At 40.4% G+C, this 140,598-nt stretch overlaps 11 protein-coding genes and 1 long non-coding RNA gene across 23 annotated transcripts; 4 read left to right on the forward strand and 8 right to left on the reverse strand.

Annotated features, from left to right (window-relative positions):
* Positions 1-1,709: 1,709 nt before the first annotated feature.
* Positions 1,710-4,663, reverse strand: bloc1s2 (biogenesis of lysosomal organelles complex-1, subunit 2). The gene is made up of 5 exons (XM_044043195.1): positions 4,474-4,663; positions 4,175-4,291; positions 3,147-3,266; positions 2,943-3,047; positions 1,710-2,260 (listed from the first exon to the last, which is right to left on the reverse strand). The coding sequence occupies exons 1-5, from the start codon at positions 4,634-4,636 to the stop codon at positions 2,229-2,231; spliced, it is 537 nt and encodes a 178-aa protein (XP_043899130.1). The 5' UTR covers positions 4,637-4,663; the 3' UTR covers positions 1,710-2,228.
* Positions 4,664-5,104: 441 nt separating this feature from the next.
* usp24 (ubiquitin specific peptidase 24) lies at positions 5,105-35,205 on the forward strand. 9 transcript variants are annotated; one of them, XM_044043185.1, is made up of 67 exons: positions 5,105-5,730; positions 8,596-8,764; positions 8,985-9,052; positions 9,143-9,286; positions 9,505-9,630; positions 9,981-10,016; positions 10,112-10,177; positions 11,208-11,273; positions 11,525-11,599; positions 11,702-11,860; positions 11,950-12,064; positions 12,198-12,301; positions 12,770-12,877; positions 12,983-13,078; positions 13,209-13,370; positions 13,929-14,021; positions 14,883-15,014; positions 15,115-15,264; positions 15,479-15,610; positions 16,230-16,341; positions 16,441-16,517; positions 16,604-16,744; positions 16,830-16,883; positions 16,975-17,108; positions 17,235-17,301; positions 17,633-17,743; positions 17,833-17,931; positions 18,084-18,257; positions 18,355-18,440; positions 18,624-18,732; positions 18,910-19,065; positions 19,215-19,312; positions 19,490-19,585; positions 19,676-19,898; positions 20,013-20,175; positions 20,417-20,578; positions 20,669-20,739; positions 20,837-20,997; positions 21,079-21,140; positions 21,289-21,480; positions 21,553-21,688; positions 22,067-22,211; positions 22,299-22,418; positions 22,537-22,662; positions 22,962-23,060; positions 23,136-23,218; positions 23,302-23,443; positions 23,534-23,653; positions 23,771-23,985; positions 24,445-24,569; positions 24,688-24,829; positions 25,025-25,190; positions 25,297-25,392; positions 25,590-25,693; positions 25,789-25,902; positions 27,290-27,497; positions 27,594-27,683; positions 28,383-28,485; positions 28,719-28,837; positions 29,011-29,124; positions 29,228-29,293; positions 29,408-29,474; positions 29,926-30,004; positions 30,130-30,205; positions 31,109-31,195; positions 31,417-31,527; positions 32,518-35,205. In XM_044043185.1, exons 1-67 carry the CDS (start codon positions 5,452-5,454, stop codon positions 32,578-32,580), a joined length of 7,944 nt encoding a protein of 2,647 aa, XP_043899120.1. In that variant the 5' UTR covers positions 5,105-5,451; the 3' UTR covers positions 32,581-35,205. The 9 variants fall into 9 exon arrangements, with proteins under 9 accessions (XP_043899120.1, XP_043899122.1, XP_043899124.1 ...); XM_044043187.1 differs by having other exon boundaries at positions 16,975-17,090; XM_044043189.1 differs by having other exon boundaries at positions 14,907-15,014.
* Positions 35,206-37,326: 2,121 nt separating this feature from the next.
* On the reverse strand, positions 37,327-44,342 carry pcsk9 (proprotein convertase subtilisin/kexin type 9). The gene is made up of 12 exons (XM_044043897.1): positions 43,370-44,342; positions 42,290-42,469; positions 41,287-41,419; positions 41,063-41,196; positions 40,832-40,973; positions 39,970-40,166; positions 39,416-39,599; positions 39,174-39,344; positions 38,911-39,059; positions 38,543-38,708; positions 37,647-37,816; positions 37,327-37,555 (listed from the first exon to the last, which is right to left on the reverse strand). The coding sequence occupies exons 1-12, from the start codon at positions 43,544-43,546 to the stop codon at positions 37,367-37,369; spliced, it is 1,992 nt and encodes a 663-aa protein (XP_043899832.1). The 5' UTR covers positions 43,547-44,342; the 3' UTR covers positions 37,327-37,366.
* Positions 37,524-38,205, forward strand: LOC122780717. Its single transcript, XR_006361729.1, has 2 exons — positions 37,524-37,592; positions 37,683-38,205. It is a non-coding gene; the product is annotated as an uncharacterized LOC122780717 (long non-coding RNA).
* A 615-nt stretch (positions 44,343-44,957) lies between the features above and the next one.
* Positions 44,958-47,523, reverse strand: bsnd (barttin CLCNK type accessory subunit beta). The gene is made up of 3 exons (XM_044043901.1): positions 47,288-47,523; positions 47,036-47,106; positions 44,958-45,268 (listed from the first exon to the last, which is right to left on the reverse strand). The coding sequence occupies exons 1-3, from the start codon at positions 47,462-47,464 to the stop codon at positions 45,172-45,174; spliced, it is 345 nt and encodes a 114-aa protein (XP_043899836.1). The 5' UTR covers positions 47,465-47,523; the 3' UTR covers positions 44,958-45,171.
* Positions 47,524-48,373: 850 nt separating this feature from the next.
* On the reverse strand, positions 48,374-53,570 carry si:dkeyp-51f12.3 (uncharacterized protein LOC107988041 homolog). Its single transcript, XM_044043899.1, has 3 exons — positions 53,210-53,570; positions 51,986-52,330; positions 48,374-49,091 (listed from the first exon to the last, which is right to left on the reverse strand). The coding sequence occupies exons 2-3, from the start codon at positions 52,249-52,251 to the stop codon at positions 48,932-48,934; spliced, it is 426 nt and encodes a 141-aa protein (XP_043899834.1). The 5' UTR covers positions 52,252-52,330; positions 53,210-53,570; the 3' UTR covers positions 48,374-48,931.
* A 2,137-nt stretch (positions 53,571-55,707) lies between these two features.
* On the reverse strand, positions 55,708-58,022 carry si:dkeyp-51f12.2 (uncharacterized protein LOC100151460 homolog). The gene is made up of 2 exons (XM_044043898.1): positions 57,659-58,022; positions 55,708-56,149 (listed from the first exon to the last, which is right to left on the reverse strand). Exons 1-2 carry the CDS (start codon positions 57,970-57,972, stop codon positions 55,912-55,914), a joined length of 552 nt encoding a protein of 183 aa, XP_043899833.1. The 5' UTR covers positions 57,973-58,022; the 3' UTR covers positions 55,708-55,911.
* Positions 58,023-60,489: 2,467 nt separating this feature from the next.
* dhcr24 (24-dehydrocholesterol reductase) lies at positions 60,490-68,782 on the forward strand. The gene is made up of 9 exons (XM_044044789.1): positions 60,490-60,854; positions 63,034-63,192; positions 63,778-63,883; positions 64,373-64,491; positions 65,049-65,312; positions 65,627-65,770; positions 67,021-67,218; positions 67,306-67,484; positions 67,599-68,782. Exons 1-9 carry the CDS (start codon positions 60,624-60,626, stop codon positions 67,750-67,752), a joined length of 1,554 nt encoding a protein of 517 aa, XP_043900724.1. The 5' UTR covers positions 60,490-60,623; the 3' UTR covers positions 67,753-68,782.
* A 3,717-nt stretch (positions 68,783-72,499) lies between these two features.
* LOC122780895 (histamine H3 receptor) lies at positions 72,500-89,962 on the forward strand. Of its 2 annotated transcripts, XM_044044286.1 has the most exons (5): positions 72,500-72,582; positions 76,954-77,088; positions 80,536-83,933; positions 84,494-84,660; positions 88,134-89,962. In XM_044044286.1, the coding sequence occupies exons 3-5, from the start codon at positions 83,696-83,698 to the stop codon at positions 88,989-88,991; spliced, it is 1,263 nt and encodes a 420-aa protein (XP_043900221.1). In that variant the 5' UTR covers positions 72,500-72,582; positions 76,954-77,088; positions 80,536-83,695; the 3' UTR covers positions 88,992-89,962. The 2 variants fall into 2 exon arrangements, with proteins under 2 accessions (XP_043900221.1, XP_043900222.1); XM_044044287.1 differs by lacking the exon at positions 80,536-83,933 and having other exon boundaries at positions 72,518-72,582.
* A 12,635-nt stretch (positions 89,963-102,597) lies between these two features.
* On the reverse strand, positions 102,598-117,415 carry LOC122780479 (protein-glutamine gamma-glutamyltransferase K-like). 2 transcript variants are annotated; one of them, XM_044043444.1, is made up of 14 exons: positions 117,381-117,415; positions 112,067-112,356; positions 111,768-111,959; positions 108,573-108,824; positions 107,748-107,866; positions 107,555-107,662; positions 106,744-106,921; positions 106,516-106,654; positions 105,898-106,090; positions 105,601-105,754; positions 105,204-105,488; positions 104,344-104,504; positions 104,115-104,251; positions 102,598-103,809 (listed from the first exon to the last, which is right to left on the reverse strand). In XM_044043444.1, the coding sequence occupies exons 2-14, from the start codon at positions 112,353-112,355 to the stop codon at positions 103,653-103,655; spliced, it is 2,364 nt and encodes a 787-aa protein (XP_043899379.1). In that variant the 5' UTR covers position 112,356; positions 117,381-117,415; the 3' UTR covers positions 102,598-103,652. The 2 variants fall into 2 exon arrangements, with proteins under 2 accessions (XP_043899379.1, XP_043899380.1); XM_044043445.1 differs by lacking the exons at positions 112,067-112,356; positions 117,381-117,415 and adding an exon at positions 112,041-112,065.
* Positions 117,416-118,887: 1,472 nt separating this feature from the next.
* rabggta (Rab geranylgeranyltransferase subunit alpha) lies at positions 118,888-128,925 on the reverse strand. 2 transcript variants are annotated; one of them, XM_044044876.1, is made up of 17 exons: positions 128,813-128,925; positions 128,432-128,472; positions 127,165-127,275; positions 126,869-126,993; positions 126,582-126,769; positions 125,447-125,704; positions 125,285-125,368; positions 125,071-125,153; positions 124,100-124,195; positions 122,660-122,765; positions 122,498-122,549; positions 122,317-122,405; positions 122,116-122,204; positions 121,917-122,033; positions 121,707-121,820; positions 121,462-121,549; positions 118,888-120,305 (listed from the first exon to the last, which is right to left on the reverse strand). In XM_044044876.1, exons 2-17 carry the CDS (start codon positions 128,432-128,434, stop codon positions 120,157-120,159), a joined length of 1,752 nt encoding a protein of 583 aa, XP_043900811.1. In that variant the 5' UTR covers positions 128,435-128,472; positions 128,813-128,925; the 3' UTR covers positions 118,888-120,156. The 2 variants fall into 2 exon arrangements, with proteins under 2 accessions (XP_043900811.1, XP_043900810.1); XM_044044875.1 differs by having other exon boundaries at positions 128,432-128,514.
* Positions 128,926-131,578: 2,653 nt separating this feature from the next.
* LOC122780989 (Fc receptor-like protein 5) lies at positions 131,579-134,954 on the reverse strand. Its single transcript, XM_044044460.1, has 6 exons — positions 134,639-134,954; positions 132,807-133,103; positions 132,346-132,633; positions 132,219-132,260; positions 131,967-132,051; positions 131,579-131,846 (listed from the first exon to the last, which is right to left on the reverse strand). The coding sequence occupies exons 1-6, from the start codon at positions 134,952-134,954 to the stop codon at positions 131,684-131,686; spliced, it is 1,191 nt and encodes a 396-aa protein (XP_043900395.1). The 3' UTR covers positions 131,579-131,683.
* Positions 134,955-140,598: the final 5,644 nt, after the last annotated feature.

Raw genomic sequence — 140,598 nt, forward strand, 5'->3', positions numbered from 1 at the left:
AATGAGGAAAACCCACTTCTCCATCTTGATCATCACAGTAACAACAATAAAACATAAATACATGACAAGGGGCTCCAATTTCTTCAAAAACTACTATTTTCAACACCAGTAAAGAAATAATCAAAAGGAACAGGATTGTGCCTTATATAACGTGAAAGAGGGTATCTTGCTTAAATACTGTATACATACACAAACAATCCTCAATGTAAAAGTTTTTAAAACCATGAAATCATCCCTCACGGACTCCTACCATATGAGCATGTCTGATGCATGACACTTCAGAGTTGAGTCTCCACAAAGAAACAGTGGCATATGGGAACACTTTAGGTTTTAACTGGAAGTACATGGAAAACGATGATAAAGAAATGCTGTTGTAAGGACAACCATTGTTTCATGGGATACTATCTAAAATCTACATTAAGTCAAAGGGCTATACGTCATTTTTAACACATATTTCTTTTGTTTCACTGCTTCCGTTTCTCTACAGGCAACACTTTAGGAAAAACAGCGCTTTCTTTTGGAAATATTACTTAAGAGAGTGGAGAGGATGTAGAAATGTTTTGACCAGTTTTACATGTTTCCCTAAAACTAAATTAATCAGGATGTATACTTGTTTTGAATCAGCAAACCTACACATTCCTCCATCTGTCCTTTCCATCCCCTTGCTGTGAAAACCACAAGCACTATACATTTTCAAACTAAATATGATAAGTTTCCACAACAAGTCATTTTGTAGTACTTTCCAAACTGAATAATATAGGAAATATTTACCTATGATTCGTATGTAACCTCGTCCACTGGGTTCAACGTTTTTCTGGCACTTTTAGTGTTTAGAAAACAACACAGAAATCATTAAACAGCACTGATTTTAAAGCTGTTGGAAGGGGAGCTGAGTGAATGCCCCAAAGCCCTGGACAAATGCAGGGAGAAGGAGAGATGGAAGGATCACGGTGCAACAGTAAATAATGTTACAGTATGAATAACGAGATCCCTCTGCACTGGGGCCTCAACTGAACTAATGACAAAGACCTGTTTTAGATTAGGTCTTTCATAAACACACACACACACGGGCATGAACCAACACTGAGAAACCCACACACACTTATGAGAGAGGCCCCAATCAGCTGCCCAATGCAAGAAGAGCCAATGTACAGGAAACAACAGAGGCAGAGGGCAGCACACACATAATCACTCATTCACTTTTACTTTGAATTGTCAAGTAGGTAACACAGGTTTTCCCTCTGTAGGTCTCATTCTTACCAGAATGTGTATTTTCTAACAGGAGACTCAAACCTTTCAGCACTGGATCAAGTTTTTAGATTCAAGATATTTAATGGAACTGCATCCTTATCGTAGTGCAGGCCTGCCCTCTCCTGTCAACTGCAGATTCAATATTGAGAAAACAGTAAACAGTTGGATATCTTATGCACATCTTAGTTTATTTAAAAAACAAAATCTCCAGTTTCAGTGTCAGTATCTCCAAAAACACAAAATAGAATAGTTCACCAATATCAAATATCTGCCTCAATAGTAACTTATTGGGATTTTCAGCTGTGTTCCACACAGTAGTTTTTAAACAAAATCCATCCATCTACTACTACTTTATCCTCCACATGAGGGTCGTGGGGGGTGCAATGCCAATCTCAACTGACATAGATAATAATATTATACACATTATTATAGCAAATAATAATAATAATAATAATATCATCCTTTCTTAATAAGTTGAACAGAATGTGATGCTGTTCACACTGCTCAGATCTGTAACTAAAAGGACACATCATCTGGATGTAGATTTCAGGGCACTAATTCTATGCTAAACGTTTTGAGTGCTTACTTATATACTGTACTGGTACAAGAACCTGCCAGTCTGCTGAGTTTATACGTCTTTATCATTGGATTAGTACACTCTGAAGGTGGTTTAGCTGATTTATTCAACTTTGATGTTCACCATGTATTCACATATGTCTTTGCTGCATGTCTGCTGCCAAAAACAAAATAAAGCTTCAGCCAAGTGCTGCGGTACTAATTTGTGAGCCCTCAGCTGCTTCCACCTTAGTTCATTTGAGGTGTCAAAGTGGCTCTGACAGTTTGTTGTTTCAGTCTCAGTTAACATCCTGCCTGCAGCTCCTGGCTACACTGGCAAAGGAGGGACGACAGCAGGGCAGGGTGAAAGGTGAAAGGTGAGAAGGTACCATTAATTTCAGCCTTCATCTTTGTTGTCGTCCTCATCGCTTCTCCAGTTTCTTGAATCTGGCCTCTGTAAAGATGCATACAGTCAGAGACTTCATCACTCTGTTTCTGTAGACAGTAATGTCAAAACATTTAGGTAAGGAACTGTCTATGGTATTACAGCACCATCTGCTGGTCAATCTGAAGATGACTCCTACTGGACTTACACAGAAGTGACAATAGTTTAACAAACATGTTAAATTGTTCTGGATTACAACAGACAGCTATCGCTGATGTAGAGTGTTCGGTTTGAAGTAGGAAAGACAGAGGGAATGCTTATGGCACCGCTGGACGGGTAATTTAACCAAAATTTAACCATAAGACATTGCTGACAGCAACTGCAGTAAGATTGGCTTAATAAGAAATATGTTACACATTTTAAGATTGTTGACGTGTACCCTTCCATACTGAACTGAGCTGCAGTCTCAAATCTATACATTCAAACACCTGAAAAACAGGTTCACACATTGATAATTATTCAGTATTAAGCCGGTAGACATCTGTTTTTTCTCTGTATACATTTAGTATATTTTAGTTAATTTTAGATTTAGTTGTAAAGCTGAAAAATACTCAGAGCAAATAATCAATTATCAAAATAGCTGGCAATTAACTGAGTAATCAATTAATTGGTGCAACCCCACATTTTTGGCATAACAGCTCATATAGTATACTGATAAAAGATCTGAATTTCTGTAAATTATGGCTCTTACCCAGTTTTTTAGAGTAGGCGTCCAGTTTGTAAGCAGCTTGTTCAAGAGTCGACACTTGCTCTTCAATCTGATTTATTTGGTCCAAATAAGGCTGTAGGCTCGCATCTAAGGTAAAAACATGTACCGTACAAGAGTTAATATTATACTGTATTAACCAGAAATGAACAAAGATACATAATGATAGCGTTTTTGCTCGATACTCACATTTGTTGTTGAGATCCTGCAGGTTCCGGCTGATATTGATACTGATATCCTTCATTTCCATGTACTTCAGACTGGTTAACTTGTTCATGTTCTCCAACAAACGGTAATCCTCGCATGTGGCTGAAAATTTAAGCAGATTTATGGAAATCTGTAAAATTCAGAATTTTTTTATGTTACAACCGCACAGTTTCTGGAACTTTCAACTATTAAAATATAGAAAAATATAAGAGGTTAAAAGCAAAATATGTATGTCAAAAAAACTACTTGAATAAAATATGACAGGAACATAACATATTTGAAAAACTTGTACAAATAAAATGAATAAAATATTTGATAAAAAATATTAGAATATAGTATAAATTATGAGAATATAAAAGAAAAAGAAATGTAACCAAATAAACTGTTTATTACATAACACAGAGTTCAGAGTGTTCTCTGACTGAACAGATAGTATAAAGTATTTATTGACAACAATTGACTATATTTCCCATGAGCGTGTTGGAAAAAGCACAAAAATTTAATGGGCAAGGGCACCTTTTGAAGTGGAGGCTTACTACGCATTTGAAAGAGAATGATATCTTTTCAGGTATGTGAAGGCCACCTTAGTTCCCTGATGGGATTGGGACATTTAATTAAATTACAACTAAACGTCACTCATTAAGTTCACATGCATGTAAAAAACCTACTTTAGTTAAACTAAGACAATAATTCAGTTTTCTTACCGTCATGTAAACATGTCCAAATAAAATCAAGGCCAGTCTTAGTCAGACTAATTTACCTGGATAATGTGATTCATAGTCTGATTACTCCTGCAAGTATACGCTTAATCGGACTTTGCGTTCTGCGCATGCACCAAAATTTCCTCCCCGGTCTTTGATACAGAAGTAGGAGACAATATATAAACTGCAGTACTGTTGCCGGAGAAGACTATATTAATCTATACTGTGTGTGTGTGTGTGTGTGCAGGATATATTTTTGTATATATGTTATATATATATATATAATAACATGGAGAAATAGTATTACACCTGTGAGTTCTCCCTGCAAGAAGACGGCCATCTTTTCAAACATATCAGAGCACAGTTCATTGATATCAGGCTCTGCAGGCTCCACAGCCTCCTCTGCTGTCTCCACACCACCATCACCTGAACACATCATAAGGAGCAATAACATAGAAAACAGCACATCACTTGAGTTGAAAAGTAAAGTAAATCACAACTAAAACACTTAAATACGTAGCATCCGCACGATGATGGAAAAAATATAACTTCGTTGTTGTGTTGTTAGCATAAGCAAGATGCGGAAGCTGCAAGGAAACATGACTTACTGTTGTGGGGTTTTTTGGGAGCTTGCGCCGGGCTGCTCGTTGCATCCTCCGGGCCTTCAGCCTGACTGCTTGTGCTTGCCGTCGGGTTTAGAACCGCTGAATGAGCCGCTGGTGCCCTGGAGATGCTATCCATTGCAGTAGCTTCGTCCCCGGCAGCAGCCATTTTGTTCCTGATTTGACTTTCTCATGTCACGTGAGTAGAGTTCACGTGACACCGCCCGCCACCATCCCTGCTCGCGCGCATTGCCACGCCCTTATATTGTTGATTTTTTTTTTCCTTTCGGTTAAATTTCGTTGATTGTTTTTGATAGAATAACTTAAAATTCTCAATCTATTAAGACCCATGTAGTTTTGATTAATTATGTTTTCCACTAATGTATCACCCGCTTATTACATAAAATATGATAATTTCATTTGACAAGTCTTTCTTTTTCTAGCTACAATATCAGGCAGTTATAACCTTAGTATACGACATTATGTGGTTACAGGAAAACGTATGTGTAATAACTAGTGTGTGTCAGGTTTTCACAATTCTCCAGTAATTACTTAAAGAATAAAAATCAGGGAATTAAAGTATAAAAAATAAAAATAATTTAAAATAATTATAATGATACAATAATGAAAAGATTGCGAAAAGACAAAGTGTGAAGATTAATAAAAAAAGCACGATTTACATTGTGAGTTAGGAGTGACTGTGTGTAAATGGAAATGTAAAAATCAGAGCGACACCGTAATAAATGAAAATTAGTTTTTAAAAAATAATCCAATGTGTGGGGCTTTAGCGCGCTCCCGCACCGAAACCGCCTGCAGTTGTTGGCAGACAAAACTCACCACAACACCTGTGTTGGCGCTGTTATGGGGAAAGTCAGATCGTGACAGGCTAACAGCATCGGACTGTAAACATGGCGGCGTGCACAGCTACAGGGCTGTGCCGAGCACCCCGTTACTATTAGGCTGAGAGACGGAGACACCCCGAAAATGGAGACCGAAGAGGAGCAGCACATAACGACGCTACTCTGCATGGGGTTCCCAGACCCAGACGTGATTCGGAAAGCGCTCCGTCTGGCAAAGAATGACATCAACGAGGCAGTGGCGCTGCTGACCAACGAAAGCCCCGGACTCGGGTATGGATACGAGCCGATGGAGAGTGGGCCTGCCCCGGGCTCGAGCTCCACTGGGGACGGTGAAAACAGCGGGCGTACTGGGACGGGAGGGTTTGACCCCCCGCCCGCATACCACGACGTGGTGGAGAGCGAGGTAAGAGCAAGCATCGAATTAAGGAACGTGGGAGGATAGCACGAGCTAATTGCAACTTAATGGGAGAGTGGACTCGCCCATTTAACTAGCTAAACTTAAGGGCAACATGCATGGAGCCCAGCGTAAGCTGTCAAAGCAGGGCATGAAATACCGTCTCTCGTGTGGGACAAGGCATGCTACAGATGCTACTGGTTCAAGTGGCTGGATAAGTGTCCATTAGTGTGACGCTTAGCTTTGCTACTGTAACACTGAGGCTAAATGACATTTATAAACTTAGAAGCTAACCTAGCTAGCTAGCTAGTTAGCGTGCTTGCTCGCTAGGTTAGCTTAGTTTAGAGTTGAACCTGCTAGTAACTGGATCGGCATTGACCCACCGCTGTAGGATTGTGGCAGTAGAGTTTTAGAAGGGTGCACTCTAGTCGTGACAGTCAGTTTTGTCAGTTAGTCTTCCCACTGTTCAGTTTGCTTTGCACAGGTTAGCTCACATTAGCTGTTAGGTTGGCTGACAGCGGCAGCTCAGCTCATGTCCTGCCGAGATTGCGGTGCACACGAACCGGAATAGCTGTTTCTTAATATTATTTTACATACGTGGCCATTTTGGTACATTTTCTCCACGCTTTCGAATGTTAACATGTCAAATTATTGTGTCGTCGATTTGCTCGTGTCTGTTTTATATCTGAATGACAGACAACAGAGTTTATTGATCCCAAAGTGGAAATGTCTTGTGTAACACTGGCACTCTATCAGAGATTAAATATAAAAACATGTATGAATATCACAAAATAATAATAAAAAAGAACGATATATAAAACGTAAGGACGTATTTCAGACCTATATAAAGACTGTTAAAATTGCTTAGTATAATACACATAAGAAACATACTCCATAGCAATACAAAAAAACAAGGAACAAAATGTTGGAATGTGTCAGTTATCAGTAATTTACCTGCAAGTGGTAGCACTTGGTCCTCCTTCACTCTTAGTAGTGACCGAGCAGCAAACTGCCTTAGTTACCTATGCATACCTGTGTCCTCAGACCTTGATATTCTACATATAAACCTGTTGTTCTCCTGACTCTCAGAAGACCTTATTGGTGTACTCAAGAGCACAGCTGAGCATTATTCAGTCTTGAGGCACTGCTCTAGCCCCAATACCTGTTGTAAAGAAGCCTATTGGATGTTCCTTTACACATCCAATAATTTGTCTCTAAAATTATCCAGCTATATTATTAACACAGAGAAAGCACACAGAGAGCACAGACCTTCAACACTCAGTTTTCCCCAGTGCAAATCCTGGAAATATGTGTCAGGATCACTAGCAAAATTAAATGATTTCTTCCTTCACCCATAGTCTTGATCCTCACAAAATCCATCCTTTACTTTTAGAGTTATGCTACATACATGCAGGCAGACCACTGCAACCGAAAAGAACTTCCTTGGCAGTGGTGATTACAGAAATCACATTTGCTAAAACAAAGAAAATTAAAGTCTCTCACACATCATAAGTTCAAATAAAAAGGTTCTTTATTTTCTTTCTTCTTTTGTGGCTTGCTTTGTTTATGCTTTAGACATGCAGCAGGTCTTTGGCCTTGTGTTTTGCTCTTAAATATAGCCCAGTAGTCTCTCTGACTTACACAAACATGTTGCATATTTTGCAGGCTGGGGGTCTCCAGAGGGTTGCAGGGATAGTAACAGAGTGGCACTGCCTAAGTCGCTTAGTTACCTCATCACCCCACCACACACATAAACACACATATGACCACAGTGCCTTTGAGATTGTAAACCTATTCCCCAAACGCTTTAGGTGTTGATACGTTCTTTCAACTTAGCTGCATGTTTGTTTGAGAGGTTTTTTAGTTTTGTCTGGTTTAAGTTTTTTTTTTTTTTTGGAAACTGCTTGTGCTGCTGTTGCTTGAAAAGGATGGTCTAATGTCATAAATTTACTGTTGTCTTCTGTCACTGGTGTTAGGCAAGTCTCTCTCTCTCTCTCTCTTTCTCTCTCTCAACCTCTTGACTTTCTCTCATCCATCTAGCTGTCATTTCTCGTTTTCTTAGAAAGGGAAGGGAGGAAATATGATGCTCCACTATTGCTTCCTCCTCCCATTCCCTCCCTCTCCTCGTATAATCAGCATGCAGTGCAGTAAAATATGTACTTGCATTGCCCATTAGTTATGCTAATATGTGACAATTTAGTCAAAATGGTTTGACTTACCTAACTGTGTGTAATGTGCAGTGCTCACAGACAAGGACAAATGAGTGTTTTTTTAATTTACAATGGGTAAAAATAAATCCCAGGGCTCTGTTCACCACAATGCTTTGTAAAATAACACAATCATACCGTAAATCATGAGTGTATTTAACATGCTTTAGTGATGTCTTTGTGTGCTGAATCACACCACTGGGTGTTTACTGTCACTAGACATTTTGTTGTCTTGTAGCAGCTGTTAAATGTTTGAAACATAAATGCAGCAATTGACTTTGATTGAGTTGAATAGTAACCTTCCACCTTCCTTTACTTTACTAACCCAGGAAAAAATTCCTGGGTTAGTAAAGTATCATGCAGAAAACAAGACAGTCATGTCCTATGGCAAGGTGTTCTTTACACTTGACTTTCTCCCGCACCCTTTTTTTTACACATCGCTACCCGTGTCACATAATTGTACCGTGTCTTGAGAGAAAGTAGGTTGTCAAATGATGAAGGACAGATCTTAGAGGACACCTTTTTTCTCAACTCATCTTCCAAAGGGAGGATTCCAGTCATGAATCATGCATCATTGACTTTATCACTGGAATCACGCAGTCAGCTTTCTGGAATGCAGTCACCCACTTGAATTAGTTTGTGACTTTATTGTATGTGTGCTTTACAGAGGAGCAATGATGAGAATGGGAACTGCTCTGGGGGAAGTATGGAGTTCCCCACCACCAACCTGTATGAGCTGGAGAGTCGAGTCTTTACCGACCACTGGTCGATACCTTACAAGAGAGAGGAGTCCCTGGGCAAGTGCCTCATCGCTTCCACCTGCCTCGCCAGGCACAGTAAGTCTGCATACATGTATACAGAAGGGAAAGAAAATGCTTCCCATCTGTGTTGCTGTGTAGGTGGCATGTTTTGTTTGGACCGTCTGGTGTTTTTTCACATGTATTTTAAAATCGTGTGTGATCGTGTCTCAATCTGTATCTCTTTCATCAAAGCCATTTGATCTCCAAGTAGAGATGTGGGTTGAGTATGTAAATCCATCATCTTGCCTTTTGCCAGGTCTTGCTGATGCTGATGAGAACTGCAAGCGCTTTATGGAACGTTGCATGCCGGAGGCCTTTAAAAAGGTGAGCAACAAAGAAATTGAGCTCTAAGTGATGTTGTAGTATAATTTTACTGACACCCTCCCTGTGTTTTCATTTTCTCTCGATCCTCAGTTGCTGACCAGCAGTGCTGTACACAAATGGGGCACAGAGATCCATGAGGGGATCTACAATATGCTAATGTTGCTGGTGGAGTTGGTTGCAGAGAGAGTCAAGCAAGACCCTGTACCTGTAAACCTAATGGGAGTGCTGACTATGGTGTGTTCTCTAGCACTCAGTCATTCTTTTTTTCAAATCAGTCTTTATTTGTATGGCCCAAATTCACAGTTAGCATTTTGCTCTGGTAGACTTTACAATCTGTATGTAGACATCCTCTGTCCTGATTAGTTTAAAGAACTTGATTATTTCAGAAATATCTTTATGATTCATAAGATATTGCATATATTAATGCTCAATATTTGTGTTCATGTGCCCAGGCCTTCAACCCTGATAATGAGTACCATTTCAAAAATCGGATGAAGGCCTCCCAGAGGAACTGGGCTGAAGTTTTTGGAGAAGAGGCCAACATGTTTGCGGTTTCTCCCAGCAACACTTATCAGAAAGTAAGTGCCTCCAGTTTTGTCTGGACTCATCAGTTACTTTAATTATCTGCGGTGTTCTAGCATGCGTGCACATTTATCTACGTGCACTTGCAAATCTGCATAAATATTAATTTAAACTCTGACTTATTGGCCTATGTTCAGTTTATATTCATGTTCAAGAGCAGAGAGATGAGCTCTTCAACCCCTATGTTGTATGAGTAAGCCACAGGGGCTCAGCATAACATGTGTGACTGACATGCAACAGCTGTCAGAAAATTGCGTGTGTGTGTGAGCGAGTGTGTATAAATGGCGCAATAATTTACAGTTCAAGTTTATTGCTGCATAAATAACTGAAAACACATTTGTTACAGGAGCCTCATGGTTGGCTAGTCGATTTGGTGAATCGAGTAAGTGACGAGCAATTATACAGATATTGTATCCATTTGAGTATATCACATTTGTATCAGCCTAATATATAATTTTCTCTTGTATTTTTGTTAAGTTTGGAGAGTTGGGAGGATTCACTTCCATCCAGACTAAGCTCAACGCAGAGGAAATCGAAATTGCTGTAAGACTTATCTTCCCACTGTTTTCTTGCCCTCAAGCTTGGTGACATTGGTCTTACTGCAGTGATGGATTAAGAAAGGGACTGTAGACAGACGTTTGAGAAGGCCTATACAGGGAAAAGGTCACCATGCTTACCCCCACTGCTCTTAGCTCCAGGGGGCTGAATGTCTCTCTTTTCCCTTCTCAGTAATGCTCACTTGCACACAAACACACTCTCATCCTCCTGCTGTGTGATCGTTGAAATGCTCTGTTGTGGTATGTGTTCTGAGGCATCTTTGTACTGATGCTTCCTTCTGGGAACCTGTCCGGAAGCACAGCAGTGCAAAGCCATTGATTTTTTTGTGTGTGCGCACCCGTGTGTGTGTGTGTGTGTGTGTACACACCATGTACATTGCTCCCTCTGTCCATTGGCATATTAGTAAGGCAGGTTGCAGACCACTGTTGCACTCTTCAGTAGCAGGGGGAGCTCAGTGGAGTGTGTAAGCTGTTGGGTACCAAACATAGTCCAAGCACTTGGGCAGAGTACTCCCTCCTCTGCTGACTCTTAGAGTCTTATTCATTTGTGTGCTTTGAGCAGGAAATCAAGTGCAGGTGGGTGGGGGTGGGGGTTACTCACTGCTTAAATGAGGAAAGTAGAGGAGCTTCTCCAAGGGAGACGAGCAGAATAGATAGTAGATTGTAAGAAACATGGAAACCACTGAGTCTAAGGTTCTATGATTTAGCACTGAATGACAAATGACAGCTGCGCTCTGTCTATCTCTGGAGCCTCACCCGCACATCTGGTTATACTCGCTCTCTTTGACTCACATGTTACAGTAAAAACACAGTTTAACCTGAGGGGAGCTGTGTATGTTTTCTTTAATGAGCCAGAAAAATAGTATGCCAATTACGTTGATTTAAAAAAACAAAGAGAAAGACTGATGAACTCCTATGATAGTTAGATGCACCACAGCATGTACTAATATCTTTATTTCATTATTGGTTTGGATGGCATACCTTATTTTTAATTCTGTGTCTATTTCCCTACACAGTGTGTGTCAGCTCTGGTGCAGCCTCTTGGAGTTTGTGCAGAATATCTAAATTCCAGCCTTGTCCAGGTGACGTTTCTTATCTGCTCTCGCATACATGTTTCCTTTAATGTGTTGTGCCCTTTCTTTGTTCTGATTGTATGTGTATGTCTGCATTCTCTCAACATTACTGTTTCCGCGTTGAATAGATCAGTTGTGTCCATGACCCTTGTTCTAAATTTTGATTTAAATTCTATTTTTATTCACTGTATCCTCCTAGTTTTGCTTCTCCAGTGGCCAATTTTCCCCACAGATCAACAATTTCTTTTTGTTTTTCCTAGCCCATGCTTGATCCAGTCATCCACAAAATGATCACATATGTACAGAATCTGGAGGAAAAGGATCTTAAAGACAAGGTAGGCTTTGTATTATATCATAATATTGTCTGATTTTCTGTATCTGTAACAAATGAACAAAGAAGGGATCAGTTAATTATTCTTTGATTGTTTCATAACTAGCGTCTGGTCAGCATCCCCGACCTGCTTTCGGCAATCAAGTTGCTGTGTATGAGGTTTCAGAGGGAACTGGTTGCTGTGGTGGATGACCTTCGCCTAGACACACTGCTGCGTATGCTCAAAACCCCCCATTTTTCCACCAAGATGAACTCCCTCAAAGAGGTCGGCTCTTATAGATTCTCAAGAGTTAAGATTTAACAGTTTTAATCAGTTTTTAATCTCCATGTATATGGTATATCTTTGTTTTACAGGTCACAAAGTTAATAGAAGAGAGCACTGTGTCTAAGACGGTGAAAAATGCTATTGACACAGATAAACTGCTTGACTGGCTTGTAGAGAATTCAGTCCTGTCAATAGCACTTGAGGGTAAGAAAATACTTGAATGTTGATGCACTGAGGTGCTCTACACTGCATCCTTTGGCTATAAAATTAAGCGTTTACCTGAATTTAATGTTTATTGTTCAGCTTTATTTACTGTGACACCTTAAATGTTTACCAGGTAACATTGATCAAGCTCAATACTGTGAAAGGATAAAGGGAATAATTGAGCTCCTGGGGAGTAAACTTTCACTTGATGAACTCTCAAAGATCTGGAGAATCCAGGTGAGCTGAAGACATCACAGTAATGTTGCATCTGCCATTACATTTTATAAAGGGTCAGGCTTTTCTGTCTATATATTAGAGATGTCCCAATCTCTCAAGTATCTCATCTGAGCATTTTAATTATAACATTTTTTTTTTTAACTGATTTGAGGTCGGCAATCGCCCAGAACTTATAAACTTTTTTTTACAATAACAACAGTCCTGCCCTCCCTTTCCTTCAGTCGGAAATGTGATTTACTTTACTGACAATGATCATTTTTAATGGTGTACTGTGCAGCTGTTTTCTAGGCAAATATAAGTATTGAATCTGGGCTTGGTATTGACAAATACTGAAGAGCAAAAAGATCAGATTAGGATCGGTATCCAAAAAAGCTTATTGGTACATCCCTAGTATGTATATGTTAGCGGGTATTTGTGAGTGTGTGACAAATTCTGAAGGATGTATTGATTCTTGTGTGGGCATTTCAGGCAGGCCAGTCCTCAACTGTGATAGAAAACATTCATACAATCATTGCTGCTGCTGCTGTGAAGTTCAGCTTTGACCAACTCACCCACCTCTTTGTGCTCATACAGAAGGTCAGTGCCGCAAATTCACAGGGACTGAAATCTAGCGAAATAAATCAATGTAAAGTGGCTTGTGAGTGTGTAGTGTAAACATTAATGTGTTTGCATGTAATTTAGAGCTGGGAGATTGAGAGCGACCGTGTGAGGCAGAAGCTGCTCAGTCTGATCGGGAGGATTGGCAGAGAAGCTCGCTCTGAAGCTACAACTGGAAAGGTATTTCCCAGTTATACGACAAAGGACAAGTATTCAAACATCAGATAAGGATATCGGCAGTATGATAGTTGTCAGTTTTTAAGTGTAGCCCTGATTCTGATCCGTTTGGCTCTTGTTTATGTCTGTGCAGGTGCTGGAGGTGCTCTGGGAGTTGGCTCATCTCCCCACTCTCCCTACCAGTCTTGTCCAGCAGGCGCTGGATGAGCACCTGGGGATCTTGAGTGATGCCTATGCTGTCAAAGAGACGGTGAAACGCAGTTACATCATTAAATGTATAGAAGACATTAAGAAGGTGAGACGGATATGTTCCCATCAGTTAGCTTTATCTCTGTAGATGTGGTGCTCAAAAAGTCGATTTTATGTACTGCTTATTTTCTGATTTCATTAAGGAAATCATGGAATTATGCATTTCTTAAAAAGGTTAAAGTAAAGGTGACATTGTACCCCCATGTTTTTCCTGCATGCTGTCGGGACAGTCTAGCATCCTTACAGTGCATTGCACAAATGAATGTAATTTGCCAACAACCGTAACTCCTCTGGAAACCCAAAAATAAAGGTTGATGTGTAAACATTAAGGCCAATAGAGTAAAACACAGTCATTACCATATAATGTATAGTAATATGTCGTTGGAGGAAACAATGTAATTCAGTGAAGTGCTTCTTTGTGCAGTGGCTGTCTGACACAGCTGATACACCTAGATACCATAGAGCTTTTAGTTGCACTGTACTTTTTCCAGTTGTCACGTGATGTCGAAATATCTGCCATGAAACTTGCCTGCATGTTTGTTTAGCCGCTCGTAACTGAATGAAACATAGTCTGCCCCAACTCAAATAAAATGTATGTCTCTAGACTCACACTCAGGAGGACATTAAAGGCAGCGACACTCAAAGCTCATTTCTTACTGGCTCTTGGGGCAAGAAGAAAGCTAACTCTTTGACCAAAGTAAGAGGAGAAGCCCGTATAATTTCTATTTCCTTTGACCAATCTCTATCAAATCTCACTGCTGCACGCCTTCCAGCCAACCAATCGTGGAGTGGGGCTTGACCACAAAGGGTTTTTTTTATTTGTCACAAGATGATCATTTCACACATGATTGTACCATGAGGTTGTTTAACCAGGTGTATATTAATTTTCTGCTTTGCCACTGACTAATGATTTACACAGTGGTGTTGATCTTGGGTGAGAAAGAACAAATGAGTGATTTAGTTGCTGAATGAGGGGACAGCTTTGGTGCTGCTGCTATCACAGTTTACTAAAGGTTCAATGTAGGATTTATGTGCAGAATATGATATTTATAACCTCCCCTAAATATAAGGAATAATATATCACAATGTTCCTGTCACTTTTATAATGAGCCCTTAATATCGACAATACAAGTAACAGTTGAATGGGCAAGAATCACTGGCACTTTGTCAGGACTTTTATGTTCCCTGAATGCCAATTTAGGGAGGTTGATGGGATATAAGTTTTCAGTTGACTGAAGTATGCAACTTCAATGGTAGATGCCAGTAAATCCTTCACATTGAACCTTTAAGCTGAGAGGAATCTGATCTTCAATATCGAGAGGTTTATTCAGGAAGTACATGTTTGATGTATAATTTACCAGTTAAAGAGAATCTTTACATCTTTTTCTCTGTTTTCCTTTTTCTTCTTCACAAATCTCTTGACTACAGAAATAGTGGGTCTGCGATAACAAAGCAATGATAAAATTAGATGAGTAGCGTCCATCCCAGACCTCTCTTTTTGTAGCCTGTGTATTGCTTGGTCTGTGTCAATGACTTGCAATATCTCTTGTGCATGTTGGTTTGTGTGCGTTTGTTGCAACAGGCCTCTCAGCAGAGCAGTCCTCAGGCAGTCTGGGTCGTTCCTGCTCTCCGTCAGCTGCACGAGATCACTCGTTCTTTCATCAAGCAGACCTATCAAAAGCAAGACAAGGTAATATATACACCCTCGCATGCACAAACGCATTATCACAATGATCTGTTGTACAGTCAGTGCCATGTTCCCATGGTAACCTTTCCTTACCTCCCCACAGAGCATCATTCAGGACCTGAAGAAGAACTTTGAGATTGTCAAACTAATCACAGGGTCCCTTGTGTGCTGCCATCGGCTTGGTGTGACTGCTGCAGGAAATAATGGTCTCTCAAGTTCGACCCTGGTAGATGGACGATACACCTACCAAGAGGTTTTTTCTTCTTTTTATTCATTATCTTTACTGTTCCGTGAAGCTGAAGTGCAGCTCATACTAATGACTGATGATACAGCTTATAATTTGACAGCGATATGAACAATTTTATCCGAGCTTGACTGGAGTTATGAATGCCAACGTTTTATATTGTGTTTTGACCGTGTGTGTTCAAAGGTCAAAATGACATGTACCCCTCTGACTCTGTCTTTAGTATCTGGACAGCCACCTACGCTTCCTGGCCTTCTTCCTCCAGGAGGCCAGCCTCTATCTGGTCTGGAACCGAGCTAAAGAGCTATGGGAGTGTCTGGTGTCAGGGCCAGATGTTTGTGAACTTGACCGTGAGGTACGAACACCAACACCAACACAGCCTTTGTCCTTTACAACTGTCATTAAATGCAGTTTTTGTCTCGATAACTTCTTTAAAGAAATGGGGAAGTGGGAACTCAGGAAACACAAAGCCATTTGCTTCATTGTCAGTGTTCTACAGGTATAACAATTTGATTGTAAAATATCAAAACAAAACTTTTAACCAAATATGACAGTTCAGAGAAGCATTGGGAGATGTTTTAGGATTAGTTTTGTTGCTAGGATTGAGTGGTTGTCTTGCCGCTTGCCTGAAGTAAACTGGTATTGGCTCCAGCTCCCTGATGATTCCCCAAGGATTAGCACCATAAATGATAGAGGGAAGAAGGAGAGAGTGGTCACATGAGCCAGGGTCAAAAGTGTTGAACAAAATGAAAGAATGCATTTGTGGCACTGACCATTAGCACCCTTCCTCAGTCCCAATGTGTGGTCTTAATTTCAATATACATGTTTACATAGAAACATCTTTAATGTCTACAGCAGCTGTTTTTTATTAACTAAAACATGCAGATTAACTTGTGGACATCCTAAAGTTACGTAGCACCTCAAATCCTGAATCTACAAGTCTGTTATTTAAAACCATGTTCTGATGTGTGCAGATGTGTTTTGAGTGGTTCACCAAAGGACAGCATGACCTTGAGAGTGATGTTCAGCAGCAGCTCTTCAAGGAGAAGATATTAAAACTGGAGCCCTATGAGATCACCATGAATGGTGAGACTCTACTTCTCTCGATTGACCAACAACATTCCAGTAATTTAGTAACTTTATTAATTGCTTATAGTACATATTTACATTTAATGTTTCTTTCAGGTTTTAATCTTTTTAAGACCTTCTTTGAGAACGTTAATCTGTGTGATCATCGCCTTAAACGCCAAGGAACTCAGCTGGTCAGTTTTTTTCACTTGCAGTTTTTTCTACATGATGGTTTTTTTTAACTTTAATGCACAGTCAATTTATTTCGGTTTGATTTCAGTGTGTGGAGCGCCTTGACCTGGCAGGGATGGATTTTATCTGGCGCATCGCCATGGAAACCCCTGATGAAGAAATAGCCAATGAAGCAATCCAGCTCATTATCACATACAGCTACACCAACCTCAATCCCAAGATGAAGAAGGTCAGTTTGGACACAATGTAATCCCCGTGACCCAGTCTCCTTGCTGTCACTTCATTAGTCATCATTCATTTTTCACCTGTTGCAGGATTCTGTATCTTTGCACAAGAAGTTCATTGCCGATTGTTACAAGAGACTCGAGGTAAGTAGTTGAACTAGTTGGCAGTAGAAGTGATTCAGTCATTTCTCAAATATCAACCTAATGGCACATTTCTGATTCTTTTCTTGTACAGGCTGCTAGCTCAGCCCTGGGTGGGCCGACTCTGACGCATGCTGTTACTAGGGCAACCAAGATGTTGACAGCCACTGCCATGCCGACTGTGGCCACGTCTGTACAATCACCATCAAGGTACAGAGGGGGGTTTGGGTAAGAGCATAGTTACTCGTCCTATTTAAACATGTATTCGTGTTGTGAGTCATTTTTTTTTTTGGACATACAGCTTTTCACCTGTTTGAATCCTATTGAAGTGCTTCTTTGTGTCTTCATCTCCAGATCCACTAAGCTGGTTATAATCGAAAGACTGCTGCTGTTGGCTGAGCGTTATGTTATTACTATAGAGGTACATGATGCACGCTTCATCATTACAAACACTAGACATGCACAATACATTCTGCAACCTGTGGCCTGGGTCATACTTTTGTGTGTCCATAGAGCACCATGTGAAGGTAAATGCCATTATCCACACAATGTCCACAGTGGTGCGTGCTGACCCACACCTGTACATGTCGGCATGTAAAGAATACAGAGAAGCTACTTTCTGTGGCCACAAAACACAGAAAGTACAACCCAGGCCTGATTGTATAAGTTAGATTTTATCATCAGCATCCATATTGCACTTTTCAACTCCTGAAAATTTTTTTAAGTATATTTTCGCGTCTGTTTCTTTATAGGATATGTACTCAGTTCCTCGTACTATTCTACCTCATGGGGCTTCGTTCAATGGACACCCTGTAACTCTTCACATCACCTATGAGTCAACCAAAGACACTTTCAGCGTTGAGGTACTACAAGAAATACCCTGTAACACATTTGTTGTATTTTTACAATGAATTATCTTCTCACTGTGTGTTTTTGTGTATTTGTCTTGCAGACCCACAGTAATGAGACAATAGGAAGTATCCGATGGAAGATATCTGAGCACTTGAGCTGTCCGGTGGATAATGTCCAGATCTTTGCCAATGACAGTGTGGTGAGTTTTTTTCTATGAATTTTGTTTTGGATCTACCTCCCTCATGGCCCACTGCATCTGTTGTGCAGCAGGGGAAACGAGGCCCTTCAACCACCGTCATCCCTGTTTTTTCTTTCACTCCATCCCTTCACTGCCCCTCCACCGTCTATTAGTTGACCATGAATCGCGACCAGAAGCTGCTGTCACAGCTTGGCTTCAGCGATGAGCAGACCTTGACTGTGAAGAGCTCAGGCACTGGCACCCCTTCTGGCAGCTCTGAGTCCTCAGCCTCTGCTTCAAGCAGCTCCAGCTCTGCTGTCTTCAACTCAGCCTATGCCTTGGAGCAGGTATCATTCCAGACGTGACTTTAGAGTTAAGATTTGTGCACAGACATGGATGTTTACATTAGTTTTAATGCACCGTATATGCTTTTTCTATCTCCAGGAGAAGTCCTTACCTGGTGTGGTGATGGCTTTGGTGTGCAATGTGTTTGAGATGCTTTACCAGCTGGCTAACCTTGATGAAACCAGGTAAAAACGGAAATGCCACAACTTTCTGGAAAATAACGCTATAACAATATAATTATGTTGAGATTATTATTTTGACAGAAATATTCATGCATTAATTAGACATGTTTATGACATAATATGACATAGAAACTACAGCAGGACTTTAAACAGCTTGTTCATACTGAATATTTCTGTTACCCTTAGGATCACCCTACGTGTGAGGAAGCTGCTGCTGCTTATCCCAACAGACCCAGAAGTGCAGGATGCTCTCGACAACTTTGTTCCCAAAGAATCCAGCGTCTGGAGTCACCAGGTACCACAGATTCTCTAATAAGATGTGACAGAACAGAAGATTAAAAAAATTCCACTTTAGTGTTTTTCCTCAATGCCTTTATTCTGTATTGTAATATATATGTCCTGCTTTTCACCTTCTCCTTCATACTATGTTTCTCAGCATTATGAAGCCTCTTTTTGTTACTTATTTTTGTAGAAGACACTCTTCACCCTCGGGCAGGGAGCAGGCTCTCGGTCTCCATCTATGGCAACCAAGCAGCAGCACCAGCCCAGTGCTGCATCCATTCTAGAGTCCCTGTTCAGATCCTCAGCACCTGGCATGTCCACCTTCAGAGTGCTATACAACCTGGAGGTATGCACACAAGTGAAATTACACTCACTTAAACACAACACGTGGAGCGATTCCCTAGTATACTATATACACACACACGCATTTTCTAACTTTATAGGTAGAACAATGACACTGACATCTGTTATCTTGTCCCTGCTTGTGTCTGTTAGGTTTTGAGCTCAAAGCTTATGCCCACATCGGATGATGAGATGGCCAAAACCAGCAGCAAGTCCTTCTGTGAGAACTTCCTCAAAGCAGGAGGACTCAGGTAAGAAACTAACTGTCTGGTATTTGCATTGATTTACTGTACTTTTTTTTTTATTATTTACAAGCCCATCTCTGCATATTTGCTACTTTAGCCTTGCTTGGTTTTTATGTAGTTAAAACATAACAGTTTTATGTGTTATGTAGTCATAACAGTGATGTTTCTCTGTGGTGTCTGTAGTCTGGTGGTGAATGTGATGCAGAGAGATTCAATACCATCGGAGGTGGACTATGAGACCAGACAAGGGGTTTATTCAATTTGTCTTCAGTTGGCCAGGTACAAATTGCCTATTTGCATAAGAGTCAATATTCTGGGCCTTGCATTGTATCATGTTGGACTTTGATACTTATGCGGCTGTATTTGCAGGTTTCTTCTGGTCGGTCAGAGCATGCCTGCAGCACTGGATGATGATGTCATCAGAGATGGCGAGGCACTGTCATCTCGTCCATTTCGTAATGCGAGTAGGAGTGGGCGACAGCTGTCTCTATGTGGAACTCCAGAGAAGTCCACTTACAGACAGATGTCTCTGTCTGAGCGCTCGTCCATTAGAGTGGAGGAGATCATACCTGCTGCCCGTGTAGCTATTCAGGTGCTGGACTAACACACACACCCAGACACACTCTCACACAATGAGAAAGATCTTGTGAGTGCAGTGTACTTTCAAGTAAAGTACAAGTTTGTTTGTTCTCTCTCTCTTTACTAGACCATGGAAGTGGACGACTTCACCTCCACCGTGGCCTGTTTTATGCGTCTGACATGGGCAGCTGCTGCAGGCCGACTGGATCTGGTTGGCAGCCCACAGCCAATTAGAGAGACCCATAGTTCACTTGTGTCCCAGGGAGTCCGCACCAGGGTCAGCAGTACAGGTGAGCCCAAAAAAAAAATCCAACAACAACAACCGCACTGTTGTTTTATATTGTTGTCTTATTTAATTTTTCTTGAAATTGTCTGCGTACTTCCCTGTGGTATAAACTACATCCAGTACACCTTAATTCCTGGTTTCATCATGTGATGTTTAGTTGTGAGCAGCTCGTGGTGGAAGATTTTGCAGAGCTACAAACAAAAGCTAAAGAAATGAAAGTAAAATAAACTTGTTTATGTTTACAGGAAGTAACTGCAGCTCCAGCAGTGAGGGAGAGACTATACCAACAGCATTGCATGCGGGAATATGTGTCAGACAGCAGAGTGTCTCCATCAAAGATGCCATCATCGCTCGTGAGGCACTGTCACTGCTGGTTACCTGTCTGCAGCTACGTTGTCAGCAACTATGTAAGATGCAGGCATACAAGCATGTACAGTTCTTATTTAACAGATCTTCTTCAGAAAATGACACAAAATCCTGTGCTTGGTTTCTTTCAGGTTCTTTTTACAACCTGCCCTCTGTCAATGATTTCATTATCGATATTCTGCTGGGATCTCCCAGCGAAGAGGTAAAACATGCTTTTTTTAACTCAATAGTCAATAAAGTGGAAGTACTGCACATGCCCAGCATTGCAGTGTGAGCTAACACATGCTTTCCCCCATCAGATCCGTCGCGTAGCGTGTGATCAGTTGTACACTCTCAGCCAGTCTGACACTTCAGCCTTCAATGAACTCCAGAAACCCAACCTGTTCTTGCTCTCAGTCATTCTCACAGCTCAGCTGCCACTATGGAGTCCCACATCTGTCATGAGAGGAGTCAACCAGAGGTATTCAAGCAAAAAACATGGGAATGACATCACTGAAACTTGTACAGAGGAATTTCGTTGATGGTGCTTTTTTGTTCTCAGGTTGCTGTCCCAGTGTACTGAGTACTTTGACCTAAGATGTCAGCTTCTGGATGACCTAACCAGTAAGCCAAAATATTTCAGTTCCATCACTCCTATCAATACTATATGAAGTATTGTCCCAGGTTTATTTTATCTTATTTCATGAACTAATGGTGAGTGTTTGCTGTGCTTTATATTTTCCCTCTCTCCATCTGCTTTCCCCTCCTCCAGCATCAGAAATGGAAGTGTTAAAAGTGAGCGCAGCGGCCATGCTGGAGGATGAGATCTCCTGGCTCGATAACTTTGAGCCCAGCTGGAGCTCTGAAATGGAGACCAGCGAAGCGGACAACATTCTCCTGGCTGGACACCTCAGACTCATCAAGACCTTGCTCTCCCTCTGTGGCAATGAGAAGGAGCATCTTGGTGAGAATACACAAATTTGCATGCATACATTTGACAGAGACTGGAAACTTTATGATTATAAAATGTTACCAGGGGCACATGTGTCTTTTCCAGGCCCATCTCTCATCCAGCAGTTGTTGGACGACTTCTTGTTTCGAGCCTCTCGCATCATCATCAACAGCTCCAACCCCACACCTTCCCCAGCTCCCAGCCATGACTTCCATCCCAAGTATGTCATGTTAATCCTTCACATATACTGTAGATAAAATGTGTAGCTATGGTAGCAGACAGCAAGAGTTTTCTGTAAATACATACACTGTATTCTTGTGAATGCCTCAAGCAAATCCTTTCAAGATTGAGACTGCAGATTGCAGCAAATGCAGCACTCCTTCACCCATCGAAATTTTAAGCAAAGCCCTTGCTTAATATACAAATAAACTTTTGTACACAAAGCATTTGTAAACTTATGTTACATATTGTATACGTTTTTACATATCTTGTGAGTCTGGGGAAAAAATTGTAGACAGAAGCTTGGAGGTATACAACTGCTGGGCAGTTATTCAAGTTTAACAATTTTACAAGTTAATTTTTTGTCTTGTGCGTTCAGGTGCAGCACAGCCAGCAGCAGACTGGCTGCCTATGAGGTGCTTGTGATGCTGGCAGACAGCTCTCTATCAAACCTCCGCCTCATTACCAAAGAGTTACTTTCCATGCATCACCAACCTGATTCTTCCCTCTGTAAAGAGTTTGATGTAAGACACTGATACACTGAAGAATATCTGTTATTACATATAGTTTAAGAGTTGAGGCTCAGATGTGAAGTCATGTCTCTCTTTCAGTATCTACCCCCAGTAGAAAGCCGGTCAGTCTCAGGTTTTGTTGGACTGAAGAACGGTGGAGCCACATGTTACATGAACGCTGTCTTCCAGCAGCTCTACATGCAGCCAGGCCTGGCAGAGGTACTCATTCCATGTGTTGTCTATCTTTTGTATTCACCAGATGCCATCTGCTATTTTAGTTCAGACACGGTTTCATGCAGTGATTCAAATACCAGTGTATTTGTTTGTTTGGTTGAAGGCTTTCTTGTCCATTGAGGATGACACAGACCAGCCAGAGGAAAGTGTCTTCTACCAGGTGCAGTCTTTGTTTGGACACCTGATGGAGAGCAAATTGCAATACTACGTACCTGAGAACTTCTGGAAGGTAACTGTTCAGTTTTTATCAAGAGATAAAGATCACTAGTCTGTTCTTCTAATGCACCCTCACTCTCAATTTAATGTTTTATCTCTGGTTTTATGCAGTAATATACTAAACTAAAATTAATTTAGACGTAAACATTGTTTTTCATGAACCTTCTGAGCTCTTTTTGACTTTTTTCTGTCGTAAGACTTCGATTGAAGAGACATAAACAATCTATACTCTCGAGCACCCATTTTATTTATGATGTTGTTAGCACCCTTAAAGAAATGTTTTATCCTTGTATAAACTTGTGTCTGTTGCAGATCTTCAAGATGTGGAACAAGGAGCTATATGTAAGAGAACAGCAAGATGCATACGAGTTCTTCACTAGCCTAGTGGACCAGCTTGACGAACATCTCAAGGTAAAATACACTCACACAACACAATTTTAAAACAAGTTAGAAATGTATGATTCCCAACATAATTTCTTCCACCAGAAAATGGGTCGAGAACAGATCTTCAAAAACACCTTTCAGGGAATCTTCTCAGACCAGAAGATTTGTAAAGACTGTCCTCACAGGTCAGCAAGACTTCATTTTTTCTTAGACTTATTTTGTCATGTAGAGCCGTGTCACAGAACATGTTTTACTTGTCATTGTACAGGTATGAGCGCGAGGAAACATTCATGGCTTTGAACCTTGGAGTGACTGCTTGTCAAAGTTTAGAGATCTCTTTAGACCAGTTTGTCAGAGGAGAAGTGCTGGAAGGCAGCAATGCCTACTACTGTGAGAGATGCAAGGAGAAGGTCTGTATACTGCTCTGTGTGGATTTTTGATTTGTCACACACTATTATCATGTTTACTTAACTAGCACTTGTATTTGCTCATCTGCGCAGAGAACCACTGTGAAGCGGACATGCATCAAATCCCTTCCCAGTGTTCTCTGTATTCACCTCATGCGCTTTGGCTTTGACTGGGAAAGTGGACGCTCCATCAAATACGATGAACAGATTAGGGTACAAAATATTTTTTACAAGAAGATTACATTGTTCCTAATTTTGTTACGGCAGCTAAAACCCCATAATTGAAATTAAAATATGATTAACTGTAAGTTATTTGTTGTTGGTGAACAGTTCCCATGGGTGTTAAACATGGAGCCCTACACCGTCTCTGGGATGGCTCGTCAAGACTGCAGCGGAGAGGGCGGTGAGGGGCGTGGCGACGGGACGTCGGGAGGGTCCCCCAGGAAGAAAGTGACAATTTCTGAGAACTACGAGCTTGTGGGAGTTGTTGTCCACAGTGGTCAAGCACATGCAGGCCATTACTACTCCTTCATTAAAGATAGGCGGTAAGGGACACTGGAGTCAGAAGTTACTTGATTTTAAATATTTATGGGTTTATGTGCTTGGTGCAACTGCATAGTGGACTGTATTTTCCATCTTGTGTTCCCAAGGAGCAGATAACCTGCTCAAGATTGCAAGAAAGAATGTTTGTTCTCAGGATGCTGATGTTTTTGTGCGGATTCAGACATGTTCCTGCATTATGTTTTATGTAACTTACGTGTCTCAGAAAGTGATAGATTCGATGGCCACGGGTAGACATTACATCTTGGCAGCAAACCCACGCTGCAATATTTTTAATTAGGTGTTCTGCCTTACCATCTCAGAGATCTTCTACAGTGCACTGCTTATTAAATCATAGATGTTTGAATCTTGAAAGAGTTAGTGTCAGATTTTTCTGTACATTGATGCATTTAAATCTAAATATTGACTTTTCTGTGTCAATTTTTTCTTTCTTTGTCTCTCAGTGGTAGCGCCCGGGGGCGTTGGTACAAGTTCAACGACAATGTGGTGGAGGAGTTTGATATGAATGATGAAACTCTGGAGTATGAGTGCTTTGGAGGAGAGTATCGCCCCAAAGTCTATGACCAGTGTAAGTAAAATGCATAAGCTGAAACATTTATGCACTAAACTTGAAGTTTTTAACCTAAATGTGGGTTTCATATCAGTTACAAATGTCTAATCTTAGACTTGTGTCCTTGTGTGTCTAGCCAACCCATATCCTGATGTGCGAAGGAGATACTGGAATGCCTACATGTTGTTTTATCAGAAGATCAGTGACCAGAACTCACCTGTTTTGCCCAAAAAGAGCAGAGTCAGCATCATGAGGCAGGAAGCTGAGGACCTTACACTGTGAGTCAATTACAGTTTACTTCATTAACTTTCTCAGTGGGTCACTGATCCTTCATCAGTCCTTATTTCTAACCCAAGTGGTAGAATTCAGTATTTTTTAAAAAAAAAGAATCTATAATTCTTAAGTTTGTACATGTGAACAAAAATGTGCCTTTTTTTGTCATCCTCATAAAACTGCTGCACTATATCACACAGTTTTGTTTTTCCTAGCTCTGCCCCGTCCTCCCCCGATGTGTCCCCACAGTCCTCTCCTCGCCCCCCAAGGGCCAACAACGACCGTCTCACCCTCCTCACCCGTCTGGTCCGCAAAGGAGAGAAGAAAGGCCTGTTTGTAGAGAAGATGCCCGCTAGCATCTATCAGGTAACAAAGCATTGCTCTGTCTGTCTGTCCCGACATCAGCTCAACATTCTTTCACCATCTCAGCTTAACAGTTCATTAAAAAAAACACTGTTTGTCTTTTTAATAGATTGTGCGAGATGAAAATCTGAAGTTCATGAGGAACAGAGATGTCTACAACAGCGACTACTTCAACTTCACGCTGTCTCTCGCATCTGTCAATGCAGTATGTATCTGTGTCTGATTTAGACTGCACTGTTATATATTAAGATTGGTTTATTTAACACAAAGGAATCATAAATGGAGGGAGTGAAGATGATCATTGTCACATTTTGAGCACAATTGGAATTAAAGCTAAATACACTATATAAAAGTAGTATTATATTGTGTCGTCATACAGAGAGCACTGTGTGTGTGTTACAGACAAAACTGAAGCATCCAGACTACCAGCCTATGGCCAAAGAGAGCCTCCAGCTGGCTGTCAACTTTCTCTTCCACACCTACCTCCATACCAAAAAGAAACTCCGGTATTTTCACGTTTGTATATGCAGTACATCCATCTATGTCAGTAATTCCTTCAGAAGCGGTTTTTACATCTGCATTGCCCGTGTGTTTCCTGCAGGGTGGACACAGAGGAATGGATGGCCACAGTGGAGGTGTTGCTGTCTAAGAGCAGCGAGGCGTGTCAGTGGATGGTCCAGTACCTGGTTGGACCAGAGGGACGAGAGATCACCAAGTCAGTACATTATTTTTTCTGACTTGATAGGATTGTTTTTATTTTTCTGTTGGAGAGTGACACTGTGTTTTCAAATCTGTCATTTGAATAGAAACAACAGAGCACAGTCACGTCAGCCTAATGCACCTCCTGAAAAGTCAAAGACACAGGTTTTTTTTAGGGCCTTGGCCTGAGTTTTATCACTGCACCATTTTTGTACCTGACCTCGTGATATGCAATACTCAAGACTTGGCAGCTCCCATTGTTTGCTCTCTCATTCTAATCAATACACATTGAACTCTCTGGTTGGTTCAGGTCACCTTATTCCACCTTGGTGAAGCTGCTGCAGCTACTAAATCTTTACTCTGACTCAAGAACACACCTCTACTAGAATATCAGGACTCTTTACTCCCTAGTGGACATGCACACAGACAGCTGCAAACAACTCCCACACATAGTTGCTGTTACACTATTACTATCATGTGGAATTTCTGTAAGCGGTGCTGTCTTCATCACAACTATTTTGAATGGTACACAACATCCAGTTAGAGGTCTGCATACACACCATTTAAGGATGAAATTCAGGTTACTTCACAGTACAGTCCTACCTAGCTGTGTCCATGGGGGTTCTTGTAGAGTAAAATGCAATTAAAATAAACATCAGCCTCTTTCCACACAAAGACACTGAAGCCTGAAAGACACAAGCCCCCACACACTATACCCCTCATCTCTCTAGTCAGCTGCAATCACAGCACCAGCTTTATTTTACTGTAATTACGCTCACTCTTTTTGTAATGTTGTTATTGCTACGCTGTTCTTAGTTGCCTTTTATCCTAGTTTTTACTGATACTCTGTCTGAATGACACTGGCCGAAGCATAGCTTTGCATAATATGCATTAACTACAGAAACATAAATTGACAGTTCCAACATTTGCATCTACATTGACAGTAGTGGTGTTAAAAACACCTGCTCACTCTCACTCAATGCTGACACTGAAAGTGCGGGGCAGTCTGAGGAATGTCAGTAAGTCGAGACCGAGGACGGTTCCCAGTGTGTGTGTGTGTGTGTGCCCGGTTCCCTTACACACACCAAGGCCTTTCCCATGTAAATGTGGGACTAGTGTCAGACATAGTACTGTGTCTCCAGGACTAAACAAGTATTATTTCCTACATGCTGCTCTTCTTCATCAGCATTATTCAGTGGTTGCTCTAGCAGGATGCTATCTCTTCTGATTGTGACTTTACTACAGCTTTGTAGAGGAGACTAAACCTACAACATGTGGACTTGTTGCCATTAAAAATCAGGATTGTTTGCTGTTTTAGCTGCAGGTGTGATCATGTATAAATCCTTATGTTCTTTTGTTCATGTTGCCGTTTGCCAAGCATATCCTCTATCTACCATCCTTAGGGTTTGTCTGTTAGAGTCCAGCGTGAGGGAGGTGAGGGTGGTGGTCGCATCTATCCTGGAAAAGACCATGGAGAGCGCTCTTCACTTTGGAGACCCAGGAATAGACAATATGACCGACGCCCTGCTCTCTTTATTGGACAAAGATGTTCCTGAGAATGTGAAAAACTGTGCGCAGTATTTCGGCCTCTTCAGTAACTTTGCACAGAGGGTAATGACGCACATGATTCTTCACTCTTTCTGGTGCCGATCGTGAAAGTTCTGTTAAATCACAGCTTTCTGTTTTCTCTCTACTCACCTCACTCAGGGTTGTGGTCCATGTCAGTTGTTGTTGAAACACTCAGCTTATCGCCGGATGCTTATCTTCCTGTTGGGACCCAACAGGCAGAATAACCAGGTACAACTGCATAACATTAACTGTACATAATTTATTTAAACTTTATAAACAATGATATTTATCTTCAGTCCCTGTGCTGTTTTTTTAGTGTCAAAATTCTGCACTAGTGTTCATTGAACTGCATGCTATGCACAAAAAATTATGCAGTATTTTTACCCTAATTTAACAGCTTCTTTAACAGTCATTGTGATGGCTAAATGGCTTGTTTCCGGGAAGATTGTGGGCTGTCTCCCTCGGCTCACCCTCCCCCGGAAAACCAGCCTTGCATGATCACGGCCCCCAGCTTGAAATCAGAAGTCTTATGAAGTCTCGGGTCTCACGAGAAACACAAATTGCTTCATGGTACTACATAACACCTCGACAATAAGATCAAGGCAGCAATAGCGTTATTTTAGATGTTCATCATGACAGAGTCAGTTAAAAGAGGCCCCACATGGGTAAACTGGCAGACTGGCTTTTTCCAAATGGTGAGAATTGAAAAACACAGAAGCATACAAACCAGATGCTGACTCGATGTATTCGCACGTGGCCTTGCGGCTTGTGTTCACTAGCTCCGTTGAAAACCAATGCTCATGGTCATGGGGGAGCGTGAGGATAAAGCGGTCGACACTGTTTAATGGTTCCTCTACTGTTTAATGGTTTGCACCATTAAAATGATTAATGGTGCAAACTAATTTTCTCTTTTGTGCATTTTTACAGAATCGGCGGTGGAGTCCAGCACAGGCTCGGGAATTCCTTCACCTCCACAGCACTCTGGCGCTCATCACTCTGCACAGTGACCTCGACCCACAACGGACACAAGGTGACACACTTGAATTATATCTTTTCTTTAGAAAATATTTTAGACATCATACTCTGTAGAAGAAGACCTGAAACTACCAATTGAGACAATTAACTCCCTGGGAAATTAAATTAAATTCAAACATAGCTCTTTTTGCAACTCTAACTGTGTGGACACATATGACACGCTTGATAGGTTTTCTACAGCCGAGCTTTCAGGCAATGTCTTCATTTGTCATGCGTTTTCCTGTGTAGCGCCAGGTGGGTTTAAACTGCGGGTGAGTCACGTTCCATCCACCACCCCGCTCCTCCCCCTCCATACGGATGTCCTGACCTCACTCTTCACTCCAGAGGGACAGCCTTACCTTTTAGAGGTAACTAGCAACCTTTTTTTTGTCTGATTTGCTTCAAGTAATTTTTTGCTTTTAAAACAGTTATATACAGTTATACAAGAATATGAAAGAATCATGCTGTCCATTTAGCCTCATTAAAGGTTTCAGAGTCCGATTGATCTTCTCTCACGTTGTGCTTTGTGAATACTTACCAGGTAATGTTTGCCATGCGTGAGTTGTCGGGCCCGATGTCTCTCCTGATAGAGATGGTGACGTACTGCTCGTACTGTAATGAGCCCTTCTCCCTGGGTGTGCTACAGTTACTCAAGGTAAAACTACACAGATCACAGGAGCAGCTGACAGACATTTAGTGGATGAGACATTTTCATCATGTTAAAAATCTTGTGGGAACTTTGTGTGTGTGACTTATAGACCCAGCTGGAGTCGGCTCCACCTCATGAACTGAAGAATGTTTTTCAGATGCTGCAGGAGCTACTAGTGAGTGAAAGTCGTCAATCGTCATTCACCCTTAAATTACTGATCTTGTTATTATGTATGATTATTATTATTATTGTAGTGACAGTTGCTGCTAAGTATAATCTTTTGCCTCAGGTAGTGGAGGACCCGCTGCAATCACAGAGACTCAAGTATGCTTTCGAGTCCGAGAAAGGCCTGTTAGGTATGTATTAGCGTGATAATGATTTTCTTTTTCCTCCTCCGTCTCCTCCTTTTACCAACACTTCTTTCTCTTGTGACTGAGATTTGGAAAAGCTTTTATGGCCTCTAAGAGATTATTTTACCTTATATTACCTAAAAACCAAAGCACCATCTGTAGCAGATGTCATAAACGTCAGCACACTCCACTACAGATGATTAAAAAGTTGTCCGTGTAAACCAGGAAATACACTTAATTCATTTCATAATTAGTACATTTGAGTTGTTTTTGTTTAAGGACCAACGGAAAAAAATATCCTTTTATATTTATTTAAACTGTGACAGGTTTTTTTTCTCATAATACCATCCGTTTTTGCTAATTATTTATATTAGAATAGTTTTAGAGAATAGTTAAGAAAAGTTTTATAGTTTGGAACACAGTCAAATCTTACTGAATCACTCTGTCTTTCTTCCAGCCTTAATGCACCAGAGCAACAATGTGGACAGCAGACGCTGCTATCAGTGTGTGAAGTTCCTGGTTACTTTAGCCCAGAAGTGAGTGATCTACTGTAAAAGGATCATGAATTAGAACTGAATATATTTCACTGTGGGTGTGTTGTTGGACAGGTTCACTAGGAAATATATTTCTAAACTGTGATTCCTTCCATTTTTCACATCAGGTGTGCTCCAGCCAAGGATTACTTCAAGGACTTGTCTGCTCACTGGAGCTGGGCGGTGCAGTGGCTACAGAAAAAGGCAAGCTGATAAAAGACTGCGTCTCTTCATATACCAGGGAATCTGGTATATGAAGAGACGGGAGATGGGAGATGATGTGTGATAAAGATCCAAGGACAAAATCAGACTTTGCATCCATGATCAGTGTCTTCTGAACAGATTGTATGTAACAAGACTCACTACAGACATGAAACTGAACCACCTGGGAAGAATTTATTGGTTACTGCGCAGGTGATTGAAAAGAAATTTATTGGCAGGTCGTTGGATGAATTGTCAGTCTGTCAAACACCATCTGCCCTGGCTGCCAAAGCCTGGTGAGGGATGAGTGAAAACATTTTTTCCATTGAAAAAAAAAAACCCATTTCAATGGCATTCTTAAGCATCCTTGGAGAAACTATTCCCCAAGAATGTATTAATGGTGTTCTTTGAGTAGATGGATACAGTAGTCTAGAGATGGTTTGTTAGCTACATGAATGAGGCTGCAGGAATTTGATTTGAGTAAAGTCCATTTGGCCATCCATAGGTCAAGGTCACAGTGGCTTCACGAAAATGTTTTTGGCCTTTTGAATCTTGAATTCCTTTAAGTCAACATACATATCCTATGAGTCTGGACATAAATTGTGTAGAGTAAAACTGCGGATCAGCAGAGGCGTGGCTAACTAGCTATATGGTTGGTCATTCTTGTTTACTCTTATTACAATGAAGTTAATACTCTCAACCCCTAATGAAACTGAAGCTCTATACAAACATATACATCTTGAACCTGTGGACATTATTGTTGGCAAACATTCTCACTGCTTTCATGCCAAGAACATGACAGTATAATTTTTTTTGTTACAAATTACAGTAAGAGAAGCAGTTTACTAGTTCACTGAATCCTGTATGTTCAGTGTGTTTTTAATCCTATTCTCCCTCTGCCCTCAGATGACAGAACATTACTGGACTCCACAGAGCAACGTCTCCAATGAGACATCTACCAACAAAACCTTCCAGCGCACCATTTCTGCACAGGTACACACACACACACAGATTCATGGTTTCAGTAATAGCAATTTGTATTGTAGGAAATATCTTTCAGGGTTTTATATGATAATGCTACATCACAATTCACATTACACAGTCAATATACAATATCTCAGTAAAATTGTGGTTGGATATTTTCAGTCTAACTCACTTCTGTCTGTCTGTCTGTCTGTCTGTCTGTCTGTCTGTGTGTGTGTGTAACTCTGCAGGATACCTTGGCCTATGCCACAGCGCTGTTAAATGAGAAGGAGCAGTCTGGCAGCAGTAACGGCTCTGATGGCAGTCCAGCAAATGAAAGTGCCGACCGCAGCCTCCGACAGGTAGAAACAACCTTGCTCAGTGTGGTGGATGTTTTCAGTTTATGCACAAAAAAAATCTTCTCCCTGGATTGTGTCAAGAGCTGTAGAGAGAGCTGGAGACAGTTTGTTGCGTCTCTGTGTCGAATGTATTCACTGCACGTGATTGTCAGACTTGTTCTGGCACAGACGAGACAAGAGTGTAATGAGTAGAGTTTGGTTTTGTCTAAAGCTGATGACTAATATGTAGTGCATATTCTTTTGGGCCAATTTTCCTTTATTACCTCCATCTGAATAAATTAACAGCTAAATAATAGTTAATCAGTTTCATATTATATGCAAAATTGAACACCATTTAAACTAGGGATGTCCCGATACCACTTTTTTTTTTATTTTGTGTCTGATACCAATATCCAAAGCTCAAGTATTAGATATTAATCCGAAACAGTCGTTTTAGACCATAATTCTCCAACTATATAACAAATATTTTTCTCCCAAAAAAAGAAACAAACTCATGACTCGGCTAAAATGGTTTTGCAGATTTTATTGACATTTTTTACAGTCTGTGCAGAATGAAGCATGCGATATATAGGATTATTGGATTGTAATCGGATTTTACATCACATCTGTCCGATATACAGTCCAGTGATTTTGACCAGTATCATACTGACTAATACCGATTCCCATCCCTTATAATAATACATCTTCTAAATGGGTCGTCAAAAACCTTAACTTTGTCATCATAGCAGTATTTATCAAGTTTTTGAGAACAAAAGATGTTGTGTTGCCTATTATTATTATTATTATTATTATTATTATTATTATTGCAATTATATAGTTTTATTTTGCAGCAAGCTTATAATAATCAGTAGATGATGTAGATGGCATTTATTAAAAAATGTCTACCTCTAATTATGCCTCTGCCATGTCTTTTATTACATGTCGTCGTTTCTCTGACAGCGATCATACACCTCTGCTCTGGTGTTGATTGTGCACTTTTGTCTCCCGCCCCAGGGGTCAGAATCTCCCATGATGCTCGGCGATTCAAAGAGCGATCTAGAAGATGTCGACCCATAGCTCCTCTAACCAGCAGGATCCGTCCAAAAGGAGAGGCGGCACAGCTCCGGGCAACCAGTGGAAAGGGCTGCACTTCGCCTCTGATTGGTTCGGGACATTTAGGACTCCACAACATGCCAATCAGAACACTTATTCTCTCGGGGTCGCCACGGCAACGAAGGAGCTATGAATAAATCATGAATTACTTCCTTTCAGAACAGCCAAGGCGGTGATGGAGATGCATTATCATTAAGAGCAGCAGAGTTGAGGACAGTGGGAAGTGCAAAAAAACAAAAAAAAACAAAAAAAAAAAACCCTCCACAATCACGGATGACTTCAGTTTATCCTTTTATTCATTCATTCACTCAGAATGACAGAAAAGGTGTTGGATGGGTTTGGGTTGTGTTTTAACAATTTTGTGCTCATGTTTGCCAACGTATCTACTTAAACATATTCATATTGTAAAGATTTGTTCCATAGGTGTAATTTCCAGTGTAAGATGATATTTTAAAGTCTCCTGCGCTCTTCTCCTCAGCCATGCAAAATGTCAGAGGTCACGTTAGTCGCTCTAGAGGAACTAGCAGACACATATACTCACACACACGTGCACTTGTACAGGACCGCCTCCACACAGGAACACTCGGGAGGGGGCGGGGTTCAGCATGCACTTTACAGTCAGGCCCAGTCTGTTGCGACCCACAGCAGTTCCTCTAGAGCCTCCAGGCGCTCACATCCTCTCGTTCCTCAGCTTCTGTTTTCAGTGCCACTCACACAGAAGACACATGGAAACCTGTGACTCAACCTTTGACCTGTGGAGACGCCGTACAGAGAGGGACGTTTCTGTCCTGGAAACGGGACAGATCCAGGCCCTCTGCAAATCTGATGCTGCAGAAGCAGTGCCATGGTCAGCAGTCTCCTTCTCCTTGTTCTTCTTCTCCTTGTTCTTCTTCTCCTCTTCCTACTTCCTCTCGCTGACAGAAGTTCTTCTCCTGCTGGATTTTTATTCCTCTCATTGCTGTGTTTTATATTTCCTTTACCACTTTTCTTTGACTGTGGATGGATTGAATACTGGAGAGGATGTTTGGAACTCAAGCCTTATGCAAGAAGAGCTGACCTGGAGGTGCACAGATCAGCCACGGTGGGCCGTCAGTGCCAACTGAGTGTTTTAATTTTAGGTGCCAAGGTTTTACACAAAGAGAAACACACAGATGTTTTTCTTGTTGAAAAACGTGTCACTTCACTCACATTCACGAAGAACAGGTCCTCCGCGCCTCACTGTTACCTCTGCTTTATCAGGTTTTTTAATTTTTTTTCATTGAAGTTTTTGCTCTGCCTTTGTTTTCATGTACATTTATATAAACGCACACAGAGGAGCCAAATCCAAATGTAGCTCTAGATTCACTCAAGAACATCACCTGTGTGTCCACCGCCTCAACCATCGGGAGACTTGAAGTGCCTTAACCTCCCGATTTTCTCTCTCTCTCACTTTCTTTCTCTCTCTCTCTCTCCACATCTCTCTCACCTGTGACACCGCACCATCACCTCTGTGACGAGGCGCATTCATGTCTTCTTCACCTGTCCTCACCGTGACACCAAATAGTCTCAATATAAACGTGAAGCAGGGCTTTTTAATCCCCCATTTAGACTCTAAATCAAACCTGGAACGATTTCCTCTGTGTGTTGTGTTCAAGGACTGTTGGAATGTAACTGTTAGCTGGTGATTCTGTGTGTTTTTTTTTGGGGGGGGGGCGGCAGGACGAGGCCGAGGCTGCTTGGCTTCATCCTAATAAGAAATAAATAATGGGCTTAGGTGACAGGACAGAGTTTTGGTGAAAGTTAAATGCTGCTCGTCTTTAGTCTGCGCTCAAGCAGAGACACTTTGTAGATACTTATTCATGCTCGGTAGTAGTTTTAAGGAAAGCCACACACATTCACTTCTGAAGACATGAGCCTAAACTGGTTTATCAGATTAGGTCTCAGCTTTAACAGGTCATGTTTACAGTGTGAGGACCTTTTGAAGCAATCATGCAAAATGGATTTCTGTGAGGAGTCATTTGATCAATCCACTAAGGCTCCTTCCATCTCTCTCTCTATCTCACTTGATGTGAATGTCACGCCATGCTCTCCGGCACGTTTGCATGTGTGGCAGTAGGCACCGGTGAAGTTTGTCTTTTTTGTGCGACAGAGAAAGGAGAAAACAAAACAAAAAAAAGAACCATCCTCGTGTTGTTTTGCTGTGTCATTCTTAGCATTTGTTGTCACAATCATGCGCCCCCTGGTCATGTGCTGTCTGATGGAGCTGCACGCTCTCTGTGCCAAGTCATACATGAGTCGCATTCAGCTGAAAAGTCTCTGCCCCATCACCACAAGTATGTTTAAAAAAAATAAAATAAAAAGAGGGGTGGGAAAAAAAGTAAACGTACAGAATAAAAATGAAATTTTATTTTAATCATGGGATGCTGGGCGGGATGTTCAAGTGCGTGGGTAGGGGACTGGCTTACGTACGGGTTTTTACTGTCATTCGACTTTGAAACGTTCACTTCTGCCATCACAGGATTCTGTCATGCATGTTAAAACGCAGTTTTAATTTGTACATCAGAGTTTGATTAAGGGGAAATTTGATATAAAATAAACTGGAATGCACAACCTTTTGTAAACATTGTGTTTATGTACATTTGCAGTTTGTCTCGTTCACTGGTTTAGTAATTCACGAGGCCTTTAATGTGTGTGTGCATTTTCATTTGTAGCTTTCCCCTCGGTGTCTTTTTTATCTCTTATCCTTACGTGCACAGTAAGCTCCACCCATTCAGTCCCGTTTAGAAATGATCCAGTCATTGATCATGTGTTTGTCTTGAAAGTGATGTCAATGTAAGGCAACACTTAGAACACTATAGTACAGAAAGAACAGAGATTATATTATGTATGTTATTTATTTCTAATGCAATTGCCAGTAGATTTAAGTCGTATCCAGGTTAAAGTGTGTTAATAACTATTCTAAGAATCATATTTAATCCTCCCTTATGCCCCGCATGCATTTTCTACTGTTATTACCAAGCTCTAACATGGTATTTACATAAGTATTTACTTCCCCTTTAGAAAGTTATTATCATATCATTGCTGTACTGTATAAAGAGTCACTGTGTGTGCGTGTTGGATGGATGCACCTGTGCTGCTCCCCCACACCATAATCAGTGAGTCAACGACTGAAGCTGTCCTTGTGTGTGTCTGCTTGTCACAATGGATCATTTGTGTGCGCCAATGTCATGTTACTGCACTTCACTTTTCAGGATGAATTGGGTTTTATTTCGAGCCGTGATGGTGGCGCGTTCACCTCCTTCTATTGAGCCTTTTGTGTGTGCGTGTGTGTGTGTGCTTCATGTTCACCTGCTGTGACACAGGCTGCTAATCAGGCTGATTACACAGAACTGTGCTGCTGATGCGTGGTGTGAGCTGTGAACACACACTGTTCCCATACTCCTGCACGTTCATAGGGAGTGATTTGAACCAGGAGAGCAGGTTCAGAGAGTGCAAACCTCCACTTAAATTCTGAATGTGGATATCACAAAAAATATATTCTATTTGATTTCTTCCTCTGACCATGACCACCCAAACATACTGCATGACCAAGTTCTTGTTGGGCATATTCCAAGATGGCAATAGGAGTGTGAGATGATATTTTTCCTTAACCTTAACCTTTGAGAATCTTTAAATACAAGATCTTGACAAAAAGACTCATGCGACTGTGGATTAAAATAAATGTGACACTGCATCACTCAAGCAACGCCACGAAAAATCAATAATCAAAGCTAAAAGTGGTCTACAATCCAGTGTGTGATTTATCATTCAGATTATGATGTTTACACGAGTTGCTAATAGAATAATCCACTTCTATTTATAATCTCAGTACTTGCATTATGAGCTTTTTGGATTACTATAATTTAAAATGCTCTTTACGTGGCAGTCTCTTAATTAGACTATTGCCTTAATGTGATTAACATCAGAATATTGCTGTCCAGTGCTACTTCGACCAAGCGTCTGCAGTGACAGGCTGAATGTTTGAATATCCACTGGTGAAAGTCTTAAGGATCTAGTAGCACTTCAATTTAAACACATGGCCTATAATAACGATCGTGATATTATCAAGATAATAACCTGGCTGAAGAATGATTGAGTTTTCACAGCAATCACTTGAATCAGCGGGGAGCATTTGGTAAAGAGGAACCAGGCAGGATATTCATTCATTCATTCATTTATTGTCTACTGCTTTATCCTCCAGGTGAGGGTCGCGGGGGAGCACTGGGTGTCAATCCCAGCAGACAAAAGGTGGAGTACACCCCGCACACTCACACCTACGGTCAATTTAGAGTGTCCAATTAACCTCTGTATATTTTTTGATTGTAGGAGGAAACCAGAGAACCCAGAGAAAACCCACGCACACACGAGGAGAACATGCAAACTCCATGCAGAAAGACCCTTGTTCGGACTGGGTCACGAACCCGGGTCTTTTGCTGCATAGTGCAGGATATTCATTTGATTAAAGAAAAAAAAGAGAAACTCTTTATTATCATTATTTTATTAGAAAAAAAAAAAAGATTACAAAAGACGTTTAATTTCACAATCTGTATGTGATATGTGGTTTGAAATATCCAACAAGGTGAGGTTACATTTGTATGTCTGGGGCAGTTAAATACACTTTATTACATAGACATAATACTACAAGAACTTATTAAGTCACGAGTGAAAATGTTGTCAAATATGATGATAGAGTGTCAGGTTGCAGACATCTCTGTGGTGTGACAGCTGATTATTACTCCGTGCTGGGCTGCTCTTGTGATCTGACGCGACAGCAAACGGCAACGCCCGTCACCCCAGCGGCAGCTGTTCCGCCGCGGACGCTGCAACTGTTGCCCTGAGCGACGGGCCCCGAGACGTCAGGGCCCTGAGAGACGCCACTGCAGTCTGTCAGAGTCCAACCAGAGGGACAAGAAACGTCCACCTGTAAGAGACCAGCGGGGACGTCAAAGGGTAAAGAGGTCAGAGGACGTCATTGACACCATCACCATCACAGACATGTCTTAATTACTCACATGGCTTTCACCATCAGCTGATGTTTTCTCCATCAGGCGACACTCCAGAGACGGAGCCCGGCAGCACATGGCATGCGGTGTGGCTCCGTCTCTCGCGACACAGCTCTTCCCATCGCTGAGACGAGGACGGGAGTCGGACGAGACCTCGGCAGAAGACAGAGACGTACATCCTGAGGACAAAAAGATTGACAAAGGTCCAGTGCGAGAGAATCAGTGACTTGTTAAGATGAGACTGCAGATTGTCATCTGAGGGGTCAGTGATGAAATCTATGGATGAGACACTTTTTTAACTGATGAACTGCACTTGTCCTTTTTACTTGGACTTGTTTTGTCCTGAAAGCATTCATGAAGTCTACTGCCATGACAACGTGACTGGCAGAACTGTAGTGTTAAGAGCTTTGAGTGGTCATGAAGATTAGAAAAGCACTATATACTGTATGAGTCTTATTCTAAGGCTATGATTAAGTGATTATAGTTAGATATAGATTACAGTGATTATGCCCTTACACAAGCATACACATTGTATTTCATTTCCGACAATAAACCCGCCTAAATGTGACACACTTGACTTTTACATATTGTTTCTCAGAGAATCCGAACAAACTTCACTTCCTGCTTGATTGCCATGGTAACAGGCAAATGTAGTCTCATGAGAAGCTTGAATCGGGTTTAAATGGCAGTTTATATACAGTGTCCCTGTGTGTTTCACAGGAATAGATTCAGAATCAGTTTTGGAAACAGCTGTCTTGAAAGGAGCTAAAGGGAATAAAAATAAAATAAAGGGAGGTGATGGGATTTACACACTAAGTACATTTTTTATGTTTTAAGTTCAGACAACGTCAGGCCAGAATGATACCAGTGTTTACATCATCCAGTCCACTGCAGTTGTGACCTACCGGTCAAGTGATGCTGTGGGTCGACACACTCCGCGTGTTTCCCAGGCTCACGACTGGCGTGGACTTGGCACCGCAGACCATTTTTCACGCAACACCGAGCCACGGCGAACACACCTTTGCCCCTCGCGCCGTTATACGCAACACACTCCATCTGCCCAGTGTGCAACTTAAAGAAAGAGAGACGGCAGTTTATTAATAAAATGTGGAGATTCAAGCTTCCCAACACTGTCACTGGGCACGTAGCAAAAAAAAAGAATGAAGATATTTCTCGACTCAGGGGAAACTGAGGTTGGGAAGCACATTTTTTCAAGAATACTAACCCTCTAAATGCAAATCGGTGAAGTATTCCTTTAAGTTTTTGAACTCACAGAGATGGTTTCTCCGCCATGAGCACCATCAGGTGCGTAGCCCCTGCAGCTCATCATCTCCTCTCCCTGACGACAGCGGCTGACCACGCTGTCGCTGCTTGCGACCCCTGACCTCTCTGACCACACGGACCGACACAGGAGCTCCCCATCTGCACACACGTTCAGATTAAATATGCACGCACTGGTGTTATTGTGTTTCTCTTTCCTTTTCTTTCTTTCTCGTTGTTGTTGTGTGTGTGTGTGTGTACGTGTGTGTCACTGACTTGTGCTGACAGCAGGAGGCACAGCTGCGACCATGTTCCGAGTAGTGAGACGATGTGTGTCGGACAGAGGGAGGAGGTTGATTGTGTTGCTGGTGGAGCGATGCAGCATCGTCTGCAGGACGTGCACCGGTGACAAGTCCTGATTGGACGACAGGATCACTGCTGCCACACCTACACACACACACACAAATAATAGCATATATATATCTTTACTTGAGGCAGACATTAGTGTGTGTTTGTACCTGCAGCATGAGCAGCAGCTTGGGAGGTTCCACTCCTGGTCGTGAAGCAGGTGCTGCAGTCACTGCTGGCACTAACAATGTCATCGCCGGGTGCAAACAAGTCAACGCAGCGGCCAAAGTTGGTGCCCCCCGCCCCCTGTGACATGAGCTGGTCTGCTGCGTTTACTGCCCCGACTGTAATGACCTGCACACACACAAAGAGCTGAGGTTAAGTTGGTGTGAAATCCTTTTACAGCATTTACAGAGCATTTCCTTCAAACCAAATGGACTGATTCACCTGTCACTACACTTAAGTTTAGTGTTTTCCACAGTTAAATCATGATGAACTAAACAAACGTAGAAAGTACAAATAAATAACGAACAATTCCCCTTGGCTTCAGATTCTGTGTGTTTTAAGGACAGAGCTATGGGTGTGGATGGATCCATTAAATCAGTTATTCCTACCACACCAGATTGTTTACGTCTTATTTCCCAGGCAGCGTTATTTATTGATAGCTGTCCACATGTAACACTTTACGGACTCGGGCTTTAAATCATCATCATCGTCACGTCACCTCGGGCTCTGAGGCAGGCGAGTAGAGGCAGGCATCATCTCTGTAATTCCCCGCAGCGGCGATGACGACGGCTCCGTTGGCCACCATATCCCGACATGCGGCGTTCAGCGAGCGACTAAATCCGCCAACGAAAGGCAGCAGAACGACCACCGCGTCCAGGGGGCGGGCCAGTAAGTTTGCTCGGATGTACTCCATCCCTACACGGAAGAGGAGAGAAAGACATTAACAGTGAAATGCAATGATCAATTCCATGGTTCTCAAACTGTGGTACGCGAGCTTCCTCTGGTGCTTTCTGAGGAAAAATCTGAAAAATTGTCCAACTGTATATACCAGTGTATGTGATCAGAGTGGGGCTAAGGAATTTTGACTGTAGAAATTGAAGCAAATAACAAAAATAATAATACTTAATATCTCTTGAATTTTATTCCGAGAGGCATTTAAAAATAAAAAAAATGTTAAAGTCTTAAATTGAACTTGCCTTAAGTTCAGCGTGGCCCTGAAACAGTGGAATGATCTGCCTCTGCACATCAGACAGGCCTCTTTCTCTTCATAAAACCTCACCTCTTTCCATTGGCCTTTGACACTGTTTAAGTTGTTGATGTTGTTTCCATTTAATTTTTTGTCATATTCATCTTATTTCATTTTCTTTTTTTTATTGCGCTCTCTATCCACATTTTCATCCATGTTTTAATGCCATTTAATTTACTTTAGATATAACTTCCATGCCTTTGATTTATTGTGTCTTTTATTTTGTTATTCTCTACAGCACATTGGTCCACTGTGGTCGTTTTTATGTGCTTTACAAATAAAGTTGGACTGGAGTATTGGATTGGAGTAAGCTGTAAGAACCATGGAGTCCTACCTGCCAGAGCTCCTGATACTGTGCCTTTCCCCTGACAGTTGAGCACACGCACCAACTTAATGCCAGCACCTGGAGCAACACCCGAGTCTGACCCACTCACAACCCCAGCGATGTGTGTGCCGTGACTGTCACACTGACTGGCCTGAAGGAGACAGAGACGGATGGATAATATGGTGACAGAGACTGTGAGTCACAAGTGTGTGTGTGTGTGTGTGTGTGTGTGTGTGTGACCTGTCTATGAACTCGGACTCCATCCTCCTCGGGAACGTTGTTGAAGTCTGTGACGAGAACCCGTCTGTCAAACTCTCTGTGAGAACTCTGAACACGGCCGTCCATTAAATACACCTCCGTCATCCCTCCATCATCTGAAGGGAATGAACAGTGTGGGCATTTAGATCATCACTTTGTGTGTGTGTGTGTGTGGGTGGGTGTTTGTGGTAAAGAGACAGACTCACTGGGAGGTCGATATGTTCCGTTTTCAGTCGTGCCGCCGTGGGGATGTAGTAGCCTCTGAAGGTTCCAGGGGGCACTCTGAGCAAAGATGGAAGAGTCCTCCTCGATATAATGGACATGTGGAAGCTTCATAGCCTGACAGCAACACAACGCACAGTTTATTCTGCACTAAACACATAAAGGTCCTACAATGCAATAAGACATTTTGACCATATTTTGGCAGACATTTAACGGCATTCCGCAGGGATCTATCCTGGGTCCTCTTTCGTTCATCAGTCACATACAACCTGTTCAACCTGACCTATTGTATCATCCACTTTGATTTCTCATGTCAGTCTGAGGCCAAATGTGTCGTAGAGATCAAATAGTATCTGATCAAAAATCAGAATCTTCATCAACTGTGCTTCACTGGATTGATGTAATACATTTTACTTTGGTCTCAGACAAGAGAAACAATACACATACGCTGGGCTTTAACATTTGCATCCCGTAGCTGGTCACCCGTCAGTTTAAGAGTTACTATTTTAGTTATTTATTTATTTATTTTTGTCTGTTTTTTTCTATCCACCTGTCCAGGGTGGACACCGCCTTTTTCCCTGTGTCAGCTGGGTTTAGCACCAGCGCACCCTGCAACCCTCATGTGGAGGATAAAGTGGAAGAAGATGGATGCATGTTCCCTCTTTGCCTGATAAATGCTGCTTGAAATCTTCTGGTAGGACTACTTGTTACTTTTCCAAATATTTAACATTACATGAAAAATGTATTGAAAATGTTTGTATTTCATGTCTTTTTCCCAATCAAGTGTATAATGTTAAATATTCTATCTTAATTACAATTTTGACTCATCAGCTGTATATATCCACAATTATATAATGAATTAAAAACAATAAAAACGTCCAACAAAGACAAGGAACTTAAAATGGCCCACTTGGGCAATTTTCATTTTGGTCAGTGCATGTAAACTGTCGCTGCAGTTGAGGATGGAGCGACAGGTGAAGCAGGTACCAGGTGAAGGACGTCACTTCTCATCTTGACCAGGAAGCCGTGCAGCGCTCCAGAGTAGGTCTGCAGGATCTCCAGCGTGTATCCTCTCCTGGCCGCTCTGGCGCTCAGCCTCCTGATGGTTTTCTGGACGTGAGAGTCTCGCAGAATGACCAGGTACTGACCGGGCATGCGCCACGCTGCCTGGCGACACACAAGACAACAGCAGATACAGGTGTTCTGTTTCTGAGCTATTCTTGTAAGAGGTTGAGGTGCATTTCTTTGCATACACAGATCTGCATTGCATGTGTTTGCTCTTTACATAACTTCATCTTTCTGAGAAGAAGATTGTCTGCAGGGGCTGAATGTTTGAGTGCAACTGTCGGCAGAGCTCAGGTGCTGAGCAGGCAACTGCCTGGGGCCCCAGGATAAGAGGGGGGGGGCCTGTGAACAACTTGTATCAGTCTACAGCAACAGTACTTTTAAAACTGTATGATCAGCAGGAGACTGTGATGACACCATGCTTGCTTCAGGTCAGTTAAGTGGCCCCTGGAGTCACTATAGTCTGGGGCCCACAAAGTCTCTTGAAACACCTCTGGCAAAGTGCATAAACATAAATATTAATTTATTTATTATATATTACATACATATATATGTATATAGATATATATATATCTATATACATACATATATACATATTATATTTTAAGTCAGAAATGTATCACGGATCACATTCAACCACTAAAACATTTTTTTCTGTTCAGGAATGCAAGTAAATGAGTATAATTTCACATCTTAATCAAGAAATAATAATGTGTTTTTTTGAAAATACATGGATATTTTAGCATACACAACATTAAAGACCACCATACTGGTGTATTAATGATTACAGAGTCATACAAAATGATTTAGATAATTACCAATGTTGTTAATTTAGGGCAGCAGTTACTTAAACATTTGTTTAATATATAGATTTATACAGATTTGATCAAAAGTTGAGTTGCGACAGATGAAGACCTGAAAGTTGCCTCGAACTCAAACTCGGCTGGGAACAGGTTCTCTGGAGAAGATGCGCTTCTACGCCTCTGACTTGAGGCTGCTTACCTTGTTGCACGTGACGACCTCAGCAGCGGGTCCGGCTCCGTGTTCAGGTAGAGTCCCGTCCTCGTGGATCAGGTCCCGAATCATCCCGTCCTCCTCGACAGTGTCCTGCGCGCTCGCGGTCAAAGATGCGTAAAGACACAGCGCCCAGCAGCCAATCCAAGCAGAGGTGCGACGCATTCTTCACACGAGACAAAAAACCACTCAATATTTAGTGAAGATGTCTTTTTTTTTTGTCCCCCTAGTCTCAGGTGTCCAGATGCTTTGGCGTCCCCCGCGTGCTGTGCGTCTCGCAGCCAGAGAACCATCCAGCCATCGATTGTGATTTTTTTTGGAAGAAAACGCATCGAACAATTGATTGTTATAAATCAAGGCGGAGACTGGTGACGTCTCAGGGGCTCACGCCACCGCTTTTGTATCGAATGATTGTCCTCCGTCAAAAACACCTCTTACTGCAGAGGAGTCATGTTTCATGTTTCCCCAAAACCACCCACAAACTATGGCAGGAAAAAAAACACTTCCTCTCTGCTCGTGTTGATGCTGTTTTAACTCACGTGAACTCTGTGCGTTGTGTTTGCAAGAGTGACTTACAGAGAGGATCACCACAGGAATCCTTATGTTATTTGATTTGCTGGTGAAGCTCGTGGATCAGAGTTCAGAATCACAAATGAAACATGTAGTTATGGAAACACACAGTGCACATAACAGAGGAACTGTAGAGTTCATCACTTCACTCATCCTTCACTCAGTCTGAGAAAACAGTTGCATTATTTCCCTCTGTGATTTTGGATCATCTGAGAAAATGACTCTGATCTGGATTATTTTGACAATTATGCAAGTTCAACGTTGCAGGAATAAAGAAAAGACTTGTTACTCCAATGCAGACGGTGGTTCGTAATCATAAATAAGCAAAATCATACAGGGAAAATGGTTATTGTTCCAGCTGCATGGGTGTAACTTGTGAAAAACCAGAATGTCAGCTCCTTTGTAACTGTGCATCTGTATTGACCTAACAAAGTCTTCTCTCTGTGGTCAAGGTAGAAATGAAGGTATTTATTGCCTTTGACCTGGGAATTCTGTGATTGTTGAGGTTTGCAGAAACAGCAGAGGACATTTATGTACATTTTTCATTTCATTTTCATAAAACACTTTAGAAAAATGGTGATATCGCTCACTTTTTCATACATTCGGTTATTGTCCTGTTAACTCCCCTCACTGTAAGATCCTGAGCAATATAATGCCTTTACACGCTGAACTGAAGTGCACCTTTTTATTACACCACAGGACAAAAATGAGTCTTAATGGACTTAATGTTTATGTCAGTGCCTTTCTGAGTAATAAATAAGAGTGTGTGGTCACTCACCGGCCATTTTATTGTAAATATTGCCATCGTCTGGACCTACAAAGCAACTCTGATTACATCCCACTCTGCTTCACAGCTGCAGAGGGAATCATGTGAAGAGTTAGTCATCTACAGCTGAAGGAGAAATCTGAATCTACTGTACATAAGTAGTTTGATGAACTGAACTCTCCACAGTATTCACTTTTCCTTACCTGACACTGGGTCTTTAAAAAAATCATACATGACAAATTATAATTAAAGTATTTTATGTCTTAAAAATGCCATAAGAATATCTTCCAGTGCTTCAAAAATACACAAAAACTGAGCAAAACTCCTGATAGTATATCTATTGTTCATACAAATTCAAATACTCAGGGATGCTGTTCAGTAACAGGTCATGACAAATGCATCAAACAGACTGAGCTCATCTTGTCCTGAGCTCAGTCCGGTGTCCTGGATCACCTCAGACCAGGTTCAGTGTAGGACAGCTGTGACACTGGCTCACTGGGGCCTCGTGGAGAAGTTTAGTGCCGCAGAAATCTGATGGAGCTCCAGGAAACCTGAAATGAACACACACAAAAAGGGGTGACGGGCAAATCTGAGGCTTTTCCTGAGCACACGTAATTAACAGTCACGTAATTACACAGTAGTCCAATGCAGTGGCTGCATCGTCACTATAGTAACGGACACTTGAGCGCTTTAAAGGTGCAGCGTGTAACATTTGCCAACCATAAGTACGTTAAGAGTTAAAGTCATTTAGGTAATAGTACTAGATATCACTAAATCTTAAACACTGGATGTTTAAATTGAAATGTGCGTCCTAGTGCATCCAGGAGATGTTTCTTGTACATAATGTCTACTTATTGTTGATATTTTGCTGCCGTCAAACCCAAGGTTTAGTGCTATAAAGTATGTAACCAGTCAATGGTAGTTAAGTATGTATGTTTTTATTTCTGACGGAAAAAAGAAATGTTAGAGGGATGCGTTTGTGTTTCTTTTTCCAATACGTTTGAAAGAAAACGAATGTTCCTTGTTGTTGCAGAGGTATGGCTGAGGTAAATAACACGTCACTTATACACTGTCGCCTGCCGTCAGATTCAACCTTGTGGCCATTATTGATTCCGCTTCTCTCTCTTTTTAAACACACTTCCTCTGCTCTGCTGTTATCACACGCTAATTGCTGAAAAGGTGCACGCTGGAGACACATTACACTGCTGCTGTCGCCATGTTCGCCCGTGAGATGACGACCAGACAGAAGCAAAGCATAATTACTGTAGGCTCTTAATGAACAACCCACTTGTCCTTGGGACATTAGGACAGTCTGTGTGTGTGTGTGTGTGTGTGCTTGTATTTGGTCCCTTTTACAGACCTTTACACTGACCAGCAGTCCTCACAGAGACCAAGACCTGGTCCTAATGAGGTAGAACCTAATTTCTGAGGAACTGGTTACAGGGGTGTCAAACTCAACTGACCTGGGGGTCAATGAGCATCTAGTCTGGACAAGAGGGGGCTGGTCTAGGGGCCAAAAGTGTTGCTCAGTAGAGGGTGGACTATAATTATAACACAGTATTCCATCATGATATCGCAATAAAGATATTCAAGATGGTATTTCACAGAATTTCAAAGTAAAAGTGCTTGTTTTGAGATTGATTGTTTGAGAATGTTGTCAACTTGAGTATATCAAAATATGAACACAAAAATATCAAAAACAAAGAAATCAATCTAAAACTAGGTAAATAATAATGTTCACAACTGTAATTGTGCCTCTGCCAGTCTATTCAAATGGCGGCCCGTGGGCCACATGTGGCCCATAACCAACTTCATAGTGGCCCAGCCTGTGGTCTCACCAGAAATAACTGAATACACTTTTCACTGTTCCTTAAGATTCTGAAATCAATTACAGCAGTAGCCTGATAGGTTTGATAGCAATGTTAGTTCTTTTGTATTCTGTTAAAGGCACTTTGAGATGTTTGTGGGTTGAATATGACCTTACCTTATTTCAAAGAGAAAGAAATAATAATATCGTGTGCTTTTTTTGGTTGATTTTATGCACCTGAGATGACAAACACATTTTTTTTTAAATATAGATACAGCTACTACTGTGCACGCTCTGAGGTGTGAGTGGGACAGGTATGACCAAAATAATTGTATTGCTATCTGTCTATTTGGCTATTTGACTATATTTCCTGGTTTAAAAATACAGCCCAACTGAGTTTGTAATAGAACATTCCTGGGTTATGGCATGAACTGGTTATGTTTAAGGTCAGAGACAACACTTTGTTTAAACCTGCTTGAGTGTGTGTGTGTGTGAGAGAGAGAGTTATTACCTTCCATCTTTTGCTTCAGCTGTATTCTGAGCCTGTATCTTGCTCTCCTGAACTTGAGCAGCCAAAACTACCTGATAAACACATGCTCTCCATAAATTCAATCTTGCATGACGACAATTGTATATATATATATATATATATATATATATATATATATATATATATATATATATATATATATATATATATATATATATATATATATATATGTGTGTGTGTTTTTTTTCTTTCTAATGCAGAGTGTGCATCTACCTTGGGATAGCACTGGCACAGGCTCCATGTCGTCCCAACACACACCATGGTGACGCCCAGGACGCACATTGTGGCGTAGACGTGCGGCCGCTCCTGAGTCATGATGAAGAGGCCGACTGCCACCACACACAGGCCTGCCACTATCAACCCGTACCGATACGGTTTCCCCTCCACCATCACTGCAGGCTGCAGCTACAGTGAGGAAAGATGTGGGTTGTTTTCTTTCTTTTTTCTTTTTTTGCTGTTGTTGTGTGTTGGGGCTTGAAGGTGAGGGTGGAGAAAACACAGCAGGTTCCACTCTGCTGCTTATTACAGCCTGCAGACAGCCTGGTCAGGTCAGGTATAAAGTTGCAGGTGTGTGTGTGTGTGTGTGTGTTCCTGATGGGTCACCTTGCCTCGAGCTGCTGGCAAAAAGGAGACTCAGCTTATGAACAGCAGTGGGTCGAGTTTAGGGTTGCCGTAATTCCTGATAATAAAATAAGGAATTCAAGTTATACTGTTTACATACTGCACTTTACATCACATTACTCTCACAAACGAGATAAAAGATAGGTTTATAATAGTTTTTCTATGTATGTAACTTTCTATCAACCAAATATGAGTTTAAAAATCAACATAATCATTTTATTATACATTTGCAATCTTCTTTTTGTCACTGAGCAGTATCCTCCTGTCGCCCTTTTACCTTTACATCACACCATGTCTCTGTTGCTACGATACACAGGACTCACAGTGAATCAGACGACCTATTGAAAAGTGTTGGGTAGTAAAAAATAGGAAACAAAGTGTGTTCCGTCTTTCATCTTTCAAATATGGAACAAATCCTGCTCATGTTCTCTTAGTTTGGAGATGATCTTAAATAACAGGCACTTCCCATCCTTTACTTCTCTTTATGTAACTTTTGTGAGCGCTCATGTCCCTTATGTTTTTGAATGTATTTCAACCTGCCAAGGGTCTACAGGCCTCAGGCTACAACCTGGTATATTTACATTTTAAATGTTTATTAATATACAGTGTCCCTTTCCTTAAATAAATAATAATAATAATAATAATAATGAAATAAGAGTGACATCTGTAGGCTGGCTATTCATTTACTCAAGTTTATAATTGCATCACAACACAAAAACAACAGTGCACATACTGCAAATACTGGATACAAAGCCAAAAGATAAATAACAAGACACATTCTGCCGTCAATGTTTAAGGCATTTAGCATTGGAGTAAGCTGTCAATGAATCATGTGCAAAGTTACAACACAACCGAGTGCAGATACAAAGAGGAAAGTGTCTGAAGAAGAGTGCCGCACAGCCACAGTAGTAAGTCACATCAATTCAAAGAGGCCATTAAAGTCTCTTAATTTGTTTCCAGGGAGTCTCAGAGCCGATCTGTGGACAGGATTCCTTCAGGGCTGTAGTAAAAATGGTAGTCCAAAGTGTAAAGAATGAAGTTCTAATGCTGATCGTTTCGTTTCTCGTCCGCCTCTCTCCTCGCTCTTCGGCTTGTGTTTGGGATCATCATCACAGTGGCTGTGTAAAGGCACACCAGAGGCAGTGAGTTCATCGATTAGCACCAACTGTTCGTTACAGATTCTCACCGACGACGACGACGACGACGGACGAAAGGCACAGTTGTCCACCCCAGAGGTTAAAGCTGCTCACTGTGCTCCTGGCTTTTCATCACTGTGTCGTAGGACGGAGGCGGCTCCATGGTCCACGGCGGTGGGGTGGACGGAATTGAGGGTTCAGGCGCCGGCCTCTGGCTGACCGAGTCCGTCGAGATCTCTCGTCGAATTCGGTCCAACCTCCTGAAGAGAGAAGAAAAGAGAGCAAAGGGGGAGCCAACAGTGGGCATTTTAATTAGAACACTTTAAGACCCCGTTCAGACCTGGTACTAACATCTGTCCTGAGCAATCTGATCACAAGTGGACACTTGAAGTAAGGCTGTTCACATCTGTCTTTAAAATGTGTCTGTCCCCCTGTGGGACTTGGCTTTCTGGAAAGCCCCTCTGATAAAATAAGACTTTAACTCTTCCGGAAAAAAGAGATCACATGTCGATCATTAAGATTAAGTTATGGTTAAGTTTGTGGTGGTAGTTTTACAAATAAATAAATTAACACATGAGTTCTAACTAGTGAAAATAAAACCTTTCCGTCCACCATGAAACTACAGCTGCTCAGAGGACGTCAGCAGAGGACCGACTGGGTTCATTAACGCTGAACAATGTTGCCACCTGTGAATTAGTGATTAAATCAGAGGACACATTCAGACCTGAGTCCAAGTTTCACTACAGCGACCTTTATACTGAAGGCTCCCTTCACTACTTCAACATCCTGTCGGTGTTCATTTTCAGGCATGAAGTCCAGATGATGTCTGAAGAATCTGGACATCAGCAGGGGTTTCGACTGTGTGACACGTATTCACAGCAGCAGGAGAATCTGTGGAGGACACAGGTGAGTGGACAACTCTCGGTTTGACCAAACTCTCCTGCTGGATTCTCACATGAGCACACAAGGTTATTGTCCACATTTCAGTCAGGAGAGTCCTTGGGTAATGTCTGAAGCAACTTCTGTGGAAATGTGCATTGAAACTGAAAGCAGCTAAAGATTACATTTTTAGAACCATCACAACATTTCACTGGGAGCTTTCCATTGAACAGTGCCTGAGTTCTTGAACTCCTGCACTTTATTTGTCTATTAACTTGCACTTAAATAAGAATATGTTCTAGTTTCTTTGCTTCTCTGTGACAATCGTTCCTGTTTAATCGAGTAATCGTTTGGTCCATAAAATGTCCGAAAATGTTGATTAGTGTTTCTCAAACGTCTTGTTTTTGTTTTATGGTGCAAAGAAACCAGAATATATCCACATTTAAGAGCTGAAAAATCAATTCTAGAATTAGTTGACGATTAATAATCGATTCATTGTTGCAGCCCTATTATTGAATATCATCATATTTGAGGAAGTTTTTCATTTTCTGACATTTTCTGACAAAAAACTAATCCATTACTGAATAAAAATGATCAGTTAATTAGTGACTGTTCCGAGTTTAGCTCAGTGTGTGAAGGTAGAAGAGCTTTGATGATGTAAACACGACCCCCCGGCGTCTTGTGCCAGGTGGAGTGTGTCAGCCACATGCACGAGAGTCTGCTGTTTTTCTCCATGACCTGCTTCTGTAATCAGAAGATCTGTGGCGTTTTCACGTCACTTTAATGCTCTTCGACAAACTCTACACTAGAACTGATACACGATGATGTGATGAAGAGATCTGTTCAACAACAACAGTATGTTCTGGCATTTTTCCTTATGTGGGTTTATTTATTTTAAACAACACAGGGGGATCCTTAAAAGGTTTGCTACTTTAAACATAGGAAGAGTTTGTTTGTTAACAACAAATATAGATTTTTAAGGGTTATGTTCAAGGGTTTCCAAACTCGTACCTATTCTATCGCACATTATAGTTATAGTTTCATTATTGTTTATCACTAAAAACCTGTAAAACTCATATTCCCATCAATGTCAGCTGCACTTTATGTATAGTGCGAATTAGAAAATGTTAACACACTAAACTAACTTATTAAACTTGCTAAACTATTTCACTATTTGATAATCGATTAATCGGTTTTAGTGTTTTTTTCAATAATAAAAACCACTTTTCTGATTTTTCAGCTTCTTAAATGTGAATATCTTCACATCATTTCCAGGTTTGGTAAACACCGATCAACATTTTTCAACATTTTCTGACATTTTACAGACCAAACAAGTACTCGATTCATCCAAAGAATAATTGACAGATAAATTGCAGTCCTAGTTTATATTATTCTGATTATTGCATAAATGTGTTTCCACAACACAGTGTAATCACAGTTTGAGTGACCATTTTCAAATTAAAAAAAGCCCAAGTCAGATCATAATAAAATGGATGCAAACTCCCCCTTGTGGCACTTAAGAGCATTTTCAATTTGTTTACATGAAATAAGAACAATTACTCCATTCACAACAATCCCCATATTGGGAAAAGTGCTTTCGATGTGCGATAAAATTGTATGTCATGTCACTATTTCACACACAATGAAGGTATCCATGCAGAGTGAGAGTGCATGAGTCCTGCACCGGGTCAGGTACCCGACGGGTATCATGCCAAAATGACTTTTATTTTCATGGCTTTATTACATTGCTACGTGCAATGAATGTGGAATACTGCAGTGGTACAGTAATTGTGTGTGAGGTATTTTTTGTTATATATTGTGAGCGCACATGGAGGTTATTTGTTATTGTCTGCCACGTTTAATAATGAAAGTCTGTGTGTTTTTAATCACAGTTATGGTTCACTTTGTGGAACTTGTATTAACGGGTACAGGCAGGGGCAGTGTTGCATTAGACATAATGGCGGTTAACGGGTCTGTTCATATATTTACGTTTATATTATGTCCAAAACACCTGCTTTGGTCCACACTAAAGGGCGTGTGTGTGTGTGTTCTGCAACTCCGGTGGACACGCCCCCCAGTGTTTCAGCTCAGAGAATGTGCTTTGTTCAGGTGGTTAGTAAGACATTTCCCTGTGTGTTGACAAGGTCAGGAGAGAATTGCTTTACATGCATTCCCCTAATGGCAGAAATGACATGCTTTGTGTTACTAAAATACAACAGTTAATAGTGAAAGTCGGCATCTAAAGAACTTCCTGTGTTTCTTCTGTCAGGAGTACCTTTGTATGGCCTGAGCCTGCTGCGGGCTGAAGCGCGTGCCTGTGCGTGGGTGCAGCAGGAAGTGTCCCGGCACTGCCACCTGGAGATTCTTCATGGCCATGCAGAGTCCGCCGACCAGCAGGCTGATGCCCCCGAGTCCCAGGAACACCCCGAGTCCAAACAGCGGGACGGACCCATATGGTAGGCCCACACACAGGACTGTGACCCCCCCAGCAGTCATCAGGAGAATGCCCAGGCACAGCAGCATTCCCCTGGGAAACGGCATCTCCTCTGGAGAGGTCAAGGGCTTCACCTCGTTCACCTACAGCTGCACCTCCACGTCAGCAGCAGCAGCAGCAGCCAGTCTGCAGGAGAGAGAGGATTCAGTGTCTGTTGGTGTCCTCCTCAACTTTGCTTTTTCTTTCTTGTAAAGTTTGAGTTGGACAGAGACGGTGTATAAAAGTGAAGCCAAGGAAGGAGGACTTTACGGTAAATAGTTCTCACTGTCCTTTCACCCATTCACACACTGCCGGCACAGCCGCCACGAGTAACGCGGGGTTAAGTGTATTGCCCAAGGGCACATCCACGTGTTGACTAGAGGAGCCAGGAATCAAACCCACAGCCTTCGAGTTGAAAGACAATTCGCTCTACCACTGAGCTACCACTGCGTTTTCATGAGAAGTTAATGATTGCAATTGCTAGTTTCGGGTCTTCTTCAATAGTAGTCGATGTCAAGTTTGTGATTTATGTTCCCATTTAGAGGAAATTATAGGGTAAAAAAAATATGACATATATGAGTGGACACCAGCGTGATTGACAGCTGGCGTCTATCACAGTAGGTGAAAAAACAAGAGATCATTTAACAACTGGAAAACTACATTATTTTTATATAAAGGCCAGGGAAACATCCACAGGTGGAGCTGGGGATCAAACAACAACAACCTTACGTTGGAGGGTGACATGCTGTACCACTAATCCACAGCATCCCCACACATATTTAACCTGAGATTCTTGAAACATTTCTGTTCGCTATTACCACAGTTAATTTAATTATCGCACAATTATCAAAAAAAAAATGTCGATATGTATCGATTGGAACATTTGTATCGCGATGTTCTTTTTGGCTATATCGCCCCAGCACACACACACACACACACACACACAGAGAATAGTGACAGAAAGAATCACACAAGCAACATGTATCCTCTCTGCCTTTGTAAGACCCACACTGATCCACGCTGTACCTTACAGACGTCGTGGTGTGCAGCTGTTCAGCAGATGCGTGCTCTGAAAGCTTCACCATCTCTCTTCTTCTCCTCCTTTAGTTCTCCTCATGATGCTCGTGTAGCTTCCTCCAGGAAAACTCCAGAGGAAAACAGTCCGTCTCTCTCTCACTCACTCTCTCTCTCTCTCTCTCTCTCTCTGCGCCTCAGTCCCCGTCACTTCCTCTCTCTCATTATCCGCTTCTCCAGGAGGAGCATATATCCGGTTTTTTGGCGCGATTACGCACCGAAAATCAGCAGAATAGGAGTTTGTGTCGTATGTGGGCCGAGCACGTTTTGGTTTTCATCTGCAGCAGCAGCAGCAGCAGCAGTAGATCAGTTGCAGTGTGAGGAAGTGATTTTTTTTTCCTTTTCCTTTTCCTTTTTTTTTTATGAGCCAGGATCTGGAGTTTTGGAGGAGCGGAGTTCAGGGCGGGCGCACGGTCTGAACACTGTCACCTTGACTCTGTTTGGGCAAACTGTTTATTCATGGGGAGAATTATAGCCCCACTTTCAGTGATGTGTGTGTACAGCGCAGTGGTGGACCTAAGGGCGGGGCCCCAGCAGAGCTCTTATTGGCCCCTGAAGTGACCCTGTCCTGTCTGTCATGATGTCACGATGAATGCAATTCTACACCCAAACAATTAGTGGCAGTAATGCAGTAAAGGCAGAAAGGTCCACCATCAATACAACCAACAGAAGAAGAACATTTTTAATTCTGCTTTTTTATATTATATTGGGATTTCATGAGGTCTTCATTTCTGTCAAAATAAACTCATATGGGATTCTTGCATCCAAACAACCGCCATCTCTAATACAGTAGCTGTCAATCAAAGACAAGGACTGCACAACTTTCCAGGCTGAACTGTCAAAAAGACCACAGTCTCAATTTAAATCTTACTTATTCAGATTAGCCTACCCCACCCCCAACTTTTTACCTTTAACTTTTAAATGTGTCTGTTCGTATTTAATATGTAAAGCAACCTTGAGTGTTAGAAAAGGTGCTTACAAATAAAGTGTACTATTATTAATATTAGTAGTAGTAGTAGAAATCTGCTGTGAGACGACTTTAAGACGTCCCCGGCTGCTTGTTGTTCCGCCACAGGTGGATCAGGATCATCCTCACTGACCAAAATTGGAGTGTGTCATAAAAAGAGATGACTGGCTCAGTATTACTGTATTGATTATGAATGAAATGAAGAGACTGTTCAATACTGACTCTTTGTTGTTCTCATATATCTGCCATCAGGACACTAGTTGTAGTCAAATAAATGTGAATGCTAAAAATAAAATAAAAAAAAAATAAAAAAAACAGGGTTTCAGTAGAGAACATTTAATATTAAATAATCTCATTTAGCACAGTCTTGTTTTTGAGACAGATGACTGGCTCAGTACAACTGTATTGATCATGACTGAAATGGAGAGATTGTTCAATACTGACACTTTGCAGTCCTCATGTATCTGCAATTAGGACTCATATTTATTGGCAAATAAACATAATACTCAAAATTTGACCCCCGACCGCCATGACAAGTTTTCATTAGATTCATCCAAAACATGTCAAAATGAGTGAGGGTCAACAGGTATTTCGCACATACAGTATGATAATTATGTAAAATATGGGTGATATTTATATCATTTGTTTCTTTTATGTTCTTGTCTTTCGTTGTATGCATTATGTCATTTATGGTCTACTACTATATTCTAAATTAATCTGTTATTGTGACGATCTTCATTGTTGCACCAGCACATAATAATAATACAATACTAGTTGTTTTTGTAATTATTATTATTATTATTATTATTATTATCTCTTCTAGGAATCTAGGAACTCCAGACACTAGAAACAAACAGTAGACTCACGAGAATGGGTAACCTTTACATAGTGAACCCTTGGAAAACATTATTATCATGGGCCACAATAATAAATTGTTAAGAAAACTTCTCATTAGATGCCAGTACAAATATAAACTCAAAATTGTAAATCAAGAAGTGATATAACTGTGTAAACAAAACTTACTTAACAGCTTTATCTTACTGCTAATCAGCCTTTTCTAGCTGGAAATGTAAGTTTGTAAATGTCTCGTGTTCCTCTACTGTCAATACCTCATACAACCACACTTTAAAACACGTGAACTGTTCCTTTAAGGCTTGCAGTCTACAACCGGCCAAAAGCAAGTAACACCAATAAAACCATAATTTGTTTTCACATTGACTTTAAATGTATTATTTATTGAACTGATGTAAACGTTGTCTTCATCAGACAGTGGCTGCTTCCCCTGTTTTCAGCCATTACTGTGAAAACTAAGCTAAATATCTCCAGGCAGAGAAAGTGAAAGAAAAAAAAGGCTTTTTCCCATGGAGGCAAACTATTCCCTAAACTTCCTGTCTTGGTTTTCAGCTGGATCTCAACAAGAGTCCCTTTATACTGTTTCCCATGACATGTGGTGGTTCATAGTGGTCACTTCATACAAACAACATTTGTGATGTGATCCATCTTTATTTTTCCCATATGTATTTGCAAAGAGTTGCATTGTTGTTACAGAAATCATGCGAGGACCCAAGAAAGAGGCATGCTGAGTTTGATAAAGTTTGTTGTTGTCTAAAGAACTCTTCTGTAGAGTCTGAGTTCATGTTTACTTATGTTTTGGTCTGGTGAACAGAGAGGTCCACATCATCCAGCATCACACCTCAAAGCTGATTTCTCTTGACTGTCCAAACAGGGGCTCTGACGCCAGGTGCGTGTCCGAGTATGCGCGCCGCAGTTGTGTTGTGCTGCATGTGGTCTTGATGGCGACCTCATAGGGAGGCGGGGGTCCCAGCCAAGGTGGAGGGTGAGGTGTCGGACTGAAACCACCAGAGTCCATGGGAGGGTAGTCGAATTCCTCACCCCGAGCGCCATACCTGTGGCGTTCCATTGTCCTGCACTCGAGAAAACGGAGGCAGCAAGAAGTCAGGTGAAGAAGAACACATAGAAACACAAATAGAAATGTAGACTGTGGTGTCAGTGGTTGTAGACATCTGATACTAAATATCAGACGCAGTCTAGATCTATTGGTGGTTGTGTTTTCAAACACAGGAATTGGGTTTCACAAATGTATAATGGACATCCTGACTGGGGCATGATATGAGCCGTGGCCTGTAACAATGAGCCGTGTGTATGCTGGATTATTTTCCCCCCCATTCAAATTATAGTGGTTTATTTTAGTCACACATGCATCTGACCAGGATATGAGCTAATCTGCTATTCTGGTTAAAATAGTGAGCTGCAGCATTGTTGGATTACTTTTTTGTATCAAAATAAAAGTAATAATTCAGTGAACATATTCTGATTTGTCTAAATTTGACTAAATTATTACTGATTAACATGTTATATCCTGTGTTGATCTATTTTTAATTCTTTGTTTGTTCTCAAACACATATTTATATTTTTAAAAGCGGTGTCAGGCACAGTATAAACGTGTAGTAGGCAATTCTGTCATTTTCTATCTCTTAAGTCGTCATTGTGTGATTACTGATTAAAGCCACAATATGTTTGTCAGCTTGAAATAGTCTTTAATTTCTAATCATTTCACTATTTTTGATAGTAAATGGTTCAAAAATAGAATTAAACCTACAGAGTTTTAAAATCCCACTACTTTCAATTTACTATAAAAGACAGTAGCTAGATAAATAATCTAAAAGGAAGAATCCAGAGAAAGGCAGCAATGTAACAATATGGAGGCCAACTGCCATTCAACACCACCACGACCAACCAACTACTTCATATCAGCCAGACTTAACTTCAGCTTTAAATGGTTCACTGATGGGTCTTGACGTGACTGCGGGAACTTAGCCTATTATTTTCATTTTCAAGTCCAACAATGATGATTTTCAAACTCCATTTTTTAACTCACCCTCACACAGTCATTTGCCCATTCTCCATATCTGCCATGTTTAGGATAAAATACTTGCCACAAAAAATAGTAACGGCAAAGTAAGCCAGATATAGTTCCATATTTATTAAAAATCCACAATCTTAAATTTGTGAAAATATTTGCTTCACAAAGCGACACAGTCATTGTGAATGCATTATGGTGGATTTGTGTGTGTGTGTGTGTCGGCCCTTTTGTGCATGTGTGTGACTGTATTGCAAACTGAAATATGAAACCATGATTTGATCAAATATAGAACAACAGGAAGAATGTATTGAATCATGAGAGAGCACACAGCAACAGCGGATTAGGATCTAAATGGTACGATGGATTAGAATCTTAAAGACATTTCTTAGCAAATAAATAAATAAAATATATGTACTTATGTAGTAATTGTAAGGAGTTTTTTATTTTGGTATTATGATATTTCAGGATAAAAACTATCATTCTTGAAAAATGACAGCGTGACCTGTTCAAAGCAGCGATTTAAAGATCTTAAATGACATTTTTCACCCACCTGGGCAGAAACACTGACTGGGACTCGGGGAAGCGGCTCCCAGGGGGCGTAAAAATGGCATGGCTGCCAAAGTTGGGGTAGTCATATGGATAATGTGGGCAATCTGGGTCGAACTCCTGCTGGTTGTAGTTTACTGCACTTTTGCTGTTCATTGCCCAGAATAGTCCCAGGATGAGCATGACCACCCCGAGCACCACACAGCATAGGGAGAAAGCCTGCAGGCGGCTCTGGGATGAGGCCAGGAAGGCTGTGGATCCACCAGTCACAATGAGGAAGGCGCCGATGAAGATAGCTCCGTGGTGCAGGGAAGGCATCCTCCTCTGGGACTGTAAGTGTTTCTGAGGTTTCTATGCAGGCTGTGATGGCTGGATAGAGTCACTCATTCACCAACAGTCCCATAGAGTGTGCGCCCCATGCGCTCTGACACTGACCAGACATCCAAAAGATTTCCTCCACGCTTACAGAAATCCTGTTATGACAAGGAAAAGGTCACAGAATCTCACTCATGCGCTCCCATCATTTCCATCCACACTGATAAAAGAAACTGATGATGATGAAGATGATGATATTGTCCATGCGTTAGTCCTTGCTCTGTTTGTCTCAGCACCTTTTGGAAAGTGTCAGAGTTGATGGCTTTTTTTTGGAAAATAAAGAAAAAGAAAACAGTGGAGGCTTTGTTGCGCATCAGGCTAATGTGGAGTTGCTGTGTGTTTATCATCAGGGCAGATGGACGAGAGGAAAGCAGAGCCCATTAAGAAATCTTTACTGGTGCCCCACCCTCCCTCTGTCTAATGTGTCTGAAGGATACCACTTTAGCCCTGTGTGTGTGTGTGTGTGTGTGTCTGTGTGCATGACTGATCAGAATCTTACAATATCTTTGAAACACAAGTTATCACGTCAGACATCAATTAGAGCGAGTTTTGGGCCTCCCATAACACAATAAGATGTTATGTTAAACTATATTTTGTGTTTGATAACAAAACTGAAAATAAACAGTTGATCGTTTTGCTCATATTGTAAAAAATCAGTTGAGTTAAAAAAAAATGTCATTGTATTTAATTCATTCCAATAATGCTGACATCCTAACATCCAAATAAGCTGCTGAATGACATGTAGAAAATATTAGTTAATTACTTTTTTAAAGTTAATTAGTATTTTAGTAACCCATACGTTTATTTAGATTAGGCTGACAGCGCTGGAGCTTTTAATGTGACTGCCAGTTTTATGGATAAAATAAATATACAAAGGCAATTATGTCAGTCAGTCAGTCAGTCATCATCTAACCGCTTTATCCTCCACCAGAGGGTCGTGGGGGGTGCTGTGCCAATCTCAGCTACATCGGGCGATAGGCGGGGTACACCCTGGACAGTTCGCCAGTCCATCGCAGGGCCACACACAGCGAGAGACAAACAACCATTCACTCTCACACTCACTCCTACGGTCGATTTAGAGTGTCCAATTCACCTAATCCCCACATTGCATGTTTGTATACACACAAATACAATGAAATGAACAACTAAATAAAAACAATGTCAAAACAACAAAAATGTCTCAAGACTTGTGGCTTTATGAGGTAGTACACATTGTGCTAACTCCAGCATGTTTACAATTACTTTCTTTTATTTTCCCTGGTTAATTTTTAGTTTATATTTCTGTATTAGTATGCTAATGTTTGCTAATTACCATTAAACACAAGGCACACCTGAGGCAGATGGGGATTTAGATGGTTGGTGTTATTTACCATACATTGGCATCCATTTTGATGCATTACTGCCTTCTTCTGGATTTTTCCTTCTTTAAATCCGTCACTCATCACTTTTGTCACTGAAAAAAACAACCTTAATGAAAAAAACAACCTTAATGAGTCACGTGGAGTTTTCAGTTGAATTGTCTCTGTGTAACCACACACCTTGAGCTAGTCACAAGTCGTAACCTTCAAGTCTCACTCAAGTCTTAAGTCATTCAAATCAAGCAAGTTACAAGTCAAGTCTCAAGTATTAATATAGAAGATGATTTCCCAGATATTTCACATTTACACGTGTTATCATTAGTCACGTGCTATCATTGGTCATTTTGAATGGCTAGTTTTATCGTCACAGAAACACTGTATTACTCATACAGTTTGACTGTATATATGATGTATATATGTATGTATGTATGTATGTATATATATATATATGTACATATATAGTTTATATATGTATATGTATATATATATATACATATATAGTTTATATATATATATATATATATATATATAAAATTAAAATAAATAGACTGACTGTCTAAAATGTAAAGAATACTGGCGTTTTGCTGACAATACACCATGGAAATACATTTCAAATATTATGGTAAAAAAAACGTTTCGCGCTCTTATCATGTTCTATTCAAGGTGTTGATGGGAATGATACTAAACCCACAAATCAGTGTTTCGTGGCCACAAATGAGTCCTGGACGCGGAGTGGTGAGGGTCTCCTCTCTGCTCTGACTGCTGCGGAGGCTACTGTGAGACTGTCACGCGAGAGTCTCCAAACACCACAAAAGTCTCCAATAACGCCAGAAAAATTCGCTAACTTGTAGCTAGTCGGGTTTGACGCATGTTTTGACCAAACAAGTCGCTAGGAGGAGTTTGAGTCGGCAAATCGAGCGAGAAAATCACACTGGATGGTGTGACAGTTTCTCTACTTAATGATTGGTTAAACGCCGCAGAGGCCAAGACCTCAGAGCCAATCAGCGCGAAGCTTCCGTGACGCGACGTTTTGACCAATCAGCACAGAGCAGTGGAGTCACCGATCCACCCCCGAGCACCGTTCACCTATAGCGGTGATAGGCTGATAATCAGTGGGGTTTTTGGGCTAGGGATAATCGATAGGATAGTTTTACCCACAGGAGAGGAGCTGTGGTCAGCGGCAACTGCTGTGGAAAGTGGCGTGTGGTGTTTTAGTTGAAAGTGTGTGCAGACACGATGTCTCCGCTGTTGTATTTAGGAGGTTTGGTCTTGGTGTTTCTGCTCTGGATCAAAGCTAAAGGTCTAGACTACGTGATCGTTCACCAGCGGTGGATATTTGTCTGCTTGTTCCTGCTGCCGCTCTCCGTCATATTTGACGTGTATTATTACGTGCGGGCATGGCTCATTTTCAAGATGTGCTCTGCGCCAAAACTGCACGACCAGCGCGTGCGAAACATTCAGCGACAGGTGAGCAAAACATAACAAAGTCTGTGCACACAGGTGTGTGTTTATATGCTAACATAGAAAAGCTAAATACACAATGGTGCAACTGTGAATTGCATAAGCATTAAAATCCAGGGACGTTTCAAGTGAACTTTGGGACTCAGTCAAAGGAGATCAGATGGGGTGCCTTATCAACCGGTAGTGACGTCACGTTTTCGAATTATTATATCTGAATGTTCCATGTTACCACTTTGTAGTCGGCAATAAAGACACTAGCCAGGTTGTTTGGGTGTCCTGGTGTTACAAGCCAGTAGAGAAGCTATGGAAGCTACCCAAAAATGTAATGTTACAAGTCTAATAAATAATTGATAAGACTACTGAAGAATTCAAGTCCATCCTTTGACTTTATTACCAGAATAATGAGTCAAAATTTGAACCTTGATCAGTGCTATATTTACATTTTAAAACTCGCACTTCACAGGTGTCATTCATTGGATGGTACATGCTGTCACTAACATGGTGTCCATTCATATGTGCCATTCTTAGTCATCTAGTTTCCACTAAATTGGACCATGTTCTACTGAAGAAGACCAGAAAGTGTGAACTGTGGAGGGCAACATTTCACCTTTCAGTGTACAGCCTTCAGAAAAAGAATTAGAATAAGAACAAGACCAGAAACTAGTGAGTGAGACCATTAACTCCTCGGCTGAGGAAGATGTTTACTGACATTATAAATCTAGTGATAAGTAGGTGCTCATTTCGACATAGGTTTGGGTTCAAATAGTTATTTTTGCATCCAGTGGCATCGTCCCCCTGGTGGCCATTCATTAAACTCTCACTCACTCACTCCTCTTCTACCACAGTATCCACCACATGAGGGTCGCGGAGCACTGATGCAATCTCAGCTTGACATAGGGGCCGTTTCTCAATATCCATACTTGTGCGTACTTGTGCGTACTTGTGCGTACTTGTGCGTACTTGTGAAAACGTCATCAGCCTCAGTCTAAGTTCTGTTCCAATTCTCAAACCCGGAAGTGTTCTCACTCCGCCCATTTTACCAAGTATGCATCAGGTGGTGACTTGAGCATACTTGGGAAAGCCATGTATCCCAGAATGCATTTCGGCGGAACACATTTGAGTCCCGGAACGCAGTTTTAAGATAATTAGAGGCGGGAAATTAGTCATTTAGAATGACGTATTTGTAGTTTGGCAGCGACGATTGTCAGAGGTGATCAGCTCCGCCTGTGCGGACGATCGCCGCTCACAGTGCCCAGCGCAGAGCAGCGTTATTTTGTTTTTAATGTAAACGTTTTGACCTGACAGTTTGGTTTATTTTGATTAAAGTCGCACGGTCATTTTATCTGTATTTAAATTAAAAATGTACATATGTGTGTGTGTGTGTGTGTGTATATATATATATGTATGTATATGTATATATATATATATATATATGTATACATACATATATCATACTTGTGTACTCCCGCACTTGGCGAGTATGTACTCCAGTCGTACTTCTCAAGTACGTACTTCCCGAGTACGCAAGTACATACTTGCATACTTGAGTATTGAGAAAGGACCAGGGTGAAAGGCGGGGGACACCCTGAACAGTTCACAAGGCCACCACAGGGCCACATATAGAGACAAACAACCATTCTCATTCTCAATATTCTAACATGAATAATTCATTTGAATTTGTAAATTGTTTCATAAGAAAGAAATCTATGAACTATCTCAAATTACAAAATAAAAAAAGTTTATTATTTGTTCACTACTTCTTTAGATATTATGTGAATTAAATATTGCATGATTGCATCCCCTTCATCTTAGGCTGCTTTAGCTCATCTTCCTCAAATTTGTGCTTTCAAATATGATCTTCACACTTTTGGTCGAACAAGTTGGAGTTGCTATTGCCATTTTTTTCCCAGAGAACTGCTGCTCACTGGATTTTTTTTTAATTTATCACTCACTGTAAACTCTGCGGTGGTTGTGCATTAAAATTCCAGTAAGTCAGCTGTTTCTAATGTAGTCACACCAGACCCTGTGGCATCAACAGCCATTCCACATTCAGTCACCTAAATCACCATTCGGATGCCCACAGGTTTGAGCAGGTTGTCTCTATCATGTCCAACCTTTGTTCATCCTGAGTAAAACCAACTCACAGTAATGCTCTCATTTACTATGCTGCCCTGTATCATCTCAGGTGCGTGAGTGGAGGAAGAAGGAGGGTAAGAAGAACTACATGTGCACTGGTCGTCCCGGCTGGCTCACAGTGTCTCTCAGAGTGGGAAAGTACAAGAAAACCCACAAAAACATAATGATCAACATGATGGACATTCTGGAGGTGGACACAAAGAGGCAGGTGAGAGGAAATGCATATGTTTTGCTTTGCCTACCAGACCAATCAACACGTCATAATAGGAAAATCAACTAACTGATTGCATTAATCATTAATTGCTTAGATACAGGAATATTCTTGTCAGCTGCAACTACTACCTATGCATTTTCTGCTGTGATGTGTAAAATTAATATATGAAGGTAATCAGTAAATCATATCTACAATATATCATTTATGACATTTTAGGAATCTTACTAATGGAATTCTATAACTAGCAGTGTTGGCATGTTGATCAGACTTTCAGAGCTGGAGACTTTTATTCCTGATGTGGTTTGGTTCATCATTTCATTCGTGTTGCAGCAGCTGATGAGTAAGATGTTATCATAAGGAGAGACGTCACTTGGTTGAGTGGATTGATTGGAGACATAAGATCAGACTTGGTGTAAACAAGTCGACAAGCAGCCTATTTACACAACTTCATTTGGGCTACCTTGGTTAATCTCCCAATTAACCTAGTTTTTTTCCATTTACAGCCAGGGCTTTGCTCATGTTTTCCCATTATTAATAATAATAATAATAATGATAATAATTTTAATCTTGTGTCTTAAGGTTGTTAGAGTTGAGCCACTGGCCAACATGGGCCAGGTGACTGCACTCCTCAGTTCTATTGGCTGGACACTGCCGGTGGTGCCTGAGCTGGATGATCTTACTGTGGGTACGTTGACCATACAATAACCAATGTAGGTTGTTTCCTGGGGAATCATCCGAGTGCGACCATCTGGTTTCTAGAAATAGATCTGTCCTGATGATTTCCACCACTCACCATTCACTGATTTAGATCCTGCATCTTCTCCGTCAGTCAGTGTATCCTGTTTATACCCGCAGTAATTTCTCTAATTGTGTTAGACGATTGATGTTGTAGCTCGAAAGATGAAAACTGGGAGGAAATGGCTGCAGCGTTGGAAGCACCCCTGGATCAGGTTACATTATGGATTTCCTGATGCCATAAACTGCGTATCAGCAATGTAATGTTTTCCCATCAGGCTGTGGTACATTCATTTATCCTGTTGTCCATGTCCGCACACGTACTGTGGCTCCCTGTAGGCAAAAGCTGCTCTCTGCTCAAGTGTTTGCCTTTTGTTGGTCTCACTCGGAATTATACCGCACTACTGAGATCAGATTGTTATGCTCTCTCCTATTGCAGGTGGCCTGGTGATGGGTACAGGCATTGAGTCGTCCTCTCACATTTACGGACTGTTTCAGCACATCTGTGTTGCATTTGAACTAGTCCTAGCTGATGGCAGCTTTGTACGCTGCTCTGAGGTAAGCACTGAGAGTCTGCACCATGAAGTGAGGTTGGTGGGTTGCCATATTTCGGGCTTGAGTCAGGTTTTCATATTGTCACAAAGCAAACACAAAGGATGTCTCAATGTCCAATGCTTTTCTCTGCTGCAGTTGTCTAATTTCCCCATGTCTTATCACCATTCCATCTCATATTATGTGCAATGTGTACTGAACTTACTGAGCGCTGATAATGTTGCTTGCCTCAGTCACATAGACATGGCTGTAACTGGATGACCGTGAACACAATAATCTATTATATCATAAAATATTATCTCTTCCCCCATCAGCAGTATAGGTTGCTTTGTGCTAGATTATTATAGGTTAATGATTTATACAGTATTATGTAGTTAACTTGACCATAGTCACTGTTAGGATGCATAGTAGAGTGAAAATGGCTGTTGGCTGATGAATGAGTGACCTCTTTGTGGCCAGTGTTGGCTTTGTTCACATTAGACACCAAGACACTGAAACCACTTTCATCACTACAAGTGTACTATGCAAACAATAATTTTTTTTTCTTGTGTCCTGTCACACAGGAGGAAAACTCTGACCTGTTCCACGCTGTCCCCTGGTCCTGTGGTACTCTGGGATTCCTGGTTGCAGCTGAGATTAAAATAGTCCCTGCAAAGCAGTGGGTGAAGCTGCACTATGAACCAGTGATAGGGCTGGAGAACATCTGTAAACGCTTCACTGAAGAATCGGAGAACAAGCAGAACACATTTGTCGAAGGCCTTCAGTACAGTCTGGACACTGCTGTCATCATGAGCGGAACCATGACTGACCACGCAGAGCCTGATAAGGTATGTGTGTGTGTGTGTACTGTTACATACATCCTTGTTAGGACCAAAACAACTTCAAAAAGACAGGAAGTGATGACATTTTGCCTGGTTTTCACATTGTGTCACACCTTAAATAACTGTTAATAGGTTATGACTTGGTGTTAGGGTTAGACTTAGGTTTAGGTTAAGATTAAGTTTAGGGTTAGGTATTTAGTTGCGATGGGTAAGGGCTACGGAATGCAAAGTCTATGAGTGTCCTCTCTTTGTATATTTCATGTATATTTTGTTACATGTTTTTCAAATTTAACTTCACCTTTTTTCCCCTTTGACACCAGATCAACAGAATTGGGCTGCACTTTAAACCCTGGTTCTTCAAACACGTGGAGGGTTACCTGAAAAGGGGCAAAGGTGGAGTGGAGTACATACCTCTGAGACAGTACTACCACAGACACACACGCAGCATCTTCTGGGAACTTCAGGTACTTCCAAAACACACGTTTTATTTATTTAACTTCTATTTTACCAGGATGTCGCATTAAGATTAAAAATGGTGTTTACATAAAACTTTCACGGGCTGTAAGGTAGGTTGCATTAATGCACTGCATACACCTGCCAGATTTTAGCTTACAAACATCTTACCAACTGCTTGCTCCCTACTTTTTATTACACTTTAATAGTCTTTCTCTCTCTTTCTTTTGCATGCACACATTTTGTACTCCCATACACACACACCATTAGCCATTAGAGAGAAGGGCTTGGCATCCTTTGCTTTCTGTAACAGTAAATGGTGTGATGAATTATGCATACTACTGGTTTGACAGATATCTGAAGGGGGTTGCGCTCAGGGCTTTTGGTTGCTCTTTTATTTTGAAAGGATTTTTTTTTGCAAGCAGTGCAGAAGAAAGGCAGACAGACGTAGAGATGACTTATGCTTTCATTATATCGTTGATCAACAATTTGTCTCTCTTGTTCACTCTTGCTAGGAGTTGTGGCTGCCCTCTGGTGGAATTTTAAGAGATCAGAAAGTCTCCACAACTTGAATTTTAACATGATGATCTCTAAAGAAAAATTATATGACATTACGTTGTTATGAATTGCAACAGCCATAGTCACAGTAAAAGCATTGCTTATTATAAGCTTCTATATACACATGTCCATGTGTGTCATGCAAAAGGTAAAATCTAACTTTTTGTATTCATTTATAATGATAAAAAAACCCTGTTTCCTGTTGTTTTACAAACCTAAAGATTTAGTTTAATAATGAGTAAATGTTTGGCATTTTATGCTAAGTGTCAAATTGGGTATTGAGAACTGGTACAAAATTGGTGCAGTTTTCTCATCAGCCAGTACTGAAATTCAAGAGGTACCACAATCAGTGCTTGTTATGTTTATTCAAACTCAAACAAAGCTGTCGGCGTGGAGTGAGTACTTGAGACGTTGTGCTGCGTTGTTTATTCTTGAGCCTTCATGGCTGGTAAGTTTGGTCTCTCTTTGCTAAATTTAGCAAAGGTGCAGTGACTTGTACGTACAAATGTTGTTGCGACTAAACACAGTAACACTAGCAACCCCATAAATCACTTAGTATCAATAATAGAATTGAAGAGTTTCGGTATCGTCATTGATAAAATCAGAACGATTCCCATCCCTAGTCATACCACACTGCATCACAGAATATCCACGTTGATTTCACGTTTTTTTTGTGGGTTTGTATATTTCTGTCTTTCTGCAGGACATCATCCCATTCGGCAACAATCCGATCTTCCGTTGGCTTTTTGGGTGGATGGTTCCTCCTAAGATCTCTCTGCTGAAGCTCACACAAGGAGAAACCATCAGACGGCTTTACGAACAGCACCACGTGGTTCAGGACATGCTGGTACCCATGAAATCTCTGCAGGAGGCCATCACACGCTTTCACCAGGACATCAATGTAAAACTCGGATAAAAATAACCCTACTAAGTACTATCTTAGTTGCACAAATGGAGTGATTTCTTAAAATATGTTCTGTTATTTCAGGTTTACCCTCTGTGGCTGTGTCCTTTCCTGTTGCTGCCAGGCAGAGGGATGGTTCATCCCAAAGGTGAAGAGGAGGAACTGTATGTGGATATCGGGGCTTATGGCGAGCCAAAGGTCAAACACTTTGAAGCTAAAACATCAACACGTCAGCTGGAGAAGTTTGTGAGAGATGTTCATGGGTAAGTCTCAGATTTAGCATATTATGCGACTGAGCAGATACAACTGTCTATTATACTGCAGTCCCTCTTTTTGTACATTGAGACACCGACTATTTGTCTGTGCGACTCCTACAGGTTCCAGATGCTGTATGCAGATGTGTACATGGACCGGGAGGAGTTTTGGGACATGTTTGATGGGCGACTGTATCACAAACTGAGAGATGAACTAGGTTGTAAGGATGCCTTTCCGGAGAATTATGACAAAATCTGTAAATCTGCTCGACACTGAGCCTCATCACTGGCACCTAAGCTCATCGTACCTCAACGCACAATCTGCATTTTACAACTTGTTTAGGGACATTCTTACCAAAGCACAAGCCTTTTTTACATTAACATCCTTTCTGTAAGAGAGTTATTCTGCCTTCTCGAACAAAAAATACAATAAATTCACAGTTTTTGACCACCATACTTGCACAGTTCCTCTTTGATGGACAGAGAACTGATAATTCAACTATGCAGTCCTCCCAAAGGTCAGCTCTATGTAATCTATCAGCAGAGAAAGGCCTCCAAAACCCTTTAAATATCCTAACTCTGGGACTCATAGACAAACTGACAGAGGATGCCCAACTGTTAACAACTATTTGTTCATGTTCATTGTCTCAGTTCTCCTCAGATCTGAGCTGCTTCCAATAAAGCTTTGATATCATGCGCAGCTTCACTAAAAACTGTGCATGTAATGAGAGCAAATTGCACCTAATGTCTTATTTTAAAAATGTATTGGACAAATGTTCCCTGTTAAAACAACTTAATACCTAAGTGCCATAAATGTTACCTCATAAGCTTAAGTTATAGGCTATAGAGAAAATATATTGACTGGGAAAGGTGCTTGATTAAAATCTCTATTCTACTGTGAAATGCTCTAATTTCCCAGTTTGGGATTAATAAAGTACATGTATTTTATCAGTCCTTATTGTTTTTAAAATGTACATTATACATTGTAAAGTTGTTGGCTGTAGTATGGACACAGCCATCAAACACAACTATACATAGCTAAGCTTTTCACAATAGTGTGGTCAGTAATATTTTCAACTTGTGAGTGAGTTAGTGAGCGTGCATGTGTACTTGTGTGTGTGTGGGGGAAGTGTATTCCCATTCCATTTTGGGGAATAACAGATTTTTTATGCTAAGGTTACCACCCATGAGTACTGAATAGATTACTCATGTGATTAAGTAATGACTTCTGAGTTTTCATGTCTACTGACTGCTCATGTGATCTAGTGACAGAGTATTCATGTAATAAATTGATTGTTCTGAACAGATTTTATTGACTTTGTACTCATTAACAGCACAGTGCAGACCTTATATTTGAAATGAGTTGGCATGAAGTCAAAGCTAACTGGTTGTCTGAAAAATGATAATGTCCTTATTTGAACAACTCCCCAATGTAAACCTAAAAGATTGCTTTTTGTTCTTTGTTACCGTCTCACTAAGACAACATAAATTGGTAACCAAATATATTCACTATATCTGTAACTGTAGATATAGTATAAGTAGTATATATACATATAGTATAAGTGTAGATATATACCATAACTGTATCAGATTATTAAGATTTACTCTCACCTTTATAAAGATTTTGACACTGCTATTTTAATATAAATTGGAACACTTTTTACACCACTTCTAACCAGGATCTACTGGTTAAGAACAACAGTTACAGTAAATATACATGGCAGTATTTATGATGGCTCTCAGCCTACATACTACTACTACTGCACTGCATCATAACATGCTCCCCCCACCAACCATTCATTTCTGTGTAAAAGTCTCAGAGCACCACTAGTTTTGTTATTTTTTATGCCAGATTCTATGATCATTGGCATTTGGAATGTAATGATGTGACTGAAAGTTGCTCTTATATATTATTAACAAGCTGTCAATGAGTTTTACTCATACAACATATAAGTAAGCATGTAACTTAAGCATGACTTGAATACACCTGGTGTAATAGACCTTTTTCCAGATACAGATATTTTTTGATGTGAAATACAGGTTTTTACCTATAAATATAAGGTTTTCACTCCAGTTTTTAAATACATGAGACTTTATGGTCATTATAGCATTGCTAAAATAACAATCTATGCACATGTAAGCAGCACGTGTGTTCTCCGCAGTAAGTAGGAAGGTTGTACGTGGTGTGGTGAAAGTTGTTGTAAAGAAGGAAGGACTGACAAGAGAGACTAGCAGAGAGCACATTAGCTGCTGTTCCGCCTTCTTCTCCTCAGTTGTGTGTGTAGCAGCAGCTGCAGTTAGCAGGTTCACTCCGTTTATTGTCGTACATCTGCAGCAACGACAGTAAGAACTCGATTGGAGTAGACTTTTTTTTTGAAAACACAGGTAGGCTTGTACTCTTATTTATTACTGTTAAAGTCACGCTGTTGACTTGTACATTAGGCGTAAGACGCGCTGACACACAGGACAGTGGAGAGAATCAAGAGATAAGAGATTTCCATCGCGAAGCTAACTTTACGTGAAGTTAACTTTTGCTAGCTGTTAGCTGCTAGTTAGTGTCGTTAACTGCTAAAACCTGCTCACACACTCGCTGTTAGTTGACATATAAGGTGACTTTGAAGTGTCGTTGACGCCCCCGTCGGTCAGCCATGGTCTTCTGCTGTCGATGCTTCTTGACAGTGAAATCAATCAGATATGTAATATATCAATGAGCTAGTATGGTAGGCTAAAATTAGCTGTGTATGGACTTTACAGTATTTTTTTTTGTCCTGGTGCAAAAAATGATATGTGACAGTAGGAGAAAGGTCAAGACAGCAAACCGGTTTCCTTGACAACAATGCGGAAGTTTGTGGAGCAGGTTTTGACGCTCTATCGAAAAATGCTGCCTTACTGTGTTATGACACCTTTATGTGTGTGTCTTTGCTTTCACACACGGAGGTAAATGGGATGTAATAATACGAGTTCATGACTTCGACAGAATCACTTTCTGTGAATAATAAATATTTTACAAATAAAATAACGCATTAGGCCAATCTCAATTACTGTTTTTCTCTTCTTCTAATATATTTGGGCTGCACGATACTAGGAAAACACAATTCGGTAAAGTTGGAAAGATATTGACAGATTCGGGCTTTCCGGTTTAATAACGTGTAAACGAAACGTTCTATAAACATTATATGATCTCTGAGGATCATTTAGAAGCACAAAACGTGTAGCTGTTGTGTTTTCAAAGAAGCGCTGAGAGTGTGAAATACACGCCGAATTCCCCCACATGATGTAAAATACAGTTGCTTCAGAAAATTGGAAAGACTTTACATCATCCAAATGTTTTTTGTATGCCTGGGGATTGTTTTTGTCTTCTGCAAGTGGCAGCCAGTCATAACATCATCCATCAGAATCTGAACTCCGTGTTATGTGATTCAAGTGCAACCATGTTGAGTTTTTGCAACAGGCAGACCAGAAGTACCACTTCTAAAATATTGAGCTCTGGAAACAACACCATTATCAGAGACATTAAAATAAAGTGGTGTAAATAGACCGAACAAAGTCAGCTACAGACTTTTCGCAGGAGGCACATTTATTCCCCTTAAGATCATTTGCTCTCTCGTCATCTTCCTCTTCCTCTCACATATACTTCACACACTGGTGTAGAGAAATTAGTTCAAAATGGAGTGAGAGATAAGGTGACTATAATTAATATTTTTGGTTATTTTCTACACACTCAAATTCCTCAGCTCCACTCCGATCACATACCCTGGTGTATACAGTAGAACACAGTATTTCTGAACCCTAACCCAGCAGAGGAAGCTTGTGTACCACTGGTGGGACACGTACCACAGTTTCATAGCGCTATACCTTATCGTCTGTTTTGCTCTGAATAAGAACATAATTTACAAAAACCACATCATGTGCAATTGAAGAAGACCCGAAACTAGTGGTTGAGGCCTTTAACTCCTCAGGAAAATTCTAATTATAAATTATACTGATGTTATAAATCAAGTTAGAATTTGGCTCATTTGGCTCATTTTGCCATCGACCTCTGTTCAAGCTGAGATCTTGTTGAAAAGTTAGTAAAATGTATCATATAAACCCAGTTTTACTTCTGTGAAATGTGACTGTTCAAGACCACCCTTCATGAACAACTGACTAATGCTCTTTTATATCAGCAGTGTCACCCCATCTGTACAGAAATCTCAGAAATCTCTCTACTTTTCACTCTTACATGGTTTTGAAATTGAGTTCCGTCTCTTAACATAGACCCGCTCGGTAGTTTCAATCTGCGAAAAAGGTTTATATTTAACACCGCTGAGGTAAAGACCTCGTGTCAGCGGTTTTTACCTTCACTAAAGATGGAGAAACGTGAGAGTGAAGTCAGGAATTTGTCATGACATTTACTGTTCTGCCTGTTGTGTGTTGCAGGTTAAAATGGTCCTGGGGAAGCTGTATGAAAACAAGAAAATTGCAAGTGCTACACACAATATTTATGCATACAGGTCAGTAATGTAAGATCTATAATACTAAATATTGCGTTTGCCATGACTTTATAATGCAAGTCATGCCAGAACCTGCAGGGGAGTTGTATAGTGTGTCTCATTAGTGGTGAATAAAATGTGATAAGTTGAGATTTGGGGCCTGGCTGTCTCCTCTAAAGAGCACATTACTGCAATTAAAGGCCAAAAAAGCACTAGAGAAAATGACCGTTTTTTTGACAGCACTGTGTATTATCTGAATATGTGTGTCCTTTTTGTCCTGTTGTGTGTTGGCGTTTTATGAATGCATGCCTGTTTGTTTGTGAGAGTTCTTTTTAAATGTGTGTCTAATGAGGTCGATGTGGAGTCGCTGATGTACTGCCCGGGTGGTCATTACTCACCAGGAGGAGACGCTGACATTTAGACCACCACTTAAAAAACTTTTGTGATGAAGAGGCTGCCGGTGTCACAGCGTCATTCTCTGACCACAAACGTTTCAGAGCTTCACCGCCTAATGCCAAGCTGTCGTGTCTTGTGACTGTTGTAGGATTCACTGTGAGGACAAGCACAGCTTCTTGCAGGATTGCGAGGACGATGGCGAGACAGCTGCAGGAGGGAGATTGCTCCATTTAATGCAGGTTATTATTCGTCACTCACAGAGCGTTTGCATATCATGGGCACATTGTTAATTCTTTTTGTGGCATCCATTTTTATTTTTTTTACACTCTTCAATATTTGACCGCTATCATGGCTTTTATACTTGTATCCCTTTCCGTTTCTGTGGTCATTAAATCTGTAACATGAAAATAAATTACAACCGAAAAGGGGAATTTGATGATTCACCCAAAAAACTAGGTCTCAATGAAGACAAGGCATGTCACCTCATTCAATTTTATTACCATTATATCACCACAAAGGCTGAGCAGTTTCTTTGTCAGTGCACATGGCAGATGGGTACTGTGGCGCTGATGTGGCCTTGATTAAAATGACAAGGCAAATTTTTAGAAATAAAGCCACATATTATCAGTATTAGGATTGCGAAGTGATGATTATTAAGATAGTTGTGACCAAAAAGACAAATCTAATTGTTTTGTCTTTAAAATGGCAGATAATGTGGGTAATTGAAAGTGAACAAAAAATAAAGTTGTCCCCAAGATCCACTCTATGTTTTGACAGTAGAAAAAGGAAAAACAAGCCAATACATTTTCTAAAAATCATCTTTGAATTTCTTTTTACCACATGATATTGTATGGTGAATATAATGAATTGCACATTACTGCACTCACAATTGTGTCCACCTCATATAACGACTGATATTAGGAATACCTAAAAAACACAAAAACTGTTCAACAGAAAATGCAAAATTATCAACGATCAGCTCAAAGGCCTTTCCGCATGGAGTCTGCATGTTCTCCCCGTGTGTGCATGGGTTTTCTCCGGGTTCTCCCATTTCCTCCCACAGTTCAAAAACATGCAATGTGGAGATTATGTAAATTGGACACTCTAAAATGACCATAGGTGTGAGTGTGTGAGTGGATGGTTATCTGGCCCTGTGATGGACTGGCGAAATGTCCAGGGTGTGCTCCACCTATCGCCCTGTGTCAGCTGAGTTTGTCACAGCACCCCCCGCGACCGTCATGTGGAGGATAAAGCGGTAGAAAATGGATGGAATAACAAGCATCATAATAAGTGTGAAGGCACAATGTGTGTGTCTACACACATGTACTCACACACACAAACAAACACAAGGTTCACACAGCTGTCGTTTTAAGGACTCCTCACTGGCTTACATTCATTTGGGCAGCCTAAACAAAGACTTCTCCCTATTTGTAACCATAACCCTAACCTTTAACCTAACCACAATACTTTATGACAAATTTTAGCCCTAAACTTAACCACTTCTCAGAAATTAGGTCCTTACCTCATTAGGACCAGGCTTTGGTCTCCATGAGGACTACAGGTCACGATAAGGTCACTGTATATGCCAGAAAATATCCACAAAGTATTAGACAGCACATTTTCCATATGTTGTCAGATACGAAAATATATCGTCACCATTAACCATGATGTTGAAATAGTTCAGTTTTGAAGGCAGAGCAAAGAAACAATGATTTATCCAATTGTGCGGCTAAAAAGCTCCACACCACTACTATTAACATAATGTGTGAAATCTGTGCCTCTTCAGGGAAATTCAGTCCCACAATAATAATTTCACACAGTTTTTAATCTTTTCATTTCACATATCAAAGACGTACTTGTTACAGGCTTGTGTGGTGTCAGATGGCTCAGTGATTCACACACACAAACACACACACCCACATCGCACTAAAATGTGCTATTGTCCAGAAACTTTGTTTCCCCGTAACATTGTTATTGAAAGGCCAATTTAAGGTTTGAGCGAAAATATGAAATGTGCTGTGAACGGAGCATTTTTTGTGTGGGTCAAACTCATTACCGCAGAGTCATCTCCGAGCTGTTCCAGATGAGGTTCACGACTCCAGTTAAAGTTCATACTCATTCACACTAGTGTGACCCCCTTCTCGAGAAATAAATCAGTGTGAAATAGTGCATTGGATTTTGGGTGTGTGATCTGCTGCACTGAATTCAGATGAATCAAGCTGTCTTTGAATAACACGCTTTTCCTTCCAAAACAGAAGGGAAACAAACACTGCACACTCTTTACGCTAGTTTGCTTAAAGCTCGTCAAAACACCAAAACACTGCTAGTGTTGTTACCCCCCCAGAAGTGAAGTCTATAAACTTTTGATAAACTCAAGTATGAGTAGCCTAAATCATATTTTACACAATGGGTTATTTTAATAATGATATTTCTGCCATAGGAATCATTAATTGTACATTAAATGTGTTTGTAGCCATTTATAACATTGTAGTTCCTTTCAGCTTGTTTTGGTTTTCAGTTTTGACTTGCACAGCTCTCATTAGTGAGCTTTATTATCAGATTTTTAGTAAAAAGCTATTATCTACAGTAATCCAATGTGCAATGCAACCAAAAGTGGGCAGACACAGTTTGTTTGTTACTCGCAGATAACTGGAAAAGATATTTTCACCAGGAAATGGTTGCGACCAAAAACGGAGGTAAAAGAGGTTAAATTTGGAAAATTGCGGGGATTTGTCAAATTGCTAAAAGATATGTTGTTTCATGTTTCCCTGTTGCTTCTTAAAAATCTCAGTCATACATGGCCTTTTTCTGACATGTGGACATAAGAACAGAATAAAAGACGTTCCATCAGGACGGACTCTGCTACTGATTGACCGACTGTAACTGAGTGATAGTATCAGGTCCTCTGTCTTCTTCCCGAGTAACACACTGATTAATTCTCTACTTGGGACACTCTCCACTTGATCTATTCTTCTCTAATCTTAATCTTCCCTCCACAACTTTCCTCCCGTGTCCTCATTTAGATTTATGCTTTCATATGTCAGATGATGAATAAAAGAAGGACCTGATTAAGAGTGTGCGCAGCCTTAAAATTACAGATTGATTCTCCTTCTTGGTGTAGCAGTGCAGTGTGCTACTTTTAAGTTAAAGGAGAGGTCTGGCAATACATTTATTCCCATGTTCAGTTGAGAGAATAAACACTCAGAATTCCTTATCGCAGCTACAGTTGGAGCAGGGTCCTCAGCTCTGGCTTTTATACTGTTCATCTTATTTTAAATCTAATCGTAATGGGTGTTTCTTCTCTCTATATGTCATGGTTTGGATAAAAATCCTTATCATGTCTCTGTCTGCTCCTGTATTCCCTCCATGTCGGGATGCATAAAGTACCTAAAAGGGTAGTTTATATATAATTTCCTTACCAGGAAATTACTTTGGTAGAAGTTGAAGTCACTTTTAATAATATTACTTAAGTAAAAGTCTTGTCTGATATAAGATGTACTTATGTACATCTTATCTTATCATCTTATGTACTTAAGTAAAAGTATTAAAAAAAAAGTGAGGAGGTTAAGGTTGAACCATGGTAGCTCAGTGAATTTGGGTGAGTTGTCTTTCAGCTGAAAGGTTGTGGGTTCAATTCTTGGCTCTGCTAGTCTATATGTGTCCTTGAGCAAGACACTTAACCCCCATGTTGAAGTGTGTGAATGGGTGAATGGCAAAACTATGGTGTAAAGCAGCTCATCAAGATTAGAAAAGCTCTCTATAAACACAGACCACTACAAACTCTTCTTCCTCTGATTTGATTTGGTAGTAATGAGTAACAAAGATAGTTAGAGAAAATGTAGCTAGAAATACAAATGACAAAGTAAAGTACAGATACATGAAGTGTTACAACACTGTGAATAAAGATAATATTGTTGGTTGACCAAACTTCAGGCCAAGTGACAACCCATCAGGTTGAGACCATTACCTCCTCTGGAAAATGTTGTAAATCAAGTGAGAATTAGTCTTGTTTTCCCAAAGAATTCTATTTAATTGAAGTTCATTTTGTGACCAGCAGAGTCACCGCGTGGTGGATATTCAGTATATTTGCAGTTCCGCATCGTGTCCTTGGAAGAACCGCAAGACTATGTCCACTTTACACATACAGTCTATGCTTCCAACTCAAAGCACTAAGGGATTTATTAAGTGGAACCCATCACACACATTGAGGTTATTTATTTATTTATAACACCACTTTGTCAATGATGGGTGCAAAGGATTACGAAGATGTGAATTAAATTTTCCCTTTGATCGGGTTTAACATAATACATATTATCAGACGAGCTGAAACACTTTTGCTGTAACTGTCTCTTAATGGCGGCCATTTTGTAACATCTTCAGTCGGTTCGAGGATTATATTTTTACATCGGATGACTTTATATTTCTGGCATCTGAGTCAGTTGCACGTAATGAAGATTCATCCATCACATCGCATCTGGTGTGAAATATTTGGCTGCTTGAGAATGACTGTCATGGAAGGGTGTTTATTGTTTTTTCCTTTTCCTTTCCCTTTCCTTTCTCTCGCAAATTCACACTCATTTCTTATGTACTACGTGTGTCTCTCACCACAGATTTTGGATGTGCGTAATGTCATGGTGGTCGTGTCTCGATGGTACGGAGGCATTTTGTTGGGTCCCGACCGCTTCAAACACATCAACAATTGTGCGAGAAACATCCTGGTGGAGGAGGGATACACTCCTTCCTTGGTGAGATATTATCTGCTCCTCATACATTTCCTCTGACACATCATCAGTCATATTTGACTTTGCTCTCAAGTTTTCTAATGCAGACGCTTAAAACCTCAGAGTATCTTGTAATTTAATTGTCTTGCAACCTGACGCTCCTCCAAACTGATGTTTTGATTTTTCCTTTCCAAAAAAAAAAGGTATTTCAACACCAGCGTCAGACATATAAAATACATTCAGTTATAATAACAGGTACAAAATGTCAAATTAATGCTGACAACATAACATAACATAACAAGGGGCTTATCAATTTCCTCGATGGCCTTAAAAGAATAAGCTGATCTGTGCAAAGACAGATCTGTGTTTAAGGACGCTACAATCCCCCACAGAAGCAGATCTTGCAGATCTGTCCATTTGCTCACTGCAGAGATGAACAAAGTTCTTCAGCAGTGAGGGAGCAGAATTGTGGCTTGTTGTATGCACTTATCACATTTCTGAGTACAATATGTACAAAATGTATGTCACAATGATGATAGTGCTGGGATTTCCTGTCCAGGCTTGTTAATAAAGACTTGTTTGCCTGTGACCAACACAATATGCTATAATGATAACATTTACATATATACTGTATTTCATCAGCTGCTAATGAGTTCCAAATATGTTCAAATTGGCTTTATTATATTTCTGCACATGGCACATTTTATGACAAATGGCTGATTAGATGTTTGTGTTAACAGGCAACAGACCAGGTGTACCTAATAAAATGGCTGCAAAGTGTTGTGTAAGGCTATTGTAAGGCTATGGAGAGTCCATTGGCCTTGCTTTTGATTCCCATTGTCACTTTCTAGTCATATTAGGAATATTGGTTCATTTGAAGTGTCTAGTTTTCACATGTTCTGGAGATCAAACACTTTCTCCTCGCTCTCACCGGCCTGAAGTTAGGTTCAGACTGCTTTGAAGTTGTCTTTGTGTTCCGAGAAGTTATTCCATTGCTAACATGATCAACCCTTTGAGCTGCTGCCACAGATAGATTAAAGGTACTGTGAACCCTTCTCGTAAAAGTGTCCGACTTCAAAACCCCGTCAGTCCAGTGTAAAAATCCACACTTGATTTCAGTCTCATCCCGACAGCAAAGGCTCTGTTTCCCCCCGAAGGCAACATCTGCAGAGCTAAGTAGACTGCTTGTGAATGAATGGACTCGCATACAAAGAGACTTGTTTCCACTTCATGAAAGAAAATGTGCAATTGCAGTTTAAGGACAAAACAGCTTTTTTTTTTGCTTTTTTGACAAAACACGGTGCAGTCATTCAGACCAGATATATTTCTATAATAGAACAACAAAAGACAGTTGTGTGACGTGTAAAGTTTAAGTTAAGATCCAATTCTAGATTGAATATCTTATAAATGTCCTTCTATTTTCAGCAGTGGAGGCACAATCAGGTATTTACCTAAGTCACAAGGATCCATTCATTCTTTCTCTACCGCTTATTCTCCACATGAGGGCTGTGGGAGAGCTGGAGCCAATCCCAACTGACATAGGGCAAAAGTCAGGGTACAACCCCAGTCTCAGTCCGTGATGAGTCTGGGGAAAATGTGTCTGCACAATTCCAGACAATCCATTCTCGAGCCATTTTCTGTGAGAATCTAAGGGGAGAGAAACTAAAATGAGAAGTAAGGAATCAAACTGAGAATGATGCAGGTCAACGTTCACTGTGTTAAATTCTTCAGAAGGGACTGACAGGGTTTCTCTAGAGCTAGAAAAAGCGCTTTGAGAATGCAAACCTCTGCCAAGGCTGCTCAGTTTCAAACAATCTGAGAGAGTGAGAGGGAGTGTGAGGATGAATGAGGTCAGAAAGGTAGGAGGGGAAAAGATTGTGGAGAGTTTTGAAGGTGAGCAGGAGGATTTTTTATTGTATTCGGTGTGTGACAGGGAGCTAGTGAGGTTGTTGGAGGATGGTGGTGATGTGCTCTATGTAGGAGGTTCTACTGATGATGCGGGCAGCTGAGTTTTGGACCAGTTGTTGCTTTTGGAGGGATTTGTATGGAAGACCAAAGAGAGAGTTGCAGTAATCAATCACCAGTGCATGGACGAGGATGCTGGTGCTGTGGGTGTGACTGAGGGGCGGAGACAATTGACATTACGGAGGTGGTAGTAAGCAGACCGAGTGGCGTTATTGATGTGGGCAGTGCAGGAAAGTATACCATCGAGGACGACACCCAGACTCTTTACCTAAGGGGAAGGAGGAACAGTGGAGTTACCGATGGTCAGAGTGTGGATTTTGTATCGATGAGTACGACCACAGTTTTATTGTTGTTTAGTGTGAGGAAGTTAGGAGCATTGGACTTCCTCTAAGTAGTGGGAGAGTGGAAGTGGGCCTGGTGGAGACATAGAGCTGGGTGTCATCTGCATATCAATGAAAAGAGATGTTACATTTTCTGAAAATATGGCCGAGGGGAAGGAGATAGATAATGAATAGGAGGGGTCCCAGGTTAGAGCCCTGGAGAACACCACATGTGACTGGGAAGGCTTGGGATCTGTAGTGCTTGATTTGAACAAAGTGGGAAAGGTCGGAAAGATAGGAAGTGAACCAGGTGAGACAGGTGCCGGAGAAACCGAGTGGAGTGAGACTGTCCAGGAGGATAGGATGAGAGATGGTGTCAGTTGCTGCAGTGAGATCTAGGAGGATGAGGATGGTGAAGAGTCCAGAGTCAGCCGCCTGCAGGAGGTTGTTAGTGATTGGACAGGATGTATTGTACTTAAAGCAATGCTGTATCTCATATAGATTCCAGATAAGTTAAGATAAGCGATACAAACAGTCCAATAATTCTGTGGAACACACGATAGATCAAGTCTGTGAATATTTGCATGCGTAAGGAGAAAACGAGCTGAACCATTTGGTTTTACACTGGATCACATGAGAGGAAAGGCTGCTGCTTGTTCAATGAGTTGCTTATTTGATGCAATAACAAAGCGACTTCCTGTTGGCTGAAACTATGAGAAAGTTTAGAGCTCAAAACTATATAATGAATAATGTGGCTGTATAAAAATGAATGTTCTATCATCCCGCTGTATTTCGGAGAATTATCATCCATGCTTGTTTCGTTTCCAGACAAGCTGTCAATGTGTTTGGAGTTCTGTGCGTTGGCAGCTTTGGTTGTTGATAATAATAAGCAGTGGCTGTATTGTAAGAGTACTTGCAAATGCAGTGTTTGATGCAGTTACTTGAACACATTAAAACAGTATGGTGCATGCCAATCAGTGCATTGCATTGCTGTAAATTACATTTCCTAGTTGTTGCAGAAAGAAAAAAAACTCAGCAGGAGTTCAGACAAAAAAGGTGTCCGTCAAAAACGTCATGTGCCGAAAAATAGCATATAAATGTGAAGCGTGGTGAAGGGTTTGGTACATTAATTGGAGTACTAATTTAACATAATTATGAATCTGTTCATTTTCCCCATGTTTCACAGGATGAGACCACAAGATCAGGAGCAAAACCCAGAAGGCCAAAAAGCAAGAAGACAAAGTGAATTTCAAAAGAAAAGAAAAAGAAAAAGAAGTTTACAGTTAGTTTCTTTTTAATTAGTTTGATTTTAAAGGATTCAAGTGCATTTAATAGATGAAAACAGTGGTAATTTGCTATAACAAATAATTTATTTGAAATACTGATTCAAATGTTTATTTTAAATTATTATTGTTATTATCGTCACAGTGAATCACATCACATTCGATATTTTTCCATTAAGTCAATCAAACTAGAGTGATTTGAGCACGAACTGTGATTTTGATCGAAGCAAAATTGTGTTGCTTTACATCCATTACTCTTACAAAGGGGTTATTGAGCCATTTTAAACAACACAGTTATCACACGCATGAATGAATGGTTTCGTTGAGGAGGAGACAAATGACAATTTTCCCCATTCATTTTAAATTCTCACTCCGATCTCTCATCATGCTGTCTGTCATGTTGTTGATGCAACGCTCGCTCTGCAGCTGAATCTGCATCTTAATAATCTTCAAACAAGTCATTCAGGGTTTCTGAGAAAATAAAATCAGACATCACAAACCAACAGAGTCTTATGTACAGACATAATTCACATCTATTTTTTTTTCCTCCGGTGTGTTTGACACTCCCTTAAATGCTGTATTTATGGGTGTTTTTTCACACTTCCCTTAGAGCGTTTTCCTCACACTTGCTCCTGTCGAGTTTCACCGCAACTCTTCCTTTTGGTGTCAATCAATTCCTGGAAAGACACGATTTGCATATTCACCACTCCAGGGTTGACTGTGGGCAGCAGAGGACTACTTTCTAAAAATATCCAGGGCTCATCTATGCCACTTGGCCTTTTGGTTTCTACTGCCACAGCCAGACTTTTTATTGTATTGTCATGTAGAAACTGTTGACTTTTATCTGGGCTTAGCATCTTCAGGGAATAACTGAAAGTGTGAAGAAGAGGGGGTAATTTATTTGAATTTTAACACTGTGGCTCCTCGGAATTCCTCCATGTCTGTGTACAAAGCTGCCTGCTCATTTCAGCCATTCATAGTAATTACAGCTAATTCACTCAGCAGAGAGTAGTTTCTCCCTGACAAGCTGTCATCACACTGAACCCATCATCTCAGCCCTTAATCATATTTTAAAGAGGCTTGTGGAGAACTTGTGCAGCTGAATTAACACTCTAGGATGAGGAGAACAGCCAGACTACTATGATTCCATTCATACAGCTGTTCTTGCTGCTGATTGTGACACACACCAGGGGGGCACTTTGGTAAAGCTTGGTTTAAATTTGGATTAAGCTTGGATTAAATGTACAATATGTAAAATCGGCCACTAGTGTCTCTCAAAACTCCTAGTTTGATGATGTTTTCTCCTTTGCGAGCAAAGAGTAGTAGTATTAGTGACGGACACACACGGTTAAAATGAATAACAAAAGACAACACACTGGTAGGTTTAGAGTGCAGAATGTTTCCTTACACTTTTTCATAGGAAGTTTGTCCCGGAAGTTGTAGTAGAGATTGTTAAGCAGATTTGATATTAAATGGCAAAATATGAATTTCTATCATTTTAAATGGTGTTGGCTAATGCACACTATCAACAAAATGTATAGCATTAGTCTTATGGTTTTTAGGCAGAGCATGTGCAGCAGAATCAACTCTGAGGTGAGTCTGAGGTCACATGGCTCCTAAACCTTACAATTAGTGTGTAATACTGTGTCACAGAATTGAACTAAAGACAAAAAAAGGGTGGAAAATATTGTAAAATTAGAAACTCATTGTAAATTACAAACTCTTTGTGCCCAGTAAATCCGTGACAGTCAGACCACAGAGAGAGAGAGAGAGAGCATTCCTATTGGCTGTGCCATTACAACTGCATACACCTGCACAACAGGCTACAGTGCAAAGAAACTAAAAGATACTCAGACAATAGTTGCAATAAACTTGTGTCATTAGATTACCTGTTGTCATCTAAAATAAGTAATACAAATATAATGACAATTGGAGAAAATCTAGAGCTGCAACTAACGATTATTTTCATAATCGATTAATCTGTCGATTTGTCTCAGTAATGGAAATGTATCATAATCCACTTTTTAAATTCCTTTTTACTTGTGTGTGTATTTTTCCTTTTCTGTCTATCAAATGATGACTCGTGGCTTATTTCATCTCAGCTTCATGCGCCTGGACCACTTCAGACCCTGACATCAGTCTTTGATCATTTGCGGGGCGGACAAAAAAGGAATATGTAAAGTTACAGAAATCACAGTTTGAAAAAAAACACGACAACCGGAAATGGATTCACTTTTGTCTCAGAAAACAACTTTAACAGATACATTTGTGTGATTGTGGACAAGTGAGGCAGATCGTGCTCTTATGTTTTAGCTGTTTCACATTATAACACATGTTGGCTTTAAATATCAATTGTAAAGCAAACGAAAACTTTCTCCGTTGTGGAAACATGGGTGCAAATTGCTCCTAAAATAAAATGATTTCTGGGGAGAATATGTATAATCCTAATAGAGATATTGGGACATGAGATACTTAGCAATGCTGAATAATTATCCTTTTGTATTTCTAAATAAAAAGCCATATATTTGTGAAATATCATACTAGCTATAAAATAATAAAATGATTACATCATCCACCCAATCAAACGCCAATGTTTCAATACAACTGTATGAACAAACGTTTGTTTGTATATTCACTACTAGGTACTACATAAAAACACAAACGAATATTGACTCTTGAGGTCACAAAAACAGATAGAGTTTTATTTTGAAATTATGACCGGACATAGCGCTAATTTTTTACTCTAGTCGTCTTGACGCGTGTGTGACAAAAGCAGCGTGAGCGCCGCGATGCGCGCACATGCAAAACCAAAAATCCAGACTGACAGAAGGGACAGAGGGAACATACACTTCTCATCACTTGTTATCAAAAGAACAGATTTAACTTCTTCACTCTGCCGTTAATGAACAAAACGCAAACGATGACGATTCGGAAAAAGTGTTCCTTGTTTAATTCCAGGTTCTCAGTCATGTTTGACTCCTTGGCAAAGTGGAGCGGGAGGTCTGGGGACGCAGGTGGACTTGGTCCTTGTGTCTGCACGGTGATTTTGGCTTTGCACTAACAATGGGCGCTCACATTCTGGAGTCCAACTCCAGCGGCAACTTGACTCCTGCGGTGTCGGAGGCTGGGGGTGCGCTCCCCGGCTACCTGGCGGTGATGCTCCCGGTCCTCATGGTGACCCTGGTCGTGGTTGTGGTGGCCGGGAACGCGCTGGTCATCATGGCTTTTGTTGTGGATAAAACCTTGAGGACTCAGAGCAACTACTTCTTCCTGAACCTGGCAATATCTGATTTTCTCGTGGGTGAGTTGGTGCAGACGCTCCTCTTTGTGTCTCCCTCTGTTAGTGCGCACAAATTCAGCTTTTGTTCTCGTCTGTGAATGAAAACCATTGGCATGCTTCTTTTTTTTTTTCGAGTGTGCACTCCCCAAAACACGTTGCGATTTTCCTACATTATAATTACAGTGAGTCACTAATGTGCAGTTGCTTGTTCATGGTGACCTTCTTGTCCTCGTGGTGCAGTACCGTGGAGTATTGTGCATAAGTCCCTCTATTTGAATTTTATGCTGCACTCACCCCCGTCCCTGTGCTGCTCTTGTCTGCAGCATTGGAAACAATTACAGCCTACACTTTAATGAAACAACCAATGCTTTTCCAAAATATCTCTGGACTTATTCTCTCTGCAGGAGGTTTTCGTCATGGAAACAGGCAGCATCCAAATATTTTTCATGACCACATGTAATGGGTGTCACTTGCAGGCAGTCTGCAGAGATGATGATGTGCATACCATATGTGTACTTGGTTTAAACCATCATGCAGAATGTGTGTGTGTGTGTGTGTGTGTGTGTGTGTTTCTATTCCAGGTGCCTTCTGTATCCCAGTGTACATCCCGTACAATCTGACAGGCCGATGGATGCTGGGTAAGGGTCTCTGCAAGGTGTGGCTGATCATGGACTACCTGCTCTGCACAGCATCAGTCTTCAACATTGTCCTCATTAGTTATGACCGCTTCCTGTCAGTCACAAGGGCTGTAAGTACAGGCTGTGGAAGTGCTCGTTATTGAACACACACACACACACGCACAGACACGCACCGCTACACGGCAGCCAAAAATCTTTCACCTCCAGCGACAGTTTGCCCTGCACATAGAGGACATTTACATTCAAGTATGTCTGTTTCAAATCAATGATTCTGTCCCGCTTAGTCCAAGGCACAACTTGAACTGTCTGGTTAATCTTGTCAGTAAATATTGTCCGTTCAAACATGAGCTGTCAGCTCTCGAGCATATGGACAGGATTACAGTAAATGGGCACATTACTTCCTGAATAGTGCACTACACTCACTGTCGCCATGTCAGTCCTGATAAGTTGCTACAAGTGTATTTCTATAATTAGTATAATTAGTGTAAATAAACACCTTTTTAATGCTTATGTTTCTAATAAAAATTATACATGTATTAATCCGGTTTTTATTAACACTTAACAACTTAATTTATCCTTATACGGAAAAAATGGCCTATTGAACTGCTTATCAAAGATCATAAAATGAAGTGTGGGGTCCTTAAAAATTCCACAATCCATAGGCCACACCCCTCTCTAATAATAGTGTCTGCCAAAAAAGAAAATTACCATTAACGGTGACAAGTGAGGATGACTAATAGTAATGATTTTCTCGTAATGTAACTTTTCATTTTGTCATGAAATGTCAGGAACAAACAGCTGCTCGTTGAGCAGGTGTCTATTTAAAATTCACTGTAATAATAACTGTCCTTTCAATCTCAAGAAAACCATAAAGCACACGTAGCAGATGGAGAGAAAGACACCCGAGGCTCTGTGACCAAAACGTCTCCCTCAGCAGCAGACATTTTGGATTTTCACACTTAATTCCCAGGCCTGAATGAGGAAATAGTCTTTTCTCCATTTCTCTGATTGTTTTCTTTCTTCGTCCACAGATTTATTATTGCTTGTCTCGTTCAGTCAATGTTGACTTGTCAGTTTTGCAGTGTAGATTATTTGACATTACTATTTTTTGCTCTGTCCATTTGTTCAGCAGTTGCTTTCTTTTTTTTCAGCTCAGTGTTTTACATTTCTTCACTCCGTTGTTCTTATAATTTCCCTTTATCTGTCATAATTATTATATCTTTGAGTTTTTTAAAACTTTTTTTTGGTCTATATTCATCTTTATTTTCACGTTTGCCCTGAGTTGCAACATTTTGGTTTTAAACGCATTAACCATGAATTTCTTAAAGATTTATTTATTTATTTTTGGAGTGCCTCTGATGTCTTTCTTTCGATTGCTACTCATCTAGAGCTGCAACTCACGATTATTTTCATAATCGCTTAATATGTCGATTATTTTCACGATTAATCGAGTAATCCCTTGGTCCATAGAATATCAGAAAAAACATGTTGATCAGTGTTTGTCAAACCTGGAAATGATGCTGTTCTCAAATGTCTTGTTTTGTCCACAAACCAAAATGATTCAGTTTTTTTGTTTTAAGCATGAAAAAAGCTTCAAACCGATGAACCGAGTAATTGTTTCAGCTCTACGCTTGTCCTTTATAGACATTCACGGAAGATTGCAGGGGTTACTCTGAAATTCTGAAATATTAATTAATGTTTTTGTACTAATGAATAAAACTGCTGATGTTGATTCTGAAGAGACCACTGAATTAGAAAATAATTTTTCACAGGTCCACCTTCAAAAATGTCCCAGATATTTCACATTTGGTTCGAGGTTTTCTCTCTTCGTCTTTTTTGAAGGTGTAGGTCATAGCAGAAGTGTGTGTCTGGTGAACGATGAAAAGAAAGATGAAAGATGCTATTTGGGGTGCATCATGGGAAATGTAGGATGTGAGGTTTCTTTGGAGGACTGATGCTAGAATGTAACATTTACGCAATCTCTGCCGCTGCTGTTTGATTTCAGAATCCTTTGGCTGGAGTTAGTGAATCTTTAAAGAGGCTCATAACACACAACCACATTTTAAGCTTAAAGGTACAGTGTGTAAAATGTATAAGTTGCAGGTTCCAGCTGAATATTAGCGACCTCACCACACTGCTGGAGAACCTTCAGTTAACAGCAAGAGTATAATTATGTCATATATCATTTCTACAAACTTTTACGCACTGGACCTTTAAGATCTCTCAGACAACACATTCATTTGTGCTTGAGTGTAATTCAATTTCAAGTGTTTCATGTAGATCATCTTTATGTCTGCAAACCCAGTGTTGTTTTCATTTCATTTAGTAGACCCCCAGTTTACATAAGAGCTTTATTTACTCTCACTTTACCAAACAGTGTGTTGTAATTAAACCATTTTGCTTGTGGCTGCTCACTGGATCTCAGTATAATTTATTTTTGGTCAATTGTGAGCAGGATTGCTGTAATTAAAAATGGAAATGAGGCTCTGCCTTTGTACTGAACTCTACTGAAGATTGTGTCAAGAATATGGCTCTGTTTTTTACTGACACTAAAATGCATATAATTTAACTTTGGCAGAGTTCCCACGGGTCCTTGAAATCCTTAATAGTTGAATGCCCTAAATAGACATATTTAGAAAGTGCTTGAATTCTGGGCACGATAGGTTAAGTTGATATTTAGGTCTCCCGATGCTGATGTGCCCGTGTTTGTTACGTGGATGTGAGAATGTGTGCAGAACTGTGAGCGAGTAACGTTCAGCAGAGCAGTCACTTGTCCAGATGCAGAGTGTGCTGCAAATCCATAAAAGTGGACACCATCTGGATCCTGAATTTGAGGATTATTGGTCCTGGAAAGTAATTGAAAAGTACTTGAATTTGATGTCAGCCAAGGTGTGGGAACCCTGACTTTGGTCACATTAACTGGCCTGGGATTGCATAGGGGCATTATTAACAGTCACAGATTACAATGTCTGTGATTATAAAGCTTTTTTTTTTCCTTAGATTTAGCTTTGAACGAACCTTTCCACATACATGTAGGCTGCAGCCATCTTGGGTCTTCATAGACTCTGCTCTGTCTGTCTGTCATTATTTCGAACCCGCCCCAATTTTGTCGAATGATTGTGATTGGTCCAACCTGTTTCGACACAGATGGAAATTCTAATGAATGGGACTGTGTCCACATCCATCTGTCAGAGTGAATAAACATGAGCTTGCTGACTGTGTCATGCTAATTGGCACACACCATTGTCTCATACTGACAGACCTAGCTCAGAGACATTTGATGATAATGTGGCAAAAAAAAAAAAAGGCAAACCGATGGTAAATAGATGAGCCCTGGTAAACATTAAGAGTTAAGATTAAAAAATGGAGCGTGTGAGAAGTGAATAAGCGACAGGTGATGTGGTGAATGTGGCAAGAGCCTGAGACGTCAGTTTGACTTAGAGCGAGGAAGAGACACAGAGTGGGAGCAATTTGCGAACTTGCCTGTTAATGTTGTGCATGAGCAGCTGTGGGTGTTAGAATTGTAACAGATAGTTAAAGCTGCATTACTGTGAGTCACACTCCTGCCTCTCTTTTGGCACAGGTTAAATACAGAGCACAAAGAAACATGACCCGCCAGGCTGTGATCAAGATGGTGTTGGTGTGGGTGCTGGCCTTCCTCCTCTACGGCCCCGCCATCATCTTCTGGGAGGCTATTGTCGGTCAGAGTATCGTTCCGGCCCACGAGTGCTACGCAGAGTTTTATTTCACCTGGTACTTTCTGCTAAGTGCCTCGACCTTCGAGTTCTTCACCCCCTTCGTGTCGGTGGCCTTTTTCAACCTTAGTATTTACCTGAACATCCACCGCAGGAACAAGAACAGTGGTGCCTGTGCTGAAGACGATGTCAAGACGCAGGCGAACAATAAGAAGCACGGAGACGGAGCAGCCTTGGCTGTGTTTTTTGTCAAAACTCGGAAGGTGTCGTGCAGTGAGCCCACGGCGATCTCTGCAGTTATCGAGGACGACGATGTCCTTTCCCCTTCTTTCAGTGGGGAGCCAAACACCAGTCAGTTATTCCTGCAGAGGGAGAGGTTTTCCCCGAACAGAAAAAACTCCAGGCTGTTTGAGCACTCAGCCTCCTGTATGGCACCTGGTCGTAAGACACACGGTTCTAGACTTTCCCGAGACAAAAAAATAGCCAAATCTCTTGCCATTATTGTCTGCACTTTTGGGATTTGCTGGGCTCCTTACACTCTACTGATGATTATCCGCGCTGCATGTAGTGGTGACTGTGTGGGGGACCACTGGTACGAGGTAACATTCTGGCTTCTGTGGTTGAACTCGGCCATCAACCCGTTTTTGTACCCTCTGTGCCACAGCAGCTTTCGAAGGGCTTTCTCAAAGATACTGTGTCCTAAAAGACAATCGGTGCAGCCTCAGATTGAGGCTCAGTCGTGCTGAGATGAACTCAGCCGCACTTTCATGCTTAATGAATGCAGTCAGACACTGTAGAAATCCATGTACTGTTCTTCCATAAAAACAAGACAAGTGTTTGCATATATGTGATGGTGGTCTCAGCATGTCTGACAGCAATATGACCATATAGAATGAGAGAACATCAGTGGACAATTGTGGCACCTGTACAGACTTGTCCTTTATTGAAACAGTTTTGAACACACGCTAACCTTCACGGACAATCTGTGTTATGCGAGTTCTTAAATCACGGTTGGTCTGAAGTAAAGCACAACCCAATGCAACAACGGCCTCAACAGATTCAGATTCATCCAGTTTTATTTACTGCTGTTTCTAAAGAATCTGCTGTTTCTATTTAATGTTTATTTTATGTAAAAGAGGGAGTTCAAGGTCTTCTCTTCATGTATAATATTACATAACCTTCCTACGACACCTTTTTTGATTTAGAATTTCAATTAGCAAAGCAAGGCACATGTTTAAGAATAATGGTTTTCAAAATCGAGTTGCTTTTTTTTAAAAATCATGCAGCAATAGAAAGTGATACAGCAACAAATGAGGAGTCTTCAGTTCAAAACAAACGAGCAGAGGAGAATATCCAGTGATTGTTCACTGAATACAGAGTGTACTCATTAAGTATGGTGATGTTTTCTTTCATTATTTACTATTTACTATTTACACAGTGTGTGAGTGGCAGAGTGAAGGAGCTAGAATCTGCCATTACTGAATGTGCACTTAATTTCTTGTTTATGTTGGAAATGTACAGCACTATGAAAAGGGAGCAGCACTGACACTTTTGTATGTTAATGTCTGTGCCAAGCTAATTGGTTGTGTCCTTTAAATGCAAGTATTTATTCAGACTTGACTTTGTTTGTAATACTTTAATACTTTGTATGTAGGCTATGAATGTGTTGGTGTAAGTAGCCAAATTATAGAATAAACACAGAGTGCTTACAACCTTATTTGTAAGTGTACATGTTATTGAGGGGAAATAATGTTATCTTAATTACTGTTTCAATGACTGAAAACAACACAACACAACACCCTGAAGCTCCCATTTTCCTTCTTGTTACTGTTGATTTTAGGATTGAGAGGATGATGGATCTCTACTGTAGATGTAGCTTAAAGCTGCAGTACATATTTTTTCTTCTTTTTTTCATTACGTTAAGATTTTCATGAGCAGAAACGATGTAAAAGGATTTGTATGGTGTGCCCTTCATCTAAAAAAGGGGCTTAGTCAAGCATGTGTCTGGGTGGATGGGGCAAGAAGCATTTATCCTGACACACTAATGGGTATTTTTGTGGGGGAGAGTTCACGTCCAGAACCTTTCACGGGCCTTCTTTGTGTTATTGGTTCTACTCAAACACATTTGCAGCTCGAGCAATGTTGCTGTTGTCGTCATCTTTCTTGACATGAAAACAAATTGAATTGTTGTCAGAGCAACAGGATCTGAACACTTCAAAACTGAGAAACACAGGGAAGATGCTTAATCGCGGTACAAATGCTTTGAATCTAACAGGCAATTTATACCAAGTGTGACTATAATCTGGTTAAGGTCATATCTGGACACAGTCGTTCAGCAGTGAGAAGGCAAACGTGCCGACGTCCTTCGACCCATGCAGTACGCTCACATGTCACAATTGATTTCTGTCCCACCACAAGATCAACATTGACTACCACAAAATTGGCGTTCTATATGTGTAAAAAAAATCTTACTTTACTGGGGAGCTGTGTATAGTTGATTGAATCACACTGTTCCTTCTTGCTTCACTCGCTTTATCTCTCATTCTCCCAGTGTCGGTGTAATGGACCTGCCTGTCTTTGTCAGCCTACAACACTTGAAGTGATGGCCTTCACAAAGACTTGTTTGTAAGAATGCCGTCTGATAACAAACACAAGATAAATGTAAGGGAGGTCAGAATTGTAGGACTTGGACCTTTGTTACAATATGTCCGGAAAAGCATCTTTCTAAATTTAAGACGGACAGGAAACAATACAGTCACTCTGCGCGGTGGGAATAATTTGGGATAATTAGCAAGTGCATTAAGACAGTCTCAGAGATTGTTGGCGCCTGGGTCACACACTGAAGCAAAAGTGAAATTATACTGATTGGAGGATTCTGTTGTGCCATTATATGTCTATAAATCTAAATACAGCACAGAAAGAAAATGTGGATGCTTCACTTAGTGATATCTGTGAGCACAGTCTCTACTAAACTTTGGAAACACTCCCATCCTTTTCTGTCTCGATATGTCTGACTGTGAATACAACACAGCACATGAAGGGGTTTTTGCTTTTAATAAAAAAAAAAAAAAATTCAGATTTGATGTCTTTCTCCTGAGATTAAATAGATGTTTCAGTCTGCGTGGTGGTGTTGTTCCGCCACTGACCCCATTTAATAATAGTGGTTTAAATATAGCTGTTCTTGTAGGTGTGGAATCACATTTAGCTGCCACTGCTGAAAACTGAAAATATTTCCCCAAACATTTAAAAAATAAAAAAAAGGCCACACCAGATAAACAAAAATGGAAATAGACGGAGCCCCTCCACCCCTCCAAAGTAAGTGGGTGACAAAGTCAATTTGAAGGCATTTCTTAAAGGGCTAGCTGAGGAATAGATGAATAGACCGTGGTTAAGGTGACCTGTGCAGAGACGCAGGTGGACTTGCAAATAGAAAACAAATTGCTCAGCGCAAGTATTGACACTGTTTCTGTGCACGGTGGGCCCTCTAAAACCTAATATTCACAGCTTTTCAAAGTGCAGATTGGTGCCAGTTCACGTCCTTCTGGTGTACATTTGAATTCTTCTGGGCTACACACAGAAAGTGTGTGCTTTAATCAGCATTGTGTGAACTCATGTGACCAAATGTTTAAATGACGTTTGTTGATATTTAAGAAACACATTGCAACTTGAAATCTTGCAAAAAATGTCTCATGCTAGTTAATTAATATAGTGATTTTGTAGATAACAAATAAATACACAAGGTATGATGAAATGTGATGTGATGGAATCAGCCTTGGATTTAAAAGCATCCAATGATGTCAATTCTGCCATTTTCCAGTCATTTCTGCTCCCTGGTCACAGATGTAAGTGCAGCCCACTGCTCCTGTGTCCGGCCTATGGTGTGTAATAAGGATGAGTTGAATGCAGAGGACAAATTCACTATCATGAATTGGTGTGTGTGTGTGTGCAAAAAATGACTGATTCTATTAAATTCAATGTGCTGTTCACGAACATCAAATATTTTAATATCTCAATTTAAAACATCATTGTTAATGCACCACACTTTTTCCCCCACAAAGTTTGTCTACTGAGCTGTTTATGAATTCACAAAGACACATGCCACATGCAGTGCTAACATCCCCAAAAATGAGTTATTACGCCTAAGTCATTTTTTTCAGTTGGGACACCATTTACCACAGATAAGGTTTGATGGATATTTCTAAAATGAGAGCTCAAGCAAAGCGATCCATTAATGTAACACTATAATGCTCTCTGTAGCTGTGATTCAGAGAGAAACTGCTCCTAACGTCCAAGGACACAGACACACACGCATAAAGAAAAGATGAAGATGAGATTGTCAAGAAGTGACTAATTATTATTTTTTTAATAAAAATCTGACACTTTAATGTTACTGCTGATGTCTGGCATTAATATATCAATCTGTTCTATTTTTCTTGTAGAACACATATCTGAAAAATGGTAGCATGAACTGTGTTTCTCTATCGATTTGCTCTTTTTGTGTCTGCAGAGATCTGACATCTTGATTTGATAAACTGTTGGTGCGGTTGGAGTGAAATAAACGATCAGTTGTCTGCAACACTTGATTACTGCCTGCTGCTCTCCACACAGCGTCACAGTTTGTAGTCAACACAAGCAACACTAATCTCTCCCTTGTTTATCCACTTTTTATGGTTATCTTTAAGATAGGTTCCAACATGAGAACAAATGTTGAAATTCCACACCGGAAAATATTTAATTATCTACAATGTTTGTTTATCTCGAAAGATTCTTCAAGTATGTAATTATTATTTCTGTTTCCCCACTCTGTTTCTGATTAGATTTGTCCTAATTAAACTGCTGGAAAGTAAAACTTTGTCTTCATGCTTTCCCAGCCAGAGTTTAGATTCATGTATGTTGTAAATCTTTGTCTTGACCAGTCAGACCACAGCTGCAGCTGTAGCTAATAAGAAATCGATTTTAACCCTCAACATGTCCTTCTTATGTTTTTGTGCTTATTTCAACCATAAAAGGGCCAGACAATGTCCTGTAACTAAGAGCTTTTGCCCATTTTTCCACAATAATTTCCAACATTACTTACAATTTACTGCATGTTAAAATAGTATGTTAACAATTTAAAAGAAAAACAAAAAGTTTTATTTCTAAAAAAAACACTGCAGTTATACACAAACCTAAAATTAAACGTTAAATTAGAATAGAATTTCGAACAGCATAAAACGTCTTTACAATGATATTTTCTGAGTATTTCGGCTTCCTGCAACAGCACGAGTGAAATTACCGTAATAACCACATGTTGGCTTTGACGTGAAACTTCTCAGCTATTGGAATTTGTCCAATAGCACAAACTGTACAGAGTACTGCAATGCAAAGTGCACTTGCGCAAATGTGTCATTGGTGAGACGCTCGGTATTAAAGGGTTTAATAACAATGATTGGAGAGGGTCATGTGGGGGTTTTAAGTCATCAGTCATCATTGAAAACAATAGGTGTCATGCCAGTAACTGGATCCACATTAAAAAGCCCTCGTCATAAAGCAGATTTCAATAAACATACATAGCTGCCTGCTGTTTCTGTGCCCCACATTTACATCACTTACGTCTCTCTCACCTGTCACTTGTCACTCACTGAGACACTGTCATGAGCCTGATTATTTTTGACCTTGTTTTATATGCTAATCTAGCACACAGAAGCGAGCAGTGAGAAAAAAAACTAAACAAACAGCTCCATGGACAGAAAATAAATTGGACTGGCATGAATATGCTGATGTTGACTCACCGTCTCTCCACTTATACTTCTGTCCTGAGAAGTACAGAACTTATACAGAAATATATTATAAGTTGCTTTTTATGTAAAAGTTTGACCTTTTTTCACTTGACCCTCAGGTCATTAGAGTTTGAGACCCTACTATAATAGCTGGATTTTTTTTTCCTAAAATATGTTGTTTTTTTAAAAAAAACTGCACACGTTTCCCCTATTTTATGGATTTGTTCCAATAAATTACTTGAGAAATAATTAAACAATATGGCCATTATGACATTACTAAAACAACAGTAGCAACTGGTTGTGACATCACTCCTGAGAATCTGAACTCAAGTCTCAAGTTTTACAATAAAAGTTTGGCCAGCACCATGTTGAGGTTTTGCAATCAGGCATTTATCGAATGATACCAGGTGTCAATCACACTGGCGTCCATTCATATGTGCCGTAGTTATCATCTGTTACAAGTTTGACCGAGGTCTATGAACTCATATTTCATATTCACAATAAAATGAGTATATCTCTAATACTTTTGGTGTAATAGTAAAGGAAAACATTGTGGGATTTGTTGAGATGTGTAAATATCAGTGTAAGTATGAGTGGTGAAGAGTAAATGAAGATAGAACACCAAAAAAATGTAAATAATTCAGCTTCGTCTGAAAAAAACCCCGAAATAAAGACGAATATCTCTCTGGAATAATGGAAAATAAGCTCTAAACTCGCTCACATCAAAGTACAGCCTGTGAACATAATCTCTGCAAAGTTTGACTTTGATCAATTGAAGCAGAACAAAATGAGAGTGATTTTAGTGCAAAAATTACAGGCGAGGACTCATTTGTCACATTTTGGAAACATCTGTGCAATTTGGATCTAAACCATGTATTTAACTACTTTCTTCACTTTATATCTATTAATGTTCAATAAAACCATTTCTGGCATTGTTTTCAAAGTTCCTGCAAACTTTAATATGTTTTCCATTCAAAAAACAAACACCAGCTGACTTGTCTCTCTTCTCAGGCCTGTATCTCAGCGAGAGAACGGCCTACATGAATCAACGACATCTCATTGGCTTCCAAATTTTGATTGACAGCTTTGTTCGCCAATGAGAGGCAACCAAGCACGTGGATGTGCTGCGGCTGGCTGCTGCCTTAGGATAGGGTAATGCTTCTAAAAACGTGATGACGTCACCTAGAGACGCCAGGGAGCGCTTGATTTTAACACAGGGAGTCAGTCTAACCATGGAATGCTTTGTTTGCGGCGAAAGATAAATTTTTCATGGAGAAACACTGCTGTGGCATACACCGTTGGAAAGGGCAGAGTCTTAGCTTTCATAGCTACCATAGCATGTGTGTGTGGGACAAGATGGCGGAGCGTCAGCTCCAGAAATGCGGCGATATGCGCAATAACCTTTTGAGGCATAGATATTTACGAAGTTTGACATGTAGTTATTCATTTAGGTGTTATTTGAGTTTAAGAGGTTTTTACAGCTTTGTAGACCAGATTTTCCTGAAAATTTTGATACCAAGTTTTCCAAAAAAATAATAATTAAAAATCACTTTTTCGTGATCCTTAATGAAAAATAAGTTGCGTAAACGCCGTAAGAGTTCCCCAATTGGGGGACCTTCTGGGACAAGTCGACATTATTAATCAAGTGAGACCTAGACTCATTTTTCTGAGTTGACCCCTGGTGGCTATGCCATATATTCTTTCTTCTTCTTAATAAGCTTCACCCAGTAAACTGGAAGATACATTCACTTTTTATATACAGTCTATGTTTTAAGACATTTCCATAGAAATGCCTCACTGTGTTTCCTAAATACAGCAGAAAACATACAGCCAGTAGAACTGAAAGGAGGATTTTTGACAACATGTATGTGCAATTACAATTACTTTAAAGTAATTAGGCCATATCTGTAAATCAACTAATAAGTGGGAAGCTTAATCTTTCATATCAACGATTGATGTGTCCTTCATGTTTGTTGTTGTTTTTATAGCTTATTTATAATCATTGTAAACTGTGATCCGAGGCCTTATAGGCGTGCGTGCGTGTCTGCGTATGTCTACTTGATGATGAGAGGCACATAATAACAATAATAATCAATTATAATGTGAATTAATCTCTTTATTCATTCAAACCCGTGCCAACCAAATAAGTTCATAGAAGGCTGATTGAGGCTATTAGCTCCACATGACTCTGTGTTCCTCACTATAGCAGTGTTATGCTTTCGTGTCACCCAGCGACATTCCTGTGCTGCACACGTCTATTGGAATATAGACCTATAGAGTCCTCCTTTCAGAAAGCTCTGCAGGCTCACCTTATGAGTGAGGAAAGTCTGATGTCACTGCCTCTGCCTCCTTGGCTGAAAACACCATGGAAGGTTTTTCCCTAATCCTAGTTCTACCTCATGCAGACAGCCTGTGTGTGTTTCACAAAGCAGCAGCAGGAGAAGACATGTCTGCCTCACAGCAGCGTATCTGGCATGCACTGCAAAAGCAACCACTGGGATTAATTAAAAGCCATAGGTTTTCCTAAAAATAAACGTTTTTAGTCCCTTTCTTAAAACTGTCGGTCGTTATATTATTCTACTTCCCTGGGTACAGATACGGAGTAGGATTTCAGCCCCTTTCATCTCTTCTGTGACAGATCTGTAGAGTAAATCTGTGCCGAGTTGTACTGTAATTGAAATGAAGGAATCAGCATGGTGAACTGAGCAAACACAAATTTTGATATGCACATCTGGCATAAGCTGGCGTTCCAAAGCAGGTGGCCTTTAAAGGAGGACGTGAAAAAACGACAATTGTTTAGAACAGCATGAAGAAGAAAACCGCAAGCCCTAAATGACCTGTATTGATTCCAGAGCCAGTCAGTCGAAGCATAAATGAAGCATAAAAAACATATGAGCAAGCCTTTTATCAGTGAAAAGCATATTGCAGTATCGATGGGTGTTCATCACCCACATTTGGGCTAAAAAAGCATCAGGCTAAGGACAGAAATATTTTCTCTTAGATTTAAATTGGACTGAATCGTCTTTTTATCCAAGCAAGGGGAACTATTACAATATCTGACCTTTTCTATTGTTTCGAACATTCTGCTGTGAAGATGTCAGTGTACAGATCAATGAGAGGTGTCCATTTCTTTCCCTTCCCTGGGGCGTACAGTGTGACATGAATCAGACTGGGGATATGTCACATAAGAGTTTTCAAACCTTTACAACAAAACAACTTGCCTGAGCATGCAAGAGTATAACAAGAATGCTGTGTACAGCGTTTCAATATCACCTTTTACCCATAGACATAACCCTTTTCCTGAGCTTAATTCAAAACTTCCTCGGCAGTGTTGTAATGTAATGTTAGTCCAGACTTGAACAACGCTTGGACGCAAGCGCATCATACCATGCATCTAAATGATGCATTAGTGTCATAAATCCAATGACGTCCACTGCTTTGTCGCTGTACGCTTAACTAGTCAGAATGTGACAGGATTGTTTTTCTCTTCCATTATCTGCTGCTTTGATTGTGTTGATTCAGCTGCCTCCATCTGTCGATCGATAACAGCTGTTTGCGTTTATGGATCTTGTATGATGAGTGTAGTTGAACCAAACTGAGGAACCACTTTTGGCACAACAGGTTTCCTTTTAGGTGGCTACATTTTTTCTTTTTTTTTCTTTTGCATGTTGCCTGGCAAAGTTTGTGTTCCAATCTCAGCTGGGATTGGAACCAGCGCTGCCCGTGACCATCATGTGGAGGATTAAGCGGTAGAAGATGAACGAATGGCTACATTTGTCACAACTCGTAGAGCCAAGTTTAAGCGGACTACCACCAAGACTGAGTTTTAGATAAGAAAAAATTTATTGGAACAGTTGCTGGTATGCGAGTGGTCAGTGGATTTGAGGGAGTGTCCAGGTGAGGGCTTCTGGGAGAAAAGAGAGGTATGTTATTTCCAGGTTGAGGATTGTCCACAGATCAATCCAGAAAGGGTATTTATGTCAGGAAGTTTAATCTTACTGTTGCCACTGGTTTTATTTGGAGGTTGCTCGAGCCGTAGGAGGGGGAGCAGGCAGGAGCATTATCTGCAGGATGTCATTTGCAGGAACAGGTTCAAACGAGGTTGGCAGATCAGGAACGCAGGAGTAGCTGTCACTTCCAGGACTCGAGGAATTAACTCGGAGGCACAACGTTAGGTGAAATTGCAACATAACTTAGGCACTGACAACGAGTAACCTGATTACCACGCTGGAGACATTGAAAGTGGTTGCTCCTGCATCTCCTTAAGTGCGGCTTCCTTAAAGAGGCTTGATGAGATGCAGGTGAGTCCACAGGGTGCATAACCATGACAACATTTGATAGAAACATCATTTGGCCTCACAAATACTACTTTACTCAGTAAAAAAAAAATCAAAATTCCTGAGATGTTGCATGTGTAAAAAAAAGAAAAGAAGCAAAAGACAGCTGATCACAAATCAAGACCAGTTGGAAGACTGTCGGGATGTCAATCTGTGTCGGACTTCCCTGTGTGTATTTACCTGATGTAGTGATCTTAATGGAGAGGATACTGCAATGCTATGAGGGCATCTTTTTGTAACCCTTACCACATAAACACATGTTATTATAAACCTCATTTCCTTAAAACACTCAAAACAAGAGCTGTTAAAACACCTTTCCATAGATATGGTCGAATAAGTTCATGTAATTGAGAAAGCTGTGTAGCAGACGCCTGAGGCCAAGCGCATATAGTCATAGAAAAGCACCAAAAGAAATAGAGAAGTAGTTTAAAAAGTGAGCAGAATGATAAAGTCATGTGTTCTGGCTCTGCAGCCACAGGGAGCGACAGTAGGCTGCTGCTGCTGAACAGCGACACACTCTATTTCTGCAAATGCTTGGAGGTTTTCTTTTATCGCAAATTGCTCCGTTACCACCTTCACTTGTAATCCCCTGTGCAGTGAGTGATATTCCCAAACACCACAGAGATTCATAAGTTTAACACTGCCTGGCCGAAAATCCAATATAGAGCCGGACTGAATTGAGTGAACACAGAAGTGCTACTGTTAGAGACAGAACAAATAACAAAGTCACAACCAAATTGAATTATTACTCGGGGAAAACATCAGACATGAAGATTAGCTCAGTGGTCATGATAAAAATCAAACCTGATCAAAGACGGCAATCTGCCTCTTCATATCCTCTGGCAGTCTGTGCCAGTTTGTCTGCACAGAGATCTGCACACGATCTGTTGACACAAGAAGAGATCCAAACAACAACAACAACAAAAATAACTGACCAGTGTTGTTTGTTAGAGTGGTGTGTGTGTGTGATGCTAATCAAACAGCTGATTACATATTTTACTGAACCACTGAACACAAAACCTAGGCTACCAATCCGCTGTAGAAAACAATCTATTGTCATCACTGCTTCTGTCACGCTCTCTAAGTATTGTGTGGCTGAGGAGGAGTGAAAGAGAGAAAGATTTTTTTGGGGTTTTTGTAATCCCTCAGAAGTCCACTGGGGGCGACAGAGGATCAGCACTGGAGATTTAAGTTTCAGACACAAACAATTCCAAAAGTAAATTTGTAAATCATCAAACTGAAACACACGTTGCTGCCAGGGAGATAACTCCCATTAATAAACACACACACCCTATCAGCAACATCTGACACACATGAGAGCTTAATCGCCTCCGCTCGGGCGATTCAGTCTGCTTCAATTACTACTCAACAGAAGAGCTTAACCCAGACAATTGTTCATGTGGAATCATGAAGCAATTTACATTTTTGTAATGCACTCCTGACTCAATGCGTGGAAGACTACAGTATAAGATTTTTTCACACATATTGTATCGCTGTTTAATTAGTGCACTTTCTAAAAGTAAACTATTCATGCTTATGCAAAGCCAAGATTAAAGTGTCAACATGTTATTGATCTTTGTCTGATACAGATCCAAGGTGCATGTTAATATCTTCATTTTAATGTCGAAAACTTAAAGGATACAGCAAGTCATTATATCTTTACAGGCTATCCACTCCAGTAATCCAGTCTGAAATTGAGGATATAATGTATGTATAATATACAGTATAATAAAACACACCTCCTCCACAATTATATAGAGAACTGTGCAAAAGGTCTTAGGTCATCCCTAGATTTGTGGTTTGAGCAATGATACTGTATAATTAATTGTTCCTCACTTTATTGGAACACAGCCAGAAAATATGGGAAGCATTTGTGCAGTTTTTAAATAACTTCTTTTTAAGAAAAAAAAACAGCTTCTACAAGTCAAAGTGTCACGTATTTACTCTCACACTTACAACCCTGGCTCTCTTAGTGAGTGGAATTCTCATTAATGTCATTAGTAAAAACCTGCGTTTCTTTCCTACTATTACACATAAAAAACAAACACCAAGTTTATACAACACATTCTTGAGCATTTACATACACGGTGAATTATATAACAACAACCGAGCTGGTGGTGCTCTGAGACGTTTACATATATATATATGTATATATATTATATATACATATATACATAAATATATGTATATATAGATGTATATACGTTTACATCTATATATTCTTTAAGCACAACCTCCAAACACACCTGGTAACATTAATAAAGACTATAATTCATTTAAGTGCTCGAGGAACAGGGCCCTGATGTCAGCTGTCAGACATAGATTAGTGAGTTGTGTTTTTTTTGTTCTTTTTTTCCCGACATTATTGATTGTGCTGCTGCCTGTTTTGCAGCCCACAGAGAGCAAGGTCTATTCATCTTTATTTGATGCACAGGGGGAGGGGGGGGCGGTTAACTCTCAAGTTCCCATTTAGATGCCCATTCATCTTACGGCACAGAAAACCTCAGAAAACATAATTTGTAAAAAAAAAAAATAGACGTTAACTTGCTAGAGAAGATGTGGGGAGTAAAAGGCAACTGGAGTCCCAGTGGTGATAGGAGAACTATGGGCTGTAACCCCCAAACTGTAAGAGGGGCTCCAACAGATTCACATCTAATGTCATCTCTATCCAGAAGAGCACATTTTTGTGCAGAACCCTAAGGCTCTGGTAGAGGACCTTATGACTTCCATTACAACAGTCTTCAGTTTATGCAGGACAAAAGTAGTTAAATAAATAACGTCAGATGGCCGTTTCTCTGTGACACTCATTATTTTGACCGGTTTCACTCGTCAGATAGAATGACAGAAACATGCCTGCATCTGGCTGATGGCATGAAACATTTGTCCCATTATGGTGGAAAAGTCACAACTTCTGCTCAGCAACTTTATTTGTTTCTGATTATTTTGTCATCTTGATAAGAAGTAAGGGTAAACAGATCTCTGGGCCTCCCCTCATATCAAACCTGGAAAACATGTCCTCATTTAGTCCATTGTCTGCATGCTTCTGCAGTCAGGATTATAACACTCATGCTGAGGCACGGATTACTTTCCAACTCTGGGAAAGTAGCCAAAACAATTATCCGCTATATATCTCTGAGCTAGCGCTTTAACTAGATCTCACACATTTAGACTGTTCAACATGTTCTCATTTGGTGACTAATAAATAATGAATTCACTGAGCTTCCCCTGCAATAGTTAGGAAGCCTCCTGGGGAGGCCTGCCTCCCACTGTAAAAGCCTCTGGTATTATGATGCTGGAGTGTTTTTCAGGCATCTGTATAATGAAGCTGTGCTTGATTACCTCTTCATTACCTCTAACAGCCAAAACTTAAATACACTTTAACTAATAAAATAAATTTTCTCAGTGCTGATGTTGATTGAGGTGGTAGATCGTGAAATCTGAGCAACAAAGCTGCCTAAAATAATTTGTGGGAAAATAACCTTTACAAAGTCAACTTATGTCGCTGGCATAAACTTCAGCAAGCAAATGGAGATACTGTGAAACCTTAAGAAAGGTCATCAAAAATGTTGTTGCATCAAAAACATCATTACAAGATGTCATATTAGGACTATAGTGAGGCATCAAAAATGGTCTTGGAAAATGGAATTGTCATTCTAGTGTGTTCATGTGTCAACAACAAAGAGGTATTGCTCTTTTTTAATCACAGTCACAGTGAAAAAAACAAAAAAAAACATCTCAACTCTTGCCACGGGCTCCAACACTGCCAGAGCTGGAGCTGATCAGTAAATCAAAAGTTTGCTTATCTGTCCATTATCTTGTCACGGATAAGCTGAACAGTCCTTCACCAGGCCTGACGACAGCACTAATGCTCAGGCTAAGCTCTCCATTCTGTTTTAAATGTTGTGTTTCATCACCTTAAACGACATGCTTCTGTCTTTTTCCTTAGAATGAGCTCTTATTACGACATCGAGAGTCTACCATGTTGCACTGCCCAACGCTGCCAGGTGTCTACACAACCTTAAAATAGAACTGACCTTTAGCACTTGCTAAAGAGGTGATCTTTCATGTTTCGGAGTTACTTAAACTTGTAAAAGCCATGCTCGGAGTTGAAGGTGAGGAATGTTGAGTTTTGAGATCTAACAATTTCAAATATTGGTTGTACGAATAATTAAGAGAAAACAAAACAATGTTTCATGGTAAAACAATTACAATTAATGCAGTTATTCTTCAACACTACACAAAAACATCATATGAGCATCTTTAATTACAGGTTTTATTGCATTGTCCTTGGGCTGGGTTACAGTTTGAGGAGTATTAGGTGCAATTCTCACTGCTACTGCATTGACAATAAGTGACACATTTATGGTTGATTCACTACATTAACAGCTCCGCCATGTGCAGCTGGATGGTGACCTTAAAGATGCAAAGCTGTTGCAATAAATTTAAGGTGTTGGAACCTTAAGAGGAGACTTTTCTTGGGAGGTTTTGTAGGTTGGATATCCATCTTCTGGAACAAACCCCGGATCATTCTCTGAATATCCAAAATGCTCACTTACTTTGCTGCAGTGTCGTCCATATGTGGTCCATCTGGGTAACTGACATTGTTGCTGCCCTTTAAGCTTGTGCGTAGGCTTATGTTCTGCCTGCAGTAACTGCTGTTGAATTTGTCTCACTGTGCTACTGTTGATCATAGAAAAATACTGCACGACAATCTGAGAGTGTGACCAGAAACACTCACTGCAGCGCCACTTTTGGCACCAACTGTGTCGGTTCCATAGCAACCATACATTCTTTGATGCAGGACACAAGACCAAAACAAACCCATAATATAACATTTATTTTACTCTCAATTGCAATGAAAACAAAAATAAATTAATGATATGAATAAATATAAAATATGACTCCAAATGTTTTTTAAAAAATACACTTCTGTCGTTTAAGCTGCAACATTGTGCAACCACTGCAGGATTTTGGCATAATACAGTAGCTGCACCCTATAATCCTGCATAATTAGCAAACCATAAAACCAGATTTTCCATATTAGAATGTCAAAGAACTTGATGTGTGCTAGTACTAGATCTCATATCGCATAAAAGGTCTATTTTAAGATGAAATCCCTCAAATGTTACCTTCTTCTCAGATATTGTCATGATTAGTTAGTCTGTCTGTGGTCATTGTTCATTTTGAAAGTCATGCAAAATAAAGCAGTGCCGTATCTTTGATTGTTCAAATTCAAACTCTTAGTATAAATGACACAGTAAAATACTTCATTTGGAAAATAAAATAGAGTTAGTACTATTGTTTCAAGTGACTATGGAGCGGCGTTGCTTTCCTCCACAGTGATGTCTGTCACACCATGAACCTGAGTGAGCTGCTTGCAGTCCAGGGAAGCCATTAATTTCCTTGGTCCAGACAGGGTGGGGACAAAGTGCTCAGTGAGAGACACAGAGGCATGGCTGCCGATATCTCTGAGTGGAGGACAGGAAATGACAGTGGCAGTCACAAAAGAGAAAGGCAGGAAAGGTAGTTGCAAAAATCATGCATGATACAGAGCATCATCCCCAGAGGCTGGGCTGGGACCCACCGATGGGTTGCTGCTGAATGTGTTCTAACCTAATACTTTTATTTATTAAATTATTTAAATAACTGAAATAGTAAGTTGTGATTCGTTTAATAAACTGATACATCTTGGGTTGCAATTGTCATCTTTAAAAAGTGGGTCCATATTAAATATTTGGAGAATACTGAACTATATATATATCTTTCTTCTCACCCAAAATTAATCTTTCGTGCAGTGAGGAGGCCGAGTCCCTCCACATGGAATATCACAGCTTTCAGCACCAGTGGTAGTGGGTTTGTAAACGAAATCTTTACCGCCATCCTCTGTCCGACCACAGCCTTACCAACTGGCTGTGTGTCAGCAAAACAAAGGAGGAAAACACTGTCAGATTTTAAATTTATTGTGTGCATTTTACGAGTGACAGTTTCGTAGTTTGACTCACCGTTAGGAAGAGGTTTGGAGTCCTGAGTCGAAAACTGAACTGAGTGGCCAGGACCTGCTGTGTTTCTTTAACTCTGCCGGAGAGGGTCAGCATGAGGGCGGCCTGATCTATCAGTTTGTCCTTACAGTCTTCGTATGTCAGGGACCACTCCAAAATCTTCACTGTTAACAGGAAAAGGCATATTTATTACTTAAATATCAAAATGATGTTGCAATGTGACAATGCATGCATGTCTCTTAAATTACTCTTGAATTGTTAAATAAATAAATAAATAAATAAATAAATAAATACATTAATTAATTAATTAATGATTTATATAAAATCCCATATAAATTATACAAACATGTGTGCAGTAAAAACTATAAAACTAGGATAAAGCACCATAAAAGTAAAATATTTAATACAAGTTTATATTAAGAATGGAAACTTTGAAAATAATAACTATAAATTAAGGATAAAACACAGTAAAATGTAATAAAATATACAATAATAAAAAATCATGTCATTGAGCAAAGTTGGCCCAAGTGTTTTATTTGGCCCACCAGACTTATATTTAACAAAGTTCAAATGTGTAATAATGATAATAATGTTTATATATACATAAAAATAATCTAAATGTATTATCACTGTTTATGCTGTTCTCTTTTTGTGAGAAATGCTCCTTAAATGTATGATATTATTATAAGTCTGTTCATTTCTTAATCTTTGTGCAAAGCAATGCATCATAGTAGTGGTCACTGAACTGTACTGTACTGTAAGCATCCAGGCAAAAAGAAAAAGCATCCAGGCAATTCAGGCAAAAAGAAAAAGAAACAAACTACGCCTTCTTCCTAAAAACTAATGTACAACCTTCCACTCACCCTCGTTGGGCAGTAGATCCACGTCTGTGACATCCTTTCTGATTGTGGCCTTGTGGACACCGGTGTAGTACATGACTGACACTTGGCTGTGAAGGATAACTGTGCGATTCTCTGAACTGCTGTTACGTAACGTGAGGGTCAGATCGGCGTCGTGTCCCATTTCAGGACCTTCACCCTCCATGGTGACTTCTATAGAGACATCCTCTGCTGTGGGAGATGAATAGGCCTCCGCTTTGGAGCCGTAGCGACATGCTGTTTCCACAGCAATGCGTTCCGCCTCTGTGCCTGAGGGTGACCACAGATTCGATTCAATAAGCAACACCGTAGAAACCATTTTGATAAGAGTTTTGTGTCTCATACCCTTTGCTTTCAGTGTGTGGGTTTTGTTTGATGATACCTTCAGGGTGTTTGTAAAGGTGTGTGATGTCACTACGCTTGTCAGAACCAACAGCCTTGGTGCTAATCTTGTGGCCTACAGCTTTTTTCTCACTGTAGATTTGACTAAAGGTCCCATCTGTGTTTCTCTGCCAGTAGATTTTATCACTGTTTACCTGAAGAGAGAAAGCGTGGTAGAGTCAGAGAATAAAGTAACAGACGGGAAAACTGTTGCAGTAGGACTCATTATTAGTGCACAGTACACACAGTGCATAAGTAATTGGCCATTCTCGTATGTGAGATGATGTGTTCCACAAACCTCAGCGAACACAAACGGACAGTCGTGTTTGAGGTAGACCTGACCATTGCGTACAGCAGTAAGAGAAGCGGGACCACAGCGGAAGGTGCCTTGGCTGGTCTCCTGAGGTGTGGCATCAACAGCTTGCCAGCCTCCATAGCCTGGAGGTAAGTCTGGACGAGCCATCCAGCAGTCGTTCCACACATGAAAGTTCCTTCAGGCAAAAGAGCGGAGGTGTCATATCACGAAGCGGAGGCCCAATCCCACTTCTTATTTTTACCCCTGCCCCTGGTTAAAATGTAGCCCTAAAAAATGGGACAGCCCTTCAAGACTGGGACGTTATAGCATAAGAAGTCGCATCTGCTGTTGTCCCATTGACCCATTGTTGTAGGCAGCAGCGCAGAGGAAATGTCTTCAACGTCTTGAAATGTACAAAAGACTGCATAGAAGTTTTCTTGTGGTTTGTGTAGCAACACAAAATGCTAACCAATGTTAGTTCTATGATTGTAACATTAGTTTCCTTGGATTTGCTTTGGTTCCTGGATCTAGTCTAAAAGAATTGAAATACCAAGGTAGTGAAAAAAGCAAGGGGTGAAATGAGATGAAACCTAAAACACAAAAGACAGTGATGGAACTCACCAGATAGAGTCCACATTGAGCTCTTCTATAGGGTCCAGGTTCTCGTCCAGGTATATGTCTGATGTCAAGGAGATGTCTGTGTCATGAGCTGAGTTGTAGTTGGTCACAGTTCGCCCGGGGATGCCCAAACACCGTAGCACTAAGCAGTTTGGCATCAGAGGTCAGTATCTGCCACATTAACATCATTAACATTCATAGATGAGGATGAGAAACAATTCATGTGCTCACCTGTGGTGAAGGTGCCCGCAAAAACCCAGCACTGGCCGTACTTAACAGGAATGCCTTTGTTTTCATGGTATTCCTTTAGGATTTCCACACTTCCACTCCACATTGTTGGACTAGTTCCATTTGAATAGTTTCCTGACCAGTTTCCCTCCACAACACCACCGTCATCAGGGGAATTGATCTGGATAAAGATCAGAATCTGAAGCCCAAAGTTCTGACAATTTCATTTGAGTAGGTACTGTTGAGTAGCTGTTCGTTAACTGTAACAAGGTTTCACTGCACATTCTTTCTTGCTTTCTTCTCTGCAAGGATCAAAAAAGTCACAGGCTTCATCCTCTGTAGTTATCTTCAAGAATTTCCTTACTTCCAATAGTTTCACTATGAAAAATACTGACCTTGTAACAGTGGGGGGAAAGTAAGAGGATCATCAAAGTGTTTTTACTCCAAAGACCATCTCTTTTAAAATGCATTATTCATCCAGTAATATTACGGTGTGGACATGAAATGGTGAACCAACATAACAACATTGCCTTCTCATGGTGCGTGTTGCTACAGTGGCAAGTGCATTCTCTGAATGTGTGATTATGTACTTGTGTTGCTGGGATGCTGCAGGCCTTTAGTTATTTCTGTTTTTTTTCCTCATTTTACTCTAACCTTTGCCTCATCGCTGCATGTTTTTGTTCCACCTGTGTATGGAACTGTGTCCATGGACAGATTTTTGTTTTGACACTCAGTTGTGCTGTAAATGCCTTGCTCCAAATCAGGTGCACAAAAAAAAATAAAATAAAATAAACAAAGGGTATGAAGGTCTCACCATGGCAGAGACAATTCGCACCACATTAACTGGGTCTCCCCAACCAGACGGAGGAACTCCACTCTTTTCCAGGACAAAGAGGCAGGCAGCTAGAATCCCATCATCAAACTGAACCCAAAAAAGAGGAAGAAAGAAAACACAGAGTCAGCATCTGTTACTCAGTCACTCATCACTGTTAACCCAGGTCACTTACCTGTCCATAGTTCCACGTCCTCAATCCAATTTGATTCTCTGTTCCGTAGTAGATTAGTCCAACATCGTTCAGGACATATTCGTGCCTCTCTTCCTCAGAGTCCATGAACACTGTGTCATCTGAAAGACAGCAAGTACAGCCTTATAACAAGCACTGTGAACGTTAGGTGAAGTGTCAGAATTCTAGTTACAAGTCTTCATCAGATGTAGGTACTGGAAATAAAGACACTTCCCATCATCACTGGGTCTGTGAGGGTTCAGTTAAAAATCAATATTAAGAAAATGTCTAATCAAATAATTAGAATTTTAGATTATTAGATTATTGTTGTTTTTTTGTTTTTGTTTTTTTTTATTAATAACGAAGATTTGACGAGAAACTTGTAAGGCCTGCTGAGGTTGTCATATTAGCTGTTTAATGTTTGTGCGTGTGCGTGCATGTGCATGTGTTCACTGATAACGAACCCTTCCTACCAGCTTCTCTTATAGTCTACTCTTCATTAACGTTTAGTTTACATTAAAAGAAAAAAGTTTAAGTGTGAAAACGACAATGCACTGGACTGTGTCTTGGCTCTCAGCAGTTTCTAGGCAACCAGTGGAGACTGTGAAGTCACTGCTGTTTTGTGTGTATTAAATAAACAAGATACAACACATTCATTACATTTCAAGGTTTTAGTGAATTTAGTGTGCCCTTGTTTGTATCGCCTGGCTCCTTCTGTTTATCATCTTTTTGTTGAATTTAGAGGTTCTGGTTGGAAGGATAAAAATTAAGTACAGTACCAATAAAGCACAACTAGTATCACTTTTTTAAAAAAAAAGCCATGTTTACCTTCACACCAGGGGTTGAACAACATGATGATGTCATTCACAGGGTCATGTGTGGAAATAGCCTCGCCATTTGTGCAGCTTGTTTCCACCTTGAGTTGATATCGGCCAATGAGCGCCGTGGGTGACGAATTCACGGACAGCTTTATTCTTTTGTCGTCCTGTCTCACAACAGCAGCCTCCCAACGGCCGTCGTCCAGGTCTTCCACTACAGGGATGATTACATGGGTTCCCTTCGCCAGTGTTGGCAGTGGCCCTGTAGAGGTGACAGGAGACACAGGTGAGCTACATGAGGTAGATTAGCAGAATGAAAAGAAAGTGTGGTCTGTTGTTGTTCCTACATGGCCAAATAGAGACAGAGCAAATAGAGACCTCCTAGATCAATTACTGCAATTTGACTTTTATCCCTCATTAATACCTGCAGTCCTATTTTTGTGTGTTTCAGTAACCAAACACAGAAAGGCAAAAATCCAGTGGGTACTGTACTGCAGTAACAAACCAACTAATGTCAACATGTGAACACAGCACAGCTGTGCTATAAATGGAAACTTTGCTCAGTGTTGCTGCACTCTGCAGTGAAATATACTGTCCATAAGTAACTTCTGCATTGGGGGTATGAACCCCCCCCACAAGTGTTTCTAGTTTACATTTCTAACATCATTTTGAAAATGTTTTTTTCACCGCTAAATAATTGAGCATTACCCCTAAAGAATTCAACGAGAGGCATGTCAAGAAAAACGACATTTATATTTAAACTGCAACATTGCAGTTAAAAACTCCTGGTAAAGATTAATAAGACATTATTTGCCTGGGAAAACATTGCATGTGTTTGATTGTGGGAATAAATCTGTCCAAGACGACCTAAGGGGTCTTGATGCTTTGGTGCATACGGGTAAATCAGACCAAGTCCAAGTCTATTTATTGCTTTATAGACACTCAATAGCATTTTAAATGGTGTCCTCTGACACACAGGAAGCCACTGTGGTGATGTACATTCTGGTCTGATATGCTCCATTTTCTGAGGATGCTGCCACAGCTGAGATAATTTTTGGATGAGATCATGGAGCTTTACTTAGACCTGTGAAGAACGATATAGTATTCCAGCTTGCTGAAAATGAATGCATGAGCAGGGTATGTTTTGCGTGTTGTTAAGACAGACATCCGCTCATTCTGTGTTGTGTTAAGTATATAAACTGAATTCATACTTCTCTTAATTTGGCTGTTTGAAAGTAAGCTGTAGTTCCAGTGTCATCAAGGTTATTATTTAAGAATAACGAAATTTTAAGGAACTCCACAATGATTTGTTTGGCTCAGCTTCAGTATTTTTTACCAGTGCAAGCAAAAAGAACTAACGTGACGTTCTTTCTTTATTTGTCAGTATTTCTATTCTTGTCTTCGTGCATGTGGATGAATTGTCAGTGCACTTTATTATTTTAATTTTTATTGAGCTCCTGTCTTCCCACCCACTGTCTAGCCTGTTGATCACTACAGTATAGGTCACCATCGTTGATTGCAGCACTGAACTTCAGAAGTACAGAGACTGGTATTTAAGTGTCATTAAAATTTTAATAGGTGCAGTCTCAGTGCTGTGGTGGTGACTAAAAGCCAAACAAAATGCATTAAAATAATTGTTTAGCAACAAGAAAGCATTAAGTAGCTGGAAAACAACCTTTTCACTGATCTTTATCGTTGAATAACTGCAGCCTTTCAAGGTCCTAACTGAAAAAAAAAGGCCTAACTGAAGCCCAATATTCACTATCTGACACTATGCAGTTAAAAACATCCATCCATCCATCTACTACTGCTTTATCCTCCACATGAGGGCCATGTCTTGTGTGCCAATCTCAGCTGACGTAGGGCGATAAGCGGGGTACACCCTGGACAGATCACCAGTCCATCACAGGGACACATATAGACAAACAACCATTCACTCTCACACCTATGGTCAATTTAGAGCGTCCAATTTACCTGATCCCCATATTGCATGTTTTAGGACTGTGGGAAGAAACCAGTGAACCCGGAGAAAACAGGGATGTGTATATATATATATATATATATATATATATATATATATATATATATATATATATACATATATATATATACATATATGTATATATACATATATATATAGATATATATATATATATATAGATATATATATATATCCCCCCACTCCTCTTTCCTCAGTGGGTGTGACCATGCCTTTGTTTGCCATGTTTACCAATGACTTAACGGAACCAAATCACAATGCTGCAATTTCACCACGAGATATTCAGTGGCAGATGGACGACCGATTGTGTGTGACAACTAGAATCAGAGCCTGCCCACCACAGAAATGAAAGAAACAGCCATTGTGACCAGAAACGAATGAGCCACCGAATTACACTCAACAAGTAACTGAAAAAATAAGCAGAGGACACAATCGCAGCGGAATGAGACACCAGGTGAGCAGCTGTGCTTAGCTTTTGCAAGTTCAATATGAAATTTTCCCTCAGCACTTCTATCTTGAAAAGTACTTATCCAAGGTTTTTGAGGTATGTGTTCATTGCCATCATAGGACGATTCAGGTGACCTATTCACTTCCTCACCGACTGACATCACTCTAGTTTGTGTGTGTATCTATGTGTGGGAATATTTTAATATCTGATGAGAAAAAAACGGTCAAATATCCAAATTATAATTTGCCTGAAATGTCCATCCCTACTGTAGACATCAGAACATTTCATCTACTACCACCTTGGGAAAATCGAATTACATTTAATTAATTGTCTAATTACAACAAATAGACTTAAAGCAAACAGTGGCATTCAGTCTGCTCCAGATCTCCAGTCCCTGAGGGCTAATTTAAAGTGCAGCCTCTCTGAGCTGTTGGCTAAACAATGGAAATGCAAACCAAAGTCAGAATATTTAACTATAAACTTTCACTTGAAATAAAAAAAAAAGAGTTCTCAGGCAGTAATTGGCTTCATGTCGTTAGCCTTGCATCGGAAAACAGAATCTACTGTTTGTCCATCACCGAAAACTGGCAATGGAAATGTAGTGGAGTAACAAAGTACAGATAGGTGAATTTTGTACTCATGTACAGTAACAAAGTATTTGTAGTTTGTTTTTATTACAATACTGTGCACTACTACTCTGAAAACCCCAAAACATGATGACTAGGTGAATATTTTTTTTGTCGGTGGAGAATTCTAACCTGTTTTGAGCTCAAGGTGAAGTTTGTCGGTGCTGCGGTCAAAGGGTCGAGACAGGGTAATCCACATCTGGAACGTCTGTCCTCTGCGAATAATGAGGTTGTCACTCAGGTAGAGATCTGTGTGATGCTCAATGCGGTTCTCCCCTGATATGCTTTTCATTAGGTCTATTGATTGCACTTTGAGAAGGAGTTCTGTTAAAAAAAAAGACAAAAGTGTGAGGAGTTTTATCTCAGCTCGAGGATTTTACATTGTGACTTTTCAGTACATTGTACTTTGAGCTCTCTAAGTCGTTTGTTACCATCCAACTCGTTGTCCCCAGTTGCAGGTTTTTCATCATTTATCCCTTCCTCCTTATCCGGCTCATCAACCCCTGTGACCAAAGTGTCTGTGACTTCATCCTCATTGGGTTTGGTATAGCAGCATGGGCAGACCTTTCGCAGCCAGCGCTGACACGCATTCTCTCCCTGAACATTGTTTTCCTCCGGTTGTTCCTTTTCTTCCTCTGTGTCCTCCCCAAACCCAAGAGTGACAGATGGAAAACGACCAACTGCAGAGTTGTCTCTGATGGATCGTGTTTCTACAGGCATCCTGGGAGAGAAAAAATATTATATAGTTCATAGTGTCCTGGTATTATTTGTAACTATATAAAACAGACACTCTGGTTAGTTTGTCCAGCAGGGCTGCTGTAGAAACAAGGCAGTGTAAGATGGCGGCCTCTGAAAAGCAAGGTTGCCAAAAGTGCACATAAACGCTAATTCTAAGGCTATGAAAAACCAAAACCAACATTTTTATTTTCAAGCAATTTTACCAAAGTGTATATAAAAATGGACATAGTCTTTTGGTTGCCAAACAAACTCTTCTTTTTGAGCCTCAAAATTTGACTGGCACAATGATCATTTTTGCAACCAGACATTTGCAGATGTCCCCGGCAGCCAGGCACGCACTGGACAATACCAGCTGTCAATCCCATCATATGTAGTCCACTCATATGTACCATGCTTGATCATCTATTTATCCTTTTTAAGTGGTAATAATTGATATTATGTGTTATTGAGGAAGACCTGGAACTAGAGATTGAGACCATTGACTCCTCAGGAAAATGTTTACTACTGTGAGAATAGTCTAATTTTTACATAAACTTCTATTCAAACTGTGTTATTTTGGCCATCTGTGGAGTCGCCCTCGGGTTGCTAATTGCTATTTCCATAATCAGTCCTGGGCTTCACTTCACTTTAACCGAGGACTATGTCCATTTGAATAGACAGGATCATTCATTTATGCAAAGATAATTATGGGTAGTATATTACATTTTTGCAAATAAAACCTCCTAATTATCACACTGAGCCATTAGAAAATAGATTTACTGTGTGATCTTTTGCTGATTTTAAAAGGTTGTTTTTTATGAAGAGATACAGAAAGGCTTCTGCACACATCTTTTGCATTACCATAAGACATTATGGTGCCACTAATACTGCTGCAAAACACAGGATAAATCATACATCTCGTGTGAATTGGTCGTCCGTAATGTGCAAATACATAACTATTCCTCATGGCAGGAAGCAGGAAGGATGCTTTGACTCTGTGATGGCATCAGGACTCATCTGGAGCTGATTCACTGATGCTGAATTACAATCTGATTTATGTGTCACTGAGAGCATCCAGGAAATGAGCATGTGCTCTGATTTGCAAGCAACTGTGCTATGAAGAAAACCCCTGTATTTGCCTGAAGTTAAAAACTCCATGCTTTGCCACATCACCTCTTGACCCCAGAGGTAAAGTCTCACACTTTTTTTACCAAAAGGTCTGTTTGTTTTGTCCTTTTCTTCCTTTTCTCTGCTTTTGATGAGCATCAATTCTACCTTTCAGGAATCCTAACAAACCATGGATGACCTTCCCTCATTCCTCAGTAACAGTTACTGTCACATGGTAACCAAACAGGCTTTCACTGAAGAAACAATAATAATAAGACTGTCTAAGACTCTGTGTCATTCACATCTGCACTTGCAGCGAAACCACTTGTGATCAGATCTCCGCCATTAACGGCAGGTCTGATCAGGTCCTGGGTCCAGTCTCCTCCCAGCTCAGGATTGTTCCTCGTATTTAGTGTTAGAGCTTAACTAAACCAGGTGTGTAACAACCTGATAAACGTGATATTAGTGCATCTGTCAGTATAAACGTACCGCAGATGGCACTGTTAAGTCACTTAGCAGATAAGATAGCTTCCAGTCAAAGGCACTTCCTTCCTGTTACCTGGGGCTCCACCACTGATGTGGTTGCCCCCTGCAGGTTTGGAGTGTCAGGGGTCTGTTAGTTGGTGGGATTGTGGCTCTTTGCTGAGTGAACCAGGTTTTGACACAACAGTGCTCATTCATCTTCATATACATGTTGATGTAATGCTTCACAGTGGGCGGGCCAATCACATAGCAAGAGCTGCTTACGTTGAGATTTGTTAAAAACAAGTTCATAAAAGGTTCTCTGTCTCATGCATCACTCAGCACTTCAGTCACTCCAGTGCAACCGGATCTCTTTTTTTTTTTTAAACTGGCACAGAACTGGCATCCATTTGTGAAGATCCCCCTTTGCTTATAGGTAAAAGGTGAAAGAACATAAGAGATAACTCAGTCCGTTCTCTAGTTTCCATCATGAAGAGACATCCAGCAAAGACACAGCCACACTTATTCCCTGTTCCTCGGGGCAACTAGTGCTGTGGCAGTTGTGCTCAGTGCAATTACTGGAAACTGGAAAATGGATCACTTCACCCGTCTGACCTGCACACAGGTCATAAGTTCTCCATCAACAGCGTCGTCATCTACATAATATGTGGGTAAAACAACAAGGACATTGAAACAAAGAATCAATGAGCGCAAGAGCACAATACTGTGAAATGATAATACTGGACTAGCCCAGAACACCTTAATGATGCACACCATGACATTTCCTCATTGCGATTCTGTGAGAATGAACAACTCTCTAAGGAAGGAGATCTTGATAAACTGCTTAACCCTTCAAAGGACTGAATGATGAACTTAATTTGAGATGGCTTGTCATTTTCATAAGCCGTTTCCTTGATGAAGAGTATCCTTGCACATTCAGACTGTCAGTGAGAGTCTCATATACTTCATTTAATAATAATAATAATAATAATTCATTTTAACGTTTTCTTGCCAGCACAGCCTTTAGGCGCAACTTGGGTTTAAGGAAACATGAGCATGCAGAGTAGTGAGAGCCAGGTCATCTGGTTGGAAGAAGACCCACTCACACACTGATCCAAGTCTAAACTGACCTCTGGCTATACATAGATTAAAAAAAAAAAAAAATCATATGAATAAAATACAAAAAAATGAAACAGAATCACACACACACTTAACGAACACATTTCAACATGCACAAAGTGTCATCACGCCTCCAAATGTAAATAGAGATGCTGTGAGGTTTTATGCACCTGTAACATCTGCTTGAGGGAAGACATCCAAACAGATAATGTGTGTGGGAGGGGTTTGGGGTTAGTTTAAATGATTAGAGCAGCATTACTTGTTACAGTGTCATTTGTGAACAGTTAAAGTAGTTGCATGGAAAGGAACGCGGCTTTGTGGACATTTGATGTTATTTGTTCATTAGATAAACGGTACCGTGGACACTTTCATATCTTTAGGATAGATAGAGGGATCGGGAGATATGAACTGAAAAATATCTAGCAGTTTTGAGGGTGGATGTTAGAAGATGTTTGGAGCAAAAAGGTTTTTTGATCGTCAATCACGACCTGGAATATTTCTATGTGTTGTTGATCCTAAAGAAGCTTGGATTTATGTGGATAGAAATGTGCAAACCCTTCATCACATGATTGGTGAATTAAAACGGTACCTATGAGTCAAGCGCACAGGAACCTGCCAACAGCTAACGACCTTTGGTGGCTTCGGAATTGAGTGTACGTTCGCCACCACAGACAGAAAGCTAAGACTGAAACACTTCCCAAAAATATAAATACTATACATGATATAGTAAAAACACAACACAGTAACAGACAAATACACACTCACGAGCAGGGGTAATGATTCACATTGATTAATTTACTGTAGTGTTTTTTTTTTTTTTTTGATAAATGAATGAACGAAAGAATGAATGAGATAAATGCTACACTGATCCACATTGCCATTAAGTCTCTGCTTAAAACTATCTAAATAACCAGAAATCTGTTCTCTTATCACAACAGCTAATAAGACAAGCTGTTCTTTAGGACGATGTTCATAAAGACTAACCAGAGGCAAAAGAATGGACATGATGTAATGTTGTCCATTATTTGCATGTTGTGTCCTGTTGAGTTTCATGAGAGCTTTCTGTTGTTCTTTACTAGCGCAATGATGCTGTTGCCTCCAAACACAGAGAGTTGAGTGGAGCTAATAGACATAATCAGTATTGGATGACCTCATTTGAGAATGATTTGAATGTAACAGGCTTTGTTTATATTTAAAGGTGACACCCCACAGTTTGAATCTAATATTCTTTTGAATTTTTGGACCTAAATACACGATTGATGTGGTATTTGGCTCAGTTTCCTCGATGCCTAAACAGGGTGGGGCCTTACAAACGTTCCTGTCACCTCCTGCCTCAATGCCAAAAAACAAAACTGCATGGAATTTAGCTTCACATGGTTGAGATTATCTGATTGCAGGATGTATCAGACCCAGAAAAGCTACACGCCCACACAGATCAACCAACATTCCTGCTGCTTCCACTAATCTGTTCAATAAAAACGAAATATTTGCACTGTACTGTAACCTAACACAGCGAGATGAGGCGAAACAGCCGTCGCCCTGCCTGGACAGCAGAGAGAGTGAGACTGTGTGACATGTCATGGATGACGATGATGAGACAGCCTGACAGCTGAACCTGCTACAGAGATAAAATCCTCATCACGCCATCGTCTGCTGTGTTACATCCTAACAACTGAAAGCAGACTCTCGCTGTGCTATGGCACATTTATGGGTGATGTCAGATTAAGTGGGTCAAAGTTCAGCCCCATGAGTTGAACATCTCATATACTTATGTATGAGTTGAATACTCTCCTCCAGGAGGGAGATGATCCAGGAAACGCCACACACACTCATGACCTTTTTTCCCTGGGGCCACTTATTCTGAACCATGAGAGGCAAACAAAGTGACCTTCACTGTAGGTGCTTTGCATCAGAATCATTCTCAGGCTCCAGTTTATACATGTTGCTGACTTTGTAATTGGCCTCGAATGAAGCGCTGTAAAACCTTTGTTACTTTGGTAGCAGGCTGACATGATTACAAAATCACACACTGACGGAAAAATTACCTCAGGGGAAAATACTTTCCAGTAATGTTTGAACAATGAAAGCCTATGCAGTTAAAAGAACAACATTAAAAACAGAGTGAATCGTGCAAGAAATTGCCGTTACCGAACCCAGTGCGTGCACGAGCCTGACACGAGACAGCGATAAAGAACTACATATGCAACTGTATTGTTTTCAGACGGATCAAGTAGTGAAAAGAAGTTTCATAAAATGTGTAATTATCAGGCAATACACACACACACACACACACACATATATAGACAAGAGGTGTATGTGAAACAGCTTATTCAAACTCACTCAGTTCAGTGGCAGTGCAGACGGGAAGAATAATTCTTCTGTTTGCTGTTGCAAGTTCAGGCCTCCTTTAAATACTTGTGAGCTAAGACAGAGAGAGCAGACACGCCCTCCTGCTGCACAGACACCAGGCAGGTCCTTCCTTTTCTCCAGAAAAAACAAATGAAATCATTAGGTTGGGCTTTGTTACTAAAGGCCGTATTGTACAGTGTCCTTAAATATGTTCATATCTAGTAACCAAAGCATTTTTGAGATTGTGAGATTTTTTGACATTTGTGGTGACATTATTTGGCTGTACCTTAGTGTGTGTGTGTGTGTGTGTGTGGGGGCATCTACACCTTGTTCATCAGAAGGTTTATTTTCTAAGAAAGTGGGTTTCAGTCCTCTTGTGTAAAATTACCTAGATATGACAAAGGGCAACATAATGAATCAACAGATTTATCCACACAGACTGGTTGAGTAGGTTTTCACCAGGTTTCTCAATAGTGTGGTGGGTGTCTGAACAAAAGGCAGCAAAGGTATTGCACACAACTGTAATTTAGTGCAAATGACTAAAATGTTTGCGATGCTTTCTTGAAAATACCTGGTCATAATATCATGTGAAACATGTGTATCCTGTTGAACTTGGAATATACAGTATTTCAGCATAGCTGTAGAAATACATCAGTCTGTCTCTGATTGGTTTAAACTTGGAGGAGGGGTTCGTCCTAGGATGGAAGTGAAGTACATGCTGTGTTGTGTTGTTGTTATGGCATAATTAAAAGTATTTGATATTGGTGAGTAGTACAAAAAAATTTAGATTTGAAAGATTTGTGCATCCCCATTTTTAGGATTCTTTGGCGTTGGCACAGCTGTGCTCTCTCCCAAGTACCAGTTTGGTTACTATGTTTGTGGTTTGAGGTGTGGAATTTCCCAAAATCAGCCTTAGCTGTTTGTTTATGTTGGTTAAACCTTCAATGGCCAGCTAAAGATGTCCCCATTTGTAAATGCAATGACACACATATGCTGTACAGTATATAACAAAGGCACTTTTGTAACGTGTTGAATCACGCGACACACTCCTAATAGCTCTGACACACCTGATATCAATCATTCTTTTCTGTCACAATAGAGCTAGTCAAGCAGTGGAAAAGATTTTGATTTTGATCTATGTTGTGAAGGAACGGCCAGAAGAATGAATTCACTTCTCAACAGCAATCTCACGGGGAAGTTGGAATGGTACTGTATACACATTCATCAAAAATGACATTGTTGGATTGTTATTTCCAAAATGTGAATGACTTTGACACTTGACTTGAACATAATTGAACAAGAAAATTTTAGTACAGTCTATGTGACTTTTCACCACCAAAACCTATTAATTTGAGTCAAATCTAACATTTTTAAATCTAAAGAAATGCCCTTGAATGTGACTATGTTAATGAGATTATGACAGATGACAGTAGAGAGGGACAGACGACCCAAAAGTCCAGTTGCAGCCGGAGGCATAAAACACATGAAAAGAAGCTGATTCGAAGGCAGTGACACAATGTGTGCTGTTTTATTTGATAAGTGAAAAACTGTGCAACATATCATCATACGTGAAATGCTTTCCACATCCTTTTTAGATAAAAGCAGATGAGAATGATGAGTCTTTCCTTCCTGCCCTCTCTCTCTCTATCACTGCCCTCATCTTGCAAGTGACCCCCAGGCTGAAAGGCTGTTATTATTATCATTAGCAGTAGTCGTATGGTCTTCTTTGTTATGCTGTGATCAGTTTTTTCAACAATCTATGCTAACATTGTAGTACGACAAACACATCACAACCGATGCAGAACTCATTCATCTTCTAACGCTTTACCCTGCACATGAGGGTTGAGAGTGGCACTGGTGTCAATCCCAGCTGACATAGGGTGAAAGGCGGGGGAACACTTTAGACAGTTCGCCAATCCATCGCAGGGCCACATAGAGACAACAACCATCCACTCTCACGGTCAATTTAGAGTGTCCAATCCACCAAATCTTCATGTTTTTGGACTGTGGGACACACACACGGTGAAGAACATGCAAACTCCATGTGGCCCCTGTCTAAACCTATAACTTATACAACTGTTAAAGATCTGGTCCTGGTCTCTCTCTTTCCTTTTCTCATGCCCCTCTGAATCTGTCTCCCTTTTTTCCTTTCACCCCAACCTGTCAGGGCAGATTCTGGTTCTGTCAGAGATTTATTTCTGTTAAAAGGGAGTTCTTTCTGTCCACTAGTGCCTAGTGTTTGCTCATTGTGTGAACTGATGGGTTTCTCCTTTCCATAATGTTGTTGAGATAATGTGCAGTATGGTGTGATTTGGTGCTATACAAGTAAAACTGAATTGATTTATTATAAGCTCACATTCCCCAACAATTCAATAGTTTTAAAGTTTACAGAAGAAAGAAGCCAACTTTGCTGAGCACAATACAGTGATTTTACTTCATGTTTCCGCGTTTCTGCATGCATCTGGAGGTGTTGTATGAAGGACACCCATACATACACACAACAGGGGAAAACCATAACTGGTTGATAAGCACTCACACAGAATAATATTGACAGTTCACTGAAGTTGTTGGAGGCTTCTGACATAAGCTTTGAAGCATGAGGCTTTCAGACCTCTGGGGTCGCTGTGATTGACACTCTCCCAAACAAGTGGGACAAAGAAAGTCACAAGACACTTGATACAAACAAACCCCTTATTAAAATAAACACACACAAGAGAGTGAAGGACAACAGGACGACGGTGGCAGTCACTCCAACTCTCTGATCTGATCAGAGCAGGAGGTCGGTGACTGAGGGCAGCAGCTCGGCTAACTCTGACCCGATGTTGGTGATCTGAGTGACGGGGTTGCCACAGAGATCAAGGCGCTTCAGCTTGGGGCAGGAGGCCAGTGGCTTGAGATCTGCCACTGTAGAAATTTCTGAGCATTTGAGTTAATGAAAAAGACTTCCTGTGAGCCGGGGTGAATAACGTTGGGAGGAATGAATGGAGGGAGATATGACTCACATATTCCAAACATGAGTGTCAAAGTAAGATCCTCATGTCAAATGTGGCACTGAGCTATAAATGAATAACACTGAATACAACATAATGAAAGCCTAAAGAGAGATGACACACACACACTGAAACAGTAACTTAAGTGTCATTTAAAAAAAGCAACAAAACAATAAATAAATCTAAGACAACTTGAACTTAACCTTGGTGTCAAAATCCATTCATTCCTGGAGGAGTCGGCATTGATGATGCGTCTCCCTCACTATTAATTACGCCGCTCGCTCTGTGAAATTGCAGTAATAATTTTGTTGACACCGTCTATAAAATCTCAGATAAAAACAAATTATTCATGCATTCTGGTGGTTATTCGCTACAATGTTCTAGCCTCTGTAAACACCATCCTTGTGTGTGCCGTTTCTTTTACGTCGCACATCTTACACTGTCAAGTGCTATCACTCTCCAGGGGATGTTTTGCAGTAATTAGTCTTGCACACTCTGAGCTGATTCACACATTTCTTGAGTCACTAGTTCACTGAGAGGATTATAGGGACATTTTATACACTCTGCGACAAACATCCATCCATCCATGTAGACAATAAAGCAAATATAGTGACTACAATGAGATATTTTGTCCGAAATAACATTTAAGACAAAAGTTTAATAAATGCGTTAAGGGTATTACGAAATTGCTGTTGAATGCTTTCCCGCTTCAATTTCAATCCACGGCTCCTCTAATCTAAAGATAACAAAAATGATTAATGACAGTGTAAGTGTGTTTTATTCCAAACAGGGACGTCAAACAGTAAATGTGGCATCTGTAGCTGTGCCGGCAGTGAGTGCATGAGTGTGATTTTTATGTTTAAACCCACAATTAGATGTTAAAATCTATCTTAAATGACCTAACATGTATTGCAATAATCGTTGCTATTGACTGATTTGAGAATTCTTATTGTACCAACTTTTTTTTTTAAATCATATTACCCAGCCCTACATCCATCCATTCATTCATCACTTTGAGGATCACAGAGGGAGCTGAAGCCAATCGAAAACTTCTAAAAAATAAAACCTTGGCTTAAGGATACTGTTATTCTTCAATAGGACTTCCTCCAGTTTTGGAAGACGATACAGTCCCTCTAGATTTTCTATGGAGTTGTTATTAGCCTCCAAGACCTGCAAGCAAAAAGAAATCATTTTAATTGCAGATGGGAAAAAAACTTAATCACTACATATTTTTCCTGCCGTTATCAAGAAAATGTAGGACACACACAAAAAAAGAAACACTGCCCATGTAGGTGAGACAATTGGATTTAAAAAGCAGCTTTATCACCTCTAGGCACTGCAACATAGCAAACTGAGGAGGCAGCCGCTGCAGCTGATTAGAGGACAGATTGATATGGGTGACCAATAAGAGCTGGTCCAGGTGGCATAAAGTCGTCAGGTTCTGTAACAAATGAAAGAAAAACCAGGATGAATGAACTGAATGAACTCTATAGCAGATTTAGGATGGGAAAGTGAGACATCTTGTTATGATTCCAACCTTGTCAGAAATACTGAAGACGCGCACTTCAGCATACTCCATTTTCATGATGGTGTTTTCTATCATAAACTTGCTACACAAATCACTGTAATATGCAGAGCGCATTGAATCCACTTCCTGGGAGAGAGAATGACAGAATTCAGTTGCCGAGCCTTTTATTCCTTTCTGTACCGCAGCCAAATATAGAGCTGGTACTCACTCGAAGTGTTTTGAAGTGATTGAGAGTCTCCTTTTCATATCCCAGAGGATCTAGCGCCCTCATCAGGAGGATAATAGTCAGTAAGCACCCTGCCAAAGCAATGAAGATGGTTCAGTTGCAACTTGAAAACACCATCACCAATAACAAATTACATAATTTTACATTTCTCTGTGACAATGTAGTGACTTTAAGAGAGCTTACATTTATTGAGTGGCTCCATTTCTTGAAGCTGATTGCATGTCTGGAGCTCTGACTGTAACACGGAGGTTTTCTCCACAGAGAGTTCACTCCTATGGATAAAGAGCAATTGTCAGAAACTACTTTAAAACAAACAAAGAAGAAACCATAGAACACAGTGCTATTTATTGGGTCAAAAAAGTACCTGAAAAGTTCCTGATCTGTAGCAGAATCCCGACAGTAACTCTCAGCTCGACCTGAGAACGATAAATGAATGAAGCTTTAAAAACACTTTAGGGAAATACACATATATTTGAAATGAAGGCAATAATTGAGCAAGACATGCCATAAACACCATGTATGTCACCTGTGTAAAGAGCACAGTCTTTGTGAGTGGGTTTTTCAGTCCAATGCACGGTCAGGTTGTGCTCATTAGTGATGTCGCTTATCGTTCCATGAGGCAAGTCACAAATCTGAGTGTTATGATTTAAGAATTTGACTCAAAGAGGATCCTCAGAGGTGAAAACGTTTCACTTTCAACAAACAATCCACCTATCCAGCAACTTATGAATATCATAATGAGAAATATGAATGAAAATCACCACGTGATAAAGCTGAAGAACAAATGCCATTCATTCAGTTTTCTTCCAACAAAAGGAAAGTGTTGTCAAAGACAGCTCTCCCGCTGTGGGGACTTCTGCAAAAAAGAACATTTGGTAACACTGATCAAAGTTTTGTGAGGAAAACTCCTTCTCTTGAGAGCAGCAGCAATAGTTCAGGCTTATTGAAGTGTGGTCGTATGAGGTACTTTCATATAGTCAGAGCTTCCTGAGCTGTGCGTGCCCCCCTCCTGGCCCACTGAACCTGGAACCAACATAAGACAGGCTCAGTGAACACAAGGCTGCCAGCAAGGACACAAGGAAAAAGGTTTTAGCCACTTAAAGAAAGGCTCAACTAATAAATCTAATCGAATCTACTCTACACCCGCTTGAGTCTTTGATACTTTATCTCGCTGTTACACAGCCTTTTCAAACTGGAAACGTAATCATTTAAACTGCTTCCTGCTCCAAAGTCCTTAGAGAAAATCAGTGTTGTTATAGGGATACAGGAGCTGCTGGTCTGCTGCTGCCTTGTTTGCTAAATTTGTGTCAGTCAGTCAGTCATCATCTAACCGCTTTATCCTCCACCAGAGGGTCGCGGGGTGTGCTGTGCCAATCTCAGCTACATCGGGCGATAGGCGGGGTACACCCTGGACAGTTCGCCAGTCCATCGCAGGGCCACACACAACTAGAGACAAACAACCATTCACTCTCACTGCTATGGTCAATTTAGAGTGTCCAATTTACCTAATCCCCACATTGCATGTTTTTGGACTGTGGGAGGAAGCCGGAGAACCCGGAGAGAACCCACGCACACACGGGGAGAACATGCAAACTCCATGCAGAAAGGCCCTTGTTCCAACCGGGGCTCGAACCCGGGTCTTCTCGCTGCAAGGCGAGAGTGCTAACCACTACACCACCGTGTGACCCTAAATTTGTGTCATTTAGGTAAATTTGAACAAAAGACTGCAAACACAAAAGTACACACAACTGAACCTCTGGTGGGAGCAGCAGTGGACCACAACTTCTGTAACAGAAAACATTTCATTGGCTGAGCCCAGCGACTGAAGCATCCTTGTTTACCCACTGGCAGCCGTGTTTTCAGTGACTATAAGCTTCCTTGTCTCAAACAGCACTGACTATGTTTCAGTGCTTGATACAAGCTGAATACAAATCTGAACTATGATTAACACAAAGGCAAAGGATACCCAGACGGGGCAGAATTTGAAACGTGGGTGGACACTCCTCCACTCCACCCTCTGAGGCTGACCATCCAGGACCAGCAGCAGGCCAATTGTCTGCGCCTGTCACACAAAAGGCAGGAAGAAAAGTTGTTGAGTGACAGTGTATACCAGTTTTTAAAAAACTCTTCACATAGAGAATAAACTGTAAGATTTTTGTAATTTTCTCCTCAAATTCTTACACTTTTTACACTAACAAGAACAAAGCCATGAGGTATAAATGAGTCTTTTGGTGCTTTGGCCTGACTGCGACGTGACCGGGATACATATTTTTAAATATGTATCACCTCTAGTTCAACAGCATAAATCACTAGGACTGTATACTGGCAAGTGAGACAGTGTTGTTCGCACCCCTAATACCGCCACACTGAGCAGCTGATGGTGTGAGAAGATTTTTAAGGAACATGCTGAGTTTCTGTTTGGCAATAAACCAAAGTCATAAAATGTTAAAAAAAAATGTTTTAGTAAACTGACCCAGAGGCACGATTATGACTTTATGGCAGAACAGAAATGATGTCGTACAGATGACCTTCTCATGACTTGCAGAATAAGTCTGTAGCACTTGTACATTTGTTCCTCCTAAATCACTAGTACATCACGTGACTTTCCAAGGAACTTATCATACAACTGGTTCTTGTATGTTACATCTAACTTGTTGAGCATCGTTTTGGCCAAATCATTTCATATTTCACAACCTATTTTCTTACAGAAAAAGGTCATTGACTGTGTTCTTGCTCTACATCTATATACCTATAATCTATCGTCCGTTCTGTGGTGCATTACAGGAATTACTTAGTTTAGTATACAGAGGTACCATGTAATATGTGTCAAGTTGTTAATGTTTTAATGTCACTGTGTTGAGTGATCATCAGTGTTCTAGAATGTGGCACCAGCCTGACTAAGTAATAATTAAAAAAAACAAAAAACAAAACACTCACATTAACAGGCCTGGAAAAGGCAACCGCTACTCTCTCGTCTTCCCGGCTAATGAACACACAGCTGATCATCTCATCCCGTTCCGCTGTTTAAGAGATAAAAAACTTGTTAGATAACTTAATCAAGTTTAGGAAATACAGTATTTTGCTAGTACAGGACAATGTGGTATGTACTTTCATCCATATTCTTAAATAAAATACAAAAACGTGGTCATACCTCGACCTAGCAACCAGCGATAGTAGAACCAAGCACTCTGGTCGTTGGGGTCGGTGAAGAAAGCATTTTGTACAAGCTCATATTCTGACAGAAAATGGATATAGTAAGTAGTTGAATGTGGACATTTTTTTGTTGACAACAGAAGCTGGGACAGGTATTTACCTTTGAGTAGCTGCTCTTCACAGACACGATGGGACTGAGTTTGCGGAGAAGGTGGAGGGGAGGTTTCTGGAGCCTTGAGACATGGTGACGGCGCCTCAGGAGACTCCGGGTGGAGGAGTGGCAGCAGGGTGCTGCGGTAGTGCCAGCTGGAGTAGTTGGAGAAGTTGGAGCCAATAAGTCGATCGGTGAACTCCAGTTCCTGATCCACAGGCACACCAGACATCTTCACAACCAGACGGCGATAATCCCAACAATGGACTTGTTTAAAAAAAGGAGAATACGGTACAAGAGTAATCAGTAATGAAAAGAAATGGATGAGGGATGTACCATACAGTGACCTGCACATTTTGTCATGTTTATGCTAAAATCTATCTAAAGAGTATACCTCATCAATCTGCACTTCATACCCCACAACATTTAGTTTGAGCACCCTTAGGAGTATATTTTACAGTCTTCTGGGGTATGATGTAAACAAAAGCTGTCATGGTTATTGCAATTTCACAATAACATTGTGCTGTCATGACCACCCAAAAGAAAAGAAATTGGATGTGCCATCAAGGGAAAAGATGATAGTCCCCAAGCACAGTGGATCACCCACAGAGTAAAGCTGTTCATTCACTGCGGCATGGTACGTATGTGATAAGTTATACTAAGTGCTCAGACGTCAGATGTGATACTGCGCTGTCGTCTCTGCATTATCATTAACTTCACGATTTACTTCTGCTCAGCTCTGACTGTTTTATGTGTGTTGTCTCAGTTTAAGACGAAAAAAGGAACACAATGTGTGTCTGTCACATTTTTTTCTCTCTCCATGCCCCACAGCTATAGCTTAACAGGTGGTAAAAGTGGGAAGACAGGGAGGCGATACTAAAAGATAATGTTTTGCATTAACATTTAGGCGCGTCATTTAGGCTGCACATTTCTAGGCGAGCGAGCAGCAACCAAACAACAGCACAACAGGGATAATGTCATAGCTGTATAAATGGTTTGACAGAGTTGTGTGGTGAGGAAAAAAAACACAGCGACAGCCCTTAAAATGTGACAAAAGTAAGGGCCCACACTTTCTGAGTGCACTGTATCTGGATTACGTGTCTATGTTTTCTTGCTTTTTCCCCTTTTCTGCCCCATTACTCACAATTGCGGTCGTCCACACTCAGACAGAGATCACACAGGCTCAGCTCTCTGGCCCAATTGGGTCGAGGCAATCGCGCAGAGACCCAACATCTGTGGTGCCAGCAGCCATAAGACTTTGGATTCGCCTTCAGGCAAGACTCCAAAAATGACAGCTCTGCTTCGTACAGCTTCTGCACTTCATCCTCATCCCTGGATGGAACATTGAGGAACAGTAAATATTATTCTCATGTCAAACAAACCCATTTACACAGCAAAAAGCGGTGTCATTCAAAATTATTAAAACTTTACTTCACAGTTTCTTGGTGCATCAGTATCTCTCTTCTGTAATTCCACAAGGTCGCAAAGTCAGGATTGGACGAAAGCAGCTGCTGAGTGAGCTGTAGAGCCTCATCATCCAAAATACCATTCTTCCTCTGTCATCCAGTAGAGAGTGTGAGGGAAATAAAGAGCAGACATTGGAAAAAAGTACATTTATCCTATACCTATATCAATGTTAACTACACCAACAACACTTTTTAGTACAACCAGTATTTGACTATGACTTGCTGAAAAATAAATCCCCACCTAAAATCTTTGTGACAAACCTTATCGAAACACGCATCTCGTGCAGCAACGTATATCTTAAGTTTCTTCTCTCGTTCCTTTCTTTTCTCCTCCTCCTGCTGGGCAGTAGATTTAATCTTTAGACGTCCGTGCTGTTAAAAAAAAAAAAAGGGGAAAAGAAGGTCAGATATATATCTGAAAATAGAAAATATATCTATTAATTATTGAAATATTATACTTGATGACTCTTTTAAATATCATGTTTAGCAATTAGTAAATTAAGATTAATATTGAGACCAGATAGCCATTATTCTGTTTGTGTTGTTTTATGGTGATATTGTTTGAATGTTTCATCCCAGTGTTTACACCTGCTGGACACTGAGGTTCATCATAAATTTGAAAGCCCTTACACATCAACGCATTTAAATTCCAGGGCTGGACGGTCACATTTATTCACATATCTTACCACTGACATTTAGAGACCAATATATTTTATAAAAACGGTGGAAATTATGCCCTTCACTTCCATGATTTATTGAATGTTTAAAACGTCCACAGTGAATTGGGGGGAAAAAAGGTTTTCTACTTTGCAGCTTCTGATGAAATCATTTGACCAGCTGAATCTTTAGAGAGACAGAAATAGAGCTGGTCTCATTTTCTCTGAATAACTTCAAGTGCAAATCTGGTTGTGGATGTTTCAACTGTTTGATCACTGAATGGTGACAATTTTATGCCTATTTTGATATTAGCAGATTATGTACTTTATTACTCATTTAGCTGAATAGTTTATATTATATTATATTATATTATATTTTATGATATATTTTTATTCTCAAACCTAGAAATGATTGATATTCACTATGAAGAAGCTGAAAAATCTGAAAATAATGTATGTTTTAGTTCTTTAAAAAATGCTTAATCAGTTACAAGAATATTTGATGATTAACTTAGTAAATGAGTAATTGTTTCAGCCATAGAATACTGCACTTTGTAAATACTGCATTGAGCATGTCTGCTCCATTGTAGGTTATAAGTAAGAAAGCCAGTATGGAGTCACTACTTTTCATGCTTTACAGTGAGATGCATGAATTAATCTGCTGACTGAATAATTGAATGAATGTTGTATGTTATGCTGCAGTCAAACTCCAGGCTTAGAACTGTGCATCCACAATCATGCATGTGGACACATTAATATGATTTCCTTTTGCAATCCTTGTATTCCTGTCTGTTTTTATAATCATCTGAATATTAATATGAATATACTGAAGTATATTTGGAAACAATACGAGTAAATGATGATGTTCTTACCATTCTTTCTCTTTGTGAAGGAAACTTCTTTCTCCAAAAATCTGTTTATGTTGGCAGATGAATGATGGGATTCAGAATTAGGCCTAGTGACGTTCACACGACACAGATGTACAGACAGACAGATATTTAAGTTCATGAAAGTTAACACAAAACAGGTCACTTTTGTGAGTTCATTATCAACACACCTGCATTCAGCCTTCAGATAAATGAAGACATAGAACAGAAAAGCCCCAAAGTAGAAGTTTTATCCCCATTGTCAACAAGCAGAATAGGGCTGGGGTCATTTACAATGCGTCCAAAACAGTACAGAATAACAACCGCGCGATAAAAACACAGATGACACACTGAACGCAGCGCTTTCTTATAGTGTCGAACACTTACCTGGTTTTTAAACTGTCTCTGTGTTTGTCTCTGGGAGCTGAATAAACATGTGTCACTATCATCTATTGCTAACGAAAATTGTATATTTCCCCCCACTTCCGGGTCGTGAAACATACGTCACCACGCGTCAGCTGCTGCATCCTGGCACTCGCGATGTTTTGTCGCCATCTAGTGGACATAAATAAACTTGCGTCCCATAACTCAGTAGCATGGATTTATTATCTTTTTCTTATGATGTGATTTCTTTTCTGCAAGTGCATGATGAGATACATAAGAATTTATTTAATGCAAGGATTAAAATATTGTGCTCATGTCAAGAAAATAAACAAATATTATGAAAAAAAATGCATGCCGAAACAAGCACTGCTGTTGCCCAATGTGCTGTGCACAAAAAGCACAAAAAATAATTGATTCAAAATACTATATAAACAAATAAAGATTAGTAAAATCGTAGAATCAACACAACAAAAATAAATGGAAAAATATACAGTACTCACTTTAATAAGAGGCTTCAATTCTATAATGTTTTAAGTTATTTGGAGGAGAAATGTTTGCTGATTATGGATATTTATTTTAAGATGATGATTATGTATTCATCAGAAGTCTGAGGTCTAAAGTTTTACCTTGAGTTCAAAACATCAGTATTGAAAGAAAAAAAAAAACTCTGTTTATAACAGAATATTTTGTGTGTGCACTTCTTAACTATGTGGGATATTTTTCTAACACACAGATGATTTACTGGAGGTGTGTTTTTTTTGCCCTCCATAACAGTACAAGCAATTGTCTGTTTCATTGTTGTGGTTCATACAGGAAGTCTCAATGCATGTCTATAAACAGGAGGTTACTTGTGTTGTGTTTACCCTACTTTGTCCTCCCTGGTGTCTATTTACCGTGTGTGGATTGTGGAAACACCTCTAACAAATACATTTACTTGCAAGACTCTGAATGACTCTGAACTAAACTGTACCTCTGAGGATTATTTTTTCATTTTCAGCCTTGACTTGACTTTTCTTCAGTCTCGCTTGTTACTGATTCTCTTCCTTCATGCAGTCGTGTCAAACACAGGGGAGCGTTCGTTCTGACCTGAAGTGTCAGCAAAAGTTATTTCAGTTTTACCCACAAAACCCCACATGGCCAACAACAGTGCTGTTCATTTCCTGTCTTGTTGTTTTTGATTTCCAAGATGGCAGTAACCGTGTGAGTTGTCCCGATGCTGTTTTAGGTGGGTGGTCAAAAAGAAAAATAATCTTTATAAATTGTGGAATTAACTAAATGAATAAGGCTGTTTTCATTTCATTTCATTTCATTTGTTTAATACAAGATTTCACGTTCTCCTATTACTTTTATTCTTGTTATTAAACACCAGTTCTCAGTGGTGGAAAGTAATGAATTGCATGTACTCATGTTAATGTAATTGAGAAACGTTTTTTTTTTTATTTTTTTAAAGTTATTCTTAAAATTTGTAATTTTACTTTGACTTGGGATTACTGTACTACATTTTAAATCCTGTTACTGAGTAACAAAATGTTGGCCTGAATTTCAATAATAAAAAAAATATGTACATATATACATATATATATATATATATATATACATACATATGTCTATATATATATATATATATGTATATGTACATATACATAGAGAAGTTGCCATTCTCACTTTCGCTGGCACATCTCCCTCCATCCAGAATTTGAGCTGACCTGCAGCAGCTGCAGCATCATCTGCTCTTTCTTCCCAAAGAGCAAGCAAATAAAGAGAAAAAATACATTTTGTGAGTACAAAGACGAGAGAAAATAGAATCTGTCAGGTCTGCGGCTTCACATGACTGACACAAGAGGACGATAACTTTTACTTGTGTCATCCTTCAGAGCTATTTTTGTCAAAATTATTTTTAACTTGTGATACGTGTTCTAAATACAGGGATGTTGATGAGACTAAAACCTGAAACATTTTTAGAACGACCCTGAACCACACAAAAAATATTTTGAGGCAGATAAAAGAAGCAACGAGGAAAAAAAGATGCAACAAACCAGCTGAGAACGACTCGTGACCTCCTCCTGTCACTAATGCTGGGTGATTGATGATAGAAAATGATGGAGCAGTTAAAAGACTTTTATGTAGTGCAACACAGTGGGTTACTAAATATATTCATAATTGTTTAAAGGTTAGCTCTACTTTGTGGTAGCAGTTAAAGAAGTTTAACATTAAAACATTAATAGATGTTATTATAGACTAAAGTTTTGGTGTCAACACATTAAAATACTGTATCTCACAAATCGATTGTTTTTAATTCTATACGTCAGAATTACTGCTTCGGTGGCTATTGTGACACCTGATAATTCAGTCTGGCTTGCATTAATATTATGTGAAGTACATTTATAATCAAATGTTGCATGCAGTTCATTGTTGCAAGAATAAGTGGATTTTCTTCTTGTCGCTGTGATGATGCACTAAACAACATACCATATAAAATACAAACAGCATTTATAAAGTACATAATCATAGTACACCCTGGACAGGTCACCAGTCCATTATAGGGACACATAGAGACAAACAACTATCCACTCTCACACTAACAATCTGCATTAGCTGCTATTAGACTTGTATCATGAGCAAAGAGAGACATCTTTATGAATCATAGACCGGTCGTTGACTCGCTGCCACCCAAAGAAAACACAAACTCTGACATGTGACCATTGTGTTCTTTAAAAACAGTGTTTAAATGCACTTTTGTAAGTCGCTTTGGATAAAAGCGTCTGCTAAATGACATGTAATGTAATGTAATGTAAAAAAAATGTCTTACATCATGCAAGAAAAGACACCGACTGACTGAACAATCTCATTTAGTATAATATCCTGTATATAAGTTTAAGTGCCACGATATACATCCTTATCCAGTAGATTGGTCATCTCCATCCAGGACAGGTCCCACTGCACTTCTGTTGCATCCTGTTTGGTCGCAGGAAGCTTCTCTGCTCGCACCTCCTGTTTGTAAAGCGGCCAGCAGATACGAGTGCAAAACATCTGGTACCTTTGACCAAGCATAACACGCAGTGAAACTCTAGACTTTAAATTCTTATCAGAAACGGCCTGTGTAAACAAATCAATAAAGCATAAACTAAGGGCGGTAAAAGTATTTATAGATACTAACCTGTAGTGATAAACGAGCCAAACTGTTAGAGGAACGAGGAACAGAAATAGAATCCCAAATGAGAGTGTGATCCATTTCCAGGTGTCTGATGAGGACGACAAATGTGTAAGAATAAAAATAATCAAGCACTGAATATTGAAAAGGCATGCGGAATTTTATTCAAATCAATGTATAATATATCATAGTAACCTGGTATTTTTAATAAACCACTGAGTCTGAAAGTTTAAAGATTTATGTACAAAAGACTTTTACCACTAGTGGAGGCTGGTGTCTCTTCGGATGAAGTCAAATTGCCTTAAAGAAAAATAATTTGACATGTGTCACAAACACACTGATACATCCATTAAAAAACAACACACAGCAAAGTGATTACTATCACCTTCAAATGCCTGACCTCTGTCAGGTCTCACTGATAACCAGCTCTCTGGACTCTGCATCTTTCTGTCACGTGACGCACATTTGTAAAAGCCCTCATCGTCCTGTGTCACGTTCTGAATCGCCATCGCGACGACTCTGTCTGAACTGGCAGAGCTGTGAGTGTGGATTTCTGCTCCGTTTTTAAAGAAGCGCGTCTTAGTGCTGTTGCCTGCCTGGTACTGACAATACAAGACTACGTCATCGCCCACAGCCACAGGAGAGGCAGGAGTCTTCAAGGTGATGTTGCCATCTGTGGGACAAACACATTGGACATGATTAATCTTTGACTCGCTCTTCAACCTTTGTTTCAAAAACATTTTTAACCCTTGGACCCTTTGACACACTGCGTAACAGGGGGTCTGTCTGGACCAGATGGTTCCTCCCTCAGTTTGTCCTTTAACATCTCTGTTTCACAAGACTCACAGCTTACTGTGATGTTGACTGCATTGCTGCGACCCTCAGGCCCCTCACACCAGTACAGTCCACTGTTCCAAGTGGCAGCAATGAACACAAACACCGATTTGTCTGCAGGAACACCACCTCCTGGTAGTGAATGTTGGACAACAACGACTGTGGTCCCCGCCAAGCGGTCTGGAGAGAAATGCAGCAGCTTCCAGATCGAGGAGTAAGTCTCAGAGGCGGGACATCGTATGGTGAACTGTTCCCCGCTGAGCATCTGCCTGGTGTTGGGAGTAAGAGACAGTGAGGAGGGGGGACGCTCTGGGGGACAGGGGTTGATGAAGAGAGAGAGAGTTGGAAAAAAAGACATGAGCAGAAGACAGTCTGAAGTGCAGTTCTTTTTTAGACAGTAGCAGTGTACCTGTCCTGTCCTGTCCATCCTATTACTTTATAGATAAGGACAAATATAATTGTTAAAATGAAACAAAACCTGAGCAATCTCTTTAAATCGCAAATCAGTTTGCATGACCTCACTATCGAGCACAAACAGAGTTATCTTGTCAAAGGAAATGGAAAATGTATTGCATAGTCACACACAAAGCACAGCCATTTTGAACTATGAGGCTGTTATACTACCAAGTTTACCCTATGGATTGTTGTTATTGAAATGTTAGGGTAAAACAGGGGATATTGTTTTTATTTGATGTTGGGGGTGGAGTGGCTCAGTGGTTAAGACCCTACCTTGTGTACCAAAGACATCATGGTCGCAAGTTCGATTCCACCCCTGGCTAATTGTACTTGATTCCATTGTAAGTCGCTTTGGATAAAAGCGTCTGCTAAATGACATGTAATGTAATGTAATGTAATGTTCTTGTTGGCCCATATGTCCCCATAAAACTGACAGAATGAATGCAATCACACACCAATGATCTCATTAATAATGTAGAAACTCTATATTTTGACTGTGGTTAAAATCTGTAGCTAATAAAGTCATAAAAGCCTATTATTGAAAGCATCCGGGCGTCTGACAGTGTGATATATATAATTAACGACGATAACAGCAGCTGTTAAACAATTTCAAACTGAGCTCCATCCACGTATGTGTCTCAGTCGAGGTGATAATAGTTTTGGATTTTTCACTTTTTGTTTCTAAGGCATTTTAGTTTAGTTTTTTTGTTTGTATGTTTTGTAAATGCTTAGTTTTAGTTTATTTTTGCCAGGAACAAACAAAAGATGCTATTTAAAAAAAATGTATTAGAACAGTCCAAAAGAAATTAGACTGAAGTGCAAAATGCACAATACTGCTGTGGTTGGATACAGTTAGTGTGACAGGTGAAAACCAAATAGCCAACAAAAGACTAAAGACACACATGAATATAACAACATAAATAATAATAAATAACTCTCATGAGACAAATTACATTCTTTTGACCCAGGAGAATCATTGTGAAGAAAAACATGAGCAAAATTAAAAAAACAAAGAGAGTAGAGGTTTGATTCACTTACATGATGTAAGTGATGTTATGTTTAAATGCCTTGTGTTCCACATTGTAAATAAAAACAAATTGAAAACATTCTATTATGAATGAAAATGCTGTCTCAAATACAACCTTTCAAAATTGCCTGCAGAAAGAATAAGCACACTTCATATGAACACAAAGGCTAATGTATGAGATAAATTTACAAAGACGTGTTATGTAATATTCTCATTTCAAATGTTTTTTCAATTTAACCATTATAACCTTGGTCTCAGCATTAGTCAGTGTTGGACGACACAGTCTTTCCACGTGTTACCCTGTGCAAGGCAGAAACCTGATGCCACACTGCAGAGGTGGCGGTTGCACGCTGCTGCTCACCTGACACACTGAGTGTGACCGGCCGGGCGTCCACAAATAACACAGTCTTATTCTCCTGACACTTAGCTTGGCACCAGTAACTGTCAGCATCCTCCCTCGTTACAGCGCTGATGTAGTAGCTGTCACCAGAGACCAGGTGCCTGCGGTTTGGAATGGCGAGTGGTTTGGCCCTGTACCACCGGTAGCTCTTCACAGAAGTACAGTGTGACTCCACTGTGCACTGTAGCAGCACACACTCGCTGAGGTAGATGTTAGGCCCCGGAGGCCTCACAGACACACCGGCCTCCAGAGATTCTGCAGAACAAGGAGACTTCATTATGCTCCTTTTCATGCGTGTGTCAAACGTGCTCTCGAGTCTACGCATTCAGGCATGCAAACATGGTCAAGACAACCTGCTGAAGTTCAAACCAAGCAGCAGAATGGAGAGGAAAGCTGATTTAAGAGACTTTGAATGTGGCAAAGGTGGTCTGAATATTTCAGAAACGGCTGGTCTACCAGAGTTTCCAAACACAATTGTCTCTAGAGTTTAGACAGAATGGTCTGAAACAGAGAACATATCCAGTGAGTGGCAGTTCTGTGGGTGAACTTAACTATGCAGAAGAGCATCTTTGAACAAACCATCCATCAAATGCTTAAAGCAGATGGGGTACAGCAACAGGCCAAACAAGACACTAGATAAATGAATGGATGAAATGTGACAGGGCCTCAATGAAACATTGACATGTACAAGCTCTTTCTTCACGTGCTCATCATTTCTACCTTCAGATGCAGCAACATGGAGGACAAACGTGGCTGCACCTGAAACACAGATTGTTTTACAGGAATATTTATTTTACACAAACACAACACACACACACACACACACATGCTCATATTGTACTACAGCTTTACACTGACACATCTGGGACATTTGGGGTGAAGTGTGTTTAGTCTACTGCCTTGCTTTGCCAGTCAGGAATAAATAAAACACAAACTCAAACACAGCATGCCACATAGACTGCCATGGTCCACTGCTGATTAACAAAAACAATGCAAAGTAACATTTAAAAAAAATAAATAAATAAACACTTTTTCCCTAACACATATTCTTATACAGCATTCTTAGTGAGGACATTCACAGTCTGCTAAATGTCAAAATGTCCTCAAAAAGATGGGTTTGACACACAGAGACGCATATTTGAGCACACACTCACACACAAACACACACAGACCAAGAGTCAATCTTCTCATTCCTTAATGAGACTATTTAGACCGTTATGATCCCCATGGGAACAGAAGGAATGTGCACACATATTCTGTTTTTTTTCCCCCCACATTTTCGAACACATCCAGTCGTCAACACAGCACAGTCTATTGTAAAACATGACAGTGAAGCATGGACGAGGTAACGCAGCAGTTTGGCAGACATTTTCTCCAAATCATTTCCATTAACCTCTCTGAAACTGTGGCTGGAGCACATCATTTTAATTTTGCACGGTCTGAATCAGCCAGCTGCTCACTGACACTGCTCCAGTAAAATATAAAGCCCTGCAAACCATTGGTATCTGCATCAAACAACAGAACATAGTTGTGGGTGTAATTTAGAAATCCAAAAAAGTTTATGGATGATGTTTCGTCCATTAGTGGAAAACACAGATTTTTTTTTTATTTCCCATGTGTGCTCACTTGAGGCCGTTCTGAAAGTGTTTGTCTGCCAGTCAGGTTTTATCTGTGATACTCACTCAGCAGTGAGGAGATAAGGATGATGTTCATTCTGTTGAATAAAATGATAGCATATATCCCTCCGTTGGTCCTCAAAGAACTCAGAAGAGAGAAGATAGATGACGGAGCTGAAAAATCTGAGACCTGAAATGCATGTCTCCACGTATAGAAGCTACAAGCGAGAATAATAGTATAGCGTCTCTCAGGAGGGGATTGCAGTAAATTACAGACAGAGATGGTCATCTTGGTGGAGGCTTTTCCTTCCTCTGTCAAGTAGTAAACAGGCGGAGCCTTAACACAACAGTGATAGACAGAGAGGCAGAGAGGTTTTAAACATTACAATAATAAACACTAGTAAGTTCCTGAAGTAAAAGTACTTTCCCACACAGCGGAAATCTGTTTCACTGAGTGGATGTTTTTACATATTATAACACTGATTTGCTCTATTTATAACCTAGAATTTGACATACACATATATGTATGTTAAGTAACTAGAGTGTACAGTGATTATGTGTGTGGTAATATAAGATAGTGTCCAGAGGGTGAATCATGAGTGTCCCATGACTCCTCATGTCACTTCTCTATGGACATAAGTTGATTTTCAGCTGTTTTATGCTTTGTTTTTGTGTTTTCTTATTTATCTATGTTGGTTTAGTTTGTGTGGTGTGTGTTGTGTGTTCTGCTGGACTTTTTTGTTTGGTGGAAGGGAAACAGGAAAATATGAAAAACTGTGACATTTGAATTCAATGTTATTGTATGTTAGTTTTGCAAACAAAAAAAATAAATTCAAATTAAAAAGATTAATATGTATTTATATTATCATGTTCCAACCAAATCTACTTATGTGCATGATTGATTTTGGTTGTGTTTCTCTGTTTATCTGTGTGTCAGTTTAGTGACTCCAAAAAAATTAAAGGACAGATTTTGGATGACATTTTCTGGGCATGTCGGTTGTGTTTTTAGGGCCCGAGCCTTTCGGCTCCTGGCATGAATTTGTGCGAGGAACCTATTGTTATCCTTCAGATTATTATTATTGTTGTATATGTGGCTTTGCGGTCATTTTTGAGTGGGTTAACGTGCATAAAAGCTCCTGAAACTTGGCATGGAGGTCAGGTCTGGCGAAAATGCGATATTGGCATAGATCCCGAACTCTTGCGTTGCCCAAGGGCTCTATAGCGCCTCCTAAGGTGAAAACAGAGGCAAAATTGAGTTTCACTGAAAGATGTTATAGACCATGACGAACAAAAAAGTCGACGTAACCATGGCCTCAACTCAACAGGAAGTCAGCCATTTTGAATTTTGGCGATTTGCACCCTACCTATTCCAACCGCGTTTGTCATACTGACATAAAAAACACGCCAGTTTGTATCAGACACATCAAAGATGAAATGTTGTTGGTTTGGTGGATTCAAAACGGTGTGGCCACTGCAACCCTCGTTCTTGTTTTTGTTTTTTATGAAGTTTGTTTGCTTTTGTTGTTTTAATTTGTCCTTTTTGGCTTTGTTTATTGTGGCAAACAGCATTACTAGTAGATCACCACAGTGGACTTTAAAATAGTGAAAGGACATCAGAGTCATCTTACTTTTTTCTCTACACCTCAGCAAAAAAAAATACACAATCACGTTTTGGGGTAAATGAGAAGCTCATGTGTGTTTTCTCAGGTAAGTACAGCTGCCTCATTATCCCTCAGTGATCCCGCCCCTTTTTCTCCCTCCACCTCTCTGTCTCTCCCACATCCATTCAGCCTCTCAGCATCCACGGGGTCTGTTCCTGGAAGCGCGTCGGTGAGAGAGAGAGAGAGAGAGCAGCAGGAGGAGGGGTGGGGATAGGAGAGAGGAGCAGACATGGCTTCTAAAGAGATCACTGCCTGTGGTTTCGTCAGTGTGAATAAGGATATCACAGGTGGGTAAAGAGCGCCGCTTTTCTTATTTCGCTCCCTGTCTTTTTGCGGGTTGTAAACGCGCACGCGCGCGCGCGTGTGTGTGTGTGTGTGTGTGTCCAGCCAGGGATGCGCGTCTGGTGGAGGCTGCGACCGAAGAGACGCAATGGATCATTGTCATGAGCTGCACCTTTACATTTTTGTCCTGGGGCGTCTTTCCTTTACCCTCTCTCAGTGCGCGTGCATGTTTGAATGTGCTGGGGAATCATTGACAGTGGAGGAATGAAGTGTACAGCAGATTCTACCTTGTTTTAAATCTGCTCCTGGTCTGGGATCAGATGCTGAGAACCCCAGCCTTAGGCCAGAGAGGAAAAGGGGCGTTGTGGAAATGATGGTGTGTGTGTGTGTGTGTGTGTGTGTGTACTGGAGTCTCGTAGTGTTTTGCTCCTTTCACGTTTTACACTAGGATAAATCACTGAGCATTTCTGTTTTCATCCCCTGCAGCCCCATAACTGGTCAGTGCGCTCTGCTGATTACGCACGTGCATGTGTGTATGTGTGCGTGTGCGCGCGCATGTGTGAAAGTGAGGAGAGGGACACATAAACATATAAAGGCAGATGTTGACTGTATCCTGCCAACAGAAATGCATGTGCTAGACAAAAGCAGAATGCACAAATATTTTTTGTTATTCCACATTTTTCCTCCCCTCAGTCAAACAGCAACAGCTCACACATTTCAGAGTCAGATGGCTGAATGACTGTGTCACACACACAGACACATGCACGCTTGGGGTATAGCAGTGACTGCTGCTGTGTTGATTACTCCTAATGGCTCTATTAGACGTACTGTGAAGATTAATCCAGTGGAATTCCTACTTCTTGATTCAGTCACCTGCCGGGCAGCTGCACCGCCCCCTCCTGCTCTGCCTGCACTCACTGACAGGATGGGCTACCATGGCCCCGGTGTCCTGCAAGCAGCACAAGGTCACCTGAGTGAGATGAGTCTAGATTTACTCAGTCAATTTTTTCTTTTTTGTTAAAATGTGTCAGGCTCTCATTCACTCCGATCTGCGACATCCCCAAACTCAGAGCTCAGATCTCTTGCTTTAGTGGAGAGATACTTTTGATTCGTTGTTTAAGTGAGTCAGAGTAAATACATAAAAGTCCAGTGTGTGAGCAGTAGTCAGTACAGCTCTCTGCACAATTAAGTCAAACTACGGTTTTAGCTTGATGATGTCCCCTGTCCTTGTCCTAGTGTACAAGCACTAGCAGGAAACTGATTCATTAAACAAAGTGCGTCCTCCTCTTCTACACTGGGTAGTGATATGCCTTCTTTCATCTTGTGATTTAGAATTTAAAATTTTAGAGTTTGTTTTTATTTGCACACCACATCGCATAGCGACTTTGACCTCTGCATTTAACCCATCCTTTATTTTTATTTTTACACACCAGTAATGAGTCGACAGTACTTATCTGTGCCTGGGGAGCAAGAACCTTAACCCCAGCCCTTGACCTGTCCAGGACTTGAACTGATACCTCTTTAGTTACAAGCCCAATTCCCTTCCACTAGGCCATGGGCTGCCAGTTTAGCTGGTGGTTAGTTGACATGCTCATTTCCAAGTCTTTCTACCATCAACGTCCCATGAACTTTAAAATTCCTCTGCACTTGCATCCACCTCGGCACTCTCACCCTCCATCAGTCCACTGTTTCTATGGAGCAGAGTTCTTTCCAAGACTTCTTCTATGTAGCTTACTGCTCTCTTGTAAGTCACTTTGGATAAAAGCATGTAAATGTAAAATATTCAATTCTTTTAACTGACAGCATAAAATTGGTTTCCTCGTCAGTCCAACAAATGAACTGGCCTGAATTTCGCAATATTTTCATCGCTATTGTCTTATTCTTCTGGGTACAGTACAGCTTATCCTATTATTTCTGGGTTTGAGTGCTCAGGCCAGCTTGAGTGCGACTCTGGTCTGACTAAAGATATACATGCAGTAGTAATTTGATTCTCAATTGCATTATCTAGGCGTCTTACTGCGACTTTGAGAAATTCAATTTAGTGCCATTTCAGTTGGACTTAGGCGTAAAGATGTATTCTAACAGTCTGGTCTCAGGTGGACTAACATAGTAATTACGTTGCTGTTTTTTCGAATGTCATGTAAATGTACTGAATGACATCTAATGGTGAGACTAAGTATGTCAGGGAATTACAGTGACCACTGCATACAAGAAAAGACATTGTTCTTCTTTGTTTGTGCTGTAAGATTCCAATTCGAAATGCTCTGGCAACTCTTTCTCCACTCTCTGCCATTTCCTCCTTCTCTTTCATTGGTTTATGTGGATGGAGAGTTATTCTTCATTTGAGCAGTAAGCCTCCGCT

This window comes from Solea senegalensis, linkage group LG14, assembly GCF_019176455.1.
Source record: "Solea senegalensis isolate Sse05_10M linkage group LG14, IFAPA_SoseM_1, whole genome shotgun sequence".
Lineage (NCBI taxonomy): Eukaryota > Metazoa > Chordata > Actinopteri > Pleuronectiformes > Soleidae > Solea > Solea senegalensis.

What these genes read in the sequence shown, in the direction of transcription:
- si:dkeyp-51f12.2 (XM_044043898.1), bottom strand. Translation starts at nt 57,972, where the DNA reads ATGCCTTCCCTGCACCACGGAGCTATCTTCATCGGCGCCTTCCTCATT. An exon ending in CAGTCAGTGTTTCTGCCCAG is followed by an intron (nt 56,150 to 57,658) that starts GTGGGTGAAAAA and finishes TCTCGAGTGCAG; the next exon opens with GACAATGGAACGCCACAGGT.
- si:dkeyp-51f12.3 (XM_044043899.1), bottom strand. Translation starts at nt 52,251, where the DNA reads ATGCCGTTTCCCAGGGGAATGCTGCTGTGCCTGGGCATTCTCCTGATG. An exon ending in CAGGCTCAGGCCATACAAAG is followed by an intron (nt 49,092 to 51,985) that starts GTACTCCTGACA and finishes TTCTCTCTTCAG; the next exon opens with GAGGTTGGACCGAATTCGAC.
- bloc1s2 (XM_044043195.1), bottom strand. Translation starts at nt 4,636, where the DNA reads ATGGCTGCTGCCGGGGACGAAGCTACTGCAATGGATAGCATCTCCAGG. An exon ending in CTTGCAGGGAGAACTCACAG is followed by an intron (nt 3,267 to 4,174) that starts GTGTAATACTAT and finishes TTAAATTTTCAG; the next exon opens with CCACATGCGAGGATTACCGT. An exon ending in GCAGGATCTCAACAACAAAT is followed by an intron (nt 3,048 to 3,146) that starts GTGAGTATCGAG and finishes TTTTTACCTTAG; the next exon opens with ATGCGAGCCTACAGCCTTAT.
- dhcr24 (XM_044044789.1), top strand. Translation starts at nt 60,624, where the DNA reads ATGTCTCCGCTGTTGTATTTAGGAGGTTTGGTCTTGGTGTTTCTGCTC. An exon ending in AGGTGGACACAAAGAGGCAG is followed by an intron (nt 63,193 to 63,777) that starts GTGAGAGGAAAT and finishes TTGTGTCTTAAG; the next exon opens with GTTGTTAGAGTTGAGCCACT. An exon ending in GCATCTTCTGGGAACTTCAG is followed by an intron (nt 65,771 to 67,020) that starts GTACTTCCAAAA and finishes GTCTTTCTGCAG; the next exon opens with GACATCATCCCATTCGGCAA.
- LOC122780989 (XM_044044460.1), bottom strand. Translation starts at nt 134,954, where the DNA reads ATGAAGTCTCCTTGTTCTGCAGAATCTCTGGAGGCCGGTGTGTCTGTG. An exon ending in GGTCACACTCAGTGTGTCAG is followed by an intron (nt 133,104 to 134,638) that starts GTGAGCAGCAGC and finishes CCTGTCCCCCAG; the next exon opens with AGCGTCCCCCCTCCTCACTG. An exon ending in CAGAGGTCAGGCATTTGAAG is followed by an intron (nt 132,261 to 132,345) that starts GTGATAGTAATC and finishes TTTTTCTTTAAG; the next exon opens with GCAATTTGACTTCATCCGAA.
- pcsk9 (XM_044043897.1), bottom strand. Translation starts at nt 43,546, where the DNA reads ATGCGTCGCACCTCTGCTTGGATTGGCTGCTGGGCGCTGTGTCTTTAC. An exon ending in CGCCTGCCTCAGAGCCCGAG is followed by an intron (nt 39,600 to 39,969) that starts GTGACGTGACGA and finishes GTGTGTGTGCAG; the next exon opens with GTCATTACAGTCGGGGCAGT. An exon ending in CAGCTGATGGTGAAAGCCAT is followed by an intron (nt 37,556 to 37,646) that starts GTGAGTAATTAA and finishes GGTCTCTTACAG; the next exon opens with GTGGACGTTTCTTGTCCCTC.
- usp24 (XM_044043185.1), top strand. Translation starts at nt 5,452, where the DNA reads ATGGAGACCGAAGAGGAGCAGCACATAACGACGCTACTCTGCATGGGG. An exon ending in CCTATCAAAAGCAAGACAAG is followed by an intron (nt 15,015 to 15,114) that starts GTAATATATACA and finishes ACCTCCCCACAG; the next exon opens with AGCATCATTCAGGACCTGAA. An exon ending in AGCCATGACTTCCATCCCAA is followed by an intron (nt 21,689 to 22,066) that starts GTATGTCATGTT and finishes TTGTGCGTTCAG; the next exon opens with GTGCAGCACAGCCAGCAGCA.
- bsnd (XM_044043901.1), bottom strand. Translation starts at nt 47,464, where the DNA reads ATGGTGGAGGGGAAACCGTATCGGTACGGGTTGATAGTGGCAGGCCTG. An exon ending in TGTGCCAGTGCTATCCCAAG is followed by an intron (nt 47,107 to 47,287) that starts GTAGATGCACAC and finishes TGTGTTTATCAG; the next exon opens with GTAGTTTTGGCTGCTCAAGT. An exon ending in GCTGAAGCAAAAGATGGAAG is followed by an intron (nt 45,269 to 47,035) that starts GTAATAACTCTC and finishes TGTTCATTTCAG; the next exon opens with GTTTCCTGGAGCTCCATCAG.
- LOC122780479 (XM_044043444.1), bottom strand. Translation starts at nt 112,355, where the DNA reads ATGCCTGTAGAAACACGATCCATCAGAGACAACTCTGCAGTTGGTCGT. An exon ending in TGGGGACAACGAGTTGGATG is followed by an intron (nt 111,960 to 112,066) that starts GTAACAAACGAC and finishes TTTTTTTAACAG; the next exon opens with AACTCCTTCTCAAAGTGCAA. An exon ending in TGCGAATTGTCTCTGCCATG is followed by an intron (nt 106,922 to 107,554) that starts GTGAGACCTTCA and finishes ATCTTTATCCAG; the next exon opens with ATCAATTCCCCTGATGACGG.
- rabggta (XM_044044876.1), bottom strand. An exon ending in AATGGAGCCACTCAATAAAT is followed by an intron (nt 122,205 to 122,316) that starts GTAAGCTCTCTT and finishes TTGCTTTGGCAG; the next exon opens with GGTGCTTACTGACTATTATC. An exon ending in TCTTCAGTATTTCTGACAAG is followed by an intron (nt 121,821 to 121,916) that starts GTTGGAATCATA and finishes CATTTGTTACAG; the next exon opens with AACCTGACGACTTTATGCCA.
- LOC122780895 (XM_044044286.1), top strand. Translation starts at nt 83,696, where the DNA reads ATGGGCGCTCACATTCTGGAGTCCAACTCCAGCGGCAACTTGACTCCT. An exon ending in AATATCTGATTTTCTCGTGG is followed by an intron (nt 83,934 to 84,493) that starts GTGAGTTGGTGC and finishes TTTCTATTCCAG; the next exon opens with GTGCCTTCTGTATCCCAGTG. An exon ending in TCCTGTCAGTCACAAGGGCT is followed by an intron (nt 84,661 to 88,133) that starts GTAAGTACAGGC and finishes CTTTTGGCACAG; the next exon opens with GTTAAATACAGAGCACAAAG.